At 46.3% G+C, this 102,532-nt stretch overlaps 1 protein-coding gene across 1 annotated transcript; it reads left to right on the top strand.

The window, feature by feature from the left end:
• The first annotated feature begins 737 nt into the window (after window positions 1–737).
• On the top strand, window positions 738–74,561 carry CLCN1 (chloride voltage-gated channel 1). The gene is made up of 23 exons (XM_059726249.1): window positions 738–926; window positions 22,970–23,123; window positions 25,562–25,693; window positions 29,224–29,352; window positions 29,447–29,580; window positions 33,073–33,150; window positions 43,442–43,520; window positions 43,934–44,059; window positions 49,556–49,640; window positions 52,443–52,544; window positions 55,359–55,443; window positions 55,962–56,111; window positions 61,090–61,159; window positions 62,002–62,112; window positions 62,291–62,504; window positions 63,145–63,278; window positions 64,455–64,681; window positions 64,816–64,921; window positions 66,885–66,973; window positions 68,955–68,993; window positions 69,445–69,549; window positions 70,664–70,750; window positions 71,316–74,561. Exons 1-23 carry the CDS (start codon window positions 738–740, stop codon window positions 71,694–71,696), a joined length of 3,006 nt encoding a protein of 1,001 aa, XP_059582232.1. The 3' UTR covers window positions 71,697–74,561.
• The last annotated feature ends 27,971 nt before the right edge of the window (window positions 74,562–102,532 follow it).

A 102,532-nucleotide genomic window follows, 5' to 3' on the forward strand; every position in this document is an offset into this window, starting at 1 on the left:
TGGTGTGAGGGCCTTAAACACCAAAACCATGCTGGAGAGGCATGGGAATTTGTATACATACCTTTCTTGACCTTTCCTTGGTCTGCTGCAGTATTCAGCACAAGGAGCAGGCGGGGGGAAGGGTTCACTGTGCCCCTTACCCTGATACCTTGGTGCTTCATGATTTTTAGTCCGTTAGCAGCTGGAAGAATTTTGGAGAGAGACTTTTGTTTCCACAGTAATATGGATCACTTATTACAGGGGAGTTGTGCTGGAGAACCCTTGGACAGCACTTCTGCCTTTTTCTATTTCCTCCTTCTGCCTACTTTATATGTCGTTCTTTCTGTTTCTTGAAGTAACCCTTTTTCTTCTAAACTGTTGTCTTCTCCAGCCTCTCTTCCCTCTCCTTCAGGGTTCCCTACTTGCACACACCTGATATTCAATCCTGGTGGAGTTAATGCCTTTTGCTCAGATCAGATGTGGCACTGGGGAGTCATGTGACAGAGGAAGGTTGCTATAAATATAGTTAAACTGTGCAATCACTGCCCCAGATGCCTTTGGGCAGGAAGAGGAGAAAGTGAGAGAGACACAAGGAGGAGGGTGGGGGGAAAGGGAGAGACAGAGAAAAGAAGCAAGAGCAGGAGTGCAAGAGAGGGGCCATGCTGCTGGCCATGTTGCAGGTCAGACAGTTAGATGGTTCTCGGTTGGGCTTGGAGCAACAGCATCGTCACAGCTAAGAGTAGGGAGGGGGCAGTGCAATGGAGAGCTCAGAGCACAAGACAGAGGAACCCAGGTCAAGCTCAGCCATTTGGGATGCTGGTCCCCAGTACGATTATGTCCGATTTGAGAAATGCAACAGTTACGGGATCCCGATGGAGGCAAGGCATGAGACCGGGGGGAAAGGGGACGACTTGAACTACCTGGAGAGCACCCTCAGCTACCCACAGGTAGGGCTGGGCAGTGGGGACATCTGGGGTCATGTAAATCTCAGTGGGGCCAGTGGGTGAAGGAAGCTGAAATGGTTTTGGGGAATCCTGGTGGGGGTGCCATTGCACACATAGCCATATCAGAGTGACCTGCCAGACCAATCTCTCCTGTCTCTCATTAACCCTCAGAGCAGGAGTTGGTCCTTTCACGGTGACACTTTCATGTAAGAATGCTGTTGGCATTCATGTTGCTGTCGATTGTCATTCTCGTGTCCAGAGAAGACACACAGATAGAAAGTAGGATGGGGGAATGAAAACGTATCACTTAACATTCATGCAGTGTGATAAGCAAAATCTACCATCAACCCCACAGCACCCGTACATGATGGTAACAATATCTAGAAAAATTAGGGGAGAAAAACATAGAGAACACATGCAGATGAATAAACTAAGGCATACACATCTAAGTCCCAGTTTATCCCTGTGCAAGAACCAGGCAGAGGCAGCTTGTGCATATGCATATATACAGAATTACACAGATACCAATACACAGACACTCACTGGTAGAGCTGCTGGAAGTTGTTTTGGTCTCTGGTGCAGAGGAAGCTTGCTCAGCTCTTAAACTGATTCTTATTTGTGTTTGGCCATTGTAGCACTAATGGGGGTAGAAGCTGTAATAAAATGTCTAAGACACCCTGAGATGTCTTGAGAGCCTTTTAAGGGTGTTGTGGGGTGCTACGTAATATTAGCATTGTTAGGTATGATCCAGATAAATAAAATTCACAAGATAAACCCAGAAATTTTAAATAGAAACCCAGAGTGTCAAAAAATATCTTGACCTTTGGTGCACTTTCTGAGTTGTTGCAGCAGAAGAATTGCTCTATTATTTTTCTGTAGTCAAAAAATGAGTAAAAGCAAAGAGCTGACATTTTCTGAGGGGGGGTGGGTCTTGAGTCTAATGTGGGGTACCTTGAATCTAAAAAGTTGAGAACCATAGACATGCCTTGGCCCCCTCCCCAGGTTTCCCTCCCTTGGCCTTGTCTGAGACATTGACCCTGTGTCTCTACTCGTGTGCTAAGAGGGCAAGGAATGGGCTATGCTGATCTTCACCTGGCAGCAAGTTCTCCTGTGCTGGATTATTTCCTAGGGAGATCCACATATCTACCTTATGGCCCATATGCTCAAAGGTAGCCTGCCAAAGAGAATTTTCAGCAATAAAGGTTTAGTCCTGAGCATTGTGCATATATCAGAAAGGTATTTTTGAACATTTGAATAAATATTGGTACTTTGCATGGATGCTTTCCACAGGCCCTTTCAGTTTCCTTTTAAAAAACAGATGGATTTTAATTGTTGGTCTTACAAGATATGGTCTTGCAAATACTCATGCAACTCAGTGATGAGTCAAAGCTGTCTTGGAGACTGATTTACCTCTTCCTGTACATAAATTTCCCATCCCAAGCCCTGGTTCTCATGGGGAACTTCAATCACCCTGACATCTGCTGGGAGGGCAATACATCAGTGCACAGACAATCCAGGAAGTTTTTGGAGAGTGTTGGGGACAACTTCCAGGTGCAAATGCTGGAGCAGCCAACTAGAGGCCAATCTCTTCCTGACCTGCTGCTCACAAACAAGGAAGAATTGGTGCGGAAAGTAGTAATGGATGGCAACTTGGGCACCAGTGACCATGAGATGACTGAGTTCAGGATCCTAAGGAAGGGAAGGACGGAGAGGAACAGAGTAAGGACCTCAGACTTCCAAATAGTAGATTTCAATTCACCGGGGGAGCTGATGGGCAGGATCCCCTGGGAGGCCAGTCTGAGTGGGAGAGGAGTCCAGCAGAACTGGCTGTACTTTAAAGAAACTTTGCTGAGAATGCAGCAATGAACCATCCCGATGCTCAGGAAAACTAGCAAGTATGGCAGAAGACCGGCTTGGCTTGGCAGGGAACTCTTCAGTAAACTAAGTTACAAAAAGGAAGCTTATAAGAAGTGGAAACTTGGACAAATAAATAGGGAAGAATATAAGAGCATTGCTAAGGCATGGAGGGATGAAGCCAGGAAGGCCAAAGTGCAATTGGAGTTGTAGCTAGCCAGGCACTTTCCAGGTAACAAGAAGGGTTTCTACAAGTATGTTAGTAGCAAGATGGGAATCAGGGAACATGTTGGTCCTTTACTGAATGGGGAAGGCAATCTTGTGACAGGATGCAGAAAAGGCTGAAGTGCTCAATGCCTTCTTTGCCTCAGTCTTCACAGGCAAGATCAGCTCCCAGACTACTGCACCAGGCAGCACAGTTTGGGGAGGAGGTGAGCAGCCAACAGTGGTGAAAGAACAGGTTAGGGACTGTTTAGAAAAGCTAGACATATACAAGTCCATGGCGCCAGACAAGATGTACCCGAGGGTGCTGAGGGAATTGAGTGATGAGATTGCAGAGCCACTGGCCACCATCATCTTTGAAAACTCATGGCAATCAGAAGAGGTCCCGGATGATTGAAAAAGGGCAAACACAGTGCCCATATTTAAAAAAGGAAAAAGGAGGATCCAGGGAGCTACAGACTAGTCAGCCTCACCTCAGTCACTGGAAAAATCATGGCGCAGATCCCAAGGGATTTATTTGTAAGCATTTGGAGGGGAAGAAGGTGATTAGGAACAGTCAGCATGGATTCACAGTCATGCCTGACCAACCTGATGAGGTGACTGTCTCTGTGGATGTGGGGAGACCAGTGGATGTGCTGTACCTTGATTTTAGCAAGGCTTTTGATACCGTCTCCCACAACAACATTCTCACAGGCAAGCTAAGCAAGTATGGGCAGGATGAATGGACAGTAAGGTGGGCAGAAAACTGGCTAGAGCACTGGACTCAGAGGCTAGTAATCAATGGCACAATGTCTAGTTGGCAGCCAGTATCAAGTAGAGTGCCCCAGGGGTCGGTCCTGGGGCAGGTTTTGTCCAATGTCTTCACCAATGACCTGCAAGATGGCACAGAGTGCACCCTCAGCAAGTTTACAGATGTCACCAAGCTGGGGGGAGTAGTAGATACCCTGGGGGCAAGGGGTAGGGCTAGGATTCAGAGTGACCTAGACAAATTACAGGATTGGGCCAAAAGAAATTTCATGAGGTTTAACAAGGACAAGTGCAAAGTCCTGCACTTAAGACGGAATAATCCCATGCACTGGTATAGGCTGGGGGCTGACTGGCTGGGCAGCAGCTCTGTAGAAAAGGATCTGGGGGTTACAGTGGACAATTAGCTGAATATGAGCCAACAGTGTGTCCTTATTGCAAAGAAGCCTAATGGCATACTGGACTGCATTGATAGGATTGTCGCCAGCAGGTCAAGGGAAGTGATTATTCCCTTCTGTTCAGCACTGGTGAGGCCACATTTGGAGTATCCGGTTTAACAGAAAGAATGTGGATAAATTGGAAAGAGTCCAGCGGAAGGCAACAAAATGGTGAGGGGGCTAGGGGACAAGACTTATGAGGAAAGACTGAGGAAACTGGGTTTATTTAGTCTAGAGAAGAGGTGACTGAGAAGGGATTTAATAGCAGCCTTCAGCTACCTGAAGTAAGGTCTGAAAGAGGATGGAGCTAGACTGTTCTCAGTGGTGGCAGATGACAGAACAAGAAGCAACCATCTCAAGTTGCAGTCAGGGAAGTTTAGGTTAGGTAGTATGAAAGTTTTTCTCACTAGAAGGGTAGTAAAATGCTGGAACAGGTTATCCCGAAAGGTGATGGACTCTCTATCCTTGTCAGTTTTTAAGACCTGGCTAGACAAAGCTTTGGCTGGGATGATTTAGTTGGTGATGGTCCTGCTTTGAGCCGGGGGTTGAACTAGGAATTGACAAATGTGTCCTAGATTGAATTATATTCAGAGGAACCATTCAGTGAATAATTTGGAAGAACCAACATTTAAAAATTGAAAGATGTCTGCAAATAAAATTAAGTGTTAAATTATTTCCTTCTAATGAATGGCTATAACAGACAGATTGCCAGACAAATTTGGTGTTTATAGACATGCTCCAGGAGGTGGAGGAGGGGAGGGAGAGCTTTAACTAGAGTGGCTCCAACAGCCACTCTAATTAAAGTGCCCAGAGCATCATGTGTATCAGTGTTTCCGTGCTGAAAAATGGTGGCAAGGGCGCTTTAACTACAACTCATTGAATGCACTTTAGTTAAAACACCCCTGCCATCATTTTTCAGCACAGGGATGCTGACATGACACTACAGTCTGCTGGAGTGCAGTAATTACCGTGCTCCAGCAGACTCGATTAACTGAATCTGCTGTGGTGCATTGTAATTACAGCTCAATGGAGCAGCCTCTGCACGTGTATAGGCACTCATTGATACTAGACAAACACACACAGACACATACCCTGAGCACATATAGTTTATGCATGTGACTGTATTAAACACATGTGCTTGCAGGCAAAGGCTCTAAAACCTCCTCCATACATAAATAGACCTACCTAGATTCACACAGAGCCACATGACACCCCCATGTGCTCCCAGGCTGATAAAGTAGACACTAGCATGCACTCACTTATGCAACTACGTGCCCCCATTAAGTCAAATACAAATACACATGCATATTTTCTTCTTGGTGCCCTCTGTGTATATATTTTAGTGCAAATACACTCATGCACAAGGAAATAGGAAATCAGAACATTTGTCACACACAGACATGGAACAACTCCTCAAATACATATATATTTCTGTACTTGGCCTCACACATTTTTCTTCAGCACTTGTATACATGAACCACATATATCTACTTGCAAATTCATTGACAGCACAGACACAGAATGACACAGGCTACCTTACATATAATATCAAGTGCATAAAGTCTCAAATGCAGATGTATATATGTATACTTGCATGTACATACATATTCACAGACTTACATAAATTCCTGCACAAACATGACTTGCACACATTCTCACACACCTAGTATAAACATATATAGTATATGCACACCCACAGCCTCACACACCTTTTGCACAGATGTACACCCATATTATACACATACATAAACAGCCTTGCTCACATGCTGAGTCACACAGACTTCCACTCAAAGACAGCCTCATGTACATATGCATATCTGTGCCTTTCTCACAGAATCAGACTTAAAACTTTCCTTAGAGGACTATAAAATCAGACAACATTTAGGTTTCAGGTGTGTAGCGTCCTCTCACTAATATCTCTTGTGCTTCCCTGTCTCCTTATATCCATCTGTTGTGTCTTGTACTAAAGAGAGAGGAAAAGCTGTCAGAACTTTTTGTTCTGTGTTTGAATGGCACCTAGTATGATGAGGTCCACAGCAAGTGCTCCTATGATAATGATAAAATCACTTATATATAGACACTGGTGCACAGAAGAAGAAGAAGCCTTCTCAGGACAGTCCCAGACAGTGTATTGGATCTTGGAGCATAGGTTATTCATTTCACTATAGAAGGATATTTGCATCAGAGAATTCTCTGAGGAATGGGCCAGACTTATGAAAATTGGGGGCAAGGGGAGGGGGGGGACTAGGAGGTGTCGTGATTATACGGCATTTGCTGCTAGAGATATGATGGGGTTGGGACAAATGTTCATGTCCCAGGTGTTGCATCTAGAACTTATTTGGATGTTGAACTGATGCATGAAATTAGTTTGCTGAGGTCTTAAGCATCAAGACCAAGAAGAAATGTATTAACGTCTTATCATTTCATAGCCTTCATAAAAGGTAAAGCATGAAGGTCCCAGAACTGGAACAGGAATAACAAAGGGCTGTGGGCTAAGATGAAGGGGCACTGGCAGAGTTGTGTGAGGAACCCAGGCCTGGAATAGTGAGGGGATGGGTGAGAAGGAGCTGCAGGGCATACTTAGGAAGCATTGGTAGATCTCTTTGAAAAGCCCAGGATTGGAACAGTAGCCAGTCTGCACAGCAGGATGGAGGTTAGAGATATGCGTATGCACTGGTAGACCTGGGGAAGGGAAGAAGGGTGTCTAGGATTAGAATAGTAAGGGGTAGAAAACTTGGTGGTTTGGTTGAAATAAATGACAAAACAGCTTGAGTTTTGGACTGAGATGTATTGGCAAATGAGTCTGGGAGCCCAGATCAAGAATGAACAATGAGAAAATCTTCTGATCTAAGCATTGCATACATATCTATTCCTTGGGATTCTTTCTAGACTTCACTGGAATATGTCAAGTGATACATCTCAAACTTTCTTTGGGAACGTATTCTATTCTATGCTCTATCAGATTCTATCCTCTATTCGATTTCACCACTAAGAAAAGTTTTCTTACATCCGTCTTGAAATTTATTTTTAACACATTTAATTGTATGTATTTCTATCTTCTTTCCATTCCTTAGTGTCCTCAGTGATTATATCCTTCAGCTATTTACAGGCTGTTATCATATTCCCCCTTAGGCATCATTTAGTGAAGCTAGACATATTTCGCTCTTTTAATCTTTCCTTACAGGTCCATCTCTCTAGCTGCTTCTTAGGATCCTCTGCAGCTTTCCCCACTTTCTGCTACTGAAGTTTGTCACCATATTCCAAATATGTATTCTCAGGACCAGTACCAGTAGGAGAGGGACTTTCCCCTCCAACATCTGCAGCAGAACATGTGATGTTCTGTGCTGTGAATAATCTTTCTCCTTGGCAAGAACTGGGAGTTTCTGATGCATCTACAAGCTAGAAATAGCAGTTGCTCTCATTTTCAAGGCTTTGTCCTACTCTGCCCAAACAATGCTTTTCTCTATTTATTATTTGAGACAATTCCATAGGCCTGGAGAAGCCATGTGCACATGCACTCACTCACTCACCCACCCACGTGCTTAAGAAAGGCGAGCAACTTTGGAGTACCAAAATCCAGGGCACAGTGCCAAATGTGGAAATGCTCCATTAACCAGAGTCAGAAGTAGTTTAGTTAAATGCCTTAATATGACTCTACAAGAAAACAAATTAGAACTCTTGAGAAGTAGAGCTAATGGACATTTTTACATGTGCTCAGGGATGTGGCACTGGGTGCTTTAATTAGCAAGCCACGCTAGTTAAAAGCGGCCATGTGTCACTTGTATCAGCATCCCCATGCTGAAAAATGGCAGCGGGGCACTTTCAACTAAAGCTCACTGAACATAGAATCATAGAAAGAAGGACCAGAAGGGACCTATAAGACCATCAAGTCTGGTTCAAGGTGCCCTGCTGCCATTTTTTCAGCACAGGGACATGGATACATGTGACATGGAAGCCTGCTGGAGCACATCAATTTCCGTGCTCCAGCAAACTTGATTAATTGAGTTTGCTGGATTTCCAGCGCGTCAGAGCAGGCTCCCTGTAGCTGTGTAGGAGGAGTTAGTCTAGGTGGCAGACAGTGGGAATCAACTTCCAATGCAGCTAGTTAGCCCTCACCCTAGCGAATTAGACTTTCCTGGCAGGGGAAATACCATGACCACTAAGGTGGTTTTCCTAGTTGCTGGGGATAACTGTTTTTTTGGCAAGGGGTAGTACACAGGTGGAGGTAATGTATCGTTAACCTCTCACTTCCATTACCAATAGGAAGATCTTGGCTTTATGCTTTATGCGACTTTATGGAAACAGCTGACTCCTCCCTAGCTTGCTCCTGCACCCATACAGCTGAGGGCAAGCAAGATTTGGGGGCATCTGAGACCCAAGCCTCCGGGCTTGGGCCCGCAAGTAGGATGCTCGCCAAATGATTTGGAAGCATCTGAAGCCCCAGATAGGGGTGGAGGATGTTTGCCAGTAGTAGGGCCACTTATGATTCTTGAATGAATGACTCATGGATTTGGAATTGATTTGGCTAATTTGGCTTGGAACATGAAAAATTTTCCTTAAAAAAAAAACAAAAACAAAAACAAAAAAGCCTGTGTGAGTCAGCATGATGTCTCAGTACAATGCTGTCCTTCACTGCTGAAGTATCTCCAAATTTGGGGAAAAATTATGATTTCAGGGACCCCTTGTGGGCACTAGGATCTCCCAAACCTGTTACTGTGTGGACAAATGTGGGATGATTGGTCATCTTATGCATAGGGAAGGAGGAACATGATAAATGCCTACAAATGTCTGCTGTATGTAGGAAACCACTGTGGAGGGGTTCCCAGGGGTTGTCAGAGGGTATGGTTGACTTTAAGCAAACAACAGCCACCCTTTTGGTTTCAGTGTAACTGTTTCTTGACAGAAGTCTAAGTGGCCAGAATCATTATGTTACACATGGGAAAACCAAGGGACATTTTTGACAGCTGGTGTCCCCAAAGTGTCACTTACAAGTGAGAAAGCCTGGATAAAGTGGTTCAGGCAATGGGTGATTCTCATACGCCCTGTGATACTTTAACTGAAGTGTCTGGTTCTGCTGATTCAAGCATTGCACATCCCCCTCCTGACACTGAAAGTCTTAAAGAAGCATGTGAATGTGTGCTGTGCTGGTGACAGCAAGAAGGGCTAAATTACGAGAGGTGTGAAGTGCCAAGATCTCCAGGGCAAGCAGCAGCAGGGGAACATGAGCTTTTAATGCATTCTCAGGGCAAAACTGGGTCACTGAAGGGCATGTGCCAAGGAGCTGCCTGTCTTAGCTTCTCAAACAAATGCCTCTCTGCCCTGTTCCCAAAGCTGGAGAGTGGGAGGACAGCAACACCTGTGGAAACCTAATACATAAACAAGACTGTATACCTGGGATCTTTCCAGCGTCCCCTCATCTTCCAGTACTTGGTCCCTGAGCCTAGTTGAAAGTAGAGAAAACTTCAGTTCTGAACTAGACGCGCTCTTGTCTGAGAAGCCTCTTTTGTTGCTGCAGTGGTATTGCAGTCAAGCTGGTAAAGCAGCTCAATGCATGGCAGTCCATGAAAATTATGCACTTATTAGCATATGCACAAATAATTTGAATAGCAACAGAAACTTTCAATCTGAGTGCATATTAGCAAGAGTGCATATTAGCAAGAGTAGGTAGGTGTTTGGTTGTTGGGTATCTAGGTGCTTATCAGAATGTTTTGGAAAAGTATCTGGACCAAGGCTGTGTTCCTCTCTGAGGTTTCTGCTGAGGCTTTCTGAAGCTTCCTCCTCACTGGAACTGCGGGATGGTTGGAGCAAGACTGCCCATCTCCTTGTAGAAGAGGCACCAAAGCATCTCCTTCAGCTTGGTGGTGGGCCATTCTGGCAGTCCACCTGGAAACATGACATCTTAGAAAAATTGCAGGACAATAAGATGGTACCACCTGATGCAAAGGTGGGCAAAATACAGCCCCTAGGCCCGATCTGGCCCACCAAGTGATTCCATCTGACCTGTGGTGAGTCCCCTGGTCCTAGGCACAGAGCTGCTGCCTGGTGTAGAGCACAGCCTGCCTTATCCCCGCATGTGGGGCGCTGTAGTCCACTGGGCCAGGCAGTATGGCGGTGGTGCAATGGGGTAGGGATGGTGCAGCAGTGGACTTGGTTTCCCAGCACTGCCTTCCACTTCCACTCACGAGCAGGTGTGTGCCTGCCGCCACTGCCTGACCTACCTCCAGAGGCACCAGAGTGGGTGGACGGGTGGGTGGGGTCTCCATGGACGCTGGCCTGGGACCCCTGCAGTCAGAGTACGCTGGGCTTGGCAGATGTGATGGGGTCACAGGTGGGTGTCTGGAAACAGGACGGGTGGCCGGGGTCAGGGCTGGGGCCAGGCCTGGAACTGCAGGGTGGTGACAGTGTGGGGCCAAGGCTGGGGGCCTGAGGCAGAGCCACAATCTGCTTCCTGCATGTCCCTGCAATGGGCACCAGTTCCCTGCCCTGCGGTTCCCTGCAGATCTGCCTGCACCATCCCATCCACCCAGCTGAGGGGGTCCCAGGCTGGTCTCCACATTCACTGTTGCATCTGGCCAGGGGAGGCGGGATCCAGCTCCACTTTGGAGCCAATCCAGGAGAAGCTGTCTGCAGGATGGGAGGGGGGAGAAGGGAAGGGAGGGAGTTCCAGGTTAGGGTTTGCTCAGCCTGGGGGGGGGGGGGGGGGGCTCCAATCCATGCCCCACCTCCTCCCTCCCCCCCTGCTCAGGCTGGACAAACCCCTGACCAGAGCTCCCTCCCCCTTCCTTAACCCTGTCCCTTCCTGCAGACAGCATTGGAGGTGGGGCTGGGTTGCATCAGCCCTGCTCTGATTGCATCAGGGACAGACAGAAGTTAATGAAGGCACTCTGCTTTGCAGCACCTTCATCTGAACCCTCATGACATGAAGGTTAATTTGTTGTGTGATCTGGCACTTTTAAAGCACTCTGCAGCCGTGTCCATCTGGCAGGGCCTGGCTGTAGAGTGTTTTCAAGGGGCTGCTTGTGTGACAGATGTCACTTTTATTAGGACCTAGAGTCTGTTTCTCCCACTACAGACTCTTCTCCTTTCACTCTGGCTTCTTTTGAGGACTTAAAATTTTTCCATTCTACCAGAGCTGAACACTTGTAGTTGCATCGTGGAGCTCTGGACAATGGTGGATCTCGTGGGGGCTGGGTATGGTGATGTGGTTACATCTTCTAGTGGTGGTGGAGGATGGGGCAGCATCAGCAAACCTCACCCTGCTAGCCTTTTTGGTTCAAGGACATGCTAGGAAATTTAGTTAGAAGTCTCCCTTTTTCTGCTGTGATTGGAGACATGGAGCTGAGTGGCATTCCTAGCAGCCAATCAAGTGTGCATTCTCCTGTGGTTGGGGTGAGCACTCTGCAGGGCAGGGCAGGGCAGGGCTGGACAGGGCAGGGCTGATGGGGCAAGACATTCCCATGCCCTCCAGGCTAGGATTCAGTGAGCTGGATGGTGCATACTTTCTGGTTGTAGTGGGCTGGGGTGGGGAGGCAGCAGGAAGGGAGCAGTGGGGGCAGGAGCAGGGAGTTGCAAGTGGTGGGCAGAGAGCATGAGGGGTGCTGAGAAAGGGTGGAAAGTTCAGGCAGGGAGCTCTGGGGGGGATGAGGCAGGAAAGGATGGGGTGTGGGCAAGAAGCAGCTCAGGAAGAGGGGGCAGGTTGCCTGACTCCAGCCAGATTAGGCCCTTATTCTTTCTGAGCCTATCTGCCAAGTCAGCTGAGAGCCTGATCCTACTGGAGCTGGGCAGCCAGACATTTATGTTGCTTGAGGCCAGCCCCAGGGGTTTGGGGCCTGATTCTGACCACACAATCCTTTTCCGAATCCTAGACCTACCACTGCCTCTGGATTCAGTGCATATTTAGGCTGGATGAAGATGAGTAGCATAAAGGATGAAGTGCTGAGCAAACCCTTCACATTTATACAATTTTTCAAAAGTGCCTTCTAAATGAAAACAGAGTTGGCTATAAACACTTGCAGATGCCACAATCATGAATGATGTTGCCAGATTTCTAGGATTTCTCCAAGTGTTATGAATCCATTGCTAGTCCTGTGACTTACACGCCTGCAAGAAAACTCAGGTTCTCAGTTGATTTCAGGAATCCCAGGCACACCCACAGCTGCTGCAGCACCTTTTCAGGAGAACCCAGTGTCCTTTCTTTACCGTGCAAACACTTCAAGGCACCATGAGATATTGGCAACTGAAACCCCACATTAACAAATGGGTATTGTGTAAATACTGGAGAGCATTTGCACCAATTCCCAGTGGTGTTTTTAACTAGAGGGTATTTTGCATTGAATACTCCATACTGTGCTACAGAACTCTAGCATATCTGATGTTTTAATTGTTTCAGTTATCCACACTGTGCAGGACTTGGCTTGTTCTTGGAGGTTTCTCCTACAGCTTAGATTAGTTCATGAGATATGCAGAAATCACAGCATCTTGAAGTGGGATCCATACAGGCTGTGAAATTAGATTAAAATACACACAGCCAAATTTAGCCCTGGTTTAAGTGTGTACACTTCCACAGAAATACAAAGATTTTGCATCAGCTCTACATTTGGCACATATGTTCTAACCACTGGTGTAGGGATTCTATGCCAATCATCTCTCTGGGGTGAAGTGGACCCATAGCTTAATTACAGAGTTAAGGAAAGCAACATGAACAAGAGTTGGGGCACTATAGATTTTAAATGAAGAAACTAGACCACTATGGAGAAGGATTCAAGGGTTTATACCAGGGGTGGGCAAGATGCGGCCCGGGGGCCAGATGCGGCCTGCTAGGCCATTCTATTCGGCCTGCGGGGCCCCTAAAACATTTAGAAAATTAATATTAATCTGCTCTGGGCTGCCTGTCATGCAGCCCTCAATGGCTTGCTGAAACTCAGTAAGTGGCCCTCTGCCCAAAATAATTGCCTGCCCCGGTTTATACTGTGCTACAATGTGTGATTATTAGGCCTGTGCGAAGTGGCTAGTATTCGCTTCAGATTTGGATTCAGCTGATTTGGAGGACAGTGATTTAATTTGATGATTTGAATCACTGTCCCAATTTAATTTGGCTGAGTCTGATTTGGAGATCTGGCAGCAGCTGAATCTCTGAATCGCTGAATCAACTAGTCCAGGCGCATCCCCCACCCCTCTCCCAGCCTGGCAATGGCTGCCCCGCTCGCCCCAGCTCCCGGCACTTGTGAAAAAAAAAGCCCCGGGTCACTGCGTGCTGCTGGGTGGGGGGGTGATCCCTGCTGCCCCCCACTGCCCCATGCTGCATGGGGGGCTCTGCATGAGCCCCCTGAACTCCCCCCCTCGCTCCTCCAGCCCCCCCATGGGTGCCCCGCATGGGCCAGCTCCGGCCTTTTAAGAAAAAAAAACCAATGAAACCCCCCTGGGGGCGATCCCTGCTTCCCCCCACTGCCCCATGCCACATGGGGGACTGCATGAGCTCCCAAAGCCCCAAGGCCGTTGCAGCAGTGGTAAGTCCCGGGGCTTTTCTTGTTTTTTTTTCTTAAAGGGCCAGAGCTGGCCCAGGTGGGGCACCTGTAGGGGGTTGGGGGAGTGAGGGGCTTGTGCAGAGCCCCTCATGCAGCGTGGGGCAGTGGGAGGGCAGCAGGGATTGCCCCCTGCCCGGCAGCACCCCGTGAGCACCGGGGCTTTCCTTTAAAGTACCGAGCGGGGAGGGCCACCATGCGGGGGCTGGGGGAGTAGGTGGGGGCCAGGGGGGGCTGGGGGAGGGGAAGGGTTGGGGGGGTGGCAGGGTTCCACCCATGGTCCCCTCCCCCACCCCTAGTACTTACCAGCTCAGAGTGGCTACAGCTCCCTGCTGCAGCCACCAGGGACTGCCTGAATCATCAAAGCTCTCCGAATCTGTTCCAAAGATTCGGAGAGCTTTGAATCAATTCGGACCTTTAAACTGGTCCCCTGATTTGATTCTGATTCAGAGATTCGGCCACTGAATCAGGCTGAATCTCCTCTAAATCGAATCACCACCCGAAGCTTCACACAGCCCTAGTGATTATACTATTAAGCATTGACATATATATCTGTGGACTTTACTGAATGAAGTGACACAGGAAGGAGAGCTTTATGTTTAAATGTCAAAGAGTAGTGTGAAGGAATGGTAGATTTGTATCTATTTACTGATTAGATTTCTATGCTGCCCTTCCCAAAAAAGATGCAGGGTGACTCACAATAAAAAGACCAAAAAATATAGAAGCAAAATAAATATCAACATAAGGTGCAACAAAAAACTTTCCCTGCAAGGCCTCCTAAATTCCAAAGCAATCCACTCCCTTCCAGTCCCCTGCATCTGACCAAGGAGAGCATTCCCTCTGCCAGACCCAACTTTGCTTCCCAACCCACACTCAATTGCTCTGTAAAAGAAAACAATTCTCCACTCCCTTCTATTCCCTCCCATCCCTATCCATTCTCATTCCCCTGCCTTGCATCCAGGAGAGTATGTCCCAGCTCCCACTTCACCATCCCTCCAAAGCCATACCTCTTCCTACCAAAGTGGGGCTGTGGCTGGTCCCACTCTCAATGTTCCCTCTAAGGAGTAGAGGTCTGTGAGCGCACCACTTTGGTCCTGTCTCCCCCTTTCAGTGCAGCGTGGGACACTTACTGAAAGTAAGCTCCTCACTCCTCAACCAGGGCAGGCAGCAGGGGCTGGGGCCTGGAGCCTGGGGGCTAGGGGCTGGTGTGGACTCTGCGAAACTGCTCCGCTCCCCTGCATCACCTCAGGGAGCGAGGAAGCATGTGGCATCAGGGCTGGGGAATGGAGCACTTCCCCGGAGCTGGCAGAGCCTGCAGAGCAGTTTCCCAGAGCCAGCAGAGCCCGCGTCAGCCCCTACCCCAGCCTCCATCCCTGCCTTGCCTTACCTTGCCTTGGGGAGAGTCTGCTGCCTGCTCCGAGTGAGGCTCTGCCGGCTCCGGGGAACTGCTCCATGGGTTCCGCCAGGTCTGGGGAAGTGCTCTACTCCCCAGGCCTGACACTACGTGCCTCCTCACTCCCCGAGGTGATGTGGGGGCATGGAGCAGTTCCCCAGAGCCGGTGGAGCCTGTGCCAGGCCCCTGCCTCTGCCTCCACCTCTCCTCACCTCGCCTCGCCTCGGGGAGGAGCTTACCTTTAGTAGTGTACCATGCTGCAGCCCAGCTCCTCTCCCGGTGGGTGCATGGCCTGAAAAAGTTGGTGCATGGCCAGACTTTTACTTGTGCACGGTCGCATACGCGCACACCTTAGAGGGAACTTTGCCCACACCATACTCATCTTCCTCTTCCCTGAAAATAAATTACATTGTTCAATTTAAAACAGAAAAAAAGAAAGTAGAACAGGCAATACGATACTATATGCTTTCCCTGTCTTCTCTGAAGGACAGTGCCAAGGAGTATTGCCAGGCCTGGGTGCCTGCTCTAGGGTAGATTGCAGCCATCTTAAAGCCCACAGGCTGGCTGTTCCTCTATGGCACTGCCAGCCATGCAGTTTACCATCTCAATGTCCCAGTTCTGCCCCTGCTCCAGGCTCAGCCCCCAGAAGTGGTATGGAGACAGCAATGTTAGTATAAGGACTATACAGAAGCCTTCAGTCCTAAAACATACTTGTCTGATGAGTAGAGGTCTACTTAACTCACCGTGGGACAACGCAATTTTCACAGCTTGGTTGCAGCATGAAGACCCAATTTTGTGGGCTTTTCTTGGTGGCTCCACCCCTCACCACTGATTAGTGGAGAGTCATCTGCCATATAATTTAATAGCAAATTCCATGGAAAGTAAATTTATTTTCACTCATCTTCAGGATGAAGCATTATATTTAACTTCTTAAAACATGGCACCAAAACATTTTCACTTTACTGACTGGTGCCTTCACTTAGTCTACATCACTACCAGACAGTAACTCTCAATTACATGATCTATGGCTGCCGTGATTGCCATGTTGTTTTTGTATTGTGGTAAGCATTGGGACATTCTAAAACAGTTTATTATATGAAAAATATACTTGGGGGGGTGGGGGTTAGGTTGATTTTGCAGGAAGTCGTGGCCAATGCAATATTTCCTGGTGATCGTGAAAACCATGAAACCATGAATTAAGTAGACCCCTACAGGTGAGACTGGAAATGAAGGAAGCAACTGTTTTGCTCTAACAACTGCAGCTTAGAGCTGTCTGGGGGAGTGGCTTCACTGTAAGGCATAACATTGTCAGTAGGCTGCATAACCTTGAGAGCGTTCAGAAAAAGATGGTAAAGATGTTGAGGGTTATGCAGAAAGGTTAAAAGATATGCAAACGCAATAGTTGTGGGGAGACAAGGCAGAAACACTGAGGTGTTTCAGAGACATTCTAGGGACTGAGCAGCCTCCTGGGGCACTAAGGATAGAATATAAAACGGCAGGGGCAAAATCTGGCTTTTCTCTCAATTGGCTCTGTATATGTGGCATTGTAGGACTCAGAATTTATCATTTTGGTGATTCAAGATCAAACATCCTTAGTTAAAAAGTCAAAATGTGCTGTTTCCTTTTTCTAAAAGCAGTCTCTTAAACCCCCTCTGCATATTAAGGTTCAGTCTTAGATCTTCCCATTTAGCTTGTCATCTCTGTCGTAGAGGCCCACCAGCATAGGTGAAGGGAGAAAAAAATATTTGGGGGGGATGAGCGTGTGCGCATGCACCCAACCCCCCAGCAGGTAAGTCTGTTGGGGGGGAGGTCCATGGGTGGGGGGATAGATTGAGGCCCTGCCCTGCACATCTGGGGTGGGGTGCAGGACAAAGCTGTGAGTGGTTTATCTATGGGACACCTGGTGCAGGAAGGGGGCAGTGGCTCCTGCTGCTGTGTGCACCCTGGGAGGTGATGGGGGGCAGGCATGTGCCCCAGATTGGTGTGTGGGGCAAGGGGAGGCAGCTGCTGCAGGCTAGGGCGAGGCTGTTTCTGGTGGGGTAGTAGGGCCAGGCTATGCTCAGGGAAAGCAGCTGTGGCACTGGGAGCGGTGGTTAAGGTGAATTTTGGGGTGGCTGGAGCCCCACCCTCCCTATAGCCCCCTCCCAGTGCCACCGCCACCAACCCCAAGTGCAGCCCGGTCCAGCCCACCCCCTTGGGGAAGAGCCCGGTGCAGCCCCGGCCCCAGTCCATAGCAAGCAGCAGCCTGCCCTGCCCTGCACAGATCTGGGGGCACATGCCCCCCATGCCTCCTGGGGTGCACGTAGCAGTGGGAGCTGCACCCCCCCGGACAAACTGTTTACGGCTCAGTCCCATGCTCCACCGGCTGTGCAACACCTGCCCTAGTTCCAGCCCTACTCCCACTCCCACTCCCACTCCCTCCCCACCTCTGCTGCAGCTGCTGGAAGCCCATGGCAGGGCTGCCTTGTGGCCCTACTGCTGCCCCATATTTGTAGGGGGCTAAGCCCTGTTAGCCCCCCTCTTCCACCACCTATGCCCTCTAGGGCAAATTAGATTTAGAGTGATGCCACTATACCTTGTAGAGGTGTAAATATGGGCATAGTTCAAAGATGATGTAGATGTACAGATAACAGTGAGGTCATAATTGGTTTAGCAGCACTATTTATGATTTGTTGTGAAAGAGACACTTCTTGGATCCCAGGCTGAATGTGTAGGGCTGGCAGCTAGGAAAAATGTCCTTACTTGTAAAGGCAAGGTTCTTTGGGTAGATGTGATATCTTTTATCAGACCAACTGAGTAGTTGGAAAAAAGTTTTTTTGCAAGCTTTCGGGCACAATCATCCTTCTTCAGGCATAGGAAGTCTCAGCTGTTCTGAGACTCCAAGGAATGAAAGAAGCTAAAAGTGTGACAGGATGTCAGTGAGAATGTAAATAGGTGGAAATTAGGAAAAGAAAAGGTAGAGCAGGGAAGGGAGTGGGGAAACAAGGGGGAAAAAAGCCAAAACTAAGTAAGGGAGACTCTACAGTAGTTTTCCAAGGTGGAAAAGAGGCTGAAAATGAAAAAGTAAATAGCTGGAAATTAGGAAGACAAAGGGTAGAAAAGGAGGGGGAGTAAAGGGGTGGGAAAGAAAAAGGTACAAGGTCAGGTCTGGCAGTTACCTGGTGAATCAGATGTTAGGCAGGTTGTAATGTGTCATAAATCCAATGTCTATATTGAGTCCATGATTTTTTATATCCTGTAGATTTATGAAGTGAAGTTCATAGGCTTGACTACGAAAGGTGTTTTGTAAGTTTCCTTAGAGGATTAGAACTGAGAGATTGGAGAGGGAGTGATTGTCCTGTGAGAAGTGTGTCCCCACAGGTAACTGGGTGTTCTTGTCTTCGATAAATTTTCGGTGTGCATTCATTCTGGTGTTCAGTTGTTGTTTGGTTTCTCCTATTTATTTTCCATCAGGGCATTTCATGCGCTAGATGAGATATATATAACCTTTCTGGAGATGCAGGTGTAAGGCCCAGGAATGGTAATGGTTCTATTGTGGGGTGTGGTTATTGTGGGGGTGGTGATGTGTTGGCAGGTTTTGCATTTCTTGTCCTGGCATGGTCTGAATCCATTTGGTGTGGTTTGGGTCTTAGGGAATTTGCTTCTGGTGATGAGGTTAGCGAGGTTCAGTGCTTGTTTGAAGGGTAGGATGGGTAGTTCTGGAAAGAGCTCTTTAAGAATTGGGTCTTCTTCTAGTATGTGTTGTAACTGAGGATTTTCTGTGTACGTTCCAGGGAAGGGTCATAACTAATGGTGTGCGGTTTGCGGGGATTTTCTTTTTGTACTGCTTCAAATCGTCACATGGTATCCAGGTGGCTCTTTCAAAAGTGCAATCTGTCTCATTGGAGGAGTGTCCTTGTTGGGTGAAGGCTCTTTTGAGATTTGTGAGGTGGCGATCATGGGTATTCACCTTGGTGCAAACTTGGTGGAATTGAAGAGCTTGGCTGTAAATTACAGCTTTCTTGGTGTGTTTAGGGCAGGGGTTCCCAACCTTTTTATGCTGAGGACCGGCAAACCATGGACCGGAAGTCACCGTGGACCAGACGTGGCCGCAGACTGGCAAACTACGGATCGGACGTGGCCAGCATACTGCGGGCAGGCAGCTAACCCTTTTTTATACTCAGTATAAAAAAGGGTTGGCTGCCGGTCATTTCTAGTCTGCAGTTTGCTGGTCTGCAGTCACTTCCAGTCCACCAGCCAACTCTCCTGTGGACCAGCAGCCAACCCAGTACCAGGCCACGGCCCAGGGGTTGGGAACCCCTGGCTTAGGGTGATTGCTGGTTCTGTGTAGACTCAATATAGATGTAACAGGCAGTTTAAGAGGCACTGACCTTCCAAGTGTTCTACATCAGGCTCTGCCTGAACGCTTGTGGGAGATTGTCCCAACAAGGGCACCATATTTCTAGTTCAGATTGTCCTCAGCAAAAGGATGCAAGATTCAAAAAGCAGTTTGGGAGCCTGGGAAAATTCCAGCCCAGGGATTGTCTGGGCGGCTCCCTTTAAAACCAGAGTGTCTCCCTACCCCCGTAATGGAGAGAGAGAGGCACGCTGCGTGAAAAGGGCTGGGAAGAGCCTTCAGCAGGGTCCCACCCTGTGGGTGCCTGCTGGACCCCTCATGGGCAGGCCAGAGGCCAGTGGAGCACCTGAAGGGTCAAGCAGGAGAGAGCAGACCCCTAGGACGAGCATGAGGAGTTTGTGAGGGAGCTGAACAAATTCCTTGGGGTGGGGACACAGCCCCAGGAAGCCTCTAGAGTAGTGTTTCCCACCTTTTTTTACCCCGTGGCACATTTACATGGCCTCATTCACCCTACGGCACACCGGCTGATGGGGGGTAGTAGCGAGTGGCCGAATGCTGCAGACCGGGGGGAGTTCAAGTGACCAAACGCTGCGGAGCAGGGGGAAGTGGGTGGCGCGGCCTTTGCATCACTGGCTGGAGCCATGCCCCCCGATCTGTCTGGCTGTGCAGCAGCAGCAGGCAGGGGCCATGGCTCCAGGACAAATGCTGCGGCACACCTGGGCATGCCTGACTGCACATCGGTGTGCTGCTGCAGGCCGGTTGGGAAACGCTGCTCTAGTAGGAAGGCGATTCCCTGCTGGACTTGGAGACTGGGGCAGGGGATCGGTAAGAGTGCGATAAACCCCCTGTGTGAGTGGTTGGGGAAAGGACAGTAGTGGGATTGGGACAGCTTGGTGGAAAGAGATGCCAGCTAGGGAAAGGTCCCAGAATGCCTGTGTGTGGGTTGAGATCTAGGAAGGCACAACCTGAGGTGAAGCCTCAGTGTGCTTGAGTGCCTTAAGGAAAAGTGAGCCCAGAGGTGCTGCATGGTCAGCTGGGGGCAACTTGATCTCCCTCTGTGTGTTTAACTGTGTAAACAGCTCTGTGGGCTTGGAGAGGCCATGCCCAGGCAAAGAAGAGTGCGGGGAGAAAAATGTATACAAAAAACTAGAATTCGTGGTTCCAAAATGATACCTTTTATTAGACCAAAAGGTATCATTTTGGAACCACAAGTTCTAGTTTTTTGTATGTCCTTTTGTCTCAGACCAACATGGCTACCAAGTACACCCGGGAGAAAATTTTGTGTTTTTCAGGGGTCTGAGTAGAAACAGCCTCTGCTGACTGCAAGACGCCTGGGCCTGCATGGGATACCCCGAGGCAGCTGGAGCCCACAAACATGTGATGAGAGGACTGAGGGACTGCCTCTCCATCCATTTGTTGGGCATAAGTCGGGGTGCCTGGCTATTAGTTGCAAATAATTAATTAGGGATTTAATACACTGAGTATTTAACATAGTGCCTAAGTTATTAGCTTTGTCTTCATTGATTTGAGCACCCTTTAGGTGTAAATAATTATCAACTGTTATTCTTGTATAGACTCATCCTTGTGTATCGTAAATAGAGAGTTTCAAACTTTTGATATTATTTACTGTTTGTATGCATGTAGCAAGTATTTCCTGTATATAATTAAATTCTGTAAACAGTTAATTATGAGTCTGCAAGGTCTTTCTATTGTAAAGGGAGCTTTTCCTCTCAGGGAGCCTCTGGTCACTCCTATGTGAGCTCAGCAAGAGGTAGAGCTACCTGGCACCCCAGGTCCCAAACAACTGGACATGGCCGTGGTTAGAACTGCACAGCAAGGGTTACATAGACAATGGATTTATGACATATTACAACCTGTTTGACATCTGATTCACATGGTACCTGCCTGACCTGATGTTGTACCCTTTCCATTTCCCCGCTTCCTCCCCTCCCTCTCCTTTTCTACTCTGTCTTCCTAATTTGCAGCTACAGTAAAAGCTTTGTTATCCAGCACCCATGAGGAATGGAGGGTGCTGAATAACAAAATATGCTGGTTAACTGAGCGGCCCGAACAGGCGCCTTTGCCTGTTCAGGCCGCATCTGTCCTGCCATGTCTGGGGTGTTGCCGTCCCTCCTGCCACATTGCCGCCCCTTCCACAGGCCCCATGGGCCCCCAGGGACAGGGAGGGGGGATCTGTGCAGGCTGCTATGTCCCGGACTGTGGGGGCTCGACAGCACAGGCTGCTTTCCCCTGGGCCATGGGGGCTCTGCAAAATGCAAGTGTTTCACTTTTCCCTTACAAGCCCTTACAAGCCGGCATGCCGGTTAACAGAGTTTGCCGTCTTGTAAGGTGCCAGATAACTCAGCTTTTACTGTATTTACTTTTTCACAGACAGCCTCTTTTCTACTTTGGAAAACTACTACTGTAGAGTCTCCCTTACTTACCTTTGGCTCCCTCCCTCTGTCATTTCCCTCCTCCCTTCCCTGCTCTACCTTTTGTTTTCTAATAAAACATACCACATCTACCCTAAGAACTTTGCTTGCCTATGTCCTTAGATCAACACAGCTACAACCAGAAACCCAGCTTGTAAAGTGAAAAATTTGATCTGAAGTCACTGAGAGATGATGAACATAGGGCATGCCTACACAAAATGCTACGTCTGCTGTAGTGATGTAGCATTAGTGGGGATGAACCATGCCACCAACGATACTGTGCAGTAGGGTCAAAACGACCCGTGTGCTGCTGGGACGGCACAGTAATAACTGCGTAGTCAGGGGCACGTGTAGACGCACCATAGAGTTCCATCACAGCATTTATTTAGAGATGCTTTTCAGAACAGGGCTGCACATCAAAATGTGGTGTTAATGATACTGTTAAGTTCAAAGAAAGAGAAGAGATGATTTGTCATCAGTTCATAACTAAATTCAAACTACCAGTGGTTAGGGATGATGGGAGGTGACTGTGGTTTGGATAAGATAAACCTTGAGGTCCCTTCCACACTGTGATTCTATGATCCCACTAAATATCCTTTTCCCATAAATTAACCTCTGGTTCATTTCTGGGGTGAAAGCCATTGGGAATCTGCAGCACAAACACAGGCTGTGGATGGGACCAAAAATCAGCCAAATGTTGATAGAGATGCTGTATGCTTAAGAGATGGTCAGTCACAGGGGATAAGTAGTGTTTATGCCAAACCATATCGCAGCCAATGGCTCTTGGAAGTAAACCCCAGCTGTTACTGGCTGTACTATGTACCCCAACAAGAAGTCATAGACTGCAGCCAGAGGAATTGGATCAGTGGCCACAACTGAGAATATTAAGCTCCTGTTTCCTCTAAGTATGTGAGCACCAGAGGGATAGGAGGACAGCCAGCCAACCTGTGAGTGACTGAATCTCTGTGTTTCTGTCTTCTCTGAGTATCTTTGGGTCTGTACAAATTACTCTCATTGGATCTGTCTGTCTTTCTGTGGACCTGTCTGCTGTGAACAAGATAGTAACTGCCTTTTAACTCTCCTCTCTCACACTGTCTGCTCCTCTAGCTCTACGGGCAATACACAGAGCAGCTCTCTGACTTTGCACAGAAAGAAGCAGCAAAACTATTGAGTGATAAAGAGGACCAAGGAAACAGCCAGCACCCACTGAAACAAGACACCCAGTCAGAAGTCAAAGAAAACCGGTACTCCAAATGCCAAGGTGGGACGAATTAGCTCTGCCAGCCAGTTAGGCTTATTTTGTTACTAAAAAAATTGGCAGACTAGCCAGATGGATGAAATTTAGGTGGAGTGAAAGGGGAAGAAGTAATCCTTGTTCTGGGTAAAGGGGGAGGAGGAGGACGGAGTCCTATTACCAGGAAAAGAAGAGGCTAGCCAAGACTAAATTTCTCTTCCATCTGCATCCCAGGAATACTCCAAACCCATTTGTCAGCATGGGAAGACTCCAAATCTTCTGTGCATAATACAGTGGGTTACAAATCTCTTTTGGAGCATGGATAGTTTTCTCATAGGGTCATATTTCTTGCTAGTACTCAAAGAGTTAAACATCCCAATCACCCCAAACTGGAGAGGATTTCACATATTTACTACAACAGCGATGGATGTGCTGGGTCTTCCAGCAGTAGGTTGTGAGCAGGAATTCTGGTTTTCTCTGTTTAAAAATCACAAATTCTCTGAGTAAAACCTCAAAATCTGTGTTTTTCTGCAATTAAAATGAAATGCCACTATATAAATAGGTATCAGTATAACACAAGGTTTTGCTGATATATTTGCAATTTTAAAGCAGTTTGGAAGCTTACCAGTGCCTCAATCATTATAATAAAACACATTCTAAATACCTATATATTTTGGCATTTGATTTTGGGGTTTTTATCATGGAAAATCAGCGCTCCTGACCCCTCTGCTCACCAGGATACAGGTCCAGCTGTGGCTGACCTCCCACTGCTTTGTGGCTCTGGGCAGTCCTGATATGTATGTGTCCTGCCCATGCTGTTAACCCCCACTCCCAACCCACAGCCCTGCTGGTGCCCCTCACTCCTGACCTGCAGCCCCTGGGCCCTGCCAGTGCCCCTCACTCCCAACCCAAAGCCCCCCCCTCCCTGGCCCTGCTAGTGCCCCTAACTTCTGACTCTCATCCCTCCAGTCCCTGCCAGTGCCCCTCACTCCCAACTTGCAGCCCCCTGGCCCTGCCAGTGCCCCTCACTCCTGACCCTCAGCCAACCACCCCCTTGGGCGTGCTGGTGCTCCTCACTCCTCACCCACAGCCCCCTGTCCCTGATGATTCCCTTCACTTCCACCTCAAAGCCCCCCACATCCTCAGCCCTGCTGGTGCCCCTTAGTCCTGACCCACAGTCCTCCAATCCCTGCCAGGGCCCCTATTCGTGACTTGCAGTCCTCTGTCACCTACTGCCCTGCTAGAGGGGGCCCCCAGGTGCCAAGGCTATGGGACCTGGCGGCTGCATCCTACCTGCTCCTTGCTCTGTGGGCACTAGCCACAGCTGGTCAGCAGTGCCCGAGCCCTGGCTGCCATATGCAGGAGATGGTAGCTGCTGCAGCTCGGGTGGAGTGCAGAGCTTGGCCCACCTCCCCCACCCCTACTCCTTAGGCAGCATGGCCAGAGTGGAGCTGAGTTGGAGCCCATGGTGGACAGAGGAGGATGCAGGCTTCCTGCTTCTGGCCATGGGGTGCCCCAACCTGCCCATCAGGGGCCTCGATAGCCCAGCAGGTGGGACCCCACATAGGAAGGTGGAGTGGGGAAGTAAGGCTTGGTGCCAGGAGCCCTGTGCCAACCATGCTGCCATGGCAAGATGCCCTCTGCACCCACCCAGCAGCATTGGGGGTAGCAGTGGTAGTGGTGGTGCAGTGCTGTGCCCCCCTGCTGCTGCTGAGTGAGCAGGGGGCACCTCACCATGGCGGCACAGCTGGTGCAGGTTTCCCAGCAGTGATGGCAGTGGCACTGAGCCTCCCCACCCTGCTCTGCCCTCCTGCACCAGGTCCTGTCTGCTGGGCCACAGATGCAGCCAGGCTGCAGCCCTGTGCCACAAATTTTGGGGGCATATGCCTCCTATGCCCCCCTAATGCATCATCTCAGGTGCCTGACCCATCCCCTGGTGTGCACACAGCCAGATGAACTGCCTGTGGTGCCATCTTACTCCCCTGCCAAGACCTGCAACTGCCCGTTCCCACCCTGGCTGTAGGCCCTGAGCACCACCCTGGCTGGGCAGCTTCCTCAGCCCCAGACCCACTCTTTCCCTCACTGTGGCTGCTTCAATCTGCCCCCCTCCTGCTCTCCTACAAGTAGTCATCTATGCCCCCTCTCCCCCCATAGACTTAACTGCAGGCAGCTGTGGGAGCTGTTCTCCACTGCTGCCTTGCTGTATTGCTGGCCATGTACATGTGTGCTCTTGCACAGATGCATGTGGTGCCCCCTGCGTTCCACTCCTCCCAGCCACAAGCAGATAGGTTTCCCATGTTTTTCTCCTTTAAAGGAGAAAAATCAGTATATTTTCACATTTTTCTGTGTCTAACAGAAAACCCTTATGATGTTTCCACCCGAGTTGGTATGTCAGCATACTAAGAGAAAGAAGAGACAGACAGGCTCTGACTGCCTCTCTTATTTCAAGACTGTCTCTCCTACAGACTGTGCTAGACACATCCAGAAATACGTTACCAAGAAACTTGGAGACGACTGGATTTTCCTGGTTCTGTTGGGCCTGGTCATGGCACTGGTGAGCTGGGGAATGGATTATGCCAGTGCCAAGAGCCTGCAAGGTGAGTTCCATTAAAGTACTGTAAAACTGCCTTGTAAATCAAGTGAAAATTCATTAAGTCTATTAGCCCATGTTCCAAATCTCTGAACACAGCACCCTCTAGTGTCCTGTTGAGACACTGAACTCAGTACTGAGAATGGAAAATGTCTCCTGATGAACAGGGATCTGGGTTTTCTGTTTGCTGCAGAAAAAGTCATGTTTTCCCCTTTAAAGGAGGAAACTGCAGGAAACCACAGGTTCACAGGTTTCCCCTTGCAGGCTGGCAACCTTCCAACCTGCAAGGAGCTGCTTGGGGCTGGGTGGAATGGGGGGAGGGCCATTGGAGGCAGGGGGTGTCATGTGTGTGCATGCATGCATGCACATGGCTAGCATACAACCAGGCAGGGTGGTGGGATCAGCTCGGGCAGCTGGATACAGGTAAGTTTGTGTGGTGATCGGGGGAAGGGTTGGAGGTCCAGGGCTTGGGCACTGTGTGGGAGACTGTGGAGAGGGAGGGGGATGTGAGGCACGTATGTGTGTGTGCGCACGTGGCAGGGTGTGTGTGGAGGGGATGTGTGTGTGGTGTGGGGGCTGCATGGAAGGGGGGAAGGTGATAGGGCTCCAGGGCTGCAGCAGGGCAGGGGGTGTGAGGTAGCACTCAGTTCTGCCACTGAACCCAGCTCTGTGCTGTTGCCACCCGGGTCTGCCTGGAGGTGCCTACCCCTTCAGTGAGGAATAGGGTGAGAAGGTCCTTCAGGGGTGGTGGGGAGCTGCATGGCAAGGTCGGTGGCATTGAGGGCCAGTGCCCATACTATCAGGGATGCTACCTGTGGGGAAGAGGGCTGTGGCCAGGCTGCCTCATGCAGTGCAGGAGCCCCAGCCCAGGGCAGGGGGCACCCAGAAGTTCCCTCCTCCTCCCTCCAGTCTGCACTGGGGCCAGACTCACTCCACCACTGCCCACATGAGCTGAACTGACCACAGCTGCCACACTCCAGCCCAGGCAGGACAGGGCTTGGAGCCCCTCACCCTTGTCCTGCTGCTTGCAGTATGGCCCCAGGCTAAAGCCATGCTCTGCTTCATGCGGCTGTTGTGGAGTGTGGTGCTGGTTCTCCCTGCTGTGCTGTAGCCCCAGGCCTAGCTGTAGCTTGGGAGTGAGGGGCAATGGCATGGTCAGGGGCAGGGCTTCTACTGGCCATGAAGTCCCCATCCCATCCAGGTCTGGCAGGCATGCAGCCTTGGGGCCACATGCTGTCGCAGGTGACAGCAGGTCACAGCCAGGCAGCAACCCTGACTGCCAGACTGCTGAGTGGGTAGAGGGTGCAGGGAACTCTCAGGGCTGCTTCAGCAGTCCAGCTGGCACAAGGGGTAGTGTCCACAGATACCATTTGGCCGGGCCCCTGAAGCTCCTGTCTATTTGTCCATTCAATTACTGTGGGCTCTAAGGCCCACCTGGCTAACTAGTAGCCCCTTTTCATGGGGACTATTGAATGAATGGAACAACTAAATTCTTGGGACAACAAAGGCAAAAACAGGATAGGAGTGATGTGAGGGCCAAAGGGTTAAAACATGAAAATGAGTGCTCCTGAAGGGGACACTGAGCAGAACCCCTTGGGCCACGCTCACTGGTCCTCAAAGGCATCCAAAAGCCAGCGGACACCACCCAGTGGTGCTCCGCTGGGAGGCGTGTGCACACCAGTGAGAAGAAAGCGGTCCCATAGTACCTGGGCACTTTCCCAGCCAGAGCCTCCTTCCTGATCATGTACAGAGCCCACTTGGCTAGGGCCAGGAAGAGGTTGACCAGGAGATCCTGGGACTTGGTGGGGCCATGGATGGGGTGTCCAAAAATAAAAAGGTCGGGGGTGAAGTTCATCCAGAACCTCAGGAGGAGGTTCTGGATGTGGAGGTGGAGGGGTGCAGCTGGGTGCACTCAAGTGTCATGTGTACCAGGGTCTCCCTCTGCCCACAGGACGGGCAGGAGGCCAGTCTGCCAGTAAAGCTAGCCACTTACATGCCTGTGGCCCCTAGAAGCTGCTGAGCTACTTGCCAGGGCAGCTTTTTATACAGCTGAGGCCAGCACAGAGCAGGTTTTTATACTGCTGGGCCCAGCACAGCTGCTGGCCCCGGGCTCTAGCTGCTCCTGGCTGCAGATCTGGGAGGAGCCAAGCAGGGTTATTTTGCCCCAAATGGCACAATTTTCCCCACATCAAAGTGCATGTTCGGGCATGTGCGCTGAGGCAAAAAATCCCGAATCAAATTTAAGCCATTTCTATTTGAGCTGCTACAACCACATGTGCCTGCATGTGTAGATGCACCCTAAGTGTTTAAATAAGTTCTTGATGGGTTGGAGTATCAATTTATTTATTTATTGATTCCTTATTTAGCATGGTTAATTTCTATGCCTTCCCCTGGTATAAGTTGTATCAGAGAAGCCATTAATCCTTAAGCCACTATCTCTGGGTTACTTTGTATAACATTATTTGTTTTATTGTATTAGTTATATTTTATCCCGTAAATAATTAAATTCTGTAAATAGTTTTATAATGGTCTGCAAGGTTGTTTTGATTGTCAGGGGAGGCTCTCCACTCAGGGACCCTGCAGCATGAACAACTGGTACCTCCTGAGACTGGGGGGGCACCATAGTAGTGAGTGGGGACTGCCCATAGGCACCAGCATCAGTGTCAGTGGTGGTAAGCAGGGACCACCTGCAGATGCCACTAGCCATGTCGGCAGTGAGGGGGGGAGGGGGGCGGATGGCAGGCAGCGACCACCTGCAGAAGTTAGTGGCGGCTTCAGCGGTGGCCAATCTTGGGGAGGGGGGGCACGTGTCCCCCTGTGCCCACATATGTGTCGCCTATGCCCTGCAGCAGCTACCCAAGGAGCTGAGCAGGGCCACTGGTTACCACGTACCCCAGGATCCCACTATTCAGGTGAGGGCGCAGGTAGTGTTGTGCCCAGAGTTACATTTAAATTAGAGAATTTGTGATTTTTAAACAGAGAAAACCAGGACTCCTGCTGATGAGATATCTTTACCACTCCCTGCAGCATAGTTTTTCTAGCACTATTCTGGGCCATAGGAGTCCTTACTGATTCGCAGCAAGAGTATCCCTGCCAAGCATTAGCTCTTGCAGAACATTTATGTTAACTTCAGATATTACCTTATGTAATTTTGAAAATGTAATGCAACAGGCCAAGTCTGAACTGTATGGTTTGACCATGGGAATTGTATTCATTTTAATATTTCTCTTTTAACAAATACAAATGCACACTGTTCCTCTAAGGCATCCTGCATCCTATTTTGGGTGGCCCTTTCTTGGTCTGAATGCACTCTTTGCATTCATTCAATTTTTGAGTTTTTTGTCCCCTAATACACATACATTGCTCCTTAAGCAAGAAACCTCTCCTTCACTGGTAAGACCCATTATGCAGTCAGTTCAGTCCCAGAGATGTTTTGGTTGCTGATTTGGCCATCATGTGCTTTGATTAGGTTTTGTTTAATGTTTACCTACTGCTTTGGAAATGCTAGTCACTGACAACTTCTCTGTTTGCCTACAGCTTACAAGTGGATGTACAAAGAGATGCACCCAAATGTCCTTATGCAGTACCTGGCCTGGGTCACTTACCCGCTCATCCTCATCCTCTTTGCTGCTGCCTTCTGCCACCTTGTCTCCCCACAGGCTGTTGGTGAGGGCAGGGGGCTTGGGAATATGTGTCTTTGTGTCTTGCTCTCTGTTCCTCTATCTCTTTTCTTTACTCTCTGTCCTGTTGCTTTTCTCAGGGTCTGGAATTCCTGAATTGAAGACTATCATGCGGGGAGTGGTCCTCAAGGAGTACCTCACTCTTAAAGCCTTTGTGGCCAAAGTTGTAGGCCTGACAGCTGGTCTGGGAAGTGGGATGCCTGTAGGGAAAGAGGTGAGTGTTTATCTGTGTCTATTAAAAGCCAGGGAAGGAGAAGTAGGTATAGCTCTCTTTGGGCACTGTGATGTCCTGGATTGGAAGTGAGCATAACAAAGCTATCTCTTCTGCCTAAAGGTTTCTCATCCTTTCACTATTTCTGTTTATTTCGCTGTACTTCCCTATAACACTGATTTCCTCCTGGCTATTTTCCTGGGTCATTGAAAACATTGAGAGAAACAGGGTTAAAATCAGATGCTAAGATATCTTCAAGCCAGCTTTCTCCTATCTAAGAAGAAAAGTGAGAAGGGGAAAGAGAAGCCAAGATTCATAGATTCATAGATTCATAGATGTTAGGGTCGGAAGGGACCTCAATAGATCATCGAGTCTGACCCCCTGCATAGGCAGGAAAGAGTGCTGGGTCTAGATGACCCCAGCTAGATGCTCATCGAACCTCCTCTTGAAGACCCCCAGGGTAGGGGAGAGCACCACCTCCCTTGGGAGCCCGTTCCAGACCTTGGCCACTCGAACTGTGAAGAAGTTCTTCCTAATGTCCAGTCTAAATCTGCTCTCTGCTAGCTTGTGGCCATTGTTTCTTGTAACCCCCGGGGGCGCCTTGGTGAATAAATACTCACCAATTCCCTTCTGTGCCCCCATGATGAACTTAAAGGCAGCCACAAAGTCGCCTCTCAACCTTCTCTTGCGGAGGCTGAAAAGGTCCAGTTTCTCTAGTCTCTCCTCGTAGGGCTTGGTCTGCAGGCCCTTGACCATATGAGCTGCCCTTCTCTGGACCCTCTCCAGGTTATCCGCATCCTTCTTGAAGTGTGGTGCCCAGAATTGCACGCAGTACTCCAACTGCGGTCTGACCAGTGCCCTATAGAGGGGAAGTATCACCTCCTTGGACCTATTCGATGCACGATAAAGTGCCATTGGCTTTTCTGATGGCTTCGTCACACTGCTGACTCATGTTCATCTTGGAGTCCACTAGGACTCCAAGATCCCTTTCCACCTTTGTGCCACCCAGCAGGTCATTCCCTAGGCTGTAGGTGTGCTGGACATTTTTCCTCCCTAGGCGCAGCACTTTGCATTTCTCCTTGTTGAACTGCATCCTGTTGTTTTCTGCCCACTTGTCCAACCTATCCAGGTCTTCCTGCAGCTGTTCCCTGCCCTCCGGCGTGTCCACTTCTCCCCATAGCTTTGCGTCATCTGCAAACTTGGACAGAGTACATTTCACTCCCTCGTCCAAGTCACTGATGAAGACATTAAAGAGTATCGGTCCAAGGACCGAGCCCTGCGGGACCCCACTGCCCACATCCTTCCAGGTCGAGACCGACCCATCCACCACGACTCTCTGGGTGCGGCCCTCTAGCCAACTCGCCACCCACCGGACTGCATAGTCATCCACGTCACAGCCTCTTAACTTGTTCACCAGTATGGGGTGGGATACCGTATCGAAGGCCTTCCTGAAGTCTAAGTATACGACATCCACCCCTCCTCCTGTGTCCAGGCGTTTTGTAACCTGGTCATAGAAAGAGACTAGATTAGTCAGGCACGATCTGCTCGCCACAAACCCGTGCTGGTTTCCCCTCAGCATAATCTGCCCTGCCGGGCTCTCACAAATGTGAGCCTTGATAATTTTTTCAAAGACTTTGCCAAGGATGGAGGTGAGACTGACTGGCCTATAGTTGCCCGGGTCCTCCTTCCTCCCCTTTTTGAAAATGGGGACCACGTTGGCCCTTTTCCAGTCCTCCGGGATTTGGCCCGTGCGCCACGAGCATTCAGATATTCCCACCAGTGGCTCTGCAACGATGTCAGCCAGTGCCTTCAGCACCCTCAGATGGAGCTCATCCGGGCCTGCTGACTTAAAGGCAGCCAGTTCTTCCAAGTGACTCTGCACCACCTCAGGATCTACGCATGGAAGTCTGGCGCCTTGCTGCTGCCTCTCTACAATCCCAGTGAGAGACTTGTCGTGCCCCTCTCTTAGGAACACTGAGGCAAAGAACTCGTTGAGAAGTTCAGCCTTGTCCCCCCTGTCTGTCACCAATTGTTTCTGCAGAGGTAAAGGCTCTAGGGAGACTTGAACTCATGACCACTGACTTCAAAAAACCAGTGCCTTAACCACTGAGCTATAAAGCCACACAATGTGTGATGTTCTAAGAGAATGGAGAGAGAGGGCCAAACCCTGTTTCATTTTTATGTGCCTAAGTGCCATTTACATAACCATGTAGGGTGCACTCCCATGAAAGCATATGGACAGTTTGTGGCTCCACCAACTGCATGTGCTGTATGTGCATGTGTTCACTGCACTGCTAATTTGCAGTGCAGAGGTTTATGACACTGAAAGATCCCCAAAAAAACTGCGCCAAAAAAATATATGGCACAGCACACGTGGCTGCATCATGCGCTACCCAAAATCAGAACCTGGCCGGCCAGAGCTGCACTCCAGCTGCTGGCCAGGCTCTGCGTGCCCAGACAGCTGCCACTGCAGCCTAAAGAGGCCCCCAGGACCCCAGGTAAGGCTACTGGGGCCAGCCCAGGTGCTGGCCCCAGCCTTCTCTATCCCACCCAGGGCAATCTGCTGCACACCAAAGTGCACATACAGTTGTGTGGCGGGAACAACTAGCAGCGGCACACATGTGCTGCTGCTATTTGTCCATGGGGAATTGCATGTTTCCGCTCATGGGAATGAGCCTTTAAGTGCTATTTTGGCATTTACACAGATTTTATATTCTGTTTCCATCTGTGCAATATCTCCATTTACCAATGGAGGGGTCCTCACATGTTTTGGCCCGTTAGCTTGGTGGCCATGGGCACTTACCCAGGGAGCAGGAGATCCTGATTTGAAGTCTCATTCACCCACCAGGGGGTTGAATCTATATTTTTCCAGCAAAGCATTTGTACATTATGTTATGCCCTGAGATCCCTGTTCTTCTCCTCCCCCACCCTTTGAACCTGGTCTAATAGACGGTGTCCATCTGACAAAGCCACATGCCATCTGGCTTGCTCCTCCCTTGACCCCCACATGTTCCACATAATTTTGCTTCTTGGCTGCCAGCTTTAGCAGAAGGGAGGAGGATGCCATTGTCCTTGTGGCTTTGCTGGGAAGTGGAAGTTGCAGGTTCCAACCCCTTCTGACCGATGGTCTCCTACTACTGGGATAAAATGTGAGAGGGCTGCCTTCCTCCTCCTCCTAGTTACTACTTGCAGTTTTCCTCTGGACACACTTTTGGAGATTTATATAGCAGTACATAGAGACCAAGGTGATTCTGTTCTGCCACAAAGCTTATGATCTTTAGCTGTTAAAGCATGCTCAGAAAGGATGTGCAGGTGGAAAAAGAATCTAAAACTTGTGTATATGCTAAGAATGGCCTTTATACACCTATGCAAATGCCACTGAGATATGCAAAAGGTGACTTGATCTGAAGTGCTAAGACCAGTGTTTATTAACACTTTGTCAGTAACACAGTGTGACCCTTCCACTTAATTCTCCTTTCATTTCCTCTCTCACAGGGTCCCTTTGTGCATATAGCCAGCATTTGTGCTGCTGTGCTCAGCAAGTTCATGTCAATCTTCTGTGGTGTGTATGAGGTAAGGCACAGGTTTTTGTATGTAGCTGCCCTGAAGTTCTCTGGTAGGGCAAAGTAATTCCTTCTCTGGAGGAGAATAGCAGTAGCATAACAAGGGTGGGGTGACTGGGGCAGCTGCTCCAGGTGCCTACTTGGGGTGGGGGGTGTGGAATGGAAAAAATGCTGCTGATGCTGCCATGCAATTACCCTAGCAGTGGCAGCAACCAGAAGTTGCCACTGCCCCTGCGTGGCAAGTGCTTTGGGTACTCAGTTACATTGTTAAACCTCTAGAGAATAGCATAGGGATGCATGCAAAGTGTTGATAGGGAGAACGTACCGAATGGGATTTAATAAGCTATGATAGACCAATCAATTACAAGACAGAGGAAGTAGCAGTGAAAGATCAGATATACAACTCAGTAAATTATGAGGGACTGTCCAGGTGTTTACAGAAATATGTTAGAGGACACACTAGTTAGCAATATGGACAGCCACGTTGTATCTGATAACCTTTGCCCCTTTGTAATCCTTTTGGCCAGATTCCATTCCACCTATCAGGCATGTAAGCAGACTTAGGTGCTTATGTATATTCTTTCCACCCTCCTTGAATCCCTGAAAAACTGTTCATGCAAAAGGTTGGTGGACCTTCTCCTCCCTACTACTTTTTTATGACTCAGCTTTAAGAGTAAGATGACTGCCTGTTACAAAAGTAGATGCAATCATAGACTTGAAAAGAGTAGAATAGAATTGCACTTGGGTACCTAAGTCTACTTAGATGCTAAACAGAGGGAATAAATTCTGACCCTTTCCTTATATACAGACATGCCAAGTAACTTTTATATAAGGAGCAGTTTGTTCTAGAAGATACATATATAAAGCATAGCTAATCGTAGAAACCATCTACATGTCTGCTACAGAAGTAGCCTGTGTAGTGAGAAAATCATTGTAGTGACCAGCTGTGTATTAGTGTTTCGATAAACTATGATTACATACATTGGCTGGTTCTGTGTACAAACTGATTCCTTGTAGAAGCCGGCCGTGTAATGTTACTATAAGAGATGTTTATAAAGATTGGATCAGAATAAAGACTAGTGCACAGCACAGAGATTGGTGGCATGCAGATACCACTGTAATTGCAGCACGGTAGACCTGTCTGTGCATACTGACCAGATATCGAGGCTAGAGAGCAGCTTACCCTACTAAAAACTGGCAGTGTATAGAACCTGGCTCACTACAGAAGAGATGGCTGCATCTGCTATTGGCTGTTGCTTTGTTTCTGACAACGTGAGGACTAACCTTGTGGCTGAGCTCCCTCTAACCCTGGCATGCCCTTCTGTGGCTGGGCTTTCTGTTCCAGAATGTGTACAGGCAGCTCGATCTCCTGGTGGCGGCTTGCGCAGTTGGAGTTGGATGTTGCTTCGGGGCTCCTCTTGGAGGCAAGTGTCTTCTTATATACAACATCTTACATATACCACATTTACCATCTAACTATGAAATCTCATACAGCCAAGGGAGTCCTACTTAGTTCCTTTTTAGTTTTGTGGTGAAAAATGTTCCTTTTCTCATGTATTCACAGAGAATAAAAAGAAAGGGAAGAGAGGGAGAGGGCTTTTGGAAAAAAATATCAAAGAAGTGAGATGTGCCCAGGAATTGTTATTAATATTGGTAGAGCCTGATGGGTCTTCATGTACTAGGAATATCTCCCAAAAGAGTTTGCAGGGAAGGGGTAACACAGCCTACACAACCATTAAGGACCTCATCAGATGGCAAGAACCAAAGAACAAGAAAGTCAGGAACCAAAGAACATCACACGAGGGTAGGAAGTAATGTTGGTCACAGCAGATAGTGAAATCACTCATGAATAGGAAATCACATTACTGGTGAGCACAATAAATGATTTATTAATAGATAAAAGATAACAGATACTTTGAAATATGACTGTGGAGCAAACATGCAATAATTTATCCACTTCTCACACTCATAAATCAGAGTAACTTTTTTAGCTTTCTAAATGTAAAAAACTTACATCTTCCTATATCTAGGATCAGCCAAGGATCTTGGTAACAACACCACTCAGTCAAAGGAGGGAAAACTGATGCATCCATCATTTTTCATTAACTGTTTCCCTTTTTCATTGTGCGTGTTGGACAATGCCTCCTCATCCATGGCTTGGTCATTCTGCTTAGTACATTGAGTGTACTTGATTCTTATAGTTGTCTAAATATTGTGTGATTTCCTTAGGGCAAGCCTTTAGATGGAATGAGTAGGGGCTACTCATCGGGCTACAGTTTATACAATAAATTGGGCTACAGTTCATACAATAAATTGTAGCCCAATTTGCAGAAGGGGTTTGTTGTATGATGGCTTACCATGAACAAAAGAAACTAGTTTGGCATCTAACCAATAAAAGTTTCTTTGATACTGAGTGAACTAGAAAAGTCTAACATGAAGAAAAGAGGAATCAAGCTCAGAAGGCGAGACTAAGGGCTATATCTAAGGATGGAATAGCAGCCTAGGCACTGCCTTAAGGGAGAGGTTAGATTTCAGGCTGCCTAAGAACTGGGATAATGGCTATGGTTGTGAGTCAAGCATCTAGCAGATGAGCAGACTGTGACTGGCTAAAAACCAGCAGCAGTGTATAGAAGGAGTGGCATACAAGCAGGAGACATGAAGTTGTCAATCTCTGGATGATAGCAAGACAATGAAAAGGGAATCCCCTACCAGAACACAGGCTATAGTGCTGAACTCCGGCCAGTGGAGTCTGCAGGCCAACACTTCATTGCCATTAGTATTAGTATTATTGCCCAAGTCATTAATAATATCCTATTTAGACCTATAAGATAACATTTTTATTTTGTGTTGTTTTTGGTCACTTATGCAAGCAATAAATATCAAAACATTAATTTGAAATGGAACAGGTTCAAATAAAGACTATTAGGTTTATTAGGAAACTGGAGAACTTATCACGTGAGAGCAAAGATTTGAAAGAATTTGGCTTGTTAAGCTAGGCAAAATGAAGGGGTATAGAGGATATGTATAAATGCCTTCATGAGGTGAATATAAGAGTGGGAGAAGAATATTTGGTAATCTATGATGTGGTTGAAAGGAAATTTTCTTTTGCTTGGGAAGTGTCTGGTAATCCAGTGGTTCAAGGTTTTTGCTGGTTGCCTGTAGAATTTTTTTTTTCTCATGAATGCCTTCCTTGGCTTTTGGAATTTTTTTTTTTTACTTCCTCTGAAACATTGAATAATAGATATGGTACAGATGGAATTTGACTAGGATACACAGACATTCCTGCTGGTACTTGGAAGTTGAAGTAGTTCAGGTGCCTAGCTGCAGGGCCTCACTCAGGGTCAAACCAAATGCTAGATTTGCAGTTAGGAAGCAAATTTTTCCCAAGTCACATTAACAAAGACTGCCTTTTTTGCTAGCATGGTCCTCTTTCTTGGGTCATCTGACTATATTAAGCCAACAATTCCCATTCATAGCCGTATGAAGGCAGTGATGGTGCCCTTGTCTCCCTGGTTCTTCACCTGTGGTGCATTATAGTCTTTTTTTAATGGGGCATTTTGTGGCTGTGGTGTATGAGAAGGATTGGGGTGGACAACTTCAAGGACATTTTAGGAACTTGCCTGTCTACAAATCCAGGAGACTGGATTTGATGGCCCAAGAAGTCCTGTCAAGTCCTATGTTCCTGCATTTTGATACATGCATCAGATCATTACATAGAATGTTACTGAGATTTTTGATAGGTCAAAATCACTATCAGTACAAGGCCTTGCCCTTCAGGTTTTTGACAAATCCAAGGATATGGACACGTATCGCATACGTTTAAAGCGGGCAATTATTTTGGGTGGAGGGCTGCTCACCAAGTTTTGGCAAGCTATCAAGGGCCACATGGGTAGCCCCACCCCTTGATAGGTGCTCTGCCCCCTGGTCACCATCTTTTGACCAGAAGTGCTGCTCCCTAACCCCTGACCTTTGCCACCAGAAGTCCTCCCCTTATACCCAGAAGTACTCCTTTCAGCAAGGGGTTTTGCCATCTCGGAACCAGAAAAATACCAAATTATATTCTAAAAAGTGAACATCTAAAACATTAATTAATTTGATTTCAAACAATATTTTGTCTTGGTTTACATGTGTTTGTGTAGTGTACATAGAGGTGATTGCACAGTAGCTTAAAATGAAGTCTTATGTTTGTATATTGTGGGGGTGGGTGGCTATAGGTTTGTGGGGAGGCTCTGGATGTGTGGGTATGTGGGGTGAGGGAGCATGTGGGTGTGTGTGTGGATATCTGGAGTGTGGATGGGTATGGGGTTTGTGGGGGGATGTGGATGGGGGAGGGATGGCTGGAGTGTGTGAGGGGGTGTGGATGTGGGGGTCTGCATGTATGGCAGTGTGAGGGGTGCAGGGGCATGTATATGGTGGGGTGTGCATGTTGGACTCACCCTACGAACACACATGCACACACTGCCCCTGCCTACACACACATACACACACACACACACACTCTGCCTCTGCCTGTGTGTGTGCACACACATATCGGTGTGGACCTGTGCTCCCTGGTCGGGTGATGCAGCCAGGAGCCATGTGGTGCTGGAACAGGGCAGGAGCAGGAAGCAGGGAAATGGCTGGGGGTGGGTGGGGCTGGGCTCCTGCCTCCTGTTGCCAGCTTCCCCTGGGTCCTACTGCCCCTGCCTCCTGTCATCTTTGACAGGCAGCCAGGAGCAGATAAATATTTTCAGAAATTTTAGGGGCCCCATGGGCCAGATAAAATGGCCTGTCAGGGGCTGTATTTTGCCTGCCCCTGATATGGGGTAAGATAGCTTTTCCTCCCTGTCAGGAAGCAATCATATTCTGAATCTGGTATATTAGGCACCAAACTTCCCTTGTTACAGCGTGTTTATTTAGCCTGTAGAAGTTTGGTGGACAGTTTATGAAAATACTCATCAGATCATGAATCCGTACGCAAAGATTTCATTCTTCAGGACATCTTCTTGCACTAGTGTTATAAGCACTCTGACCTCACAAGCTGTCAAAAACATTCAAAACTTATGTTTCAGTGGAAGCCTGAGTCCAGGACTCCTGTCTGATGCTTTCCTGAACTCATGGATTGGACATTACTATACACCAATGATTTTCAACTGGTGCGTTGTGAGACTCTTTCAAGAGTGCTGTGGGGTGCTGACCAATATTAGCATAGTTAGGTATGCAAATACCTATACTTGATTTACAAGACAAACCCATACACTTCAAATAGGAATCTACAGTATCAAAAACATCTGCCTTGTTGTGATCTTTCTGACTTCTTTGCAACAGAGGAATGGCAATTTTTTTTTACCACAAAATCAAAACATTGAACAAAATTAGCTTTTGAAATGAGGTACTGCTAAATTCAGAAGAGTTATGGAGAGGTCTCTGGAGTCTAGAACATTTTAGAACCCTTCTGTACACCTACCTTCTGATCCCTTTAATCCTCATAGAGCTTGGTAAGACCAGACAAGACACAGTCAAATATATTTTGATGGCTCTGGTATGGCAGACAGCTTGGGTTCTTGCACTTCTATGCCTCTTTTCCACACCAGCAAAGGATCTACTTTGTCTGCTTCTAGATCTGCCTTCCCTGTAAGGAAGGATAATCCAATGCCTGGATTTGAAGTCTGTCCACTTCTATGACCTGGGGGTTGGTTGCCTGTTGCTGATAGAAGGGCTCCTTTTTTTTCACTGGTTCATGCATGACGTCTTGATCTGCCTTTATGAGACAGCCTTATGTTCCACAGTGGATGAGTTCCTCTTCCTGATGCAATAAGAAATCTCTAAGAATAAGAAATGTGTAACACTGATACCCAAAAATATGGATGATTTTTGGGAGTTGAAATAGAGTGACCCATCCTCAAGATTGGACAAAGTATACCTAGCAACAAGCTTGCACTACATCTGTCCATGAGTGCAAGTTGAAGTAGATTTTCCTCAAGCTACTGAAGGATCTAAATAAAGTGTTCCTACTTGCAAAGGGTCTAGGTCATGCACTGAACCTCACTCTAGTGTATTTGGTGTTCTTTGGTTCCCCATTTGAAATAATGGCAATATGTTCCTGTTGCACACATGAAGGTTGCTTTTCTGATGGCTAGCGCTTAGTGAAAATGGTAGAGAGTGAGCCCTCCTTGCACTGCTGCCTCTAAAGGACAGCCCATCCTCACCCTTCAAATTTCTATTAGAGATGGTCTTGAAGTTCAACTTTCAGTTCTCCACATAATTCCTGAAACCACGTATGTTTAGGACAGAGGCATTTCTTTTATATTTCTTTGATAACCTTGGTTATGAAAGATACTTTGTTTTTTTCTTACAGACAAATCTGTATAAGTCACTTCTTAGGGTTTTTCATTTTATTTTATTTTTTGTGGCCATAGCAAAAAGAATGAAAGGAAAAGAGTCTTCAAATATAATCTGAAATCTATACAGGGAAGGAAATAGCTAAACTGTACCCATTTACAACTATTAGAGCATACTCTCCCAGAGTTCAAGTAACAATGGCATTCATCTTAGTTGCTTTACAACTGTCTATCTTCATGTGTTCATAAGACACTGTACCATCTCTGGAGCTTCTAGATTAGATACTTGATTTGACAAAGAAGTGTAGAATAACTGAATCATAAAAAGTAGGGATGTACGAGACCCCTGAAGGTCAAAATGTCCCCCAGCTGGCCAAAATGTCTCTAAGGTTGGCTACATAAGGCACATGTTTGCATATGGGCAATCCATATCAAAGAATTCCAGTTACTGTACTGGTAAGTAACTTTTCATTTTTCTGGTCATTAGTCAACTCTTTACTCAAGGGTCCTTCCATTTGGATAAAAGATCATCAAGGTTTAAACAACTTTCTGTCATTAGCTCCATTATCCAATAGAGAGGTACAATCAAAATGGACTTTCTAATTAGATACATGTAGTGAGTCCTTAATATCAAACAGAATTCATAAGTTATATTTATGGTAGTATAAGAGTGATGTTGTAGCTAGGATGGCCCAGAAATTATGTGAAAGGCAAGGATTTCATAAGGTGATATCGTTTATTGGACCAACTATGTAGCTGGTTATATTTAAATCTGTTGTAAGTTATATTTAGGCATATTGTCCAAATCAGCAGAAAGGTGGTAGCAGCAGAGAAATAAATCTCTTTGTATATATACATACAAACTGAATGGCTCCACGAGTCTTAAAGAGTGTAGAGGCAAATACCTAAGAATACTGAAATACTGCATTGCCATTTTTTCATGGGGCTTTTCAGTACATAACCATGATTTCATACTTTCATAGTTGGTAGGGTCAGAAGGGACCTGAGCAGATCATCAAGTCCAACCCCCTGCCATGGTAAGAAAGAGCACTGGGGTCAAATGACCCCAGCAAGGTGTTCGTCTAACCTCCTCTTAAAGACCTCCAGGGTAGGAGCCAGCACCACTTTGCTTGGAAGTTGGTTCCATATCCTAGCCGCCCTGACTGTGAAGTAGCACCTCCTGATGTCTAGTCTGAATCTACCCTCTGCCAGCTTGTGACCGTTATTTCTAGTTACTCCTGGTAGTGCTCGGGGGAACAGGGACTCCCCCAATGCCTGCTGGTCCCCTCTGACTAGTTTGTAACAGGCCACCAGATCCCCCCTCAGCCTTCTCTTGTGGAGGCTGAAGAGGTTCAGGTCCCGTAGCCTCTCCTCGTAGGGCCTGCCCTGCTGCCCCCTGATCATGCGAGTGGCCCTCCTCTGGACCCTCTCCAAGCTGTCCACCTCCCTCCTGAAGTGTGGTGCCCAGAACTGGACGCAGTACTCCAACTGTGGCCTGACCAGTGCTGTATAGAAGGGGATAATCACCTCCTTGGACCTGCTTGAGATGCATCTGTGGATGCATGATGAGGTACGGTTGGCCTTCCTGACCGCGTCCCCACACTGCCGGCCCATGTTCATTTTGGCATCAATAATGACCCCAAGATCCTTTTCTGCCTCTGCACTGACAAGAATGGAGTTCCCCAGCCTGTAGGTATGCTGCTGGTTCTTCCTCCCCAGGTGCAGCACCTTGCACTTGTCAGTGTTGAAACCCATCCTGTTCTCATCTGCCCACCCCTGTAACCTGTCTAGGTCCAATTGCAGCCTATTCCTCCCGTCTAGTGTGCCCACATCCCCCCACATCTTAGTGTTGTCAGCAAATTTGAACAGGGTGCTTTTTACCTCCTTGTCAAAGTCACTGATGAAGATGTTGAACAGTGTAGGCCCTGTTTAACTTCCTGATTCTGACACAACTGCATGCAGAGGTCATTTCTTTTCTAGCTGCCTGTTTTTTTTAGTTCATTTCATACCGAAAATAGAAGCTTTAATATCTTCTCCTTTTTGGGCAGATTAATTTTCAGGCCATTTCCTGTTTCAGTACATATTTTTCTGAGGAACTATGTTTTCCTTTCCTTTAATTTTTAAAGAGTGGATTTCAGTGGGTTTATTCAAGGCCATAGTAGGGCTGCCTATACACATATACATGTGCTTGGAAGGAAAGGGGAGGGGCATTTTTATTAGAGTAATTCCTGGACAGCTGCTCTAATTAAAATAGCTCATCATCACATATTAAGTCCCTCTGCGTTTCAAAATGGCCACAGGGGTGCTTTAACTAAAGTTCATTCATTCAGCCCTATGAGGAGAGACTAAGGGACCTGGATCTCTTCAGCCTCCGCAAGAGAAGGCTGAGAGATGATCTTGTGACCGCCTACAAACTTATTGTGGGGGGCCGGGGTGGGGGGGGAGGAGCAAGGAACCAGAGCGCCTCTTGGGGTAACAAGGAACAATGGTCACAAACTGGCAGAGCAGATTTAGGCTAGATATCAGGAGGAACCTCTTCACTATAAGGGTGGCCAGAACCTCTTCACTGTAAGGGTGGAATGGGCTTCCAAGGGAGGTAATGCTCTCCCCTGCCTTGGGGATCTTGAAGAGAAGGCTGGATAGACATCTGCCTGGGGTCATCTGACCCCAGTGCTCTTTCCTGCCCAGGCAGGGCGTCGGACTCGATGACCTGTTGAGGTCCCTTCCAACCCTAGCATCTATGAATCTGAATCTGTAGAGGGTACGTACTGAAATTAGTAGATGACGGGTGTAAAACTAACAAGAGAAAGTACTTCTTACGCAGCGTGTAGTTAACTTGTAGAATTAATTGCCAGAGGAGGTGGTAGACACAGATAGCATAGCCAGATTAAAAAAGGGACTAGATAAATTCATGGATGATAGATCTATTAATGGCTAATGTTTGGAGATGTTTCCTTTGGGATCTCTAAATCAATAATGGTGGATGTCACGTAGTTTGATGTTCTCCCTGTATAAAACATTAATTTCTGCCACTGTCAGAGACAGGATACTGGGCTAGATAGACAATTGGTCTGACACTGCATGGGACTTTTTATGTTCTTATTCATCTCAATGAGCCACTTACCTCTAGCTTGCTTGTCTCCTCCAGACCTCAAATAGCTACTCTTTCTGGAGATCTAGGTGAATCTCCTTCAAGAGGAGAATGCAAATTCCCTTTGGATGAGTGTACTCTAGAACCCAGGTCTCCTTATCCTTGGACAAATACCCTAGCTTTGGGGCTAAAATATGGGTGGGTTTTCTCCTCCAGCATCAAATGATCACTAGTTGTAGGATGTTCCCCCACCCTACTGCAACTAAAGTTTTAGGTCTTACTCCATTATGGAGTGTTGTTATAGGACTGGACTGTTGTTGTAGGTGTGATGATCCAGGAAATGTACAAAAGACAAGGGCGTTTTTGTGTTATCTTTTCTTGGACCAACTGTATTGCTGTGAGAGATGTTGGGCAAGTTCAGGCAGAAGTTGACCAGCAGATATCACAAAAACCCTTGCCTCTTGAGGCCTGGATGATTCTGTTCTGCCCTGAAGCCAGCATGGCTACAATGCAGTTTCTTATGCATGCTCAGAAAGGAAGCATAGGGCAAGCATAGTCACACAAGTGAAAATAATATCTAAACTCTGTGAACGTGCCCAGAATTGCAGTTTTGTGACTACATAAATAGGACTTAGGTGAATAAAGGTTAAATCAGTTTTAACCTATTATGTATATGCCTTGATTCAGTCCCTGTTTTATGTCATCCCTTTTTAATTTTTGTATCCAGGAGGAAGGGGTGAGAAAGGGAGAATGGATATGCAAAACCCTTGGTTGGATGAAGGGGATTTGGAAACAATCTGTAACACCAGCTTTTAATTCTATCACTCACTCTCCTTTCTCTTCCCTCCTTTTCTTTGTCTGTCTGCCTCTTCCATCTCTTCTACTAGTAGCAGCCATATTATTACACGGATGTCCTGACGGTGGGTTGCGCTGTGGGGGTCGGCTGCTGCTTTGGAACACCACTGGGAGGCAAGTGGTTGCTGACTTTCTCTATTCTTGGGTTCTACAAGCCCTCATGCCCAACACTGTTCTTTCCCCCCCTCCCCCCAACTTCTTTCCCAACACTATTCTTAGCCTGGAATCTCTCTCTGACAAAAAAACTTTGCTTTAGTAACTGTTCGTGATGGTTTTCATATGAACTGCCTTTATTTTCAACCCTGCGGGGATATACTCTCCTGGAGTGAGAAAGGGATGCTGTCTGAATTCTGCCCTCATGCTTCTGCCATTGTCTTAACTCTGTCCTGTTTGCAAACTTTTTTTGACCCAAACATGATGGTACTATCAGCAACTGATGGCAGGGAAGGGTGCTACAATTTATGGGGAGGCACCTATGATAGGTGATATGGCAGTAGTCCAGCTGACAATATCTCTTTTTTCTCTAGGGGTCCTTTTCAGCATTGAGGTCACATCCACTTACTTTGCTGTTCGTAATTACTGGCGCGGTTTTTTTGCTGCCACTTTCAGTGCATTCATTTTCCGAGTCCTTGCTGTCTGGAATAAGGATGCAGGTAAGATAAAAACTGTGACCTCTCAGTATGTAGTGCCTAGACAACTTTATTAAAGTATATCCCCTACATCTTCTAAGACAAGAAATACTAGGATTTGTGAAATCTTGTCTATTATCCTACTTGTGTGCCTGAAGCAATGACAAAGAAAAGAAGGGGACAATGAGGACACAGGCATAGACAGATGTAATGTTGTTAGTGCTTCAGGTATCTTAAAAATGGAATCAAATGAAATGTATAAGTGCTACACCAGGGGTTTTCAACAAGTGTACCCCTTTATATTTTTTCTTGTTTTTAAGGGGTGGGGGAGGGGGCAGATTGAGGCCCCCTGTGGTGAGGGAGGGAGTAGGGCTGAGGCAAGGGCAGGGGCAGGCGCTGCACACCCAGGGCAGAGTACGGGATGGAGCCAAGAGAGTGGTTCATTTTGGGGGTGGCTCCCACCACTGCACACCTTGGCAGAGACCCGGGGCGGGGGGGGGGTTCATGCCCCCCAGATCTCCAGTTCATGGAGTGGAGGCAGCTGCTGCTGCAGGCTGGACTCTGCACCCTGGTCCCACTGCCCCAAGAGCCATGCAATACCATGCCACCAGGTGGGTGCCCCATCCATCCAGCATGTGTGCAGCCCACAGAGGGGCACTGCTCCCCCACTCCCACTCCTGGGAGCGGGCACAGGAAGCAAGCTGAGGTGGAGGGCAGGGAGCTACCACATGGGGCTGGTGGCAGCCGACATGCCCCTCTCCCACCTCTGGGTAAGAAACAAAGTATGTGAATGTGCCAGGGGAGATGCTGCTGCTGGGCCCCAGGACGCACCCCATCCCTGCCTGCCTGCCTGCATGTACCCACCCATGACCTGTCTAAGTACTTCTAGGGGTATGTGTACCCCCGGTTGACAACCCCTGTGCTACACTATAGCTCAGCAGAATTGGCATGAACCAGTGCTTTTCAGACTGTTCCATGGAATCCTGGGGTGCCACTGTAGGTCATCAGGGGGTCCGCGGAGAGACTGGGGGTAACTGGGAAGCAGACCAGGAAGCAGTGCCCTACCATTGCTGTGCTAGATTGCCTGGCTCTGTGTCAGGGTAACAGGGTCGAGTGCCAGGGACGGCCATGATGCCTCCTGGTGGCCCCATAAACCATGCCCTGTTCTGCCTTCAAGGTACCCTCCACTCCTTGGCCACTACACCTAGATGTACTTATTAGATAGAAAGGGAAGTTGCCTTGACAGTTCAAGAGCCTTACTCTGTCCAATAGCCAGCAGGTCCCTCCTGAAGACCACCAGCCTAGATCTTGCCCTTAAGCAGCATGAGCACTCCGTGCCCATCCATGCTCCAGTACCTATAAGCCTTAAGCACCAATTATGTGGCTCCATCTGACCCTACACCCCACCCCATGCCTCGCAGATGGTATTGATCAGTCCCTTGTAGGGCTCTTGGCCCACTTGGCATCTTTGCCTTCTCTTACTGGGCTGTTTAGCTCAGGATACATTGTGTTGGATCCAATTTCTGGGCTCCAGCTCCAGTTTTGCCCTGTTGGGCTTTGGCTAGCCCCTCTTGGGTGCCAAGCCCTTGGCACCCGTCTCCAACCTGCTCTGGGTGCCAAGTTGGATCAGAACTATGGTAACTAACTGTCCATTAAAATCCAGGCAAAGGCAGCAACAGGGATATCCCCAGATAGGGAGGAAATGTCATGTTATGGACAGGCTGCAGAGAAATACGCCGCAAGGGACTCATAGGCTGTGTGCGCCTACTGCAGGGCTAGCTGTCCAACAGTGGTACAGCAGGGAAGAACCCTGCTTGAGCAATAAGGACACTGCTAAGCCAGCAGGGTAGCAGCAGTCAACTGTCCTGAAAGCAACTTGGTCATCAGGCCCAGAGTGGGAACTCCTGTGGGTGGCTGGAGAGTCACTTTCCAGGATGGGATGGGGCTTAGGAAGCACATAAAGCCAGTGCCTGTGCCCAAATGGTCAGTCTGACTATACAGGCTGCCTAGGAAAGAGCTGTGGACCAATAAGGCTACAGAGAAGTTCATGGCCTGACAGCAGAACTACCCTGGGGGCTGCCAGTAAGACATGGAAGATTTGCAGAAGAATACATCCCAGTGCAAGTTAATCTTGTAGCCCAGCCAGCAAGCTGGTGGATGTTTTGGCTGTGGGGAACAGCTGTACTGCTACCCAGCACATCCACAGGTGATGAACAGTAGAATGACCTTCAGGGAAGGTTAGCTGTGAAATAAGCAGGGGTCATTCTGGCGAATAAACAGTCACGGACCAAGCAGCGGCAGCACCATCAGGATGTGGTGAGAAGAGCAGATGGCAATAGTTTCCCTCCTGAAAAGCCACATATATCCTTGAATGGTGCTGTGACATGGTGAGTACAGGTCACCACTATAATAAGCCTGCCTAGCCTCCAGCTATGGGTCTACAAGTCCTCAACGGCAGAGCAGGTGGAAGAAGATGTTAGAGTGTCAAGAGCTGGAAAGGCAGATGAAGGCTGCAGCAGAACAAGATTCCCGTTGTCTTGGTTTCCTTGCCCTTGGATCAAGGTCCCATTCTGTCAAGATTCCCAGCTGTCTTGGTTTCCTTGCCATTGGATCATGGTCCCATTTTGTCAAGAGCCAGGTAGAAGCTGATGTGCAGCAGCTTCTCCAGAATAAAAGAAGTCGTGCACAGGTGTCTTCCATGCCAGTATAGGATGTTTGGGACCCAGTGCAGGGAGAGTTTATGTTGCAGCCAGAGGGCTGACCCTTTTGTTATAGTTTAGATTGGTGGTTTGGAAGTGGCTGTAAAAGGAGTGTGTCGAGGCCACAACAGGGTGCCTGAGCTGCTTCAGGGTGTGAAGCCTTGAGCACCCAGAGCCCAAATGGAGGGCCTGTGCTTATATAGTCAGCCAGCCAGCTCTGTGCTTGTAGCTAGTGTTGCTTTGGAGCCAGATGGCCCTGCTGAGAAGGCAGATTGCCTTTCTAAGCAGTTCAGGTTGTGTTCTTCTTGCCAGAATGCCATTGCACCAACATCCCACAGTGCTGTGCTTTCTTTCCCCAACCTTCCTGAGGGAGCCCGTTTATGACTTACTGCCAACTTTACTACCCTGGAGTCACGGGCCTTGCCTTGATTATGACCCCACCTTTTAAAGCTAGATTGACAGACAAGCCACAGCCATAATTTTCGGGACCATCATCCTGGAAACGTGGCTTCTGGAGTGCAGCTGAAAATCTCTTGAGCACCGAGTCACCTATTATATGAATTACTTTCATCCCAGAACATATGTGGCCACAAAACACTCCACTAACTGGAAGTGAGCGAAGGTCATGGACCTCATTTCCACCTGGGGTGAAGAGAGCAGCCAGTAGTCCCTCAGGAAGACTCTACAGAAACAAGTTGTGTACACATAAAACATAACAGAGATGGCAGTTCATGGCACAATTGTGACTGGCTGTTGCAAGGCCAAGACAAAGGTCCTAGAGGTGCAATATCAGAGAGCTCATGACCCCAGTTGGGTCTTGGGTGTCCAGAGGCATAACTAATGCAGGGGAGTTTTGTCCATGCATTCTGGAAAAAAACTCCCCTGCATCTAGGAAGGGGGGGGGGGGGGGAGGAGAAAGGGGATAAGAAGGGTGGTCTTACCTGCCCTGGGTATCTCTGCTTCTCCAGCTTGCTCCTTCCTATCTCCTCCAACTGTGTGGGAAAGGGCTGTCTTTGCCATGGCAAAATCTGGGGGCACCATTCTGGCACCCCGTCTAAGTCACTGTCTGGGGCTGGGGCTCCTTTTGCTCCCCTCTTAGTTGCAGTATTATGGGTGCCTGTCAAGTGACATACACTCATTACAAGCTCTTGGATTATTACTCCATCAACTTGTGCTTCATCACCAACTTTGGGGGGATCCTGGAGTTGTATGACAATAGTGATGACAGTGAGCCAGAGGACCATGAGGAATTTTTGCTTAGGAGGATTCTGGGGAGTCCTTCCTCCTGTTTGGGACTGCCCAGCAGGGGATGCATGAGTCATTGGAAGGTTTTAAATGTCAAAATGTATATGATCCCACAAGACAGCATGTGCTGGGCAGTGTTGAGTATTGTACACATGTGGGTTTTTCTTTTGTCTGAAAAGAAAGTCAGAGGTCTCGTGCTGTACTATAACCAATCCACCAGGATGTCTTTTCCTTTTGCACAGACGTAGGCATGCACTGCTTCCTGCTGAGGATCATGGGTCATGTCTTCCCAGAGGTCTGGTCAACATGAAGTAGTACAGTAATGACAAAGCTTTTCCTCATAGTGTTCTCAGGGTCTGTATTCTAGACTCACAGGGAGGGAGTTTCAAAACAGGAGGAGTACCATAGAAAGAAGCTTGCTGTCTGTCTCCAGGGCTGTGTATGCTGATTTCCCAATGACTGTAATACAAAATACACAAACAATAGTAAGAGCAAGAGATCACTTCTCCCTTTCTAAGGCAGCATTCACCTTCCTGAGCCACAGAGTCAGGCACCCTGTTGCTTGTTCTTCTTCTCTGCATGATGCTTTTCCTTGCCTAGTGGCCTCAGCAGGAAAGTACTCTCAGTCCTGCCTGATCTGTGCTGTAGTGGTTAGGCAATGACCTATGTTGTGGGAGGTCAAGGTTTATTCTCCCAGAATGAGGTAAGAGGAGAAACCTTCTTGTCTGAGTCTTTTGAAACTAGTGCTGAACATAGTCAAATGGGGCAAGCGGGGGAGCAGATGGGCAAGAAAGGGTTGGGTGGATAAGACTGAAGCTAGTTAGTTTGTTTCTGCTGTCTCTGATTTCTGAGACTGATCATTACCTCTGTACTTCTTAGAACAGGTGTCAGCAGCCAGTGGAACCAGTGGATCTGGCCTGTGAGCATGGGGCTTTGGTGGCATTTGGCAGCAGGAGGCTTGAGCTGTGGGTGCTCTCCCCATGCTGACATGGAGACAAGTGGCAGCAGTGCCTGGGTCCTAGCACCTGCTTTCCCACCCTTTTCTGACCCAGGGTGGGTCAGTGCAGCCCACAGCCAGAAGAGGTTGCCTACCCTGGCTTAGAAGAACTGTATAAAAGTAGCTCCCAGAGAGGATCTCAGTTTTGTTCCCATGAGGTGATCTTATCAGTGTGTGACTAGGAAGATCCCTAGTGATATGAACCAAGACTGGCCTTAAGAATATTATCTTTCAGAGTCTGACTAAGATATGGCAAGTAGAATGAGAACAAAAAAAAATAATCTTCTGACAATAAACTATTCCAAGCAAAAAATGAGACACTGGGTGTAAGGCTGAAAGTGAATAAACTTCCATTTAAAAAGCCACATTAAAAGAACATTGATTTTGCAAAATGATGCACACAAAATGCATGAAATACCATAGATAGGGCTGTTTCCACTCCCTTAATTCTCTGAGACCACTGCCATTCAACCTATAATTATATAGGGTACTATTCCCACACAGCCTCCACCCCATTCAGTGTTTCTTACCCCTGCTTTCTCTTCTCTTCTTCTCTTGCTGTCTCTCTTTCTCATGCAGTCACCATTACAGCCCTGTTTAGAACTAACTTTCGCATGGATTTCCCCTTTGACCTGCAAGAGCTGCCAGCCTTTGCTGTAATAGGGTAAGTCTACAGGGACTCGACTAATTGCAACGCTAAAAGTATGTCAAGTTAGCTCTGCAAGTCCTTGCATAAAATCTAAAGTAAGGCCTCTTTAGACTATTTCACTCTCTGTAAGGTTCAGGTTTCGGATATAGTGATGTTTTGTGTGAGCATGGAAACCCAGTCTGATTTTTCTAGTGTTCACAGGGTCTGACCTGAGCTCCGGGTCCAACAAAGCAGATATTCAGCTCAGCTTCTTCACTTTTTTTAGGAGGTTGCACCCAAATTTGTTCTAGGGCTACACAGAACTCAAGTGATATTTTCAGCATGCCTAGCCCGCTGAACAGTGGTGACACGTAGGAGGTACATGGGGGGTGCATGCGTGCCCCCTGAGAGTGCTGATGCACCCCCTGACAGCAGCATTCTCTGCTTAGGTGACAGATAGGGGGGCAGGCGGGAGTGCTGGTGTCCCCCCCACCAAGAATGCCAGCCAGGGAGTGGGGGTGCCAGGAGAAGTGCCACTGGCACTTCCAGGTGCACCTCTGGACCTTCCCCCCACCGCTGTTTGGTGTGATCGGCCATGGGGGGGGACCCTCCCAGTTGCTGACTAGCCACTGTGGGGCAAGTGGCCCCCCTGACTCAGGAGGCACCAGTTGCCCATGCCACTGAAGGTCAACATGCTCCTAAGTCATTAAGGAATTTGCTAAGTCCTGCCATCCAATTTTTCTCCTTCTCCTAAAAGTCCCATTGCAAACTTCCACTTATTCACTGACCTTGGATGAATCCAAGGGAAAATTGGCTTTTAAACTCAGCAGCTTTAAAAACACAGTGTCTTTTTGGCTTTTGAGCAGTCTCAGATTGTAGCTCTGCATTTCTCTAGCACTTCACCTCTGCTAGGAAATGTACACCATTAAAAACACTTCAGGGGGTGAGAGGTGGCCTTAGATGCTACAGTGATGGGCATACCTTACAAAAAAACAGAGAAAGAAAAAGATAAGGGGCTTTTTGTTGAGCCTGTCTAATCCTTTTGATTATTTAGCAATGCATTCCCTCCATCCCATTGACAGCAAATTCCTTTCTCTTACTATCTCTCCAGTTAGCGTATTTTCTGTCCTTCAGACCAGTCTAAGGAGCATAGGTCAACAGAATTTTCACTCTTGAGGTGATAAATTTAAAATTTATAAAACTGCTCAAGAGCATCCACACTCCATTGGAGGGAAGGGGGTAGAAATTTACCTAGAATAGAAAGAGCTTTCATCTGAAGTTTACCTTAAGGTATTCAAGCTATTTTCTATAGATATTATCAGTGGCAAATTAACAAAAGTATTGCAGATTCTTACTGTTTTATCACTAGTTCACTGATGTTTGGTATTTCCATGCAAGCACATGAAATAAAACAATTACATGGGAATTCCATGTTCTGTTGAAAAAAGTAAGTTTCCAGTGACTGTAGCTTAAAACCTGCCCTTGATTCATCTTAAAGGCACCAAAATAAGAAGCCAAATACAAACAACATTTTCTTATCTTCTTCATGCAATAAAAAGTATTTTTTTTAAAAACAATCTCATGATATTGGCAGCCTGACATGCATTTGGAGTGCTTGGGATTAGCAATAGTGAATACATTTTCTTTGTGGACAGTTACAGAAAATATTTAAAAACTTAGCTAAAGGCTTGTCTGCAAAATGCCTTTTCTTGAGTAAAAACAGCTGGCCAATATTTTTACATAAAATATTTGTCATTGAAAAATATCCTTATTTTATAAAATGTGTTTTTGTGAAAATTTCCTAATTAGTTTTTTTCCATATTTTTTTTAATAATTGCTGACAAAAATTGTAAATTAAAATCTTGCCAGCTGTTTTTTTTGGTCTTTGCTGGTTTTATTGGACAGTTGTCATTTTCTGTGTGGTTGTGAGGTCTTATGCAGTATGCCAGGATATTCCACAATAGACAGATGAATCTGTGTAGTCAGTTATGCCCACTGGTTATTTTTTGTTTTGCTGGTTAGAGATGCATTCGGTTTTTGTTTTTCCCATTGCCAATTTTGATTGGTCAGTCCAGGATTATGGTAGGAATTTTTCAAAATACGATTTTTTTGGAAGCATTTCCATTTTTAAAGAAAAAGTCAATATCTTGAAGGACTGATTATAACATTTTACAAAGGAAATTCAAAAAATGAAAAATCTGTCTGCTTTGTAAATAAATGGAGTGATAAATGAATGGAATTTTTTCAGGATTTTCAAGAATATCTTTAAGATACTGATATCTGTGCACACTGCAATTAATTCCCCAACCAGAGTATGTGCTGCGTAAAACAATGTTTCCTTTTACCAGGTTTAAATGTTTTGTTCTTCAATTTCACTGGGTGAATGAGATGTTTTTCGATTATGCTAAAACAGTGGTCTTTGGTCCTGAGTATGCAGGCTAAGACCTGTTCATACAGCTTGCTGCACTTTTTGGTTAGGTAAATTATTCTGTAGATCATGAAATCCAAAAGAAAAGCAGAAAAGAGATTTATGCAATCATGTTCTGTTTTTCTGGGGGTATAGTTCCCCTTTTAGAATGGTTAAAATATAAACTGAGAGAGAAAAGAGTCCAAATAGGTTTGTCTTCCTTTGCCATAGCCCCCAGTGACTGTAGCAAATGGCTTAGGCAGCTTTAGGAACAGATTGTTTCTACCCACTTGTTTCCATGTAAAAGGCTAGGTGAATAATTCTGTGTGAAAAATCCTTTAGATTTTATTCCCTGATTGATAAAATGTGTGTGGTGTTTATTTTACTTCTCATCATTTATTTTTATTTTTAATGTCTTTCTTTCACCATAGGATCTGCTGTGGGTTCCTTGGAGCATTTTTTGTTTACCTCAATCGCCAAGTGGTTTTGTGTGTCCGGCGACATAAGACTTTAAGCCAGTTTCTCACCAAATAGTGAGTGTGCTTGAATATCAATACTCTCTTGTAGAGGCTACAGTCTGAAACCCTTCTTCATTGTGGATAGGACCAGCTGGTCTCGTGGAATCCAGCTGGACTTTTTGTGAAGTTCGGTGCTAGTCAATATTAGGGTGAGAGTACACATTACAATTAGCATATGCCAACTCTAAAGAATGTTAATTGATGTTAGCATGTGCTGTGAGCAGTCACACATTAAGGTTAAATATCTTCTCTAATGTGCACTGATCAGACCTGCTGCTAGAGGACTGGTGAGCAGGGGCGTGGCTAGAAGCTGATGAGTCTGCTCCTTTCTGTCCTGCTTGTCAGCTCCCTAGCCACAATATAGGCTGGGGGCTGGGGGAAGGAACCCTCCGCCACTTGGATTGCCCTCTGACCACCCCAATCATCCTCTGGCCCCCCAATTGCCCCCCCCCCCACCCCACCCCACTAGCACCTGAATCAGCCTCTCTACCCTTTGATCAGCTGCTGTACATCCAGATTGTCACCCTGACTTTTTTAGCCATTTGGATCGCTGTCCCAATCAGCCCAAGAGTGGCAGTGGTGACAGAGAGGGCAGGGAGGGTTCCCCCTTTCTGTCTGCTCCCAGGCTCCCTGTAGCCTGCAGTCCACACTGATCCCGTGCACCCAGATCCAGCCCCTGCTGGGCCCTGGGGCTCAAAGGGGAGCAGGAGGGAGGGGTGGGGGTCAAAAGGAGATGTTAGGCAGCAGTGGGACCCAGGTGGGGCTGCATTCAAGCATGGAGGGGTAGTGGGGTTTGTAGGGAGCCTGGGAGCAGGCAGGGAGGAGGACCTTCCTTCCCTTGTTGCCACCACTTCTCCTGGGCTGATTAGCATGGCAGAGTAGTAATCCCAGCATGGAGGAGCGGGGGGGAGTGACTGGGGCTGTAGGGTGGGTGGGATTGATGTGTCAAGCAGTGATCCAGGGGTGTGAGAGGCAACTGGGGGGTGTTGGGATGATTGGAGGCTGATAGGGGGTTGAAAGGTGATCTGGGGGGGTGAAGGACATGACAGCCTGGCAGCTTTCCCCTCCCACTCCACTCCTGCCCACCATCCTCCTTCCCTTTTCCCTTCTTCCCCATTCACCCTCCCCACGCATTTGCTGTGCAGCTGTTTCTAGCCACCTGTCTAGAACTGTAAAATCCTGGGATAGTGGAGGACCACAAAAGTGTGGTTTTATCTTAATTGAACATCCAGAGGTTAACTTGAGTTGAGCTAGGTAGCGCATCTCAAAAATAATCCTCGTCCAAAGTGGCACAATTTTAAAATGCCTAGAGGGCACTTAGCATTTGTTAATGAGCCTTAATGTGTGATAATTCAAGGTTTAATTGCTCTTTATGTGGTCTAATTGTAACATGTAATCTCATACTTAGTAAAGATCTCAGAATCTGTCCCAAGGAGTTTATTTCAGGTGAAGATATTTTTATCCACAAGCAAACATTTTTTTCTGAGCTGGATTTTCTTTTTCACAATCTTGGTCTGGAAGAGAGATGTTCATGTTTCCCTGCCATTTTTATTAGGAAGGGAAAATATAATTGATTAGACAGGAAATGTTCTTAAAATAAAAAATCAATAATCACAAAAACATACAAAAATAGAGCTGGAATGGACCTCAGGAGGTCATCCAAAACAATTTCTTCTTCAGAGGCATAGTTTTCTTGTTTTAAGATCTCTGAAAGAGAAAATGTCAATTTAAATTTGACCTAACAGAAATATTTCCATATTAAACATTAAAAAAAAAGAGCAACAACAAGTAAATAGTTGGAAATACTGCATTGTTGAGGATCAACAATGAATCTGAAAGTAAAGAGAGGGGAACTGGTTCCTTGGGTTTATTGCCCCAGCTAAGACAATATGAAAAGGACATGTAGTAAATAGTTAAAAAAAACCCATAGTATTTTACAGCACTTTCCCCTTCTAATAAATGGCATGCTGTTATTATCGACATAGAGAAAAAAGGTCTTTTTGCAGCATATTAATTTTCAGTGTATAGTGGCCCAATAAGAATATATAAAGTATTTTGCCATCTCTTAACATTTTGAAGGGCCTAACTGTGTGAGACAGAGTGCCCTTAAGTCCTAGCATCTTGTAGATTTGAACAAGAAGAAATTTCCAGTTCAAGGAAAAATCAAAAGAACTGTATTTATGATGAGCAGCAGATTTCTCAGTCCTTATTATGGAGCCTATCCCTGGGGTACAATGAGAACAGTCCAAAATGCAACAAAGTGAATGTAAAAGCAGACCAGATGCTGAGAAATGGGAAAATTACTGTATAAGTGAAAGCATAGATTCATTGGCTATATGACCCAAAGAGATCATTAGGTTGCCTAGTATAACCTCCTTCATAACATAAGCCAAAACATTTCGTACAATAACCACTGTATTGAGCCCAATTATTTGTGTTTGAACTTAAAAGTGGCATGGGAAGAATTCAGAAAAAGAGTTTGGTGAATAAAACAATATCTTTCATTTAAATAATATTTGCTGCCAAAAATGTTAATGCTTCAGATCTTACACTTCATCCAAAAGATACCTCAGGTAATAGACTTCCACTTAGCACCACACCTGTAATATAGGTATTGGGAGTAGTGCGGATTCAAGAGGGAGAAAACACTTCATTTCTACCCTAGCAATTAGTTAGCTACTGGAGTCTCTCTAGCAATTGACTCTGATTTTGTTGGTAATTAGTTTGCAAGCATGCCTCAGGCCCATCTATGACCCAACAGAGTCACAGCCCAAGGCAGTAGGGCTGAAAAAAGTGAATGTGATATAGTTTTTAAACATTTTTTTCCAGCCGCCTGCTATACCCGGGAGTTATAACCTTTCTTATAGCAACTGTGACCTTCCCTCCAGGGTTTGGGCAATTCATGGCAGGAGAGGTAAGTGGGACATATAGTTATAAAGCTGTAAATGTGTAATTCTGAGAAAAAATGAATGCATTTAATGTTCTCTTCACCCTTCAGCCCAATGAGCATACACCCTGGGAGAAGGGTTTCCCCTTCCTTAATGGGAAGTAGTGAGAAACGTTCAAGGCCTTTGAACTCTTATGAGCCTGGAAAGAGATTGTTCTTTGAATAATAATAAAATCACAGGGTTGGAGGGACCTCAAAGGTTATGTAGTCTAATTCTTGGTTTTCACACTCTGCTTCAGGCAGGTATAAGCAGTTTAACGTGAAAAAATTAACTCCCAGTATGCAAGTGGCCTTGAGCATTGTAGACTGGATCCAATAGCTTGGTAGGCTGGATCTGTATGTTGTCAACCCCTGATCTAGATGAACATTTTCAAGCAGGAAGAAACATAAGGACCCCATCCTATCTCTGGTGGGCAACCTGAGTGTAGCACTGACCCAGTTTAATCTCTTGAACATCACTGTTTTCTTGCCTTTTATCTTTGCAGTTGATGCCGAGGGAGGCCATCAGCTCCTTATTTGACAACTACACTTGGGTAAAGTACACAGGGGACCCACAGGTTTTAGGGAAATCTGCCGTCTGGATTCACCCCAACGTCAGTGTCTTCATCATCATCCTGCTCTTCTTCCTCATGAAGGTAGAAAGCCCACCCCTTTCCTAATCTGGATGTATGCCTCCCTTCCATTCAGAATGGCAGCTCTTGATACTGACTTCCTTTGTAAAATGCTTTGAAATCAACCTAGAAAAATGTTCTATGTAGAGGCTACAAATAATTATCATTAGGGAGAGTTTGAGGTCTATCTGCTGAGAGGAGGAATAATTTTGATGCTTGGATTTTACATGCATCACTGGGGAATATTTTTCTGGAACTGAGAAATTATTCCCTTCACCCTGACCTTCTTGTCTTTATTCTTGCCCCCCACAGACTGAGACCCTTCTACTGATCACTGTCAAGTAGCTTATAATAAAGACTGGAGTATAGTTTCTTCCTTAAATCGGGGCATTTTTTACTTTGGATAATCTATATTTGCTGTTTGACCCAGTGGCCTCTTCTTGGAGGCCTAGGAAATCTCCTAGCAAGCATGCTTCTTGGTGTGTATTTGATGTTAAGTGTAAGGTTGGAAACTACTAAGGATATTTCCAAGCATTGTTTATATATGGTTTGAGGCACCAGATTTTTCTATAATACAGAAATTTGGTTGGTACTTCTTAGGCTCAGTTTAGCATGAGCTACAACAGGCTCAAGTGTTACGGAAACTTGCAGAGAGCTATCTATGACACTGGCAGATTACCAAATTAAAGCAAAATATGCAAAGATAAGGCAGACATGTACCAGAAAGTCTTATGGAAGTTACAACAGTTCAGACTGAGAAGTTCATCTATGTAACCAATGCATGAGTGAGAAGAGGAGAAGAAGAGGAAATAATTTACTTTTTTTAGGGGGAAGGAGAGAGATGGCAGAGACAACTTAGCATTAGGCATCCACATGCCCTTTTTTAGAAATGATCAGCAATGTTTGATGCCCACCCTGGGCAGATTGTTCTTATATCTGTCAGACAGAGAGCAAAAGGTTCTTTAGTAATGCTGGCCTAGCATGTTCTGTAGCCATATTTATTTAAACAGAGAGACCGGGCCATGTGGAATATCTGCCCTATGTCCCTCTGTTGTCCAGTGAAAAGCTTTGAGAAGCTGCAGTTTTAAGAAACGCAATGCTCTGAGAAACTGCAACTGTCAGGGCATACATTTTACTGTTGGCTTGTGTTAGAGTGGAATAGGTTCCATAATAAAGAGCCTGCCCTTACTATGGTCTGGACAGTGATCAAGTCTGATTCTCCACTGCACTGTACTGTGGTCCAAGTTCTTAACTGCAGCTGGGCTGAATATGGTACAGTTTAGGGCAAAGGGGACCAACCTGGTTGTACTCCACTGTTGCAGCTCTTCAGATTATAGGGCCAGCCCAGAAGTAATCCAGTCCCTAGTACTAGAATAGACAAAGGGCTGTCCCAGGCACTGCTAGGGGGCAAAGGTCATCCATCTTTGGAATATACCTATACCACTGGATGTGAGAGGTCACATAGATTCATAGATTGTAAGGCTGGAAGGGACCTGGGAAGATCATTGGGTCCAGGCCCCTGTGCTAGGCAGGAAAGACAACTGGGGTAAGGTGACCCCAGCAAGATCACTATCCAGTCTTCTCTTGAAGATCTCTAGGTTCTGGAATTCCTGGATCTATTCACTTTGGGCTAAATCCTATTGCAGTTTATATGAATAAAGGGCAGAAACTTTCTCACTGCTGTTTAATTTAATGCAAGGTATGCTGGAGACAAGTTACAGTAGGGCCTAGCCAGTGGCTTGGTGGTAGCAGTACTTTGCTGAGAGACAAGTTCGTCTCTCTTACTCTGCTTTCCTACTCCCTAGGCAATTATTCTAAACAGCAGGCTATTTGGTTAAAAGGTGGGAGGGCTGGTACACACACAGAGCTATTCTCTTTTGCCACAGGAGAAAATAGCCAATTGCATCAGTGCTCCAAAATGCAGTTACACAGGGAATAAAGTTCCCTACCATTTAGGGCATAAAGTGTAAAAGAATTATGACTAATTTTATTCCAACTACTCTGTCAGGGCCTATCCAGCTACTGCAGCTATGTAGAGCATGTCATATGTGCTCTCTGAAAAGTAAACTCATTTCCAGGTTTCTTAGGCAGAAATTTAAATATTGTTCTCAGTTGGCTGGATCATGGATACCTGAGAGAGAGTATTTTCGCCTCATCACAGCAGTATTGCTCCTTTCTTCTGCTCACAGTCCTTGCTGTAAATTCACAATGGCGAGGTCATAGGGGGGCGCGTCTACTGTTACCAGATTTGCCCATTACCTTGGGGTGTGCTCATTTATTAGGGATACATTTCTAGGGTCTTGGTAATTCTGTCAATGTGCTGCTTGTGTTACTTGCGTTTCTATACAGAGCTATATCTCTCTCTTCTGCAAGTCCTCACCCCCAATGGAGCTATCCTGCAGGACTCAGTTCCAATGGGGCTGGGTTCCTCCGGTCACCAAATCAGTCATATACACAAACACGCACAGATGAATGTGACATGCCTGACCCGGCCGGGCTGATCAGCATGGACAGGCTGACACCCTCATATGCCAAGAATCAGTTCATCAGAGCAACAATAAACTGCAGTCAGACACAAGCACACAGGTGAACAGAATACCTCTGAATCCGGCTGGGTGTCCAGCTGACACCCTCATGGGCCAGCATTCAGTTCATAAGGGCACGTCTGAGTCAAACTGGGTCAATCAGCCTGTACAAGCTGAGCCCCTTATGTGTTTCAAACTCAGCACGTCCCAATCTTTAGCCCCTTGATGAGCAGACCCCACAGTATTTTGGGGCTTCACAGGGATCTTTAGCTTAGGTAAAAGAAGCGTTGCTGCAGAGCACAGGAGGAAAGAGAAGTAGAAAAGGAAAAATATACCCAGTTACTACCAGTTTGACTATAAAAGTTATTTATTGCTAAGTATATGAAATATATAATGGTACTAATAGTAATAGACATGCAAAGGAAAAACAAACACAAGCAATTACAATACTACCCTGGTTTCACTAAGTATTTGGGGACACTTAGCTCAAGCTTAACTAATACAGTTCAGGTTTAGAAATTTATGCCTAGAGTACTCGGGTTGCAAAACTGACAGGTAAAGTTCGTAGCACAATCCTTGAAGGGAGACGATATGTTTCCTCCAGCCTCTCGAGAAGAGCAGTGGATGGTATCAGAGAGGTTTTTTCTTCTTGAAGCGCACACACTGCTGCTTTTTTACAGATTTTTATACCCTCAGTTCAGCTTCTTTGAAGCATCCTCAATAGTGTAAATCATTGTCTTTTCTCTTGACAAGGGGTTATCTGGTTTGGAACATCTCAAGAAACTGATTGATAATCAGGAAACACATAAGATTAGGGAGTAACCAGACACTTGGGAGCCAGCTTGAAATTCCTATGGATAGCAGATATATTGATGGGCTATCTCATGGTTTTTTCAGAAACGATAGCTTTCAGCATCAGGGTTTTGGATTTTTATTTGTTATGAACAAGCCTCAGCTTAGCATGACTTTTCCAGATCTTACTATAGTCTTTTAACAGACTTAAGGCAATTATTGGGCTATTCATAACTTTTTGTGGAGAGGACTTCCACCAGTCGTCTCAGGAAAAGTATGACAACACTTGTGGTGAGGACTCCAACGGGCTGGACACTGTTATGAACCTCTTTACCATTGGTCAAATGTTGCCCATGCCCCCTCCAACTCGGTCTCTTTGCCTCAGCATTCCCTAACCTGGCAACCGAGTTTTAGTCAATCAAGTTTAAATAGGCCTCCCATAGTGGGACCGGGGAATGGACGGCCTGAGATGCCTATTAAACTTAGAGGTATGTGTGTGTTGGGGGGGAAGTCCTTTGTAAATCCAGACTAGAACTGGTCTGATAAATGCTGAGCTGGGTGTGTGTAAATGTGGGTTGATTAGCATTTGGAGCACAGATTCTCCATCATGCAATGCTCCCCTGCTTCTCTGATCCCAGAATTCACAGCAGTCTCTGCTTCAGGCTTTCTGTTCTCCATCTCTCATGTAAATGAATGGTCATCTGGTTCCATCTCAGATGCAAATGAGACCTAGGGCAGTTGTTTCACTCTTGTCACCCTTATCTGGAGGGTTTTAGGTGTGTCTCCCACTGCATCTTAATCAGTTTTGTTTAGGTAGAGGAGGGGAGGGGAGAGGGGAATTCTTTGTGAGTCAGACAGACTGTCCTGTGCCACTGTTCCCCATGAACACAGAGCTGAGACATAACACTACGCTTGCACTCGACTGTGCAGTTGTTACAGCGCAGTCATTTAGTACTTGCTTTAGTAACTGCCAGTACTGCACAGTCCTGGTGCTGCACAGGTTGTTTCCAAACCTACTGTGCAGTAGCAATGAGTTAATGCACAGCAGCTTATTGCTACTGCACAGTAGCAGGGGCATCACGCTTTGTGCCTGCTGATGCTACGTTGCCATAGCAATGAGTTGACGTGGTTCATCATTACGGTGATGTAGCTTTTCGTGTAGACACGCCCAGGTTTCACTCTGGAGCCACTCATCCTGTTGATTTAACAAAGGATAAGCCTTTTGGCCTTCAAGACATGTGCAAGGCTGATCTTCTCCTAAGAAGACTCTGTGAAATTACCTAAGACCTAGTTCTGGGTGTTCCTGCTACAAGTGTAATAATTGGTTGTGACTCTGCCCAAGATTTTATGACTTATTCTGTTTAAGGAATAAACAAAACTATCAGGAAAGATGGGGAACTCCTCATTTTTGGGGTTGACAGGAAATTAGTGGTCAACATTTGTTCCTTCTCTTTGTGAATGAACTTCCCCATCAGCAAAGCAGTCACTGGGAAAGCATCTGCTTTTTGGAATGTGATGGGTTGCATGACTCCTGCCTTTCTCCCTTTTTTATGCTCCCCACATTCCTTGCTGCTCTTGAGATTACAGATTCTAGATAGAGGAAATGGCAGGATGGAAAGTGTGGCAGGGCAGCTGGAGATGCTACAGCAACACACTAATGATAACTCCATGTTCCTCTGTCCTAGTTCTGGATGTCTGTCATCGCTACTACCATGCCAATACCATGTGGAGGCTTCATGCCTGTTTTTGTGCTGGGTGAGTTTTAGCTGTTCTCTGAGGCTTTTCAGAGAGGAGATGGGACTTTAAACCTGGCCCTTCCACTCCAAAAATATCAGGACCCTTCCTGTTGAGTTAAAGAACTCCTTTAATATATATTAGCAATAGGCCACTTTTTCTCCCTGAGGACCTAGCTACAAGAAAGCAACCTTTATCCTTCACTTAAACAAGTATGTTGCAACCTTAGCTAAGATTATTAGTAGCTCCTGACTGATGGAAGGTAACAGATATGTGATTACTGATTTTTTTTTTTAATTCCAAGACAAATCTAGATGAAGGTGTTCTTAAATTTGATAATTCTTATTGGCAGGTTACAGTAAAATACAGGAATGCAAGCTCAGGAAATCCAGTTAAAGTTACCTGTAAAAGAACTCAAAACATGTTGGGGTCTGGACATAGATGGTTTGGGTAGCCAGGTCTTTAAAACTGAGTTTCATCCTGTCAGGGACCACAAACATTAATGTGCCTTGATCATCATTGCATGACTACAGTGTGCTGAGGGTGTCCTAGTTGCATTTTGGGGCTTTAAAAACATTTGGGTTTCTTCAGGCTATAACTTTTACCCTAATTTCTTCAGTTTGTAAGGTTTTATTTGGGGATAATTGCACAGTCTCTCTGATTATGTTCACCCTTTTGTTGCTGATACATACGTTCAACCTTGACTCCATCTTAATGTAATTTTTTTTGTTTTAGCATAAACACCATTAGTATCTTCCCACACAACTTTACACAGCATAGACATGACAAATTCCTTGCCTCAAGGAGCATGGACATTTTGGGTTTATAGGTGTTAACTAGTGGTCTTTTGTGATGCTGTTCAGGTGCAGCTTTTGGACGTCTTGTTGGTGAAATTATGGCATCACTCTTTCCAGATGGAATCCTTTTTGATGGACTTGTTTATAAAATATTACCTGGGGGGTATGCAGTCATTGGTGAGTATGGAAACTTCTTTCTTTCTTTCTTTCTTTCTTTCTTTCTTTCTTTCTTTCTTTCTTTCTTTCTTTCTTTCTTTCTTTCTTCTGCAGCCATCTTCTGTTTTCACCTCCATTAACTCTATGGTCCATCTGATACTGTCTTTCCTTTACTCTTTGTTTACCACCCCTGTGAAAGGTGCAGCAGCTCTGACAGGAGCAGTGAGCCATACCGTCTCCACTGCAGTGATTTGCTTTGAGCTAACAGGTCAGATCTCTCACATCTTGCCTATGATGGTGGCTGTCATCCTTGCCAACATGGTGGCCCAGAGTTTGCAGCCCAGTCTCTATGACAGTATCATCCAGGTGAAGAAGCTGCCCTACCTGCCAGACCTGGGCTGGAATCACATAAGGTGTAGTACCACTGGGGGAGATGGGAAATAAGACAGAAGAGAGTGGGAAACTGTCAATGGAAAACTGGAAAATAGGACAGGTCAGAAAGAAACAGAGAGGAATGAGGGACGTGACCTACAGAAAAAGAGCGGGATGAGGATGAGAAACAAGAAGAGGAAAATGATGAAATACAGGGTTACATATGGAGCTGGGGCATGTTTCCACTGCAAATGCAGATTCTCATCAACTGAAATAGTTTGTGAATTTGTGTCAATTTACCAAATTGTTTCTGTTGAAAAAAGCCACCAAATTTGAAAAAAACCAAACTCTTGAATTAAAAATCCTCTAAATTAAACCTTTTGACATTTTATTTGAAATGACATGTCATTTAGAAATATATTTAAATTATATTTGAAACAATTAATAACTTAAAAAATCTAGAAAGTGAAATGCTATGTTTGATTGCAAATGATTTCCCCACTCACCTTTCTGATTCCTGAAAGGTTTGAAAATGTTCATTTCTCCTGTAGTTGTTCTCACTAGAATATATTAATCTGATTATTCAAAGGGGCTGTTTTGCTTGCCTATTTGGGAAATATTTCTGTTAGGCATTTTTAAATATTGCGCTGACTCCTGTCTTTATTGTCTGCTAAACTCCAGCAAATACAATATCTTTGTTGAGGATATTATGGTCTGTGATGTGAAATTCATCTCATCCAACTGTACATACCGAGACCTCCAGACTCTGCTACAAACCACTACTGTTAAGACCTTACCTCTTGTGGATTCACCAGGTAAAGCACTATGGGGAAACTGACCCCTCCTGAAGCCCTCCTGGCATCGGGAAGTGTGGCTTAGAAGAGCCAGCGTTGTTCTATAGCTAGGATTTTAGACCTTGGACCCAGAAATGTGTTCTGACCCTACCTTGGCTGCTGATTTTGCTGTGTAATCACTGATATTGTTTAAGACCACTTGGTGCCTCAGTTTCCTCACATCCACAGTGGGAGTGATAATACTTCTTATCAATATGGGCACAGCAGTATTCACTAGCGCCTTGAGGTTTTTTTGGATTTGGAGAACGATTAGCACTCTGTTTAGGTTGAAATGGAATTTAAAGGTATATTTATGTTGTGGCAGCCAGATCCTGTCTCTCTAAATGTAGAAAGGATTCTCTACTTAGGCTGCTGCACACAGACAGACCCAGTTTTGCTCTCTAGCTCCTGAACTGACTCATATTGCTTTTACTGGCTAGTGTCACCTCCTGTGATTCTCCTGGACTAGGCTGTTGTAGAAGGGATCTAAGATACGGGGCTGGGAGAGATGAAATTTGGGATTAAGCACTTTAGAGAGGTGAGTGTTACAAGATGGATAGCTTTCTATGCTTGAGAAATGCATGGTGAGTGGCTGAGGAAGGCATATGGAAAAGGAAAAGGAGGGACAAAGTTTGGCAGCAGGAACCCACATTGTGGGAAGGAAGAAGGAGGGAGTCTGGTTCTGAACTGTTGTTGGCTAAAGGGGACCTAACAGGAATTCAGGCCTGTGGAAGGAATTGCAAGTATTTGGCAAGGATCTTATATGCAAATATCTCTTGGGTAATGGGAAGAAGTCAGGAGTGATTTGGAAGGGTCTTGACCTGGTATGTATTGGGGGTGTGCACCCAGACACAGACATACCACCTTTGGGATCTAGAGAGGTAATGTGTCCAGGATTCAAATTATACTTTGACTCTTGGGATGGGGTGGGGTGGGGAAGTGTCTGCAAAAAGAATTAAACCAGTTCATTGATTAACAAATCCACCTAAGTGAAGGAGCAGTCTGATTGGAGACCTCCCCAAGTTATGATTTTCAAGTCTTACAGGGGGCTCTTACCTTATGAAGGGGCTCAGCCCCCACCACCGGAGCTCTGCCTTCGGTTCATGGAAGGCATGCTGATCCACAAGGTGTCATGACCCATGTCATTTCCTCTTGCAGAGTCCATGATCTTGTTGGGTTCAGTGGAACGGTCGGAGCTGCAGGCCCTTCTCCAAAGACACATCAGCCCAGAGCGGCGTTTGCATCTCGCCAAGGAGATGCAGCAGAAGCTGACTGAGGCACCCTATGATGGCAGCAGCAAAAGCCAGTGGATGGCCATGCCCAAATGGAAGCGTGAATCATTTGCTTTTGTGGATGAGGATGAGGATGAAGAGGAAAAGACTGAGGTATGAGAAGAGGAGAGAGAGTGAGAAATGGATGGGGAGGTGAAGGAGGGTCAGAACGAGCAATGAGACATGAGGAAAAGGAATGAAGGGAGCTAAATGGGCTGAATCCTGTGTTCTTTACTTGTCCTTTGCAGCTGTCTCAGCAGCCCACAACTGCTCCCAGTCACTCTGAGAAACCCAATGGCCCAGTGACTCTTCATAAACGAATACCAGAAACCCCAGGACTCCAGGAACCCCCGGGTATGATGACCTCCAGCCTGCCTCAGAAATGCCAGTGCTTATAAGCCTTAATGGCTTTGATGTCTTTCCAGTAAGGGGATCGTGTCTAAGCTGTTCTCTGCAACATATCTCATCACCAGAGTAATACATGCAGAGCATATAGTTTCTCACTAATGTCTCCTGCAACCTGTACCACATACAGCAGGGAAGGTGCCCCCATCAGTCACCCATCCAGAATTGTTCTGCCTGAGAAAAATCTATGCTTGATATAGATATACTTCCTTCATTAGTAACTTGGACTGCCTATAGATGCCCTCATCAGACCAGACTTCATTAATTGAGTCTGCTTTGTATTCTAATTAGAGTGCTTTATCATCACTGCAGGGTTATGTATATTAAGCTCCCCTCCATTTCAAAATGGCCACGGAGGCACTTTAGCTAAAGCTCATCAAATGAGCTTTAGTTAAAGTATCCCACAGCTATTTTTAAACACATATTTTTAAACACATATTTTTAGCACAAGTGATGCTGTGGTGTTTTATATAGAATGGCTCTCCAGAAACTGCTCTAATTAAAATGCCCCACCACCCAGAGCAGCTTAGACTTCATGCCATCTCCAGAAATCAAATAGCTTCTTTACACATATTCACATCTTCATCATGTCAGCTTGTGCAAATAGGAGGGACAGACATTAATGTATCATTTTATTCCCTGTCCTCTCAAACTATTTGCAATCAAGTGAGTTGAGCTTTCCCAGCTCCACTCATGTGCCTAATCTTTATGCAGCCCCTGGTTATATTTTCTGGATGTGCTTTCTGAGCTTCACTGAGATCCTGATGATAGCCAGACTCTATGGGTGACCAAAGAGAGAAGTTCTTTCAGGCTCCCAAATACTAGAAAGGAGCTGCAAAGTGTAATATTAAGTACAACACTCTCCTTTCTGTGGCATAACCAATGTGGGTCAGTGTTTCTGAGATGCAATAAAGCCTGCTGGAGGCCAGGCATAGTTGTCGAGCAGTGTACTGGTTAATTCCTCTGCTCACCAAAAGGGGAAGGTCTACTACTCTGATGAATAGTCATGCCAAGAAAATCAGAGGGGAGGGGGCATTGTTTAAGGTATTTTACATTAGGCAAGTAAAAGCCCTGCAGAAGGGGATGCAAAGAGCCACCCTGAAGTGACTGGTGAAAGAGGTGAGGGAGCACAGAGGACCCCTGTCTAATTTCTATTCTATAAATCACACCTTCCACTGTTTGACTCTGGCCTGTCTTCTCAATGTCCTACCATTAGCTTGAACACTGAATATCAATAGCAAACCTCATCGCTTCATCTCCCTCACATCCCATGGTCTCCATCATTGACAATTATTTTATAATGATGCTCACTCCCAGCACTATAATCCTTGGTACCATCCTTGACTCTTTTATCCTCATATTTAGGGTGTTGAAAAATGCATCTGCTGCAATCTTTGACACCCTCTCTGGATCCCATTCTTCCCTTTCTGCCCTAGCTACTCTAATTATGTTCCTATGTCAGCTACAGTGATCTCCCCATAGTCCCACTTTGCTTTTTCACCGTTCAGGCTAATGCCCTCAGATTCGTTATCCTCACCCACCATTCTGAATTAATCACCTTCCTGTAAAAATCCGTTTTCTGGTGCCACATCCTTTTCTCTATGGCCTTGTAGCATGGCCTTTGATATAACTGGGTCGCTGTTTCTGTTACCTGTGGTTCCTGTTCAAACTTATTAGATAGCCATCCTCCAAGGCTGTTTTGTTAAAGTTTATTTCTCCCGACTATGTATGGGATAGTATGTGGATTAGTCTGTTCACAACTGAACGCTGGGTTGTGATTGGTTGAACTAACACTTAATGTGGCCCTTGTACAACTCCTTGAATCAACTTAGATGAGATAAGCATGAAGGTCTTGTGTTTTTGTCCATCACTTGTTCTATTTTTTTCTCCTCTTTGTTCCATTCTCTTCCAGAAGCCAGGAGATTCTGGAGTTTCCAGCAACTGATCCAGCAGCTTTTGTGCAATTTCAGCCATTCACCTGAGATGGAAAGCACTGCCCAGGTTAGGATGTCATGGTGCCCAGTAACACATCAAAGAAGAAGGGAATGTAATCTAAACCAAGATTTAATAAGCTCCCTGCACCCTCCCTGCACAGGTCCTAATGACTAACGGGAAAATTGACAAAAAGATAGTGAGTTCTTGATAGAAGATTAAGGATTACCCACTGCACACCCAGGAGACCATGGCTGTGGCACAAATGGGCAAATGCAGACCTGTCTAATCAGGAGCTCTCTGTTTTAGATGCTAAGGCAGACATCATAGCTAGGATTATATGAGAATAAATGCAGTTTGGTTCAAATTTGGCAAGTAATTCTGGAAAAATATAAAGAATACTGTTAGCTTCAGGTACCTTTCCTAGAACCAGAAAGAGAGAATAAGCAGCAACTCTCTCTCTTCCCCTCCCCAATCTTAATATTGTATACCCTAGTGTTTAGAAGGGGTCACCTGAGATATGAGGGACCCAGATTCAAAATACCACAGCAGTGATTTGAACCAATGTGTCAGGTCTCTTAGGACTGGGCTACAGTCTATTTTGGGGTTGTTGAGATTCCTCAGACCCTCCTGCTGAAACTGCTCCTTTTGTATATGCTGAAATAATTATAGGCCCAGAGAGAAAGAATGACTGCATAGTCTTGTGGATAAGGTACTCCTGTGGAAGTGGGGGGAACCTGTATTCTAGTTACTGCTTCAGTGAAGTACTTTATAACAAATGGGGCATGTTGAAATGTCACCATACGGTGACATTGCTATGGTGCCATGCTTTAGTACTTCCTTTTGAAGGTACCAAAGAACGGCGCAGTAACTGCCTGTAGTGGTGCATGGTTAGATTTCACCGCTACGTTGCCGTAGCTGCCGATCATGTGTGGACTCATATGATTGCTATGTTGCTGTAGTGTACCATATAGCGACATAATATGTCACTACAGCGATATAGGGCGATATGTAGATGCGCCCATGGTGCAGCTTCAAGAAGAGGGATTAAGAGAGGGCTTCACATGTCACCTCTGCATCAGGCAAAGTGGGGACCTGAACTTGAGCTGCTATGACTTCAGATGAACAACTTAGTTATAATTCCTCACTGGATCTGTGGATTGTACCCAAGGCCCCTTGTAATCAAACTCTTTGCTTGTGTTTAATTTTTGGACAGTTTAGATGCATGTTTTTGATGTTTTGAGCACTTTAGAAAATGTTGGTGCTGGATCATATCTAAAGAAATACCTTTTAAATATTTCAATTCATCCACCAAACTGGAAGGGGTGTTATCTGTATACTGATAATCCTGATGGCTTTCTTGGGTCAGAGGAAGCACCATCTATTGGTCCCGTCCCAAAGTAATCATTAGGAGACTAATCAGAAACTTGAACTAGGACCTAGGACTAGTCTGGAGGCCAGCCAGAAGTAGCTCGGTATGCATATTCCACCCTCCCTAAGAATGGGCTCCTATACATGTGCAGGGAGGCTGCTTCAACACACTGTAATTACAGCACGTTGGAGCAGACTTGAGTGGTAATTACTGTGCTTCAGCAGACTCCAGTGTCATATGTGTCAGCATCTCTGTGCTAAAAAATGTCTGCGGGGGCACTTTAAAGCTGGTTTGATGAGCTTTAGTTAAAGCACCTCTACTGACATTTTTCAGCCTGGGGACACTGATACACGTGATGCTCCGGGCACTTTAATTAGTGTGGCTCTCGGAGCCCCCCATCGCCTCCCAGAGCACGTCTATAAATGCCCAATGATACTAAAGGAAGGTTTGCGGGGGGAGGAGGTAGCTTTGGCCCTACAGATAAATTAATCACTAGGTGGCACTGCTGAGAGCAGGACGAGGAGGACCATGAGTGGGATTAGGATGACCAGAAATTAGGAAGAGGAGCTGCCAGAATGCAGAAGTACTTCTTGGAGCAGGGTGAAAATTCATCTAGGATTTTCTTAGTGGTATTCTGTGGTCTTTCTCTGACTTTGGCTTTACTTTCTATTCTTTTAGGACTCAGTAGAAGTTGTAGACACAATGAAACCAGAGGAAGTAAGTGTGGTTGAGGAAAAGTGTGTGCGTGGCTGGGGGGAGGTGGAGAAAGGGGGGGCAGTGGATGCCTCCTCCTGTCCATGAGCAGAACAGAGTTTAACTGCTTATAAGCTAAAAGGAGAGGTCATTCAGATACCTTCTTTCTTGGACCTAAGGAATTCTGTTCTGGAGCATCTAGAAGATCTCTTCCCCTCTAAGCAGAACTAAGGATGTCCTGAGGTGCCTAGATGCTTTTTTCACTGCTACTGGGAACACTTTTTTATTGCTGCTGCATTGCTAGTTTCCCAAAGGGACATCCCATCTGGCAATGGAGGAACATGGAATCTGAGAGGAATGATTAACTGAGGGAGATAGACAGAGGTGCTGAAGAAACAGTAGCAGGAAGATGACCCTGGGTGGGGATAAAAGCTAGAAGCACACTATAAGTGTGATCTCCTCTTTTCTGCATCAGATAGATGCTTGGGAGCAGGAGGAGTTGAACAAGGAAGTGTGCTTTGACAGCTGTCGCATAGACCCCTCTCCCTTTCAACTGGTGGAGAGGACTTCCCTGCACAAGGTGGGTGCTGAACTTCCTATTACATTTCACCTTTCTTGCAGACTCTCGGTCACCCCAAGGCTCATTCTCTGTTTACTCCCTCCCTCTCTGTGTAGGCTCATTTTGCCTCTTGTTGTATTTTTCTCTTGTTGTTTTTTCTTTTCCCTCCATAAATAATTAATTGAGCTCCCCTAACCCCAATATCTAGCTCTGGCCTCCTGGAAAATGAGAAGTTACAGCGAACTGTTTTGATACAAGAGCTTCAACAGACCATACTAGGATCCACCAGCCATAGTATTCGTTTCACATTTCAAGCCTCTAAGGCATCTGGATCCTCACATATTATCAACAGGACTCCTACTCCTAAACCCTGTAGACAGCAGGAGCCTCACCTCAGCCATTTTTTAATGCAGTAATGAATTAATCCTGAATTTCATATGCTGTGCAGAAAAATCCGTCTCTAGTAGTGGGATTTCTAAACTTGCCTGAAACTCGGGACCTTCATGCGAGTGCATTAATGCTAGTATTCATTCTCTCTGCTTCAGAGCATAACAGGATGTGCATACACCTCTCATTTAAATTTATATCTGAATTCGTAAGATACAGTGGGCATAGCTACACATTTAATAATGTGCAGTGGTTACTGCACATTAAATTTACCTGTACTTGTAAAATCAAGGACTAGATTAATGTGCAGTAACTGGAGTCACTGAGCAGTAATGCTGGTGAACACCTTTTTAGTGATGGTACTGTGCAGTAGTTTAATAATACTACACATTAGCATTGTTTGTGCTGCAATGTGCTACTGCGCAGTATTATTAGGCTACTGTGCAGTTAGTGTCTCATATAGACATGCCTGCTATGTTACTACTGAGGACTTGGTGCACTAGTTCCTGGATGCCCAGGCATATGTATGTATCATGTCTGTATGTACCAAGTGAAGGATGATAGATACCTTTGGGAATTTGCCAGTTATCACTAAACACCTCTAAGAGTTGCTACATGCCAGTGGGGCTGGAGGGCAGTTGAGATTTTCCCTTTTAGCTTATGAGCCGAGTAGATCTCAGCCCTCAGTCTAGCACCAAGTCACACTCCAGTCTCTGGAACAGATGTTCTCTTGTGCTTTCTCCCACAGACGCACACCTTGTTCTCCTTGCTGAGCCTCAGCCATGCCTATGTAACCAGTATGGGGAAGTTAAAGGGAGTGCTGGCATTAGAAGAGGTAAACACAGTTGCATTATTGAATCAAGGAAGACACTCCGACCTCTTCCTGCTCCACCTCAGACTTTTGTTTCATCACAATATCTTACAGATAACTGGAAATCAGCTTAGGGGGTCTAGGTTTCTGGTCTTCTGTTACTATGCTTCCTTACACTCCAGTCTTGAAATCCAAATCAGTTCTTTGCCCCAGGGAAGTAGAATAATCATGCTGATGGAAAGGGAGTCTTTCAGACAGGGCCTTAGCAAACGAGGACTTTATTTCATTTACATGAAAATGTTAATGTTTACCTGGTCCTTTCCATGAAAAGAAGGCTCTGTCCTGAGTGACTTGTATTAGATCCATTTAGTAGCCGTTCCTTCAAAAATGAATAGATCATGGTGGCATGGGATTTGTGAAATGCTGTTGAGTGAAACAACACTACAGCAGTGTGCAGTCTGATCTTCCCAGGTCACAGGGCTAGAGAAAGTCTTATCTGGGTAAAATTCCTTTATTTTTTACTATAGCTGAACGTCTGTTGTGCTTTGTGTATTTTGTCCTCCCCCTGGCCCTTTTCTCCCTCCAATAGCTCCAGAAAGCGATTGAGGGCTCCACGCGCTCTGGTGTCCGTCTCCGTCCACCGCTTGCTAGCTTCCGTAACACCAGCCGGACCTCAGTCAGCAGTGAGAAGGCCAACCAGGTCTCACAGGTGTGGAGCCGGCAGAACAGCTGTACAGTACCCATGAGAGGAGCAGTGGACTCAGGGGCGGAGAGCCCTTTGCCCCCCAGCTCCCTGTCCATGCAGCCCTTGCCCTTCCCTGAGGAGGGGCTGCCTTCTGGCACTGATACTGAGTTGGAAGACATGGAAATGACTGGCCCTGCTACTGAAAACATTTCAGACATCCTCAGGGACCTGAGCCTGCACTCCACGGATCTGGATGAGGATGAGGAAGAAGATGTACCTCTATAATTGGTGGGAGGAGGAAGTGTTCCACCCCTTCTCCCTTCAGTGAGCTATCTGTATTATACATGTCCTCAGGGAGCCTATGGACTGTTTCACTGCACTCTGATATGTAATGATTGGCTCCGCTGGGGGTAGGAGCATAGGACTGGCCTTTCCTTCTGTTGCCTTCACTGCCTAAAGTGTTATGCTGCCTTGGATGTGCAGGAGAGGCCCTTGGATGTGCTACATATGGGTGTGCAGGGGATGGAGAAGGAGAGTCCCCAATGATTAATGGAAGCTGGGGTTATGGGATAGTGGAGCTCTTTCCTCTCCTAGCTCTTGTGTGTACGTGAGGGAGGCAGCAGGAATAAAGAGTGCATGGGAACTGCCAGTTACAGAACAAGAATCCTGGACAGATCCTACCGTTATGGACTCATGGTGAGGAGCAGGGTAGCTTCAGCAGCCTTTCCACTTCTCTGTTTCCCTGAACACCCTACAGCTGCATAACACTGTCTGTCTTCATTTATTTCAGTTCAGGCAGGAACATACTCCCAACTCAGGAGTCCTGGCTGGTGCGAATTTTCAGAACTGCAGGAAATACCTGCAGGAGACAACAGAACCCCCCAAGCACCTTCCCCAGTACTGTCAAACCAGCTAAGATTGTAATTCCCTAAGATGTGGGCTGATCCAGTCTGGTACCTGAAGAAATGCAGGGCCAACTGAGATAAATAAGAGCCTTATATAATAGCAAGTTTTCCATGCACACTCTTCTCCTTCACTCCCCACTGGTGTTTGCCATCTTTTCAGGACACCACAACCCAATGTGTGAGCATGTCCACATATGCATCCATGCATGAGCACATACACACATGTTCGTGAATGCACATGCGTACTCACACACCTTTGAAGCACCCAGAATCCTATCTCAATTTGTCCCTGTAGCTCCCTTCAAGGAGGTTTCCCATCATGCACACCAGAATTTTGTCTCATTTTGGATCCTTTGGGTGTTTCCTGAGTGGGTGGGAGGTTTGGGGCTTCTCCCTTGCCCTTCCACTCTGCTGTCCTGTAAACACAGGTCGATGAGAATGATTGTTGATCTTAATCACATTTCTTTAAAAAAGAATTGGGACAGGTGGTGGGGAGGTGCCTCCTTGATTTCCCATTGTCTCCATGAAGTTGTTAAGCAGAACGATCAAAATGTTAGTGGGAAGGCCAGAAGTTCACTCCATCTTGGGCCTCTGGACTATGGATAGGGCTGGAAGGAGTAAGACTGTAAATATGTACCAATCTCTCAGCTGTTCGTGTATTTGTGTCTCTAAATTGCTGTTGCTAATTTCTATCAAGTTATAGTCTTAAAATATAAGAATGCCAGAGGAAAGGATTATGGTGTGTGAAAAAGCTGATGGTAAGCAAGGCACTGAGGAGTAAATGCCCCAAACCTTTGATAGCATAAGAAAACCCCTCTCCTAGAGCAGTTTTTGTCTGCTATCCCACTACTGGGAGTCTTCCACATGGTTCTCCCAATGCATATAAGGCCTAATGCAAAGCACCCACTGCTATTCCAACTCTGGACCATCTTATGATCCCCCACTCATCTCTCTTTATGCTTCAGTCTTGACCAAGCCATCACCTTGATTTTCCAGTTTTGGGGTCCCAATCCATAGCCTTTCCAGTTAATTTGTGTTGTGACCCAACAGAGACTTCAATCCTGCCTTGTAGCACTTCCCCTACTATTCCAATTCAAGTTCCTGAGCAGATCTTTATCTTTTTCCTGGGGAAGACTTACTGCCAACTCGTTTCATGCATGAGGGCTGGTGGAAGTTGCTGAAGGTAACCCTGCCCATCATCACTGAGGGAGGAAAGATCTCATCCTGGTATAGTGCCATTGGGGCTGCGGAAGATAGCCTTGACCCTGCTAAGGCTTTACCAATGTAGAGGCTGGAGAGGGTACCCTTAGCTCCATGAAGCATATGGCTACCCCAGGACCACCTGTGCCTAGAACTGAAGGGCAAGTCAGAGAACATAGATTCTCTCTGATTGGCTCTGAAAGCCTGCTGGGTATCTCTCTTCAGGTGGCTGTGGCCTCCGCTGCATAGTCTGCCTTGCCATGCCACAACCTTGCTGGTGGCATCAGCATTTCACCTCACCTGGAATACCACTTTGTGCCTGGCCTGGGAAATGCCCCTCCTGACTAGGTCAGAATAATGATCCTGCTAATACTGCACCTGAGCTCTCTACTCTTCTGCACCCATAGCCCTCCTCTTCAGTAATGTGAGCAGGTCTGTAAGCATCTCCTCCTTGATTTTCCTCAGGTCTCTGGCAGCTCACTGTGCTGCTCTTATAGGCATTGGCCTTGGGACCTCAATGGCTGCAACAGTGGAAGCAGCGGTTGCTTCAGTGTTATCCTGAAACGACAGTAAAAAACACAAGCAGCTTTTTTTTAACTTGTGTAACTTGATGATAAGCCCTGAACTTCCAAGCAAGTCTTTGCATTCAATTTTGGGAGATCTTCATGAGCTCTGGTTCCTGGAATGATAAGTTCCTATGCCTAGAAGCTCTAGCACAGGGAACTTAGCCACCTTCCACTTTTCAACCAGGCTATCTTTCCTGATCTCAGCATGCAGGGATAAGCATAGGCAAGGCCCCCAGATTTGGATTACTTTAAGATTCTCCCTATAGAAGTGGCAGAGTTGAGTCCTCAGATGGCACCCTGACCCAAAGCTCCTAGCCATCTTCCCGGTTTTTAGGGCTCTTTCTTCTATGGGGATATGTCTCTGCTGTGTGTTTCATACCAAAGCTCCAGAGGCACTTGTACACATGACGGGGATTTAATCTTCACTAAACTAAGCAGGTTTATTAAAATTGACATGGCGTGCTTTAATTTGTTCTGTCACTGTGTACAAGCAACAGCTTTTTAATCAAATAAAGCTCAGTGCGCTAGTCACAATAAATTACAGGAGGGGATGCCACATAACAATCCACTTCACTGATCTCTTTGGTACTCAATTACAGCAGGGGGAACTGGCAAACCACTAATCCCCTCATTCCTGAAACACATCCCCCTGAAGCCTCAGCTGCTCGCAGGGAGCCTCACGCTCACACCTAGCTCTTGGTCCTGGCCTGGCTGGAGAGGAGGAGACACGCACTGTGCCCACCCCAGATTGTAGACTCCAGGCATCATAACTTTTTAATTTTGTTGTGAGGGCACGAGATCAAAGCACAGTCAGAACCATGGGTGCCCCTGGATTGGCATCAGGCAGCACTGCCAAGCCGCCAATGCCTGCACAGTCATCCTGCCCCCTGCATGGTACTGGCCAGGTTGCCCCCCTGGGCCATGCTGCCACTGGCTCCACAAGGAGGACCTTGATTGCCAGTGGCACTGTCAGCCCATAACCCATCCCTGGTTCCATCAAGGAATTGATAACTGCTTGAGTGCCTAACAGGGGCACCCAGGAGTGCTTTCATTTGCTCTTCAGAGCAAATGGCACCCACCAGTTCACAGGACTGCAGCCTTTATCCACCAGTCATCATAATTTCCTTGTACTGGCATGGCAGGCACAAGGGCATGAGGTCACAGCACAGTCAGACCCATGGGTATTCCTGGACTGGCAGCAGGCAGCCCTGCCAAGCTGTGGTGGCCTTCATGGTCAACCTCCCATGGCCATGGTCAGGCTCCCTGGGGTGGGGCTTCATTGCCAGTTGCCCTGCCAGCCCATAAATCAGCCCTGGTTCCCGCAAGGAATTAATAAGCGTGTTGCTAGCCAACATGTGTGCCTGGGAGTGCTTTCATTTCCCCTTCAAAGAAAATGACACCTGCCTGGTAGGAGTGTCGGGCAGGGCTGGATGTCAGGCACCAATTTGTGTGGGTGGTGGCAAAGCGAGTTGGGCTCCAGCAGAGGTTGGAGATGCGTGTGACGTCCCTTGCCCTGGGCTGTGATGCCAGCACCATGCCTGGCAGACCAATAATGTCACACCCCTTTCACCCCTGGGCAGCATCTCCCTTCCCTCATCTTATGCCCTGCCGCAGCCCCAACAGTGGCTGTTCATAGTTCAAGTAACGGTGGGAAGCCGCAGCTGCCTGCTCTTCCCCTCTTCCCACCATCATCACAGCGTGCTCCCTGCCACTACAGACAATGTACTTATGAGACAGACAGAAGTGTTATGTTGCAATGAAAACTTTATTTTTATTTATAGAAACACTCAACGGTAGGTAACAGTAACATATCCATCAGCCTAGAGAGAACCATCTTCCTATGCAGTGGCCATAATATATGTGGCCAGACAATTCTGCACAATGGCCACTCGACCAGCCTCTGCATGCTGATGGTGAGTGGGGGGGGGAGAAGGTGAGGGGGGGCTGTGCGCTGCCTGCCCATGTCTCTGGCTGCCCACTGCCTCCTGCAGTTCCTCAGCCCAAGATTCACTGAATACCTCTCCCTGGTCCCACAAACATTGTGGAACACGCAGGCCACAATGAAAGCCATTATGTTTTCTGGCTCCACCTCCAGCCTATAGTTCAGTGACTTCCACCATGCTTTGAGATGGCCAAAGGTGCATTCAACAGTCATCTTGCATTTGCTGAGATGATAGTTCAGTGCCATCTCTTGTGGGTCAGTAATGCATCTTCCATATGGCTTCAGGAACCAGGGCTGGAGCAGGTAATTTGCATCTGCTATGATAAGCGGGTGCACGGCAATACCCCATATCACTGTATCAGGGACTCTGGGCACATACTGTCCTTTCTTCAACATATGAGGCAACGGCGAGTTTTTAAAGACACACAAATCATATGTGTTGCCTGCCCAGCCTCTATAAATGTTAGTGAAACAGCCCCAGTGATCGACTACAGCTTGGAGGGTCACCGAGGCAAATCCCTTTCTGTTTGTGAGTAACTGGCTTGGCTGTGATAGGAATAACACCAGGACATGTGTGCTGTCCAATGCACCCATGCAATTAGGGACCCCCATGGCCTGGAAGCCTTCAACAACTTCCATGGGATTATGGAGGTAAATAAAGTTGTTTGCCATGATGTCCTGCAGCAGCTGGCATACCTCCACATATCATCAGCCTGGTCATGCAGGGATCCATGCTGAACTGGTTCCCAAAGTAGCAGAGTCTGATGGGGGTGGCCAGTGTCATACTGGCCATGGCCACCCTCTTGTCCAGTGCGATGGGCTGACACATGACACTTTCCTGCCTCATAATTTGCAGCCCTAGCATTGAGACTATGTGGTGAAATGCCTCCCTGCTCATTTGGAACATCTTCAGCCACTTGATCATCCAAAGTTTACAGTACAATTCACTCCCACCAGTCAGAGCTGCTGACATGGGCCCAGCTCCTGCAATGGTTGCTCCTTAGGTTGATCCACACAGCCCTGTCAGCCACCATATCTGTGGCTGCCTCATGGTTCTCCCACTCCACTGCATAGGCTTTTGTCTGGTATAGCAAGGTGTGATTAGGTTCTGGAATGTCTTCGCAACTTCATAGTAGGTTCATCATACCCTGCTTTGTGGTCGGTAGCAGCATCTCTGCATTATTGACTGCCTTCACTCTGTGGTCGGACATCTCCAGGGCTTCCAGCAGCATTTGGTCTTCCTCGCTCACTCCATCAGGATTCATCGAATCCATGTTGTTTTGCAGTACTCAGCAGGGTGGCTGTTTAGCATCCAGCACCACCGAAGCTCACTAGAGGGGTCGGTTGAATAGGTAGAGCTGTTGAATAGGATCTATTAGCATTATAACTGCCCTGCTATTTACAATTCAATTCTTTCACAGCTCAGGAGGCCATTGGCTGGGCTTAGGCTCAGCAGAGCTTTCAGCCTGTGGGGAGGGGAGGAGGGGAGAGAGCAAGTCATGTCCTTCCCATCCACTAAGAATTTGTGAGTGTAGCATGACCCCAAAAAACCATTATATGTCCTGGGGGGCAGATACTGGCATTTACCGGACCCATGAATAAGCACACCAAGAAGTATCACCCCATCAATGTACCCCACCCTGGAATAAGGGAAGAAATGTGGGTGTGTGGGACCAGTGCTATGTCTGAATAACTCCCACTAGCACATCAACGCCTATGTCAGGCATGGAGGTACAAGGAACCATCAAGTGGCCTTGCAGTCAAAATAATCTGAAATCGTCCCCCACAGTTTTGGAATAGGGCAGCATCAGCAGCCCTGCTCCATTTTTATTGCTGAACACACCAGGTGTTAGCTAATAAAAACACAGGATTCCAGACTAGCCTAGGGATTGACACAACACCTCATTCGATGAGTGACAGAAAGGCTTTATTTACTACAAATATTCAAAGTCAAATGAGCCCAAACCAAAGTCCAATAATTAGCTATAAGGTGATGATTTCTCACCAAACAGGCGACAAGAGAGACGGTCTATTTCTTCCAGCTTCTCAAGATAGCTGGGGTGCAACAGCAGTTGGTGTCAGAGAGATTTCTCACTCTTGAAGTGTGCAGTTACCTGTTTTCACTTTATTCTTATACCCTTAGTCCAGCATCTTCAAAGAAGTTTTTTAGTTGTATAAATAAAAAAAAAATCCCAAACACTAAGTGACAGGAAAATCCTGTTAATCAAACTGCTCATTATCGGTTATCAAAAAGTTCCAATTTGAATTAATTACTTTCCTCAGTGACAAGAGGTTATCCATTTCTACTGAGTTTGGAACATATCAAGAAACTGATTAACAACCAGGAAAAACGCAAGGTTTTGGGGCGTATCCTTGGAAAATCAAGGGAACCACTAGCCAAAACTGAAGTAAATCAGGAGGAGACAGCTATCACATATGGAGAATGACTTTTTCAGTACATAACATGAGTTATTGGAAAATAAATATTTACTATACTAATTAATCATGGATAGACATTTCACATGGTTACATACCAGACAACTAGGAGCCTGCTTGAAACCATCATGAATATAGTAAGATAAGCTGGAAGGGATACCTCATTATTTCTTCTCAGATGTCCTAGCCATGAACTTGCATCCTATTTCACTATGCAGTTAGCATCAGTATTTTGTATTTTAACTTTTGTGAATAAACCCTAGGTTAGCATGAGTTTCAGAGTTATCACCAGGTCCCTGTAACCTGGCCTCTTCCCAAAACTTGGGGTTTTAGGGTTTTGGGCAATACCTCCTGGTACCCCTTGAAATCCATCAAGAGCTCACTGGTAAAAAGTGGGGCTCTGAGCTGAACACGGAATGGATAAACCCTGATTTTTCCTTCCCTCAACACCAAATAGACCCCCGGAACAGTTGAATGATTGATAGGTGGGACAGTGGGGGAAGGGAAAATCTGCATGAAGGGAGAGCTGCCAGCCAAAGACTACTGGGTGTGATTGGCAGTGAGCCATTAAAATATTTGGTTGGAAGAAAAGATCATTGACTAGCTGGAAAATAGAAAAAATAAGCCAGTCTATACATCAGTTAACAAGGAAATGAAAGTCTGTGGGCACAAGTGAGACTAGACACAGTGCCATAGCAACATCAAGGCCCTGAAATGTGGTTTTCATCAGGCCAAGGACAAGGACTCTTGTGCTGGCTCAAGAAGCACAATTGCATCATTCTATGACCAGCTGCCCATCATTTTTGCCAAGGAAGCAGGCAAGGCTTGTCTCCATTCGTTGGGGGTTCAGGAGGCCCCACCTAGCCAAGAGTTCACAGACTGTCCTGCCACTCCTACAGGAAACATGTCGGAGGCATGGGGTAACTGCTTGCAGGAGCTGGTTGATGGGGGCATCCAAGATCAAGTTATCCTCAACATGGAAGTGGTCTCCCTGATACGTTGGCCACTGAACACAGAGGAGGAGGAGGATGCATTGAATGCAACTGTGCTGTCCACACAGACTTCTGTGACACGGCAGAAATTTTAGAGACCCAAAGATCAGTTTCTGTGCCAGGGATGCCGGAGGATCCATACCTGGGGACTTGTAAGTTTTGTGGAATGGGCATTATATTGATTTGTGGGACTATAGCAGGCATGCAATGTTTCACTTCCAATGGGGTGGACATGCTGTGGCTTTTCTGCAAGTTGCTTAGGCAGGGTTTAACCTTTACTTCAGTTTAGTGAGTGGGGATGAGATCTTGGACCATGAACACTTTGTTTTCCCATTCCTGTTACCAGCTACCACACCCATTGGAAGCTGGGGACATGCTCCCAAACCACAGACACCAGCTCACACTGGAGCAGAGTGAATGCATTAATTCCACCACAGACAGCAATGCCTCAGGGAGAGCATGGAGGCTTTGGTGGCAGCCATGCAATTGCATGTGACTACTGCAGATGACTGGCAGGACGAAGTTTGAGAGGTGCTTAGAGAGGCTGAAGAGAGGGAGATGGAAAGCCTGGCCAGGAGTAGGGAATTCTGAAGGCAAATCATAGAAAGCACAAAACAATTCCTTGAGTGGCCTCATGGTGCCATGCCAATCCCAAGGAGACCTGTGCAATGTTAAGAGAAGAGATCCTTAGGCTCATGACCAAGGCCCTGATTTGTAAGAGGCTCCCTGCAGGGACCAAGTATATGAGATCCATTGAGCTTGCCTCTATCTGGGAGGTGATCCACAGTGAAACTGCTCGGACTGTTCCTCCACCCCCGCAGCGACAACCTCAGGGACACCCACACTGTCTGCGAGCAAGGTGCGCTTTAGTTTGAGCAGGGCCAGGAGGGCACCACTATGCTTTAGGGAAGAAGGGGAGGGTCAGATAGAGGTGCACAGCTGGGAGAAAAGAGCAAATGACAGGAGAGGGGTTCTTAGTTGGTAATGCTGCTGCTTATCTATGTTCCCTCTAAGGAGTAGCAGGCTGTGAGCATGCCGCTTTGGTCCTGCCTCCCCCTTTCGGTGTGGCGTGGGACACTTACAAAAGGTAAGCTCCTCACTCTTCACCCAGGGCAGGCAGCAGGGCCTTGGGGGCTGGAGGCTGAGGGGCTGGAGGGTGGGGGCTGGAGCCTGGGGGGCAGGCACTGGGGGGCTGGAGCCTGGGGGGTGGGGGTCTTGGGGGCAGGGGCTGCAGCCTGGGGGGCGGGGGCCTGTGGGTGGGGACTGGAGCCTGGGCATCTGGAGGCTGGGGGGGCTGGAGGCTGAGGGGCAGGGGCTAGGGCCCGGGGCCTGGAGCCTGCCTGCCTCGAGTGAGGCTCCACTGGGGGCTGGAGGCTGGTGTAGGCTCTGGGAAACTGCTCCGCTCCTCTGCATTGCTTTGGGGAGTGAGGAGGCATGTGGCATCAGGGCCAGGGAGTGGAGCACTTCCCCGAGCCCGCGGAGCAGTTCCCCAGGGCCAGCAGAGCCTGCGCTAGCCCCCGCCCCAGCCTCCATCCCTGCTTTGCCTCACCTCAGGGAGGAGCCACTGCCTGCCCTGAGTGAGGCTCCTCTGACTCCAGGGAACTGCTCTGCAGGCTCCACTGGCTCCAGGAAGTGCTACATTCCCCAGCCCTGACTCCATGAGTATCCTCACTCCCTTAGGCGATGCGGGGGAGCGGAGCAGTTCCCCAGAGCCAGCAGAGTCCACTCCAGCCCCTGCCTCCGCCTAGGGGAGGAGCTTACCTTTACTAAGTGTCCCACACCGCAGCCCAGCTCCATTCCCAGTGGGTGCGCGGCCTGAAAAGGTTTGTGCACAGCCAAACTTTTACTTATGCACGGCTGTGCACACGCACACCTTAGAGGGAACCCTGTTGCTTATATAGGAAGTCAGGGAGTGGGCATCCTGCATTATTTCAGTTAAGTTATTGCTTAAGTTATTGTCAATAAACTACCTGCAGTGGTCAAATAAAAATGAATTTTCATCCAGGTCTGCCTGCTGTAATGGGAAGGGTTATACATGCCCGGTTTTGGGGGGTTGGGTGATGTATGCCAAGCCAAACATATCCTGGCTTTCTTCAGACACACTGCAGTAATGAAAGCAGACTGTCCCACCTGTGGACAGAGGGTAGGGGGTGGGGGGTTGCACAGAATGGGGCTACTTTGGTAACTCAGGGTGCTGCAGAACAGAGTTTGGGTGGTGGGGGTGGGCAGATCCAACACCAGCTGCCTGCATGCGTTGTCCTGTACTTTCATAGTGGTACTGGTGCCAGTGGCTGAACGCAGACTGCAGGGCATGGGAGTGGGGCCACCCATGTTGCCTACTGACAGCACACATTCCCAGAAAGCCATTGCCACCTGTAGGGAGGGACAGTGCACCCCCCACCCCACACACATGTCTGTGGCCAGGGTGCCCCCCTATGCCATGCTGTTCTTTAATCCACTCCTGGTTCCTGAAAGAACTTAAAAACTGCTTGGGTGCTTAACATAGGTGCCTGAGAGCACTTTCCTTTCCCCTTTACAACAAATGGTGCCCGCCTATTCACAGGAGTGCAGCCTGAAGCCACCAATCATAATTTTTTTTTTTCCCTCAGTGCTGGCATGTTGGGCACGAGTGCACAAGCTCACAGCACAGACAGACCCGTGGATTCCTTTGGTCCTCCTGGCCCTGCAGCCGACAGCCCCATCAAGCCATTGTCACCTGCATAAACACTTGTGTGCCCCCCCGCCTGGCCATGGCATCGTTGCCTGCTTAGGCCATGCTGCCCCTGGCTCCCCAAGGGGCCCCTGATTGCCAACAGCACTGTCAGACCATAATCTGCCCCTGGTTCCATCAAGAAATTAATAACCACTTTGCTGCCTAATGTGTGTACCCAGGAGTGCTTTCATTTGCCCATAACAACTGCTGGTCCCAGGATTTCAGCCTGTAGCCTGTAGCCACCGGTCATTATAACTTTTGTTGTTGTTATGTGGAATCCTCATGACTTGTCAGCAGACAGTTACAGGCAGCTGCCACCACTACCTGCATGGTCACCTGTGCCCATCATGCATGGCCCTGGCCAGGGTCCCCACGTGAACCATGCTCATCCTGGCTCCCCACATTTATTTTGTCACCTCCCTCCCCTCCCCACACTCCCCCAAAGCTGACCTGCAATTTTAACAGGTTTTCTAGTTTTACAAGTTTTACAAACTACTCTACAGGTCAACTGCTATTCAGGACAACAAAGTCAGGGAGCCTGGTGTGACTATCTGATAATGGCCCGCATTGAAAGAAACAAGTGATTGCACATCAAGGTTATGCAAGAGCTTCCCTTTGCCCAGTACATATATGGAACATGGAGTCAAACACACAAAAACTTGTATTTAAATAATTAAATATAATTGATATATTAAGCACGAACTGGTCGCCCATAACACTCATTTGGGCAAAAAGAACACCTCTGTTCAGGCTAACTGAACACCTCTGGGGAAGGCTTCCCCTGTACAAAGCTTAACTTGGCGTGAGCTGTCAACTGACAGTACCCCCCATGACCACTGTATTAAGTATATGTACTTGAAAAAGGAACTGGCTTTTGAATGGTCATTACAGATGGAAAGCCTTCTTGGGCCACTCCACACCATGCCTCTTGACATGAGACCTTGAGGTGTTCGAGACCCTGAGCTGGACTCTCCACAGAATACAGATGTTGGCTCTGCAGAGACAAGAGACAGAAGACTTTTGTGAAACTTTGCTACATTTCACAGATAAGATGCTCTGCACCAGGTGTCATCTGCTGCCTTTTCTCAGATTGGGGCTCAGCCATGCACAGAGGTGCCCAGTGAGAATGGAAAATCAACCAGTCAGATCTGGCACTCCCCTCCCCCCTTGGTCCATTGGGGCTGGCATTATAAAAAAAAAACTTAATAACCTTCCCTCAGTCCACCTGAATGGAGTTCTCAGACCATAGTTTGAGAACTTCTAGTCTAGATGAAAGCTTGTATTTGCATTATGCTAATATGAAAAATATGTAAAAATAAAAAGTATAGATGATGCACGAATGGAAAAATAAAAGTTAACTTTCTCTGAAGAAACTTATTTGATTTGAAAAAACATATATTTATTCAGATAGATTGTTTTTTTACACTTTTTCTTTACAAAATCATCAATTAAGTTAGCATAAGTAATACTTTGTAAAGAGGCACATTCAATTGTCAATATTGCTGAACTTGTCAAATGTTCCTGACTCATTGTATTTCACAAATAATTTTTAACTCATTTCAATACAGAAAAAGAACATTCACCAGAAGCATTTGTGACAGGTATTGTTAAAATATTTTTAGAATGGTTTCTACATTTGGCAAGGTTCCTGCAAACCGTCATGGACAAGTCTATACAAATCAATTGGTGATCTCGAAGCACAGACCTTATCATTTTTGATAAAAGGAATGAAATGTTTCACTTCATCTTCAAAAAGATTTGTGTCCATGTCCTCTTAGTAGAATTCACTTAATTTCTTATTGTATTGGTTTTTAGCATTTTCGTCCATACTTCTGTCAAAAAATGCGCAAAGAAATCAATAGGGTTTTTTTTAGAGATTTAGTTATATAAATTATTTATAAATTTGCTGATAAAATATATACATTATTTATAAATTTACTTTTACCTCTACTCCACAATTACACTATTATTGTGTCACAAGTAACATTGATGGTCTCACCAATGATCTTCTCTTTCCCTTCTAAATTCATTTCATTGTCTCTAGTTTCATCGAAAAAACCTTCCTTCTTTTCTTATGCTTCTCATCAGATATATCAAAGGAACCTATATTTTCTGTTAATGTTTCTGTTTCCACCAAGCTATAGTCCTTTCAGACTTTCATGACAAAACTTTTAACTGAGGCTAACAATTGTGTAGCATTCAATAAAATTGTATCAACCTTTTGCAGCGATTTGCTGACAGCATTAACTCTTTCAAGTAAACGGTTCCACAACAGAGTAATAACGGCAATATCATACTTATCAAACCTTTCTGTTAAGGAGTTTGCTTCAGTTTTCGCACACGATTTTTTCAGAATTTGATGTGGCTGTGTCTAATATTGTTTTCTTTATATCATCTTATCTCATTTTCAAAGTCAAAACAGCAGCTGCATGAGCAGACCACCTGGTGTTACAAATTCTTTTGACTGTCAAATGTTTTTCATTTGCCTGCTTCAAGTGTAATTGTAGCATACTCCACTGATGTGTGGAAACTGAAAAAAAGGCTTAGATATTTTGCATGAAGTAAAAAAAAAGTGTAGCTCCCTCACAAGATTCAGCTGCACTATTGCAGATTAAATTTAAGGAATGACTGGAACATGGTATGAACAAAGCAGAAAGGCTTTCTGCCATGCCTCAAGTAGGCGCTGCAAGTACCACTCTTCCCCAAAGGTCGGGGCCCCCCAACTCACCTGCCATGACTTGTTGGTAAATGAAAAGAAGGAAGGGGTTCAGTGGTGTTCTCTTCCCATGTAGACCCGAGGACGGGGTACTCACAGGTGTGCTGCGGTGTTTCTCGGGGCTCCGCCTCCCATACACCCCATCCACTCGCCAACCGCTCAGGTATTCCAGTCTTGGTCCTGACTATGTACGTTGGTCCCTTGACTGTGGGGTCCAGAATCAACTTTGATAATTTGGCCTGCCACCGGGATGTTGTTAAACTTGGGGCCTCAGTCACTGGTCTAAAGTGGCTGAGCCACAGGCATCTGATGTCCTCCAACAGGAGGGATATGTTGGATATTTTAATGTTGAGGGGCTGGGGTTTGCCTGTCCCCAGCCTGGTGCCAGGTACTGCTCCCCCTCCTCTGCTGCGGGGCAATGCTGGCAATGCTGCCACAGCTAGCACCCGGAGCCTCCACCCAGCTGCCATGCTCCCAGCTGGCTTCCTCCCCCTTCTGCTGGCTTCTGGTGGAGTTTTTTAATTTCCCACAGTGGCGGCGTCAGCCGCCGTAGTCAGCCGGCCATCACCCCGCCCGGGAAGCAGCCGCTTGAAGAGCCAGCAAAACACTGGCTCCCTTGGCTCCTGCTCTGCCCCCGCCCGTCCGGATGGTCAGTTTCTTGGGGTGTGGGGCACTCTCTCTCCCTCTCTGGGAATGCCGGGTGTTGCCCCTGGCATCTCTGGTGACTGTGGGGGCTTCTCGCCACCACACTTGCAGTGTTCAGTCTTGTCTGTAGACCTGAATATTTTCCTGACACATTTGTGGCATTATCAAAGCTCTGCCCATGACAATTTTTGATGTCCAAACATAAATTTGCAATGATTTCCAAAACAGTTGTCTCTAGACATTCAGAAGTGTGGGATTTTAGTGGGACAAAACAAAGAAATCGCTCTACAACTTCACCATTGCCAGTCACATATCTTAAAAGTAATGTTAATTGGTCTACATGACTCACATCTAGTGTTGAATCGACTGTTATGGAATAGTACTTGGCATCCTTTACTTTGTCAGTGAATTGGTTTCTGAGACACTCTGCCATTATAGTGATGAATTTATCATAGGTTTGGTGCATTAAAAAAATGGTCTTCTCTGAGCCCCAATACTGATAATTTTTCATATGTTCTTTGAGAAAATCATCAAATTCACTAAGATATCCAAGGTAGGTTAAAAAATTACCTTTTTGATTTGACAATGATGACCCATCATGTCCTCTTAGAGGCAGTCCCAAAGAAGACAGCAGTTTGACCATGGCAACAACACAGCTCAGCACTTTCCTCCAATAAGAACACTCTTTTTCAAACTGAGTCAATAACACAGAATCAATTCTTCCAGATAATTTACACCTTTGAACGAATTTACACATAGCATTAATATGAGCTTTGGAAGTTTCATGATCAGCAATATCTCTTGCAATGTTTCTCCAATTAGATTGTCCGTCAACAAATGTTTGTTTTCCTTTACTATGGTAAGGGAATAATTTGCAAACATAACAGTAGACTGACTTAGTGGTTTCTAAAAAAATCAACCAAATTCTCATTTTCCTCATCTCATTTTTCTTCATCCTCAGAAAATGGGACTCATGAAGACCTCTAAATTTCTTTTGTCCTCCAACCTCATACTCTTTTCTCAAATTTTCCATATTACCTATGTTTTTTGGTTTATTTACTAAGAAATATTCTATCATATCCAATGAAACAGATTTTGGCCATGATACAACATCTTCAGGGTAGATTTCTTCCCTTACTTCAACCAAATTACCAATATTTTGCCATTCCATTGCCACTTCAGAGTCCACCTGTTCAACTTTTGCAGTTGTTGTGTTATCCCCACAATTCAGCAAGTGATCAAATAATTCAGATGTTTCCTCGCCCATACTTTTTGATGAATATCCACTATTCAATATTTCAAGCTTTTTGAAATAAGATGACAAACTGTCTTTTTGCTTAGCATCATCTTCTTGCCTCACCTTCATTTATTTGCATTTTTGACTGCCAGACGCAGTGTTGCTTCATTATTGCTAAAAATCTCTTCTTGATTTTAGGCTAATTAAAAATGTCTGAAAGAGCAGGGGCATAGCCACAGGTGGGCCTGGGTGGGCCATGGACCACCCAATTAGGTTTAACACAATAATCTTGCATTTTTATCAGGGTCTGTAAAAATGGGATTTTGAACCATTTGGCTTGAAACTGATTTGGCTTGAAACATGAAATATTAAAAAAAAAATCTTCACATCTGGGTTAGCTCCCTTACTGGCAGGCCCTGGACCTGGATGCTCAGCCTCTGGTGAATTCCTCCAGCTCTGGGGTGGGTGTGGGGGAGTGCTTTCAGGGTGTGGGGCTGTTTGGGCTCCTCCATACCCATAGTAACAGGGGCAGGCTCTATTATACCATCATGATCAGTTGCTGACAAGTAGGACTACCATATTTCTAGGTCTGAAAAAGAGGACACCTGTCAGGTGGGGGCGGTGGGGGAGGGGTCAGGGGGAATATGACAGTGGGGGGGCAGTGACTTGCTGGTGCCGTGCCCCTGCTCATTCTGTTGCCTCTCACTGCCAAGCCACAGCCCCCCACAGTCCTGCTGCTGCCCCTCACTCCCCACTCACAGACCCCAGCCCTGCCAGTGGCCCTCACTCCCAAACCACAGCCCCCACCCATCCCTGCTGCTGCCCCTCACTCCTAACCCGCAGCAACCTGGTGCTGACAGTGTCCCACACCTCCAACCCACAGTCCCTCCACATGCCTCTCACTCCTGATCTGCAGGACCTGGCCCCCCCCAGCCCTGCCAGTGCCCCTCACTCCTGATCTGTAGCCCCCTGCCCCCCATCCCTGCTGGAAGGGTTCCCCAGCTGTCCCTGTCCTGAACAGGACAGAGTACAGAGGCTCCAATTCATGTAGGTGGCCACAGAGTGTTTCCATCCTCAGAGTGGGCTGGAGGGAAGAGGAGGGGAAGGCTTATGGCACCCCCCGCCCTAGGATGGGGCTGTCGCACTGCCAGTCAGCCTGGCTTAGCTCCCCTTCCCCCTCCTCCTAGGCAATGTCTCCTGGCCACTCAGCCCCTGTGAGCACAAGCACTGGCCCCTGTGCTACTGGCCACAGAGTTCCCTGCTGCCCTCAGAGGGCCCCTTCCCCCACTCCTTTCCACTGCTGGAGGGGCAGGTAACCACCCCCCCCCCCCGCAACACCTCTGTCCTGTCACAGCCCCAGCCTCTATCCCCGCCTGCCCTGACCAAATGTCTGGAATTTTGCTTTGCTCCATTGGTGAGAGCAGGGGGAGGGAGATGGGAAGCAGCAGATAGCCCAGACGTACCTGCCTGCAGTTGCAGAGGCATTTGTAGACCCATGCAGTGCTCCCTGCTGCCTCTGATTGCCTTTCCCCTACTCCCACCAGCAGAGCAAAGCAAAATCTCAGACATTTGGTCAGATTTAAAAAACCCGTCCGGGCGGAAATCAGAGGGCTCAAAAAGAGGACATGTCTGGGAAAACCTGGATGTATGGTAACCCTACTGATGAGGGTTGGGGTCAAGAAGACTGGCAGGCAACACAGAGAAGTGCAGTCTTTTGTCCACACTTTTTTCATTCCCAGTCCAGCATCAGTGCTTGTGATTGTTGGCACTTGCATATTCAAGCACCATTTTGGCTAAAATATCTGATTTTTTTTTCTCCATGGGCACTATCAGACATGTTGCTCTCCCCTACCCTGGAGGTCTTCAAGAGGAGGTTAAATAGGCATCTAGCTGGGGTCATCTAAACCCAGCACTCTTTCCTGCCTATGCAGGGGGTCAGACTCGATGATCTATTGAGGTCCCTTCCGACCCTAACATCTATGAATCTATGAATCTATGTTCCCACAGGCCATTTGGGGTTAAGCAGAGAGAAGGAGAGTGTCAGCAGTGGCTAGGAGCAGGGGTTTGTGGGTTGTTCTTATGTATCTGGCTAGTGATTGGCATGGGGGTAGGTCTGTTCTCAAGGGCAGTGAAAGGAAGGGTGGACACAGCAGTGTGGGGGGCAAGAGGAGAAGGGGCAGAGAGGAGTTTTTGTGCTAATACTATATCTCATAGTTTTCCTTGAGGTCAGAGCACCTGAATGGGGTGGGTGGCCAGGTGATTCCAAGTCCTCTAGGGGCACTGTCATCCAATAGGGAATGATGGGAGGGCCAGTGGGGAGTTATCTACAAGGGTTTTCTACAAGGGGTCTCTGCCCACCAGGGCCCTGTTGGGATAACTACTAGGAAATGGGCTGGGAGAGAGGAACCACAGCTTGCTTGCAATCTTGATGGTGAGAGTGGGGGGAAGAGAATAGTCCATGTTAACTTCTGCAGGGAAGGACATGATAGAGTTCTAAATTGTTTTTAAGTGAATTACCTGAAAATTATGATTAATCACTACAAACAACAGCCTTGAATCACCCAATTAAATTTTCCAGAGATTTCCCCAGTATCCCAAAGGGGCTTCTTCTCAGCCTGAATAGCATGTGAAAGGGCTGAATGAGAGAACTGCCAGCCCTCTTGGTGTTTGGCCCAAGCACAAAATCATAGCAATGTGCAGTACAGTACAGTAGGCTCTGTTAGTACTTCACTTTTTCATGTCAGGGGACCTAACTGCACACTTCCTTCCAATGCCTGAGAGACCCTCAGGCTGCCTCTGACCTCCTCCTTTGGGCTTAACACCCACTGCACCTCTGATTTCTCCTTTACCTTTTGATGACCCATCATCATGTCCACAAAATAGGCATGTCTGAGTGCATTCACGATCCAGGTCTGGTACACTTCTGGCCACTGGTTATTGTCCAGCTGCTGACATGCTGAGGATCTAGGGATGCTATTGAGATGTTGATGGGCTGCTACTCACCAGCTGATTTGGTGGATATATGTGCAGACATTTCCTCCTGATGGCTACGCCCCAGTGCTAAGATGTCCTGATTGTCAGCTGGAATGTTAATGATCAGCAGGGATGTTAAGGGATGGAGGCAGAATGTTGATAGGATTGCCAGGCAAAATAATGGCAGGATGGTTAGGAAGGATAACTCCATCATCTTGATGTTGGTGGGATCTGAGCTATCATGTTCTGACAGGTGATAATACCTCTTTCTCAGCACTTTGGAACAGGAGGAGGAACTCCCTCCTGTCCTTTGTTACTTGTGTCTGAAGCTGTAGCTGGGGCTTGGGCTGGGCCCCAGGCTCCTTATACTCTGCCCACAATGTTTTGTCACTTTTGAATGATTCTGACTTGAATCCAGAGATGGCAATGAAGAAAGGTCTGAATCCACATGTTGCAGACAGAGTTAAGTAACTGCTTTCAGGTACTCTGCATTGAAACTGGAAGGCAGAAGACTTTGTAGGAGAAAATGCCTGGCAAAGACTTGAAATGAACCTCACAGACGAGAGGGTCCATGAGGTACACTACTTGCCTAGAGCCTGAATTCAAGAAGTCCAGGATTGTCAGAGCTATAGGTTGTAGTCGTGTTGGGCTAAAGGCAAAAGCAGTCAGAACTCTTGTGGTAGAGGCAATATCTTTTATTAGGCCAACTACATAGTTGCAAAAAAATATTTTTATTTGCAAGCTTTCAGGTTCACAAACCCTTCCTCAGGCAAAGGGGAATGCAAAGATTGTGAAATTTCTCCTAGGTAGAAATGAAACTTCATATTGCACAGGAGAACTGGAGGATGGTATAAGTTGTCCTGGGTGGGAAAGTTCATTTTATGCAAATTAGGCTCAAATAAAAGTTGAAGCAGTCTATTAACTTCATACCGAGGAGAACCATTCCGTCCGCCAGTTCTCCTGTGCAAAGTGAAACAACAAGAAAAGAAGCAAAATTCAACATCCTGCTTGCCATCAGACACCTTCAAGGTAAATAAACTTCTCCAACATTTATTCAGGCCTAACTTGCATAAAACAAACTTTCCCACCCAGGAGAACATATACAGGAGAACTGGAGAGTAGTATAATATGAAGTTTTGTTTCTACATGGGAGAAATTTTTCAATCTTTGCATTCTCCTTTGCCTGAGGCCAAAAGCTTGTGAGCCCAAAAGCTTGCAAATAATTTTTTTTTGCAACTATCTAGTTGGTCTAATAAAAGATATTGCTTCTACCACAAGAGTTCTGAAAGGATTGTCAGAGTGCCTCCATCCATCCACTGCCCCTTTCTGCTTGTCCCCTTATAGGTACAAATGATCCTCCCAGGAATTGTCTTGAGCAGATCAAAAGAGGCTATAAGGCTCTATGCAGGTTTTGGGGCATAGGTGTTGTGCTCATCAGTCCTCATATTTCAAGATAAGAGCCCAGGTCACATAAAATAAGTAAATGCATGGCTGAAAAGATGGTGCTGACACTACGTTTTTGGATTCTTCAACAGTGGGTAAATATTGCAGGAAAGAGGATTGCTATTGAGAGATGGAATTCATCTGATGCAGGCTGGAAAGAACACCATCTAGCTAACCCGATAAGGCAAAGATTTCTTGGGATGGCAACTGTAACTGGGCCACCCATACCAGTGTTTCCTAACCCTTTCCAGCCCAAGGCACGCTTACATTAATACAATTCTTCTGTAGCACCCCTGTTAAGGCATTCCCCATCCTCGTATCTATTGTAGGTCATTGCCATGGCAAAATTCTGTGGCACACCTGTTCATTTCTGATGACACACTTTTGTGCTGGTTGGGAAACACTGAACTATACCATTGGGAGAGATCTCTCCCACCTATAAAGTTGGTCCAATTAAAGCTATCACTCAGAAAAATCCTTGCTTCTCACATATTTCATGGACCATCATGGCTACAACATCAGTCCAGTTCCCATGACCGAAATACCAGCATTGAAGGTATACTCTGTTTTGAAAGGGCAACTTTGGCAGTACTGCACTATATGTGAAAAAATATATGTGCTTGTTCCCAGGTCCAGGAGAAAGAAATCAGCAAATGTGACTATATCTATGTAAAGCTAAAGGGGTAAAAGAACAGTGGTGATATTATGGTGGGTACTACAAAGTGCCACGCCAGAAAGAAGAGGTAGATGAGGCGTTTTTCAAGAGATAACAAGATTATCCAAAAATTTTGATAATGGAATACTCTGGTAGTAATGAAAGGTTTTAACTTCTCCAGTATGTGCTGGAATAATAATACAACAAAACATAAACTGTTTAATAAGTTCCTAATGTAAAGAATGTAGTAACAGCAAATGTAACCTAGAGTTGCTCTGTAACAGGAGGCTGAGGGAGTTGAAAATTGGGAGATGTTCCCTCTGGCAGCAGCTAGTTATTTAGGTAGTAGCTGTGAGTTGGTTAGAGAGACAAAAGGGTCTGGAGATGTTGCATACTGCTCCACAAATTAAAGTGTGTAGTTCTTCTCATTCATGTATGGTTGTGTTTAATGAATGCAGCAATCATTACATAGAGGAAAACTTTCTGTTTCAGAAAGTTGAGGATCTGAGAAGGGGGACATCTATCATGAAGTTTGTTCTGACCAGTAAGGAAGGATTCAGAACACAAGGGTGTTTGGAAACTTGCAGGGAAGTTATTATGATATGAGAAAATTCACACTTCTAAGAAAGGGAAAGTTTAAGTTTAGCAAAAAAAGAATATTGGCCTTCAAAAGGGCAGATTTCAATTAAGTCAGAGAAACAGTGGGTCTCCTACAATCAAAGGATAAAAGAGAATTATAAAGGAATTCTAGACTAAACAGCCTGACTTCAATACCTTGAAACTTACTGGGGAAAATAAAAGAAGTCAGTTTGTAAACTTCTGGAGGAAGAAAGACTGATCACTACCAATCAGAACTGATTTTCTAGGGACAAATTGTGGTGAAAAGTTTTATTTCCTTCAACAAGGTAATAAGTTGGGTAGATGAAAGGGAATACAGTGGACATAGTACACTTGGACAGAGGTGATAGGGCCTCACTTAAAGCACTGCATTTACTTGTGGACTCCACAGTGTAAGAAGGTTGTGGAGAAGTTGGAAAGGGTCCAGAGGTAGACAATAAAAATGATTAAAGGATATGAAGGTAAGCCATACAAGGAAAGATTGAGAAAACAAGGCATATTTAGCTTGGAGAAAAGAGATCAAGGAGGTAGCAGTTTTCCAATACCTAAAAGCCTGGCATTTAGAGTATACTATATTTAGAGTGAACAACAGCAAAAACATACTGGGCTGGGCATGTCTACACATGCACTTTAATGTGCAGTAGACTATTTTATTGCACATTAAAGTGTCACGTAAAAAACCGTGGCATTATGCTAATGCACAGTAAAATAGTGTGGCAAGCTTGCCTATCTTCGCCCAGTTCCTTGGGCTTAGAGAACTGCCAAAGTGATTGGTGGGGAAAACCATCAAACATAGACGAGCAGGGGAGGAGCCTCAGGACGAGTCTCGTCCTGCCTCTACATCGGGGCAAGGCAAGAAGTAGGCCTAATTGAAGACTGCGCTCCACCTTCCCCCTGACTGGCCAGTCTTCAAACTTGAAGTGGAGCCCCAAAAGGGTATATAAGGAGCTGCCTGCACAGCACATGGAGGAGACGATGAGGGATGTAGAAGAAAGAAAAAGTCAGGGCTGAGGAAGAGCTGGGGAAGAGCTACCCAGTGGGCACCTCCAGTTGCCCTGAGGAGCCCGAAGACTGTCGTCGGACGGCAGTGACAGGCAGCCACATCCCCAACCCCTCGCTGCTAGAGAGCATGGCAAGCCAGTGCAGGCATCACTGCATGGCGGGTCTGATAGGGACCAGGACCTTGGGAGCCGCCCGAGGCAGCTTGGGTCTCCAACCCCGGCATGAGGCTGGCACCAGCGCAGACACCGCTGCAGTGAGTCATCTGGGTACACATGAGGCGGCCCATGCCCGCAACAGGCTGAGAAGGCGGAGCCATCCGGGCGTGTGAACGAGCCACGCACCCAACGCGGGGACTGGGACAGAGTACCTGCTGTAGGAGCCGCTTGCTTAGCTGGGGACAAAACACCTGGAACCCTTGCTGGACCCTACTCACCAGGAAGCGTGAGTTCTCAGGCAAGGGGTTTCCCACTGGGGAGGGACACAGTGGATAGCCCCATCAGAGGGGGTTTATGCTAGAGAGAGAAACTCCTTTAGAGGTAGGGGGTATTTGGGATTACCATACATTTTGGAGTGTTTATTAATTGCTTGCTGCGTCTTATATTCTGGAGCGTTTATTAATTGTTTATTGTGCTTTATATTTTGGGGTGCTTACTCATCGATTGTTAGGACATACTCACCTTCTGGGGATCCGTGGGTCTTGGGGGACTCCTATACTTACTCTGTTATTTGCTGACTTGAATATATTATATGTAAATATTTATCTTTATCACCTATCCGGTTTTATTCTGTCCCCTCCCTTTTTATTCTGCACCTGAATAAACCATGTATATAGTTAAGATATTGTGTCCTGGTCTTCCTCTGTCGAGACACTGGAGAAGGGGAAGCTGTGAGCAAGCTGCAGTCTCCATCTCCAGCACGTACGCCCTGCTGACCCTTCCCTTCTATTGGAGAGGGGAGTACACACTCTGATACACCTGAGTTACAATAGTCTACTGTGCATTGAATGTCACTAAAAAAGCATGCAAATGTGCTTCTGCACATTAATGCAGACTAATGTGCATTAATTTAGTACCTCAAATTGAAGGGCACCTATACATGAGCATGGAGGCTGCTCCGACATGCTGTAATTCCAGCGCATCTGAGCAGACTTGATTAATCAAGTCTGCTGGAGCATGGCAATTACCATGCTCCAGCAGCCTCCTGTGTCTTATGTCCCTGCATTTAAAATGGTGGCAGAAGCACTTGATCTAAAGCTTGTCAAACGAGCTTTAGTTCATGCACCCCTACCGCCATTTTTAACCTTGGGGATGCTGATACATGAGACACTGCAGCACTTTAAGAGCTGCTCTAATTAAAGTGCCACCCCACCTCCTCTCTACCTCCTGAGCACATGTAAAAATGCCTGAAGGTACTAAATTTAATACACATTTAGAAAAGGTGCATTAGTACTAAATTTGATAGAAGTACTAAGTTTAATACACACTTAGAAAGGGTTCATTAATGCACGTGTAGGCATGCTTGCTATGAGTTGTATTAGGCTACAGAGAAGTCTTTTATGTGAAGTAAGCTATATTGTTTGGTACATATGAACCCAGAATAGAAAAGTTCTAGTGAATAGTGTGTCTTGATAAAGAAATTCACTAGAAGGGCCTCTGATTACTTTAGATCCTATGATTCTTATATGATAAACTAAGTACCGTCAATCTATCCAGTACAGGTGGAAATTCTCTCAGGATCAGCCAGATGATGTAACCTTATTGGTGAGTCCATATTGGTGATTATGAGCCAACACAAAACCAGTAGCTCAACCCACTACTGGAGATATTGTACCACTAGCTGTGAATCTGGATTAGAAGTAAAGACAGAATCATTCATAGTCAGCACTGATTCCACTGGATCATTGGACATGTCTCTATATCCTGTTCTAATATGGTGTGTAGAATATTGTGAAACATCTGCTAGGCTCTGAATTTCACTGATGATGGAAGGAAGCTTATATGGGCAGTCTATAAAGTACTTTTGGATGAAAGACTGTTGAAATGTAAGCATGACATTGAATACCTTGGCTAAACTCAAACAAAATGGAGAGCAGCAATATGAGACTGATACTGTCAAACCTTACACACTGGCATGTGTGAGTTTTGTGGCATGACAGGCATATTGTATACATGAAAACTTTTCCTTTTAAAGCGGTGGACAAATGGGTCTCTCATCTTCTCAATATTAACCATTTACAGGGCCCTATGCTTAGATACTTCTCCAACCCACCCAGGTCCCATATCCTGATATGATTTTCCAATCCTCTCAGTATTTTTCTGCTTTGTTCCTGCCATGGATTTTGTGCCTCCACTGCTGCTAGGATATAGCTTCCTCAGACGCAACTCCCTTGGAATCTCCCCATAGAAATAAAACGCTTTCACCAGCCAGGGTGGCAAATCACATTCTGTTTAATAACAACTCCATAAGGAATGTACATGCCATTTTAGGCTACCTCCTCTCCTGACACCACAAACAGGCATGGAGGTATATAGTGCCATATAGTTTCCTATGTCCGTATGTATAGTTCATATATATATGAAGTACACACATATATATATATATGGTGTGTGTATATATATATATATATATATATATATATATATTTGTAGAGATGTTTTTCTCTCATAAGTCACATTATCAAAACATGCAAAGTATAACCAGCAAAAAATTTCAGGCAAAGACATTTTGGAGCTGGAAGACCAAAGGCAAATTAGTTTTGTTTTGTTCATTTGGAGTTAGCATGGGACAAGGCAGGGGTGGGAGGGTTATAACAACAGACCCCTCCTTCAGTCAGTTCTTTCTTCCTGAAAAGTCAAGGGACTATATAAAATGGAAGGATTCTCCACTCACATCCTTTCCCCAAGAAATGTGAATGGCTGGGGGAGAGGGCCTTTTTCAACCCTGCTGGTCTTGTCCCCTTATGCAAAAGCGATTTCATATGCTAAGAATACAAAATCTTGAGCCCCAAACCTTTGGTTGCTTTTAAGCATGCTCCATAACTCCTCTCTCTGTTCTTTTCCCTCCCCACCCCTAATAAAATCCCGACAAGCCACTCAGTTCTCTGTCCCTGCCATACCCCAGCCTTTGCCCTCCAACCCCTGAAAAGAGCTTTAAAAATATTCTACTCACTGGGCATGTCTACACATGTGCTTTAATGTGCAGTAGACTATTTTACTGCGCATTAAAGCATCATGTAAAAAACTGTGACATCATGCTAATGCACAGTAAAATAGCCTACCTAACATTAAGCGTTACTAATAAAGCATGCAAATGCGTTACTGTGCATTAGCGCAGCCTAATGCACATTAATTTAGTACCTCACATTGGAAGTACTAAATTTAATGCACATTAGAAAACGTGCATTAATACACATGTAGACATGCCCACTGTAAAATTATTTTTGAGGCCCATTTGTAGCTTGGAGGATCCCCAGAGTCCATTGGGGTTACTCCTCCAACCATGCATTAAAAAATAAAAAGGAAAAATAGAGGCAAAGATCCATCTCAGCCTTGTGGCTCATTGGGTTAGCATGGTTAAGGCACACCAGTTTCTTTAGCCAAGAGCACACAAAACAGTGATGAAGCTAGCATCTCAGTTGGCCACCTTCGACTCCCCAGGACAAATGTCCAAGTACCCAATTACAGCTAAGTTGACTGAGAGCGGCTTTTGGCACAGGCCTGGAGCAGGCCTTGAATTTATGCCTCTGGAGACACAGCAAGACACCACAACTGCTCTGCCACCTGTCCCAAGCATGCAAGCCACCCACAAAGCCAGAGAAGATAAACAGAAATCACCAAACAACAAAAGCACAGCTGCAAAATTGCTTCTGCTTTTCACATTGCTCATACGTGCAGTACAAGGAACCAGTGGAAGAAAGTGAACTGGATGCCTGTGCCTGCCTGTGACTCATAGCACAGTTCTTAGAACAAGAGCCTGAACTGGAGTTGTGAGGTCTCAAAAGGGAAATGGACAATGAATAAAAACTCTTAACCGGATATCTCTCTCTCCTAGAGATAGACCTGTGGTTCAGGGAAACATGGAATGGATGTCTTTGTCTCCATAGAATTAAGCCTTGGTGCAGGAACCATTCTCTATAAAAGAACTTGTGCTGGGTTGACTCTGCCAACCTGGCACAGCCACTGGTTGCATCCTTTGGAAGGAAAAGAATCTGGACAGGATTTCTGAGGAGGCTTTGAACAGACCCAGTGCAAGAAGGGGAAGGCAGAGTTTTGTCTAATGACCGGTCCTTTTCAGAGAAATATAAAGTATGTCTACATGTTCATTAATGTGCCTTTGCTAATGTGCATTAAATTTAGTATCTCTAATGTAAGATACTAAATAAATGTACATTAGGCTGCCCTACTGTGCAAGAGCAAAAGTGCATGCTTTTTTACTGATGTTTAATGCACAGTAGCCTATTTTTACTGTGCATTAGCATATTAGCATAGTTCTTGATGTGATGTTTTAATGAGTAAAATAGTCTACTGCTCATTAAAGTGCATGTGTAGCCATGTTCACAGTGACCCCTCCTTCCCACTACTTTCCTGATTTCTTAGCATTTAGCACTCTATCACTCTTGAACAGTCAAGTACCTCATTCACTGCAGTACAGAGAAACATTAACTTCTGAACAGGTAGACAAATCCAAGACCCATTGTGGAGGACAGGTCAAAATATTCTCTCTCTCTCCAAGGCCTAGACTGATTGTATTGCTTCCAGTCCAACCTAGAACACAATGCACCACCCCAGCTGGTCCATATTACCATTCATATGCATCCAAGGAAAGGATGATGATTTTCATAAAAGGGCAAATTGGCATACTTCACACTAACACACATTTCACTTTGCCTGGTCTGCGATAAATCAGAAAAAAAGCCTAGACTATCTTCATTGTTCCAATGTAGACCATGCCAAATCTGTGTTGCTAATAGAGGGACCATGTTGTCTGACTCACTCTTCCACATTTCTATATATATGTGCTTTAAGGCAGCAGTTCTCAACCTTTTGCACCTTACGTCCCACTGATTGACTGGTCCCTCAGAGGCCAGTCAAAGGGGCTGATCAAAGCAAAACCAGAAGTCCTGCCGTGACACTTCTGGTTTCGCCGCTGTGACCTGAGTCCATCTAGAGGACCTTCACGTCCCACCAATGGGATGCATCCCACCGGTTGAGAAACCCTGGTGTAAAGGGACTGGGATATTCAACAGGAGTCCAACTTTTCTAAGAAAACAGTGACAAATATTGCCCAAGGGGAAAAAGGCAGAAAGACAGTGCAGTGTCAATTATGGAAGGAAGTCTATGGTTTAGATAGGGTTCTCTTTCATACCACAGTCTTTGGGAACCATATTCCACATACATCTGTACTAACTGGCAATCAGATCCCTTTCTTTTTCTGTTATTTTTCAATTCCCTGAGCTAGTCTTTCCCTGTTAGACTTCCAGGAGGCAGTAAGGTTCAGCAGCTTTTGAATGCTCCCACTAAACTGAGAATGTTTATTTCCGGCCACCTATCTCAAACTAACTTTAGGGTTGGCTTAAGAGCACTGAAGTCCTCTGCACTGATAGGCTTTCTTGATAATAGCAGATTAACAAAAAAGGCCCATAGTTTAGAAGTGTCTGAAGCAAGTGCTGAGGACATCTAACCAGGGGACATCTAATAGGGAAGGAAATGAAGACAACTTTCCCTCGTACCAGCTAACAAGAGATAGTCTGAACTGACACGGAAAAACTGTCTTAGGCTATGCAAGAGCAAGGATTTTCCCCTGACACACTAAGCAGTGTGAAGTAACACATTTTTTATTGTAACTAAGCTTGCATACCAATCCAAAACTTTTTTTCTGTTTTCTTTACTTATCTTTTCCCCTTTTTTTCTTGGTAACTGCCAATATGATTAAGCCAAATGGCACTAAATTTAGAGATGTAAGGAGCTTCTACATGTTCATTAATGCACCATAATTATAGCGCATTAAGTTTAGTACCTGTAATGACAGGTGATAACTTAATGCACCGTAATTGGTGCTACTGTGTATTAGCACAGATGAATGTTTTTTTAACTGACATTAATGAGCATTAGCATGGGTTTTGCCCACTGCGCTAATGTGCAGCAGATTTAGTCTTTTGAGCATTGTCTTGTGTAGATGCGCCCGTAGGGTCCTGCTCCTGTGAAAGACAATCCAAATTGATCTTAATCAGACCAGGATTAAGCCCTTATTTGGGGGTACTTGCTGACTGGAGCTTTCAGAATAAGCGTGTAATTATATTGTGGCTTTTCAAGTGAGGCAAGAAAAAAAGTAGGTGTAGGGGAATCTTCCTCCTGTGAGCCTCTTGTCTTTTGGAGGAGAGAGCCAGATGGCCTATGCAACACCAAGCACTGTGATAGTATTCAAACAGCACATGTCCTGGAGATTCTCTTTCTTACCCTTCCTTGCTGGAAGACTGTCATTAGATCCTTGGTGTAAGGCTACTTTCAAATCTTTTTTCAGTATTTTTTTGCCCTTTATGCCTTTTTGCACTTTTTGCAAATTTAGAAAAACAGTTTTTTTTCTCCCTAGTTGTCCTGCAGGCTCCACAGATATTTTCTGCTTGTTGGATACAATGGCCATGTCTACATGAGTTGCTGACTATGCAGTTGTTACTGTGCAGTAATTTAGTGCTTGCATACACAAGTACTAAATGACTGTGCTGCAGTAACTAGAGTTACTGCACAATTGCATCCCTGAATGGCTTTTTGGTGATGCTGATTGCACAGTAGCTTGTTATTACTGTGCAGTAGCTCATTACTACTGTGCAATCAGCGTCCCATGTAGACGCGGCCAATAAAGATAACCCAGAGGCCATTTATACAAGAATCTGTTTGTAAAACTCAAAGCTGTTCAAGATCTCCTATTGCTTGGAACTAGAAAAGGGGGAGGAGGAGGAAAGGGGTGGGGGGGAGTGGAGCTTGTTCCTGGGATGTAACAGTAGTCACACTTCAAGAGTCTATCCTACTGTTCACTTCTTCACACAGAGTTGACCCCTGCAACAACAGGACAGGACTTATCAATGATACATACCTTTCCTTGTCAGCTTTGTAGCCTTATCTGGGAAGAATGAGCAAATTGCATATATTATTTTTATGAGTAACAAACATACTCCAGGTTACCTGTTTGATATTATCCTTCCTGACTGCCAAAGCTAAAACAAACAAACAAACAAACAAACCAAAAATTAGTAATGAGGGAAATCCACAGGAAACAGAGCATTGGCAAAGATAAGGTTCAGTCCAGAGAATACCAGAGGCTGGAGGAAACAAGTAAGGGAACTACTGAATAGTGGATACCCCTCCTCTGGTTCCAGATAGTTTGGCAGGGTTTATTCTTCACAGACCTGAGTCTTACAACAAAGAGGACACTAAAACCTTAAAGATGGTGGCCTAAGAATAAGAGTGAGTTGAGTGAGTTGTCAGCAGCTGTCTAGGGGGAGAGATGATGACAAAGACAGAAAAAAGACACAAACTGTAGTGAGCTGACTGTCCCTTGACCCAGAGATGGAAATAACTGTTTGAATTACCCTCACAAAGCTTGCAAAGAAAGATGAAGTTTTAGGTAAGGGGATGTTTGCATTTAGGCCTTTCTTGCTTGATCTTTTGCTATGTGTTTTTGTGTAAGTAAATAAATAAATAAATATTTTTTTATTTTGAAGAAACTGGCTTTGATTCAATTTATCTGTCACTGGCTTCTGGAGGAAAAAAAGCTTACACGTGATCTACAAATTACATTGGCAAACAGGCCCAGAGATCCAGTCCCACAGTGACTGAGCCATGTGACTCCACCTACATAAGGGAAGAGAGAGCAAAACATGCCCCAGCTGGGCTGCATGCAGGAGGATGCAAAGGAGGTCTAAATCATAGTTTATGCTGTAGCAATGACAGAAAGAAGTGTTGGCATTAGCTGGAGTGATTAATCAGAGAACAGTAGAGCTGGGAGGGACCTCCGGAGGTGATCTAGTCTACCCCCTTGCTCAAGGCCAGATGATTCTAGACTAAGCCATTTTAGTCAAGCATCTCTCTAACCTGCTCTAAAAAACTTAAAAGCATGAAGTTTCCACAGCCTCTCTGGGCAACTGTTCCAATGCTTAGTCCCTTTCCTAGTGAGGAAGTTCTTCCTAATATCCAACCTAAATTTCCCCTACTGCAATTTGAGACCATTGCTCCTTGTCCTGTTCCCTGCAGCATTAGAGAATAGTCTATCTCCATCTTTCATATAACCATCCTACAGGTACTTGAAGACCATTATCAATCCCTCCTTAGTGTACATGTTCATTAGGGCTGTGCGAAGCTTCGGTCCCTGATTCTATTTGGCAGAGATTTAGCCTGATTCAGTGGCCGAATCTCTGAATCCGAATTGAATCACAGGACACTTTAATCTCTCTGAATCGAATCGGAACCCTCCGAATCAGTTTGGAGAGATTCGGTCATAGACACAGATTTAAATGTTTTTTCTACATACCTCCAGGTAGCAGGCAGCTCGTGAGTGCTGTGATGCTGTGACGCATGGAGTATCCCACAGAAACATGGGGGGGTCCCCGGCGTGCTTGACAGCAGACCCAGAAGTGGACCAGAAGCACTTCTGGTCCACTTCCAGGTCCGCCAGGGAGCGTGCTGGCCCCCCCCCCCCCCCGCCTCCTCCAGCTCGCTGACTGGTGCCTCCTGGGTCTGGCGGGGCACCCAGGGTCCCCCCTGTGGCCAATCGTTGAGCTGGGCAGTCATGGGGGGGCCCCCCAGCATGCTCCCTGGCAGACCCAGAAGTGGATCGGAAATACTTCCGGTCCACTTCTGGGTTTGCCACCGAGCATGTGGATGGCGCCCCCACGCTTCTGTGGGACGCTCCATCCATCCCAGCATTGCAGCATTCAGGAGCCGCACCTGGTGCCTCGAGATATGTGGAAAAAACATTTAATGTTGTGGCTATCTCCGAATCAGCATTGGATCTTCATATTCGGATTTGGCCAAATCAAATCCGGGACAGTGATCTGAATCAACAAATTGAATCACTGTCCCTGAT

The sequence above is a fragment of the Alligator mississippiensis genome, chromosome 4, assembly GCF_030867095.1.
Source record: "Alligator mississippiensis isolate rAllMis1 chromosome 4, rAllMis1, whole genome shotgun sequence".
NCBI classification, from domain to species: domain Eukaryota; kingdom Metazoa; phylum Chordata; order Crocodylia; family Alligatoridae; genus Alligator; species Alligator mississippiensis.

Bases quoted from the DNA above. Each gene is read 5' to 3' on its own strand.
- CLCN1 (XM_059726249.1), top strand. From the start codon at position 738: ATGGAGAGCTCAGAGCACAAGACAGAGGAACCCAGGTCAAGCTCAGCC. The intron at 44,060-49,555 runs GTAAGATAAAAA...TTTCTCATGCAG, and splicing joins TGTCTGGAATAAGGATGCAG to TCACCATTACAGCCCTGTTT. The intron at 49,641-52,442 runs GTAAGTCTACAG...CTTTCACCATAG, and splicing joins CCAGCCTTTGCTGTAATAGG to GATCTGCTGTGGGTTCCTTG.